We start from the raw sequence: 127,536 nt of genomic DNA on the forward strand, positions 1-127,536 counted from the left end.
CCTATGGCTAGAGCACTTGCTGGTCAGTCGGGGGAGGGCATAATTAGTGATTAGGCTACCCTTCTGGCTGTCTTTGGGCACTGGAACAGTTAGTTATCCTCTTTCAGCAGGAGGGAGGGGGGAAGGTCCCCTTTCATAATGTTGTAGTGGGCCCAGACATGTTTCTTTAGTGTTGAATAAACTATAATGTTATGTCAGCTGGATAGGCTAAAGTGGAGTGTTTAGAGCACTGGGCTTGATAATATCCAAGAGTGCCTGGTCAAATCCTGCTGCTGCTCCTTGTGATCTCGGGCAATTCACTTAACCCTCCAATGCCTCAGGTACAAAATTAGATTGAGCCTGACAGGGAGTTGTCTAGTGTATTTGAATGTAACCCACCTTCAGTTATTCCTGAAAAAGGCATACCCCAACGATCCAACTGAAATGCCTTAACCCTGCATCACAACGAAACTAAAGCTCGTACTGGACATAACTTAATTCTTCCTACTTACGATTCCCAATGTGTCTGTCACACATGAACTCTACTCAACCACATCATTTTGTTTTTGTTCATACCTATGGTAATATGTAAGCCACATTGAGCCTGCAAATAGGTGGGAAAATGTGGGATACAAATGAAATAATAAATAAAAAAGGTACAAGCAAAAAAAAATCCAAAATAAGGATGGAACCTACATGATTATTGCTTCCTATTATAGATGCTAACTCTCCAAAATGGCTGGGAGGTGATAAAGACAACAGCTGTGTATTTATGAATTGGGATTTCTGCCTTTATGATGAGGTTCAGCATTATTACTCCTCCTTAGGTTTTCAAGCTCCCACTGCACCAAAGGAGCCAACTTTTCAAAATGATTGGGGTGCTAAACCCAATAGAAATGACCCTGCTCTACCCCCACAGAGCTAGCTCATATGCACAGCGTTATTAATAGCAGTGCCAGGGGGGTGGTTAGTGCCCACAGGGAATAATTCTGAATATCTACCCCCCCCCCCCCACCCCCCAGTGCTGAGAAAGCTGGTCCTGGCAACGAGCCATTTAAACTCTCAACCCTTATTAATCAAAAACGTGATTCAATGAGAGCTGGGACTAGGAGTAGAAAAGCAATAGCAGAATGAATGAAGATGTGTTGAATCAAGAGCACAGAAATGCAGCTGCAACCCAGAAAGGCAATGGCCTAGGCCAGGGCACAGGAAAGCCACCTGGATCTGCCCCACGTGACTTGATCTCGTCCTGCAGTGCAGAACTCAGAGAGTCACGTGGCTTCCATTAAGCCTACCAGGCCTTCTTCCGGTCTCTCCCGCTGCACCAATCCCCGCGCCCTGGCCACGCGGTACCGCTTCCTCTGTGCGGTGATTGGCTTGGTCGCTCACGTGCCGCTACGTCAGTCATCTCCTTCAGCCATTAGTCGCAGCTGCCGCATCGTTAGCAGCGATTGGCTCTTTAATTCTAACACTTAAATTACTGATTGGAGCAGAGGGCAATCCTGGACTGGGATTGGCCGAAGGTGACCCGTCCTCTGCGGTGATTGGACAGCATTGTGCTGCCGGGGTTTTTGGGTAAGTGATTGGTCGGGAGAAGCTTCTCTGATTTTTCTGAGCTGGTGCCGCGGGGGCGTAGGTTGGTGGCGAGAGAGCGAGGGGGGGTGAAAGCAGTGGGGGTCATTGGGGTGTAGGGAGAAGAGACCCTGGAAGGGGGAAGAGCCAGGGTGGGAGGAGAGGATGTCGGCATAACAGGAGAGGAGGGAGAGCCTGGGGGAGAGGCTACAGGTGAGGGAGGGTAGAAGAGGGTGGGGGGAGGAGAGGAAGAGTGGGGAGAAGAGGGTGGGGAGGAGGAGTCTGCAGGGTAACAGGAGGAGAGGGGGAGTCTGGGGAAGGGGCTCCAGGTGGGCGGGGGGGGGGGGGGGGGGGGGGGGGGGAGTTAGGGGGAAGGGGCTCCAGGTGGAGAGGGAGTCAGGGGAGGAGAGGGGTGGGGGAGGAGAGGAAGACTGGGCAAAAGAGGCTTGGGGAGGAGAAGAGGGGAGTGGGAGGAGGGAGGAGTCTGGGGAAGAGGCTACAGGTGAGGGAGGGTAGAAGAGGAAGAGTGGGGAAAAGAGGCTGGGGAGGGGAGGAGGAGTCTGCAGGGTAAGAGGAGGAGAGGGGGAGTCAGGGGGAAGAGGCTCCAGGTGGAGAGGGAGTCAGGGGAGAAGAGGGGTGGGGGTGGAGAGGAAGACTGGGCAAAAGAGGCTTGGGGAGGAGAAGAGGGGAGTCGGGGGGGGGGGTGGTAAGAGGAGGAGAGCCAGGGGATAAGAAGAGAGGGGGAGTCTGGGGAAGAGGCTCCAGGTGAGGGAGGGAAGTCAGAGGAGAAGAGGCTCGGGGTGGGAGAGGAAGAGTGGGGAGGAGTGGGGGGAAGTGGGGGGGGGGGGCGAAGAGGAGGGGAGTCTAGGGAAGAGGCTCCAAGTAGGTAGGTAGATGGGGGGAGAAGAGGAAGAGTAGGGAAAAGAGGGGAGGGGGAGGAGAAGAGGCCCATGGTGGGGAGAGAGTCTGGGGATAACAAGAGGCAGCTTGTGGGGAAGAGGAGAGGGGGATAAGTGGCTCAGAGGGAGAGGAAAGTGGGAGTCAGGAGATAAAAGGCTGCAGGAGAAACCAGTATGTATGTGAGACCCTGGGGTAAGGTTCACATGAATTTCTTTCAGTTGGAGGGATGGCGTATGAATTGTCTTGTAGGGAAGGTTTAACGCGCAGCCCGATCCCTTCCTGACATGTCCTGCACAACGTATAGATATTAGAATGTAGTCCTGGAAGATTGCAAACATCTTAGCGTTTCCAGATATCCCTAATGAATACTTGTGAGAGAGATTAGTATGCACTGCCTCTTGCATATTCATTAGCAAGATCCTTCTTCAGAGCCCTGCAGTTTGTTGCTCTTGTTTTGGAGTTGATGGGGAGCTGCATGCTTTAGACTGGGGTTCTCAGGCCTGTCCCAGTCAGTTAGGCTTTCAGGATCTCCACAGTGAATATGAATACACTACCTCCTTTTATGCAGATCTAGTTCAAGCACATTTTGTTGTGAATATCCTGAAAACCTGACAGATGAAGTAACACTCGGTGCTGCCATCACAGCCCTCTGGTGAGGATGCTGCCATCAGGTCTACAATCACTGTTTCTGTTTCCTGCAGGACATGTCTGCTACAGAGAGTTACTGGACTAACTTGAGCACACAGCAAAAAGTGGCTGTGAGCCTCGGCATTCCTGCTTGTATCACCATCGCCTATATCTTATATCGTCGATACCGGGAGAGTAAAGGTAGGCAGGTGGGGAAACGACTCCTGAAACCACATGGCTGAACACATGCCTTCAAGTATGAGTGCGAGGAGCATGTGTGGTTTTACAGTCTGGGGATGGCAGAGGTGAGGTGCACACAGACTTCAGAAGCTTTGTGGTTGCAGCTGTAACGTGAGCAGGTGTGGTGTGGGCATTGCTGAGGATAGTTTTATGAACTTAAGGCACATAGCTGCATTTCTTGCCTGTACAGAATAGATGTGTTTGGAGATTTTTATAGATACCTTGTTATAAAATGACTTTCACTGAACTCAGCAGCAACATTCATGCATGTACCCCAGGAAACATGGGGGGGCTCTGGTAGCTGTCTACGTGCACTGGACACATTACGAAGAGATTCACCCAAGGCAGTGTACAGCAGGTACAGCATAATTAAAATCAGTGAATCCTAGTGATGGGATTAACCTGATAACAGCATTAGAAATATAAACATTTAACCATATAAGGCCCCAGAACTTGGTGGTAAGCAGAATGTTTTGAAACAAAATTTGATCTACCAGATAGGACTGTCAAGGAGGGGGAGAGAATTTTCCTGCTGTCATTTCCTCTCTGGTGACTCTGGAGGGTCAGAAGAGCCCAGGCCTTCTGAGGTGGCGGAAGGGGGAAATGTGTCCCCTCTGGTATTGGGAGGGGGAAACGAATTGGAATTCTGTGTGAAATTGTGATGGGAGGGCAAAGGGATTTGGTAGGGCGAGGGAGACGATAGGAATTGGAACTGTTCAACAGTTCTAAATCTTGATATTGTGTTTTGCTTTTAATAAAAAAAAGATTTACCAGATAGGACCAGAGCTTTCTGGCCTTGGGGCTCACTGGGTCCTGCTTGCTGAGACAGCAGAATTGGGTTCAGATCAGTGCCCAGTAGATAGATACAGTGCAGGAGAACAGGGATTAGCTCCAGACCTCAAAGCAAGGGGAAGAGGAAAGCGGTAGCTCCCGGCCACCAGGGTGTAAGAATGGTAGGAGCTATCATCACAATAGGGGAGGACACTGTGGCAGAGAGAACTCAGGGCACCCATTTTTCAAGCTCCCCCCGCCACCTAGTAGCAGAAATTCTAGATATGAAAACACTGTTGGAAACAGGATGCTGGGCTCAATGGACCTTTAGTCTTTCCCAGTATGGCAATACTTATGTAAAACAGTTTCAGAATTCAGGGAAAGATCTGTGACAGACTGGACTGAGTGCAGCTGCATTTGCAATTCAATATGCATTTAAGTGCATTAGAAAACATACACAGGATATGTCCCTGCATTTCTCCTGCCAGGCCTTGCTCAGATTGGTGCATGTGAACTGTTGCTGTGACTTGATCTCACCTTGATTTACTGCTTTAACCTTCTTCTGGTCTGTGTTCAGATGAGAATGTGGCATTTATTGGAGAGGATGATATCGAAGTAGAGATGAAGGTCCCTCAGGAGGCTGTGAAACTGATAATTGGACGGCAGGGTGCAATTATAAAACAGGCAAGTATAAGGGCAGTGACAAAATCTGTGCCGATCACTGTAGCATGGCTGGGGGACTCTTTGTTAGGCAGGATGAAGACCCTTCAGCATAGTCTGAGGGCCATGATTTTGTCACTGTTGGATACAGAATAGATCACGTGAGATGCCCCCCATATCTTTTGGTGATTGCCTTGCCTAAATCAGGTTCTTGCTATTTGCAGTGTGCAGTCTGCCTGGTTCCCTCCTTTGGTTGTCCGAGCTGCTCTTCTGCCTGGCCCCCACTGCAGTGCTTTCTCCCCTTAAACGCTTCTCCTTTCCCGCTGTTCACTTCACTTTGCAGGATCCATGGTAGATTTGCTCGTAACCTGAGCAAAAGTGGAGGGGCAAAAGCCCCTTGTTAAGAACTGACTGCACATGACTCTGGGTGAAGGCAACACAAAGTGTTGGACAGCGTCGTGTCTCTCCGGCCAGAAACGACTGTCCATTCTTCTTTCAGCTGAGAAAAGAGACGGGGGCTCGTATTGATGTTGATGATTCAGAAAACGCACGGGGTGACCGTGTGCTGCTAATCAGCGGGATACCGGTACAGGTCTGCAGAGCTAAGGAAACCATCCGTCGTATCCTGAGTGAGAACATGCCTGTGTCAGAGGAGCTCCTTGTCCCCCAGCGGGCCGTGGGACGCATTATTGGTAAACATACCTGAGTTTGAGGAAATCCTCATCCCTCTGGGGCTGTGGGATGCATTATAGGTTACTCCCGGGGGAATTCTGTGCAAAATTGTACATACTTTGTGATTCTTTTGCACAGAATTCCCCCATCATAAAGCTCGACTTTGACTTCTTCCCTGAGCATGAAATCCCTCTTCCCCCCCCCCCCCCCCCCCAGCTTTTTGTCTTCTCAGGTTCCACCTTCCCTAACTGTATCAGCTTGAACCCATTCCCCTCATGTGGTAGATTCAGCCTGTTCTCCAGGGTGAATACCTCTTAGTCTTTCCATCAGACCAGTCCAGAATTCATGCGTTCTGCCCCTCAGCCAGCAGATAGAAACAGAGACCTGACAGTTATGAGCTTTACTCTATAAGGGGCACTGTTGGCTCTCCAGTATGCTATCTCCAGCAGATGGTAACGGGCATTTCATGCAGCAGCAGACTGGTCTGTTGGTAGAGCTCCTGGGTTCAGCAGGAAAACTGGTCACCCAGTTAAGTGCCTGGAGTGGAGGAAAGTCCAGTATTCTGCCAGTAGTTTCCATGATGCTAGGAGTACCTGGAGGAGTCTAGGCAGATCACGCTTCTTATTCTCCCACCTTCCCCTGTTTTTTGTTTTGCTGGGGAAAAAGCTTTATATATTGGAGAGCTCTCCTTCGCCTTGCATTACATCACATAGCCCGCAAAACCCACCAACAATAAGCGATCCAGAGATTTACAGTGATTATTAATCTCCAAAACAGGCCCCACTTAAATCAGTGAAAAGAAGATCATTGATTTAGGCTCACAAAGAACGTCTGAAGCAAAAACATCTTTAGCAACGTTCTAAATTGACAATAGTTGGCTGTTTGTCTAAGGGAGAGAGGTAAAAGATTCCATTATGATGCTGCCTGATAAGACAGACAGGCTTGAAATTTATTTATTTTTTGTTACATTTGTACCCCGCGCTTTCCCACTCATGGCAGGCTCAATGCGGCTTACATGGGGCAATGGAGGGTTAAGTGACTTGCCCAGAGTCACAAGGCGCTGCCTGTGCCTGAAGTGGGAATTGAACTCAGTTCCTCAGGACCAAAGTCCACCACCCTAACCACTAGGCCACTCCTCCACTGCTTTAATTTTCTGAGTAGAAGGCAAGCCTAATGGATATTGATTTCTTGTAATCCTAAGATTTCCTCCATTCAGAAAAAGAAAAGAAATCAGATACATGAGACTCTCTCTATGGAAAGCCTTAAAACCCAACACAAATACTGTAACCTGGCCTCTATAGGCAACGAGTGTAAATTCAGCAAGAGAAGACTGATTAGACTGAAATTTACCTCACAGCAGCGTTTAGTTTTCAGAACCTTTGAGCAGCCAATGTAAATCGAATTGCAGTAATCAAGTTGTGAAAGTACTAAAGATTGAACCAGTAGCTGAAGTACAGCTGAGTCAAAATACTTACAGATGACCCTTAATTTCTTAAGCAACAAAAAGAGATTTTTTTACTATTTTATTGACCTGAGTGTTTAAAGACCCAGAATTCTGGAAACCCAGTCTTTCATTTAAACTTAGAAGTACCAGTCTCACAGGATGATTCTTTAAGATGGTTAACGGGACCCGTCCCGTTATAAATTGGTTTCACAGGCTGAGGGCAACCAGCCAGCACACTCATGAAGATCCTGTAAACACACTGTAGTCATTAGGTAATGTTAGTAATAACCCCTTTTTCTGTCCCTGTTTGCAACTTGAATCCTATTTGCTGTTGCTCCTTTTTCCAAATAATCGGTGACCTTGCAGACCTGTCAGTGAATGAGCCCAGTCTATTAGTTTTGTCTCTAGGTAGCTTTGCCTGGGTTTTGGGGGGGTCACAGTGTCCCTAGAAACTACCCTGAGGAAGATTGAGAATATGCAGGGCCGCATTCACTCCTCCAGCTTAATCCTAGGTAGGGACAGCCCCCTCTGCATCCAGCTTGAAGAGGATTAACGCTCCACTCTTGATGCACTGACCATCCTTCAGTGATAAGGCTGTTGCCCCAGGTGCTTGCCCACTTTGTCTATTGGGAGGCACATGCCAGGGAGTGGCACTTGTGCGGGCTGGGCCTGAGCAACGCTTGGTCTAGGGCATTGGTTCTCAAACCTGTCCTGGGGTCCACCATCTACTTGGCTTTTCTGGATATCCCTAATATATATTCTAAAAGAACAATAGGGTTATCAAAACAGTACAGTGATTATGTATTAATAATGTTAATCATTGAAATATACTTTATACATCACATCAAAACTCTCATGTACTGTTGATCGAAGTGAAGGATTTACGGTGGAAAAGCATGCGAAGGATTGTTTTTCATTGTCCACGGTTTAAGAACTATGATTGCTCAGTATGGGTGACTCCTTCCGTGGTTTAAAGTGGGCTACATTTTGGTTTTAAATAACGTTAAGATAGATTAATGAATATGTATGAGACATTTGCGTATATAACGGAGGTGACAGGCATGCAAATCTGTCTTCTGCATATTCATTAGGGATATCCTGAAAACCTGAATAACTGGTGCTCCCCCAGGACTGGTTTGAGAACCTGCAGCTTTTTCTCCAAACTTCCATCCCGAGGATGGACTGCTGATGTTGATGTGAGGCAGACTGATAGATAGCAGGGGCTGCAGTTAAAAAAAGGGGTGCATGTGCCTGTCATTTAGAGGCGACTCTTGTGCCAGTCAGTGACTCGTGCTTCAGCAGTGTCCTTTTTCTCTCTGGTGAAGGCAGGGGAGGAGAGACGATCAGGGTGATCTCCAAGAGCTCCGGAGCCAAAGTGTTCTGTTCACGGGAGCCAGACGACAAGCTGGCGCTGACGAGGACCATCACTGTGACTGGCACCCAGAAGGAGGTGGAAGCGGCAAAGGTGGGAAGGACACATGAAAAGGAAAACCTTTCCCTAGAGCTGGCTGCTGCTACAGCAGGGGACTGGACTGAATCCTTAATCGTGCCTCGAAGCTGCCGTGGGGCCAAGCTTGGGGTGTGCTCAATACTGGCAACACCAAGTTTGTCAGACCATGGTGTGTAGAATGCCATTTTTGGGCTTGGGTGTGGGGAGAGGCTGCAGCCTGATCTCATTCTGTTTGTTGGGATTTTGCACTCTTTGAGGAATGCAGGTGTAACCCCCCTGCTCCTGATCCTTTCTCCTAGCAACTGATCCAGGAAAAAGTGCTGGAGGAGGAAGCTTTGAAAAAGAAGGTGTTGCAGTCCGTTTCCTCCCGCTGCCAGCGCAAGCAGCCCATTGGTGTGCGGAGGGTGGATGTGGGTCCTGGAGCCAAGGACGAGCAAGCTTTATCCCACCAGAGCGGCGATTTCAGCAACAGCCTGCGAGATGTTCCAGACCAGTGTAGAAGAACACAGGAGCATATGTTGCCCTCAGAGCTACAAAAGCAGAAAGCATCAGACGTGGAAGATGACCTTCAGGCATCTGTGACCGCACCATCTGCAGAAGATGTGTATAAATTTGAAAGTAAGTGTGCTATGTTCTCTCTTTGATGCGCATTTATGGCGTTCCTTTCCCTCTTTTATTGTTGTATGTAACCCACTTTGACCTCGCCTATGTAAAGGCAGTATATCGAGTAAAGAAATAAACAACGAAACATACTGAGTGCATGTGAATAGATGGGGTGAAACGGCTTTAGCTGCAGTCTGTTAATGCACTCTGCATGGCACCCTCGGAGGGAGCTGCGACAAACGTTGGCGGCTGCCCTGTTCAGTGCTGAAGGTCAAAAGTCAAGAGGCAACATTTGAATCTGGGTCTCAGGTTTTTCAGCAGGAATCCTTCTCTTTCACACTGTGGGTGTTCTTGCCTTCTAGTACCCAGCCCAGACTTCAGTTTCAAGGCTGATGAACATCTGGACGTTTACGTGTGTGCCAGCGAGAACCCCAATCACTTCTGGATCCAGATCCTGGGATCACGCTCCCTGCAGCTGGATAAACTGGCCACGGAGATGTCTCAGTACTACGAGTCCTACAGCCAGTCTGTGAGTATGGTGGCGGGACGAGGCAGTTCTCGTCTGGAAATGGAGAAGCAGCTGCCAACACCCTTCTTTTTTTCTCTTTTCTCTAGTTGGAGCTGCTGTCCGTTGGTGTGGGAGATATTGTGGCTGCCCCATACACACATGACAGACTTTGGTACCGAGCTAAAGTTCTGGGCATCTTGGACAACGGAAATTTGGACCTTTATTATGTGGATTTTGGGGATAATGGAGAAGCTGCACTGGGAGAACTACGCGTGCTCAGGTAAAGCTCTTGGCCGTGACCTGTTGCAATTTCTTCATTTTAGTAACATATGAAATTTGAAAGGGACTGGGATCTGAGAGGCCCCCACCTCACTTTCCTTTCTGCCACTGGGGGACCAGGGTGCTTGTGAATATCTTTTCCTTATCTCTCCAGACCAGTCCTGAGGAGTGGATATATCCTCTCTTACTAGCAGATGGGTGGCATCACCCCTTTAAGGCTCCTGTGCAGCCCTGACCCAGCCAGTATTTCTCAGTCTCCAGCAGATGGTAGGTGTATCTAGACAGTAGGTTGAGGGTGTGCCAGGTTTGCTCTAGTTTTAAAAAAATTAAGAAAAAAATAAAAGCATTACTCCAAAGGGGAAATCTCATTTTTTTAAAAAAATGTCGACCATGTGGGCTCTTTAGGGTGCTGCCTTAGCCCAGGGGTGTACACTCTGAGACTTCATATTACTGCTTCACTACCCCTGTTCTCTGCGTGCAGCTGTGCCTCTGCCTCCTCCCTCACCTTAGAAGGGGTTCCTTGAATGCTCCCAGGGAAGGAATAAAACAACCACTGTAGGAAAAAATTAAAAAATCGGCTTCAGAGGCACAGAGGAGGCCCTTTTGGCAAGACCACCTGCCATTCTAGATTCCATTGCATCTGCTCTCAAGGTATGTAGAGAACCTCCTGTGCTAATTTGGCAGGATTCTGATGCTTTAGAGCACCCCCCACTACACACACACACAGAGTTTTCCCTGGAATTTATACTGCTTCTCCATCAGGCTTTGTGCTTGAAGAAAGGTTGGGTTCTGCTTGTGAAGGCTCAAAAAGAGCCGCTTGGCTGACAGATCCCCTGACCTAGAAGAATTGGGCTCCAGATTCCCCTAGAGAGGATATTTTGGACCAGGATGAGCCATGGGTGGGGGGAGGATCGGATCTTCATGAGTTAGACAGATGTTCCTTTGGTGGTGCACATCTTCAGAAGACCAGAGTTCTAGCAAATATGTGCAAGCTGGCTTGGACCTTTCCTTTTCACGAGGATCTCGTTGAAATGGTTGATACTCCATGGCACTCCCTTGACGCGGCTCTTAAAATCAACAGAATAATGGTTAGACCTTTCGCATGGAGATGCTCAAGTTGGTCATTGTGGCAGTTAGGGGGAATTCCTCACTTGGATCTTTTCTGAAGCTTATCTTCACATTCCTATCGGGATCATCCAAGAATTTTGGATTGGCCACAGCCCTAAGGACCTTTTCTGTGGTGGTGGTCCATCCTCACCTTGATGAGCGGTTGGGGGTATGATATACAGCCTTTCTGTGGTACAACCAAAGCACTTTACATTTATTATGTACAGGTCCCTAATGAGTTCACAATAAGATTTGTACCCGGCAATGGAGGGTTAAGTAACTTGTCCAGAGTCACAAAGATCTGTAGTGGAATCAAACCCAGGTTCTCAGCCCATTGTATTAACTATTAGGCTACTCCTCCACTCCAAGGAAGACAGTAAGAGTTCCACTGCCCAGGTGGTCGGCCTTCTGCAGAGTCTGGGGTGGATAGTGAATTTGCCCAAAAGCTCCCTGATTCTGGCTTAGCAGTTGAAGTATGATTTAATACGTGAAAGGGCAAAGTCTTCCTCCCAGAGGTAGGGATTTAGAAACTCCATTCCCAAATCTACTTCCTGATAAGTGTTTCCAGCCAACAGCCTGGGTGGTACTTCTGGTCTTGGGCTCAATGGTGGCCACGATAGAGGTAATTCCCTGGGTGAGAGCACATATATGCCCCCCCTTCAGCGAGTCCTATTGGCAATTTGGTCTCAGATGGATGCGGTGAGCTATTGCCTCTTTTTACGGCATGAGGTGAGATGCAGTCTGCAGTGGTAGTTGGACACCAATTTGTTGAGAGGCATGGACCTGGAATCCCCAGAGTGTATTGTGGTGACGATAGATGCTAGTCTCTTGAGTTAGGGAGCACACTTTCAGGGCCAGGTGGCACAGGCTGGTGGTCGATGACAGAGGCAGGATGGCATTCCAGTGCATCCATAAGTGACACATCTCTTTCGATCCATCAACGGTCTTTTATAGACCAACTGTGCTCATATTTTAAAGATATACCACCAGAAATATTTGCGATTTAACATTTTCATTAAAACCAGCTATGCTCATATTTTAGAGAGATATCACCAAAATATTTGCAATTTGTTGAAGTTTCTCTTTAATAAGATTCCTGAAGCAGTACGGTTTCGAGTCATCATCTAATAAAGGTTTTTAACTACATACTGAGAGTCCTTGGTCTGTTTTGAAGAGCCTGATCCTGTTCCCACTTCTTGTTTGATCAGGTCTTCTCCACAATAACTCGCAAATTCCTTCAACTTCTTGGTCATATGACACACGTAGTGCAACTAGCCAAGATGCACATGCGTCAACTTCAACGGCAGCTCAAGTTCCTTTGGAATCAATATCTTCAATCACTCAACAAAAAAATGCCAATCCAACATTTATGCTCTTCTTTCCAATGGTTGTTTCCGTTCACCAAACCTCACCATTGGTGGTCCCTTTCAGCCTCAACTACCTCATCTTACCCACAGATGCATCCAAAGTGGGAAATCCAAGGCTTCTGGAACATGTACAAACAAACTCTCCATATCAATATTTTGGAACTCAGCGCAAGCAACACATTTTTTCCCCATGGGTATGATCTCAAACAATGCTAACCAGAATGAACAACCAAGTGGCTGTGTTTTACATAAACAAGGTGGTTTGGGGTCCCTTCGTCTTTGCCAAGAGGCTGTGAAAACTTGGGCTCTGGTACTGCAACTGCAAACAGCTCTTCAGGCTACTTATCTTCCAGGACATCAAAGTCAGATAGCTGATTCTCTTGTCGCAAACTTCAGCCCCACAAATGGATGCTGGATCACAACCCTGTGCAACTGTTTTCAGCTAATGGGGAATATCTGTGATAGACCTTTTTGCCTCACCAAACGATACCCAATGCAGTCATTTTTGTTCTCTGCATACAACTCCACCCACAGTAGCATCAGATGCTTTCACTATCAGTTGGAACTTAGACCTACTCTACATTTTTCCACCCTTTCCACTAATCTCTAGACTCCTGCAGAAGACTTTTTCGGATAAGGACAAAGCTGAAGTCATGGCTTCTCAATGGCCCAGACAGGTCTGGTTTCCATGCTTACTAAGGCTCTTGGTAGATTCCCCATTTTTATTGCATCATCACCCAATGGTTTTGGTGGGTATCATCTCAGCTAGGTAGATTTCAGAGTTGCAGGATCTTTCCTGTCTAGAGCCATTCCTCATTTTTTCCTGAAAGAAGGTGGTCCTTTGCCCAGTGCCATCTTTTCTGCCCAAGGTGGTCTCTCTATTTCATATGAAATAATGAGTCCTTCTCCTAATGTTTCCTTGGGGGGGGGGTGTTGCCGGGGATCCTTGTATCATTTGGAAGTGTGCAGGGCATTGCATGACTACATTCAAAGGACAAAGGAGTTTCAGAAGTATGACACTTGTCTGGAGGATGGAAGAAGGGTGAGGTGGCCAGATGGCTTATCTGCTGAAAGGAAGGCTGATGCGGAATGAGCTGAAGGTACATTTGACCAGAGCCCAGTGGGCATTCTTTGATTCTGGCTTAGGAGATATGTAAGCAGCAACTTGGGCAACACTGCATATGAAGCACTTAGCTTGGATGTTCAGACATGACAGGATGCGGACTTTGGAGCTCAGGTGTTGGTGACCAGGTTATCTGTGACCCACCCTTGTTGAGTACTTCCCATTTGTCAAGACTGGTCTAGAGAGATGAAGAAAAAATTAGGTCTTACCTGCAAATTTTCTTTCCTGGAATCTATTGAGACCAATCACGAACCCACCCACTATCTGTGCTTATCTGTTTTGGTCGTTATGGTGTCTTGCAGCAGGGGAGTCCCTCTCTGAAGCTCTGTTTCCAGAGGGTTGCCTGATTCTGGATTCTATTATGTGAAGCAAAGAAAAAATGAGAGAAGTAATGGTTTAATTTGTATTGAGTTGTTCTTGGTTGTTTTTTCTTTCCCTGGGGTTTTGTTTGAGTTCTACCATACTACCTGGTCAATAGAAGTACTGGCTGGAGCTTTAAAGGGGTGATGTCACACATCCAGTAGTTCTCAGTCTCCACCCATCTTGGGTAAGACCTAATTTCTCCTTGTCTACATTTGTTTCTGTATTAAATGTAGCACTGGGAAATTTTGCATGCCATTTTTACAGGTGATAGTCCCTCCCCTGGTTGATATGAGGCTGCTGACTGGGACTTTTTCTTTCTTGTAGGAGTGACTTCCTGAGTCTGCCATTCCAGGCCATCGAATGCAGCCTGGCAGGAATCGGCCCAGCCGGTGAGTCTCTCAGAAGATGGGAGTTACTGATTTTGGTGACAAAGCTAAACATGAGAAGCGAGTGAGATCAGTTAGCTAGAAGTTGTCTACTTTCCCATTGATCAACAATATATGTACATTTTGCTTTGACAGAGAGAGGCTCACTCCATGAATGTAGATGAGGGTGTGGTCATAAAGGGGGGGGTCACACCACCTTTTTTTTTTTTTTTTTTTAAATCTTATTCCAGAGATGTTGGGGGAAAGTAAGAGGAAATGAAGGTGGAGTTGGTGTGGCTGCTTCAGCTCAAGCCTCGCTGTTGAGTCTCTTCTAAAGACCAGGTGCTAGATTTTCCCATAGTGGATGATGTCCAGTAGAGCAGTGCTTTTCAGCCTTATCCTAGAAGTATCCTTGCCAGTCAGACTACCATCATGAATGCAGGAGAGAGAGTTGCATTCAGTGGGTCTCCATTTAGGCAAATGTCTTTCATACATATTCATACTGGTAATCCTGAAAATGTGAGAGGCGTGATGAAGAGAGTGCAGTTCAGAGGGAATGCTTTTGTGTTCCGGAGGATCCGTCACAGAATTTAATCCTTCTCCCTTACCTGTGGCAGGTGAGCAGTGGTCAGAGGAAGCCCTGGATGAGTTTGATCGGCTGACATACTGTGCGGAGTGGAAACCTTTAGTGGCAAAGCTTTCTAGCTACTCACAGACTGGGGTGTGTACTTGGCCACAGGTCCAGCTGTACGACTTCTCTGATAGAAAGGTACACACTGCTTCTTGTACTAATGAGATGCATGGATAATGTTTAACAGAGTTGATAAGGGCCTCCTCTTCCTTACAATCCAAGGGGGATGTACATTGATTCCATTACTTTTCCAATAACCAAAAAGGCTTACTGGCCTGTAGTTTCCACCCTCTTTTCCGTCACCACGTTTGTGAAGAGGGACCACATCCGCTCTTCTCCAATCCCAAGGAACCTCCCCTATCTCCAAGGATTTATTAAACAAATCTTTAAGAGGACCCGCCAGAACCTGTCTGAGCTCCCTCAATATCCTGGGATGAATCCCATCCGGTGCCATGCTTTGTCCACCTTCAAAAGTTTCACTTTCTTCCATGAACGGTGCTGTACCCACTCCATTCTCATATGTACCTTTTGCCAGTCAATTGTGGTTCTTCTCCAGGATTTTCTTTTGTGAACAAAGAACCAGCACTGTGACAAAATGCCTAGCCACCCACCTGGGGCTAACCCTGCGGCCACCTGGAGGGTCTATCCCGAGCACAGTTCAGCTCCGCCTGCACCTGCTGCTTGTTCTCTAACACCCACCTCCCCACCGGCTGGGTCTCGCTTGCCTCTGGGCGAGTCCTCCCACTCTCAGGTTATTTCCCGATGATTTCTAGGTTACTGGGGCCACACTCTCAAGGGTCCCACAGTACCCAGAAAGCACTCACAGACCAAAAACAAGGATTCTTAGTCCAGGACAGCTGAGTCAATAAACTAATCAGGTTTATTGTCAAGAGTAGAACGGTGAACCATATAAACAGGTGGAAATTAACAGGCAATAACCTATCTACTACCTAAATAATACCTGAGGAGTTCAGGTACAAAATATAGCTGCTGACAGGTCATGAAGTCTAACTGTTCACAGGGTCTCAGGAAAAGAGAACATTCTCTTTCCACTCCTTTATCAGCTACTAAAAAAATTTACGTCACAGCTTAAGCTAACAGCTTTTGGCAGGAAGAAGAAACTGACAGTTCTGTATCAACTTTACAGTCAACACCTACTGGACAAACAAAGAAGATGCACATCATAAACAATAGCTATACAATTCGCCACAAGTACGTTTGCTTTTTCCTCATCATTCTCTACATAGCTGTTCACAGCATCTTTGTCTCACAATTCCATTTTTAGTCTTCCTCCTTTTCACAAACATACCTGAAAAAATTCTTGTCGCCCCTCCGAATAATCTTCCATTAGTTATAACTCAGCAGCCAAACTTTTAAAAACTCATTTGTTTCACAAATGTTTGGGGTACAACTGAATTTTATTTAAATAGACACTTGTTTGCAGATTGTTTAATTTGTATTGTAATTAATGTTGGGTTTGTACACTGCCTTGGATTTAGCAGTTTATCATTGCCCAAGAATAGAATCAAATCTGTGCTTAGGTTCCACAGTGTATGCTTGAATCATAGGATCCAGCAGCCCTCAGTCTGCTCTGTCATGCCCTACAGAGGGGTTGGTGCTAGCCCCTTGTATGAAATGTCTCACAGTTGCCCTTTCTTTAACATCAGAGCATCGAGGTTGGGCAGGAGCTAATTCGCCTTGGTCACGCTGTGCAGCGTCCACAGGTCAAGGAGGTGGGGATCGGAGACCGAGGTGACCACAGTGTAACAACGGACGGCACAGATCCACCGCAGCAGCTACTGGTGAGGGTGAAGCTCTGGTTGGGAATCTGAGTAACAATGCTGGCAGATCGCTGTGTTTTCCATATTATCCCTTCTCTTGCAGGAAGATGCGGATGCCTCCCGACACAGGTTGTTTTTGGAGAGCCGAAGAAGTCCAGAAGAGCTGCGCACCCTGTCCTGCCTCAGCCTCTCTGGTAAGTGTGGGGGAAGACTCGTAGAAGCCGCAGGAAAGGGTGCGTGGAGTAAGCACTCCAAAAGCAGTGTACACATTGTGGTAAACAGGTGCAGAAAGCCAGGGGGCCTATGGGGGGGGGGGGGAAACGTAACATGTGTAACTCCTGGCTTGGCCTTGGTAGATCAATCCATTGAAGTACTGCGAGCTGACCAAGAAATGCAAGGCACTTCCCTGGCACCAGTCCTTCCACTCCCGCTATATTCCATGTCGTCCTCCACTCCCTCTCGCGATGCTGAGAATCCTGGCACTCTCACCACCAGCCTGTACCGGAAGAAAGCAGGGGCCATGCAGGAACCCAAGGATTGCTGTGCTGAAGAGACTACATTGGAGGGCTGTGCTGAAGGGGCAGCCCTGCTAAATAAGGACTCTGTAAACATGAAGCCTGCCAGGGAGGTGAATGCTGGAACATCCCTGGGAGAAGTATGTGAAATATCGAGTTCTACTAGTGCAGGTGACTCTTCTACTGCCCTCTCCAGTCTGAGCTCTGGCGACTCACTGGGCCTGGACAGTACCACCTATTCTCTCCGAGGCTGTTTCTACTACCTGTCATCAGAGGAACCCTGCAGTTCTGTCTTTGACAGTCACTCAGGATCTGAGCGGGAGTTTTCAAGCATCAGCTCCTGCATGGGGAATAGTAGTAGAGGTATGGTGGGCACTGGGGAGTGGTACTGGTGTGGTGGAGGGGAAGGGATATGCATGCCCTCCTCCAGAAGAAGGCAGTGGGGAGGCGGCAAACACCTGTGGGCTGAGGGACTTTCTAGAAAGGAACTATTTTTTTTTCTCTGCTTCTCCCCTGATCCTACTGAAAACTGGACTTGGTATTGGAAAGTGTAGAAAGCATTGTTTTCTCTCTTTGCACAGAAAATGCTTCCATGTCTGCAAGCAGAGAGGACCTCCTGGATAAAGAACTGCTCTGAGTGTATGCAGTATGTATGAAAAAGGACCCCACCCACAGTCCCAACCCTCAGGATTGGGCCACTTTCTAGCTTTGTTTATAAGATACTTTTGATGATCTTTAAGGTTCAGTTTACTGGCAACTCTACCTATGTACCCAGCCGTTCCTTAACTGTGTCCACCTTTACTACCATGTGTTTTTTGCAAACTGTTTTTTTTTTTTTTGGGGGGGGGGGGGGGATTGTGGGCCTCCAACTTTGGAATCTGCTTCCATTATCTCTCCATCTGGAAGAGTCTTTAGGCCAGTTCAAGGAAGGCTTAAAAACTCCTCTGTTTATCGGTCCGGAAAGACAGATGGGTGACCTCTGGTGCTTTGTAGGTATTTTTTTTCCTCTATTTTATATGCTTTATTTTTACTGATTTTTTTTCCCCCATTACATTTCTAGTTCCTTTCCTTCTTTAAGAATATTGCAACAATCTTGAAACTTCTCGGATTGACTCACATGCAGCTGTAAAATTCCTAGTTTGACCCTCATAGAAAACTAGCCCTGCTCCCTTTCACCTGTTCTGTTAATGTCTTTATCACCTCTTGTCTCCCGCACAGGGCCAGGCAGTGCGGACACTACTGCTGCAGCAGACTCCGATGTTCCCCTCCTTGAGTGTCTTGTGCAAGAATCTGCTTCCATGTTAACAAGAGACTGTGTAGGAGAGGACAGACAGGGCCAGGGTGACTGAGTAAAAGCGGGCCGTTCCCTTCATTAGAACACAGTAGTGGGCTGAGTGCGGTCTGCTGCTCCCTCCTTCTTCCCAGTAACCTAATGGTATTTCCTCTCACCTCTTCCATTCCCCTGCCTTTCACTCTTTATACAAAGATTCAGAATGGGCACAGTGCTGACACGATCCGTCTCTTGAGGCTATGTAACCCTGGAATGTACACCGAAGGACTAGACGAGCAATGTGTATATAATTCTGCTTTTCTTAATAAAGTTGGTTGCACAATTCTGCCTTTTACTTATTTATTTTGGTTCTAAGGGACAGGACATGTCCTCACAGGTGCCACTTACCCTTGCCCTGTAACAGCCCGGGTGCTGTCTGTGTGGTTTGACTGCTTTTGCTCCAGTAGCGTAAGGGGCTGGTACTGGTCGTTAGTTTTAGTAGAGGTTTTGGTCATGGAAGCCACTTTAACATAAGCCAGGCAAAGTCCCGATTCAGTGGTTAGCAAAGGTTTAATCTGAGCACTAAGTCATCAGCTCTAAATCACTATAACCAGCAGGATGTGGCCATTTGTAGCTTCACTGGTGCTCAGGGAAGTGGCTGCTGCCCTCTCTCTGCTAGGCTGAGGTTTTCTGCTGCCTTGGAGGGTGCTGAGTCTCTCTCCAATACATATGCCATGAAGATGGTGTCGGCCCAGGGTGGCACGGAGGGGTGACCAGCTTGAACTACTTCAAACCCCATATAAGCAAATGCTCTCAGCAGCTGTCCTGTGAAATATGACATAAGCCACACAGATTAAAGTGTAATGTGCTCATGTGATAATACTTTTCCCTCTCGGCCTACTAGAGTTCAATTCTAGCTGAAGTGGGTGAAAGTGAGGGCCTACAAAGCTGATCATAAGCTGTGGCGACTTTTTGCCAGCCTTGGGTGTTTGGTAATTCTTGTGATTCACAATAAACATATAACCACTCACAATAGTATAAACCTCCAGACACTTCAATCATATCCTCACACATCTATAAAGGCTTGCAAAAATATGTCTGTTATTGAGATGGCCTTGAGATTAGTAGCAGGGAATGGTGCCTACTAGTTGGTTGCTTTGGCTACTGTTGGAAGGATACTGAGCTAGATGGACCACTGGTCTGACCCAGTATGGCTGTTCTTAATTTGTTTGTAATGCCTTTTTAAATTGTAAACTTGGGCACAAGCGCAAATATCCAGGGAGCCAACACCAAAAAGGTAATCTTCCTAGTTTCTACAAAATGTATATTTGCTGGTGAGAGAACTGAAAGATATCCCGCACCTTCCAATCTCAACATTCTCAAAGGGTCTACGAGGCTTTGCTGCCATAACAAATTCTGGGCTCATTATACCTGACCTTTAACCACCAGTCCAGGGAGCCCTGGGAGAGAGAAAGCTCAATCCCAGCCTCATAAAAGAAAGGGTCAGTTCTAGCAAACCCCCCCAGGTCCAATAAAGTTGCTCAATCAGCTTTCTATGCCCTCTCACTAGGTCATGCTTCAGAGCCCCCCTCCTTACTCTGGTTTCATATAACTATTAAATAACTTTGTGCAGGACAGCGTTACCATCTTATCAGCAGGAGCTCCCCCAAAACTGTCAAAACCCAGTACCCCTTGCCCTTGACAGTCATTTTGGTCTGGGCATTCTCTGTTTCCTTCAATTCCTCCTTGTGCTCATGAATGGAACCTTGTCCCGAATGATGCACTGTCACCCTCTCCTGACAAGTATGAGAATCAGTCATCGGAAGCATTTGCTTAACTGAAATTTGTCCAAAAATTGGTAGAACACTGTCTTTATCCCAAAACTGAGTAGCAAAAAGGATTTCAGATCCATACTTCACTGTTAGTCTCGAACTGTAGATCTCTACGATCCAAAATAGAACTAATTTGAGATCTCATTCCTTCGGATCCAAAATATTCTGTCTGACGAGGAATATCTCTTTAACTGTCTTCCAGATGGTTATGATGTACTTTACCTCTTAAGATCATCAGAAAAAGGAGGTGGATTGGCCTTCTTTTATTCACCGGAATATCAATTACTTGAATTATCTTTTCCATCTCTCTATCCAGAACTACTCATTGCTAAAACAAATACCTCTCTTGTCATCCTACTTTGCTACTGTCCTCCGTCCCTTCCTCAAGCAAAACGGGAATGCCTCTTTTGAGGCATTAGTTGAAGCCACTATTCGTTACCCTAACATCATTATACTCTGTGATTTCAATGCCTATGTCGATACGCCTGCGCTTTCACGCACACATTTCTTAACATCTCTGCTTATGGACCTAAATCTTCGTCAATGGATGAACTTTCCCACACATACAGGCGGTCACACCTTGGATTTAATTATTTCCCGGCAAGACGCCACCATCTTTCCAACTAATTTCTCAAGAGCCAAAATCCCCTGGTCAGATCACATAATTCATTTTTCTATTACTCTTCCTGCACCTAAATCAAATGCAATCTCCCATGTTAAGAAACCTAGGTGCCTGGCTTGCATGGACCCGCATCACATCTCCTCTTCTCTTTTCCACCTGAATTTGATTCTCTTAATTTCGACAATATGGCTACCACTATACATTCTTCTCTCTCGGCAGCTCTCGATGAGATTGCACCCTTGAAGGTACTGCATTTTTCCAAATCAAAACAAAAGCAGCCTTGGTATCACAGTGGCCTTTGTCTGCTGAAACGACAACTTCGTAAATGTGAAAAAAAAATGATTACATGCAAAATCAAATGAGGATCTCTTATATTTTAAATCCAGACTTAGAGATTACAATTTTCATTTGAAAAAAGCAAAATTAAATTATATTAATGAACGGCTACAAAAAGCCCCAAGCTTATCAAAAGAGTACATAAGTACTGCCATACTGGGAAAGACCAAAGGCCCATCAAGCCCAGCATTCTGTTTCCAACAGTGGCCAATCCAGGTCACAAATACCTAGCAAGATCCCAAAAAAGTACAAAACATTTTATACTGCTTATCCCAGAAATAGTGGATTTTCCCCAAGTCCATTTAATAACGGTCTATGGACTTTTAGGAAGCCGTCCAAACCTTTTTAAAACTCCGCTAAGCTAACCACCTTTACTACATTCTCTGGCAACGAATTTCAGAGTTTTTTTTTTTTTTTTTTTTTAATTTTTATTTAATCATCAAAAATAACATGAAATGTTATTTACAGAAAAAAAAAGGAAAAATAAAATAATAATATCAATTATACATAGGTAAATTTACATCTTGTAGACCACGACTTAAGGACAAGATACAAGGTAAAAATTTCTGAGTAAACTCATAGGGAAAAAAAAAGCAAACCAAAGGGCAGAGGCATATGGAACACCCGCAGCCGGAGAACTCAGCACTTTCACTCTCTATTGGTCATCCTGGGTTAATCTTTCACTACTTTCTTTGGCTGATAATAATTCTCTCAATTTCTTGGGTTCCATAAATATATAGTTAACAGAGTCCAGGGATATTATACAGCGACATGGAAATATTAACTTAAACGAGCCCCCTTTTGCAAGGGTTCTGGCTTTTAAATTCAAAAACTCCCGCCGACGGGCTTGAGTCTCCCTGGTTAAATCAGGGAATATACGCACAGTTTCCCCAAGAAATTTATCATTCAAATGATGAAAATATAATTTAAAGGTATTCATCTTATCCATTTCAAGTGCAAAGGAAACTATAAGAGTAGTTCTCTCTGTTACCAATTCTATAGAGTTTTCCAAAAACTCTGTTAAGTTCATCTCAGGTTGTTGTGGTGAAGGATTCAAAGGATTAGACTTTCTTCCAGTTATGTATTGAAGCCGAACAATAGGAGGGAATCCCTCAGGTGGAAATCCAAGTATTTCTGTGTAATATTTACGCAGCATCTCCATAGCTGGAATTAGGGGCGACTTGGGAAAATTAATAAACCGCAAATTATTCTTTCTCCCTTGATTTTCGAGAGATTCTAGTTTCCTCACTAGAACCTCTCTATCTTTAACCACTGTCCCTGCAAAATTCTGAAGAGCAGAGAGTTCAATCTTTAAAGATTCCATTTGACCTTCTTGGATTTGCATTTTCTCTGCAAACTGTTTTTGAACTTGTTTCACATTATCAAATTTTTGAGTGAAAGAGTTAGTTACCTGGGAGAGTAGGGAATTCATACCCTGGATAACATCCCATATAGAGTCTAACGTTACCACTTCAGGTCTCTTCACCTCCCGAAATACCGGTGCAACTCTCGTTGGAGTGGGGGTAGACGTGGACAAAACCCCCCCAATCGGGGAAAGACCACCAACTAGGCCTCCTGAAGGCAGTAGAATCTTCTCCACTCTGGGCGTTCTATCCGTCTTCTCCGTCGGGGTCATAATGCTTCCGGGTCGTGGAGGAATGGTATTCCCTGGCGGACTCAAAGAGATCGCCTCCGCGCTGTTTTCCGCCGATGTCATCACGGAAAGCTCCGAAGCGGGCCCCCGCATAGCCAGCGGTTGAATCCCGAACTGCTCTAAGACTGCTTGGCGAGGAGGGGGAACACTCCCAGGTACGGAGGCCAATCCCTTGGGTTTTCCCTTCCGTTTCCCCATGACCAGCACAGGGTACGGATCCAACTTCTCGTTACACAGTCTAGTGAGTCGGGAGCTCAAACACGCACGTCTGCTCTATTCGGCCATCTTGTCCCACCAACTAGCCGAATTTCAGAGTTTAATTACACGTTGAGTGAAGAAACATTTTCTCCGATTCGTTTTAAATTTACTACATTGTAGCTTCATCGCATGCCCCCTAGTCCTAGTACTTTTGGAAAGTGTAAACAGACGCTTCACATCTACCCGTTCAACTCCACTCATTATTTTATAGACCTCTATCATATCTCCCCTCAGCCGCCTTTTCTCCAAGCTGAAGAGCCCTAGCCACTTTAGCCTCATTGGGAAGTCGTCCCATCCCCTTTATCATTTTCGTTGCCCTTCTCTGCACCTTTTCTAATTCCACTGTATCTTTTTTGAGATGCGGCAACCAGAATTGAACACTATATTCGAGGTGCGGTCGCACCATGGAGCAATACAAAGGCATTATAACATCCTCATTTTTGTTTTCCTTTCCTAATAATACCCAACATCCTATTTGCTTTCTTAGCCGCAGCAGCACACTGAGCAGAAGGTTTCAACGTATCATCAACGACAACACCTAGATCCCTTTCTTGGTCCATGACTCCTAACGTGGAACCTTGCATGATGAAGATATAATTCAGGTTCCTCTTTCCCACATGCATCACTTTGCACTTGCTCACATTAAACGTCATCTGCCATTTAGACTCCCAGTCTTGTAAGGTCCTCTTGTAATTTTTTACAATCCTCCCATGATTTAACGACTTTGAATAACTTTGTGTCATCAGCAAATTTAATTACCTCACTAGTTACTCTAGGTCATTTAAAAATATGTTAAAAAGCAGCGGTCCCAGCACAGACCCCTAGGGAACCCCACTAACTACCCTTCTCTATTGAGAATACTGACCATTTAACCCTACTCTCTGTTTTCTATCTTTTAACCAGTTTTTAATCCACAGTAGAACACTACCTCCTATCCCATGACTCTCCAATTTCCTCTGGAGTGTTTCATGAGGTACTTTGTCAAACGCCTTCTGAAAATCCAGATACACTATCAACCAGCTCCCCTTTATCCACATGTTTGTTCACCCCTTCAAAGAAATGTAGTAGTTTGGTGAGGCAAGATTTTCTCTATTTTCCAAAAACTAACCAGAACAAAATAGCAAAAAAAACTTGCACAAACCTTCTCTATGCCCATCTGCTGAAGTACTAGCTCAGTATTTTGTTACCAAGATTCAGAAACTTGTAGATACTTTGCCAATTTCTCAAGCCCCACAACTAATGTCTCCACCACCTAAATCACCTATACCACTATCTCAACATGTTTACTTTCAATCCCCATTACCTTCATTAAACTCATCTTCAGGTCAGCATTTGACACCCTATCTCTAGTGTCGCTTTCAGAAATGATTGAATCTATGCATATTACTGTTCGCTTGATCCCTTACCTTCCAACTGGTTCACGTTTCCTGAACTCAATCTATTGCCCAAACTTCTGCTAGTTATCAGTATCAGTCTCTCATCTGGTAAAGTGCCTGAATTTTGGAAGATGGCAATTCTACAACCTATTTTAAAGAAACCCACTTTGGACCAGCAAAATCCCGCTCACTACCAACCAATATCAAACTTGTACTTCATCTCCAAAATATTAGAAAAAGCTATTTTCTCTCAGCTTTCCATCTATGCTGAAAAATGTTTGCTCTCCATCCAAAACAGTCGGGCTTTAGACCTAACTTTAGTACCAAGACAGTATTAACGTCAGTTCTAAATTAAATGTATTCTCATTTAGATAAGCACAAAGCTGTTCTCACTATATCTCTCAATCTTTCTGCAGCATTCGACTTGGTAAATCACGAGCTACTATTATCACTCCTTTCCTCCCTAGGTATTGGTGGAACTGTTTTTGTGTGGTTCGTCTTTTTTTGTCAAATAGATCTTTTATGGTAGTAACAAACTCATCCACTTCTCCGTCCCACACCTTGAGGTGTGGTGTTCCCCCAGGGATCAGTCTTATCCCCACTTCTCTTTAATCTGTTTCTAAGCCCTCTTGCTATACTGATTCAATCAACGGGCACCTCATTTCATTTTTATGCAGACTATATCCTTCTGCTTTTCTCTACAGACCCATACAACCCATTTCTTGGTCCACTTCAGGCCTGTTTGGTACAAATTTCAAGTTGGCTAAATGATCACAAAATTAATACTGAATAAAGACAAAACAGTAACATGTTGTATTTCCGGTGGGCTATCCATCCCTTCAACTCCTTTGAATCTTTTCAATACTTCAATCAGTTCAGTTGAAAGTTTTAGATACCTTGGTGTCACCTTGGATTCTTGCTTGACTTTCTCCCCGCAAATTTCCGCTCTCTGTAAAACAGGCTTTTTTCTGCTTTGACAACTAAGGTCTGTTTGTAATTACTTAGACAAAAAATCTTTTCATTCTCTGGTTTTGTCCCTTTTTAATTTCCCCAAGTTGATTACTGCAACGTGATTTACTTGGGTTGTTCAAAAGTTAACTTGAAGTGACTTCAATTATTACAAAACACCACTGTCAAACTCATTTATTGTGCACGTAAATACGACCATGTTTCTCCTCTGTTTCAAAAACTTCACTAGCTGCTTGTGTATAAATATTTGATTTTTAAATTACATTCACATTTAAAGCTCACAGAATTGGTTTGTCTCATTACTTATCCACATTCACTGTGGCAATGGCCTCATTACTTATCCACATTCACTGTGGCAATGGAATCTACGCAGGATGCAAAGAACAACTCATAAAGAAACTTCAGACTGCCCAAAACACAGCAGCCAGGCTTATATTTGGAAAAACACAATTCGAAAGCGCCAAACCCCTCTGAGAAAACTACACTGGCTACCAATCAAAGAACGTATTGCTTTCAAAATCTGCACCCTGGTCCATAAAATTATCTACGGCGAAGCTCCACAATACATGACAGACCTCATAGACCTACCAACAAGAAACGCAATCGGATCATCACGGACATACCTAAATCTCCACTACCCAAGCTGCAAAGGACTCAAATACAAATCAACCTATGCATCCAGTTTCTCCTACATAAGCACACAACTGTGGAACGCATTACCAAAAGCTGTAAAAACAATGTACGACCACCTAAACTTCTGGAAATCACTAAAAACCAACCTGTTAAAAAAGGCATACCCCATTCACCCAACTTAAGTGCCTAAACCCTGCAACACGATACCAAAGCTTGTAATAGACTACTCATAACTCAATGATACCAAAGCTTGCAATAAACTATTCATAACTCTTCCTCTCTATGATTCCCAATATGACTATAACACATGAACCTTATCCGACCACATTAACTCCTTGTATTTGTTTCACTACCAGAGATGGCGAACGCCTCTACGGGACAATGTAAGCCACATTGAGCCTGCAAATAGGTGGGAAAATATGGGATACAAATGTAACAAATAATAATATTCTACTGTTCATCTGTTCCGCTCCATAAATGACCATCGTTTGATTCTGCCAAAGCAACCACAACTAGAATTTACCTGTCATCACGCTTTCTATTTCCTGGCACCCTCTTACTGGAATTCTCTTCCACTTCCCATCCATACAGAAACATCTTTCAAAGTTGAAGAAAGCCCTAAAAATATGTTTTTTTTTAGCAAGCCTTTAGTCAGATATAGATAGATTACTTGGGTTGGGAGTGTGTCACTTCAGCTGGCACAGATTGCTCCTTTTATTCTTTTCTCCTCTCTCTTGAATTAGACTCACTTGTCCCTCATTATTCTACTAACACAACTAGAATACCCAGGGTCGCTGAATACGTACGAGCAGACACTTCACATAAATGTCTTGAAGTTCAAAGCGGTTTTCAATGTTCTTTGTGCATTTTCAGAACAGTCAACCAAGTAGTCATGTTCTACATAAACAAGGGGGCTTGGGATCCCTTTCTCTCTCCCGTGAAGCTCTGAGGATCTGGACAGTGCAACTCAAAACAACTCTTCAAGCCACATACCTTCCAGGACATCAAAATCAGATGACAGACTCCCTCAGTTGCAAACTTTAGCCCCATGAATGTATGCTAGACTGCAACAAATATTATTTAATTGATGGGAAACTCCTGCAATACACCTTTTTTGCCTCTCTAGACAATGCCCGATCTTAAGACACTTTTGTTTCCTGTATCTGTGTCTAATTCAAGTGGCACTGGATGTATTTGCCAGCCGTTGGGTTCTTAGACCTGCTATATGCGTTCCCACCTTTTCCTCTAATCTCCAGAATCCCACAGATGATTTGTTCAGACAAAGCTCAAGTCATTCTCATAGATCCTCATTGGCCCAGACAAGTCTGGTTCCTGCACGTGCTCAGACTTTCTGTGGATCAACTAGTTCGCTGAATCATCATCCAGTGTTTCTCACGTAGGATCAGGGTCGAATCTTTCATCCTAATAGCAGGAGTTTTACTAACAGCTTGGATTTAGTCTACTCCTCACCTCCTAAAACCTCTATAAAACAAGTCCTTTTAGTATCAAGAAAGCCAGCAACCTGTACATCATATCAAACAGTTTTTCCATCTGGGCACAATCTCAAGGGGAAGATCCTGTTATGTGTACTCCATCAAGCATCCTGGAATATCTTCTTCCCCTTTCAGAACTAGATCTATGTCGGTTTGCATCCATTTGGCAGCGATTTCAGCCTATTACTGTGTCTTCCCAGATATCACTTGCTACAAATCCTATTGTCTGCTGTTGAAGCTACCCCACCAACATAGGACCTCAACGTTTTAGCTCGGCCATAACAGTAAGAAGAGTCGGTGAACTCAAGCTCTTGTTCATTATATTCCCTATACTCAGTCCACTAACAGAGCACTTCTCCAAAATCATTCATCTGAACCAATGCATGGCTTTCCCTACATTTTTTCCACTTCCTATCCTACAGAACCTGTGTTACCTCTGGACTGTAGACGAGCACTGCTTAATGACCCACATCAACTGAAAGACTTAAGGAAGTCTTCCTATTGTCGTATTTACTCTTTAGAAGCTGGAGCTCTTAGGTTTCTAATGAATGTTGGCGACCGGGATATCAGGTTTCCCTTTGCTAGAGTTTGGCAGGCCTACTTCTTCATGGATAGGTCCCACACCAACTCAGAGTGGCATCTACAACAGACATTTGCAAGGCAGCAACCTCTGCCTATCAGTATGGACCTTCACAAAGCATTGTTGCTCTGCTCCTCCACCCATTCTAAATCCCCAGCCCATTGGTATAATTATAATTAATTGGCCCGCAGGGTGGGACTCGCCTTTGAGTGTGCCTGCATTCCCCTGCTGGGGTCTCCAAAGAAAGTGACGTTGCTTACCGGTAACAGGGATTCTGGGGAATGCAGCGAACTAGGAAAGCTTTCTGCACGCTGGGTTCTGTCTGCTGCTTTCACCTTAGAGTGTGGTGACATTCCCCTGCTGTCTACAGAGAACCCCTCTTACAGGTAAGCAACTTGCTTTACGTGCTAAAGTGCAGTACATTACAAGAGTCGATCACTATGCCACTCAGAGCTGCTGCTACCAACACTCGGAAGATGTGACAGCCCCCTGTGCTGGGCTGAGAGCAAAGAAAATCAAATCTTTTACCTCGGTCACTGCGTGTCTTCTCAAAATTCACAAACACATAATTAACAGCTGTCTGTTGTTCCACAAACTCCAGTACTGCAGTCAAGCTAGAGAACAGAAAAAGCCCTGAAGTTTACAGAAATGATTAACCTCCTTCTGTCCACAAGAAACATGGTAGCTTTTTGACCTAGGCATTGGGATCCCCAGAATGTATACAATAGAGCAGGGGTTCTTGACCCAGGCCTCAGGATTCCCATGGCAGAAGCAGTGCACGCAGCTCTCACATGCATATTCACTGTGGCTAGGCTGGAGGCTAGTTGCCTGCTCTGGAAAGAAGGAAGGGTTTCTCCTTGGTACTAACTTCCAGTCCCCCAAGGCTGCCAACAGGTCAGCCTTCCAGGATATCCCTAATTTATATGCACGAAATAGACCATCATACAATAGGTGTAGTATGTATGCAGATCTCCTTCATGCATATTCCCCTAGGGATTTCCTGGAAACCTGACATGGCAGCCTTCAGGACTTGGAGTGAGGACCAAGGCCACAGCTAAGTTGGGTTTTCAGACTAGTATTTTCAACCTGGTCCTCAGGACACACCCAGACAGGATTTCAGGATCTTCCCAATGCATATGCATGAGAGAGATCTGCATGCACTACCTCTGCTGTATGCAAATCTATCTCATGCATATTCTTTGCGGATATCTTGAAAATCTGACTGGCTGGGTGTGTCCTGAGGAAGACCCCTAGGCTGGGTTATGTCTATAACAGGGGTTCTGAACTTATTCCTTGAGACTCACCCAGCCAGTCAGGTTTTCAGGATCTCCACAATGAATATACATGAGATAAATTTGCATTTAACAAAGGCACTGCATGCAAATTTCTCTCATGCATATTCATTGTGGAGATCCTGAAAACCAGACTGGAAAGGTGTGTCCTGAGGACTGGGTTGAGAATCTGTGTAATCCTGTCCCTTGCCCCTGGGGAGGGGAAAACACTTCAGCACTAGAGGTTGGAATAAGAGAGACAATCAGACTTAGGTATAGGCGCAACCAGTAAAAATCTTTATTGTTATCTCACTAAGGCAATACAAAATAATTGTTCTCTCTGGAGCAGGTTGTCACACAGAAAAGCCAGGCGCAAAGACTGAATAACAAAACTGCTCAGCAAAACTTTCCTAGCCATCACATATATACTGTTGTGAGTTTCGTTTCTCCTAAATTATGTGATTTCTCCTAAACTAACTTGATCATATATGGATCTTGCTGTTTCCTTCCATCACACAATATAGTAATATACAAAAATGGCAATTTCCTGTATTCTACCATCCTGTCCTACTTGTGTTCACATGCACGCTTTGTGGCAATTGGCTAATTCCTTATCAGTAACGCGTGCTCCCAGCGTGCCAAAACCATGTAGCAAGCAAGTATTATGAAACACCTGGTGTCCTTCTTCTCTGAGCACATATTTCGGTTAGAACATCTTGGAGTCTGCAGAGTCCTCAGTCTCTCATCACCATCAAGGTTATATCCATGTGTATCTGCCATATATGGGCCGCATAGCCTCAGTTCCTCCTAAGTGTCACCTTGGCATGTAACATGTACTTTCCATGTACATGCAGCAGCAGGAAGAAACTAAAAATATGCTGACGACAGCAAAGCAAGGAAAACTAAGGGCCAACAGAGCCATGTTACAGGCCTAATAAAGGAAGGAATATACAAATCTCTGTCAAAAATATGAACAATGAATATGCATGAGAAAAATTTGTGGAAACTGACTCTCTAATACAGGGGTTCTCAACTCAGTCCTTGGGACATAATTAGCCAGTCAGGATTTCAGGATACCCACAATGCACATGCATGAGATAAACCTGTATTCGCTACCTTCAGTGTTTGGGAAAGAAGTAAGAACAGTTTCCCCTCAAGAACCCTTCCAAAATGCAACAAGCACCTCCCTTCCCCTTGCCCTCTTTGAGCCCACAGAAGTGTAAATGCATCAGTTGGTCTGCTGAACTCCCCCCCACCCCGGTGCCCATCCTGCCACAAGGCTCTCACCTTTCTTTGGTGCCTTGGTTCAGCACCCAGCTGGGGGTATCCAAGAAGAGTTTCTGATTGCTGAGTGTCCCGTGCCAGTGAACTAGTCTGCAGTTTCCTAATCTGAAGTGGAAGTCCAGCTGTATAGGGTGACTGGAGAGGAGGGTGTGTCCCAGAACAGTCAAATTTCCGTCCTACAATCCAGCATCCAAAGCAGAAGTAGTTATGTGGCCTAGGAAAGTCTACATGTTAACCCCCCTCTCCCTCCAGCAGCAGTGGGATAATGTCATTCTCACACATACATGCTTCGCAGTCTGGATCTCATTACCAAAACTTGCACACCCAGTGTTCTTTGGCAAGAAAGGGACATTTAAATGCTTTCCTAGAGCTGGCAGTAGTCCTGGAAGACTCTTCATTTAAGGAGGAGGCTGATCACTACAGGTTAGTTAAGTCTGACCCTTCAGCCAGGCCAGTGGTCCTCAAGCCAGTCAGGTTTTCAGGGTCTCCATGAAGAGATTTGCGTATAACAAAGGCAATGCATGCACATCTCTCTGGTTGTGCTAATCCTGGAAATCCGACTGACTTGATATAGCTCCAGGTGCGGGTGGAGAAGCAGTGGATTTTAGGACCTGAGGCAGCATGGTTATACTACAGCTAGGTCATAGATTACTCTTAATGACTTCTTTAGTGACCACAGCTTTCAATCAAAGGAGAGAACTAAGTGTGTGCTTAAATTTCAACAAAGCCTTTGGCAGGCAAATATACTGAACGTCTTCAGATGGGCCTTAAAGTGAATGATTGGGTTGGAAGCTGGGTGGGATGTGACAAAGGGATGAGGTAAATGGAGTTCATTCAGAGGATATAGTATATGATCCATCAGAAATTACAAATGAAATCAATTGCAGCCTCCAAATCATGAACTCATGGGCGGATGCATTTCAATTAAAACTCAACGCAGAAAAAAACACAATGCCTTATCCTCTCATCACAATATAACAAAAAAACAACCACTATAAACACCCTAAACTACACCCTTCCTGTTTCAGACAGACTGAAAATTCTCAGAGTTACAATTGACCGAAATCTAACACTAGAAACCCATGCTAAAAATACAACAAAGAAAATGTTCCACTCAATGTGGAAACTCAAAAGAGTAAAACCAATGGCGCTAAGCCACTTAGACTACTGCAATGCAATCTATGCCGGATGCAAAGAACAAATCACCAAGAAACTCCAAACTGCCCAAAACACAGCAGCCAGACTCATATTTGGCAAAATGAAATACGAAAGTGCCAAACCCCTAAGAGAAAAGCTACACTGGCTCCCACTTAAAGAACGTATCGCGTTCAAAATTTGCACCCTGGTTCGTAAAATCATTCACGGCGAGGCCCCGGTCTACATGTCAGAACTCATAGACTTACCAACTAGAATCCTGAATCTCCACTACCCCAGTTGCAAAGGACTAAAATATAAATCAACATATGCATCCAGCTTCTCCTACATAAGTACGCAACTATGGAATGCACTACCAAACGTCATAAAAACAATGCACGACCTAACAAACTTCTGAAAATCACTAAAAACCAGCCTGTTCAAAAAGGCATACCACAATGATCCATCCTAAATACCAGACAACAAAACGTATACTAGACCTGGATACAACCAAACTTTTTTATACTTGACTGCTTCACCTACTGTCACCAATTGTCACGCTTCTATCGGACTTCTAGGTAAGTGAGCCCTTGGGCCACTACCGAGAGCGGCAGGAGGAATCACCCAAACACAGGCAAACGGAACTAGAACACAGTGGACTGGAGCAAGGCTTCACCTACACTTAGCTGCCCTTCACCAAGAGTTGAGCTCCAGGCTGCAAGCGGTCGGCAGGACTTACCGGACAGGATAAGAAAGAGGAACTGCAGGACACAGCAGCCGGCTGACAAACAGCAGGTCACCCTAGAAACACGGTGGGGTCCCAAGTAGACAGCAGGCAGACGAATAGTCCAGAAACAAGCCGGGTCTGGGCAGGCAGCAGGCAGAAGAATAGTCCAAAAACAATCCGGGTCTGGGCAGGCAGCAGGCAGGAGAATAGTCCAAGAGACAAGCAGGGTCAAAAGCACAAAAGGGAAAAAACAGCACAGACACACTGCAACAACTCTCACCAAAGGAAACACCTCTGAGGACCTCTGTTGCAAGGCAAACTAGAGACCTACCCCAGGTGGTTAATAAAGGCAACCTACAAGGGAGGTCACTAAGTACGGGTACTGCTTGGTTCCAAAAAACTCCCAAAACACTCTGGAAGGCTGGAAGATCCAGACTGGACCAGCATATCTTCTGGCACATGAGAAACGGTAAGCCATCAGTTCCCAGCACCCGCCAGGTTTAACCTCCGGGGGCCGAGGTGTCTGTAAGCAAGGAACCTGAGCACAACCGTGACACCAATGAACTCTAACGCAATTCCACTTTATTTCACACTCCGGATATGAACTCTCTCTACTTAATTGCTTAACTCACTCTGTCACTTAAGAACTTTAAAGCAATACCACTTTGTATGTCTCACTCTGGAAATGGCGATCGCCATTACGGCATAATGTAAGCCACATTGAGCCTGCAAATAGGTGGGAAAATGTGGGATACAAATGCAATAAATAAATAAATATTACCAGTGGTGAGCCCCAGGGATCAATCCATGGTCCAGTTCTTTCCAGTGTCTTTGTAAGTGATTGTGCAGAAGGGTTATACTTAGGCCTCTCCAAAAAATTGATGTCCAGGCTCCAACTTATTATACAGAACACTTCTTCGGCCAGGCTGATTTTCAGACTATGAAAATTTGACCAAATCACACCCTACTTGAAACTACTAGACTGGCTTCCAACCCACAAGAGAATGCTATTCAAAGCTACCTGTCTATTTCTTCAAATTAAAGACTTTATATTTGGTCCACTCGACTACAACACCTCCTGAAATTTAATACTCCAAGCACAAAAAATGTTCGCTTCTTCAAATACTTCAGTGTTCTTTTTTTTTTCCATATCATTTTTATTGATTTTCTATAATACATAACAGTGTCACGAGTTACAACTTATCAAAATTTACTACAAGCAGCTGAAATTCTTAATACACTCCTGCTTCATTACCATTTACCTTCCCTGCCCCCCTCCCCCCCGATGTCATGGTGGTGCTGGATTCTGATCTTGAAATTGTTCATAGGGTTGCCATAGCTTGTCAAAGGCTCTCATTCGCCCTCTTCTTATGGCTGTTAGTTTTGCCATCTGATACATAAAGTCAATTTCTGCAGCACCTTCTGTATTTCAGGCAGCTGTGGTTTTTTCCAGTCTCTTGCTATTGCAATTTTGGCTGCTACCAGATATTGTGTGGCCAGCTTGTGTTGAGGTCCTGTCAAGGATACCGGTTTAAGATGTAGGAGGCAATTTTCCGGTACGCATGGGTAGGGACGTTGAAGCACTTTAGTTATCAACGCAATCACAGTCCTCCAATACTCTGTTATCATTGGACAGTCCCACCAAATATGCATGATCGTTCCTCTGGCTCCACATGACCGCCAGCATTCTCCTGATGTCTCTGGGTATATATGCTGTAGTCTATCTGGCGTATAATACCACCAGTAATATATTTTGAAGCCATTCTCAATTGCACTCTGAGCCATTGAGGGTTTAAATAAGTTACGGTAGCCTCTCTTCCAGCTCTCTCTTGAAAATATACATTGTAGTGTTCCCTCCCATCTATTAACATAAGTTACCTGGGGGTCTGTTCGTTGCAGCAATGCTAGGTATATGCGCGATACACTCCCCTTGCCCCCTCCCTTTCCCAGTGCTAGTTCCAGAGACGTTTCCCCCAATTCCAACTCTTCTCGGGCCCTGGCATGTATATAATTACGTACACAGCACTAAAATACTTGGTCTCTGGCCTGCAGCCCGTATTCTTCCTGTAATTCTGCAAAGCCTATTATCTTATCATTATCCCATAACTGACCCAGTGTGTGCAGTCCTGCTCATGTCCAGTAGGCTATCTCAGTAGCTCCTAACGGGAACCCCAGAGCCCTACGTATCCCTGTCTGATGGAAATATGTTCGCTCTGGGAACCAATGTTTCCTGATTTGGTACCAGGTGGACAGAATATGCCTTACTCCTATGGGTGTCCTTCGCCCTATATTCCTCAGTTCCTTATTTGGTAGCCACAAAATATCCCCCACTTTTCTCATCCCCAGCCAGGCCCTTTCCCAATGTAACCATTTTTTGTTCACTGCCGGATGCCAATCCGCTAATATTCTCAATTGGGCCACTTGGTAGTATAAGAAAAAGTTCGGGACTCCCATCCCCCCCCCCTCTCTTGCGGTTGAAACATTATGGCAAGCCTCATCCGTGATGGCCTTTTCCTCCAGATAAAAGCAAACATCTTTCTATTGAGGCGGTTAAAAAAACTCCGAGGGATTGGGATAGGAAGTGCCATAAAGAGATATAACAATTTCGGCATCATCATCATTTTAATGGCACTAATACGCCCCATCCACGAGATGCTTAGACCCTCCCATCTGTCAAGCTCAGCTAATAGTTCTGTTATTTTCATTGGAAAATTTGCCTCATATAGATCGTCCATTTTGGGTGTAATCTGTATCCCCAGATATTTGATAGATTTTGTGGCCCATACAAACGGGAATGCTGCTTTCATCTGCGCAACCTCCTGCCCAGGCACTGTGATATTAAGGAGTTCTGTCTTGCTAATGTTTACCTTGAATCCCGACCGTTCCCCATATTGCTTCATTAGCTCTACTGCCCGCCGCACCGATGGCTCAGGACTCGTCAATGTCATCAGAATATCGTCTGCACGAAAGGCGCTAACAAACCCTTTGTACTATTGCAAACAGGAAAGGCCATTCCACCCGATCAAATGCTTTTTCTGCTTCGATCGAGAGTACTATGGCTGACTCCTGTTCGTCTCTCATTTGCTGTAGCACATGTAGCAAGCATCTGGTGTTATCAAAGGCCTGCCGCCCTGATATAAAACCCACCTGATCTTCGTGTATTAGCTTGGGCAATATTATTTGCAACCTAGCCAATATTTTTGTGAAAATTTTATAGTCTATATTTAGGAGGGATATTGGTCTATATGACCCACATTGCTGTGGGTCCTTGCCTGGCTTGAGCAATAAGGTCATCGCTGCCAGTCACCAGGAATAAGGCAGCTCTTGCGCCTGATCAAAGGACTGGAAGAGCCGTACCAAGTGACATCTAACTCGACTATTTCAGCCGCATCGGTACCTGAATGCGGAGTACCACAAGGATCCCCCCTCTCGACGACTCTATTCAACTTAATGAAGATACCCTTGGCTAAATTACTATCAAATCAAAACCTTAATCCATACATTTACGCAGATGACGTAACGATCTACATCCCATTCAAACAAGACCTAAAAGAAATTTCCAATGACATCAACCAAAGTCTCAATATCATGCACTCTTGGGCGGACGCATTTCGGCTAAAACTCAATGCAGATAAAACCCAGTGCCTAATACTCACCTCACAACACAACAAGAAAGAATTCACCGCCATTAACACACCAACTCTAAACCTTCCTATTTCAGAAACCCTAAAAATTCTTGGAGTCACTATTGATCGATACCTAACACTAGAGAACCACGCGAAAAACACAACCAAGAAGATGTTCCACTCAATGTGGAAATTAAAAAGAATAAGACCTTTCTTCCCAAGGAGTGTTTTCCGCCACCTGGTACAATCAATGGTGCTCAGTCATCTAGACTATTGCAACGCACTATATGCCGGCTGCAAAGAACAAATAATCAAGAAACTCCAGACAGCCCAGAACACTGCAGCTAGACTCATATTTAGCAAACCAAAGTTTGAAAGTGCCAAGCCCCTACGAGAAAAATTACACTGGCTCCCACTTAAGGAACGCATCACGTTCAAAATATGCCTTCTAGTTCATAAAATTATCCATGGAGACGCACCAGCTTACATGTCAGACCTGATAGACCTACCACCTAGGAATGCCAAAAGATCATCCCGCACATTCCTTGATCTGCACTTCCCCAGCTGTAAAGGAATGAAATACAAAATAATGCATGCGTCAAACTTTACCTACCTGAGCACACAGTTATGGAACGCACTGCCGCGCAGCTTGAAATCGATATACGAAAGAACGAACTTCCGTATATTACTGAAGACACATCTCTTTAATAAAGCCTACCACAAAGATCAACAAATGTGAATATGCACAACGCGCACATCTATATTCAGAACTGTTTCATAATATCTGCTTGTATACTATGACTTCGTTTATTTTGTTTGTTTTATTAACATCATGCTGACCAAGATCCTGCAATACCAAATATTTATCTACTAACATTCTTCCACTACTCATGATGTATTGTAAGTCACTATGAGCCTGCAAAGAGGTGGGATAAGGTGGGATACAAATGCAACAAATAATAACAATAAGAGCGGTGCCAGAGTGGTTGCGTATAATTTGGACATTCTAGCTGGGAACCCATCTGGCCCCGGTGCCTTGGCATGAGGGAGCGCTCTGATCGCTTTCTTGATCTCCTCCAGCTCTATGGGCATCGAGAGTTTTTCTCTTTCCCCCTGTGACAACCGGGGCATCTCTATCCCTTGCAAATATTCATCTATATTATTGGGGGTTGCCTCCACTTTAGATTTGTACAAGTTGGTATAGAATTCATGAAAAGTGGCTTGAATGTCACCTGTTAGTGTGACCGTCTGGCCTTGTTGAGTTATAAGACTAAGTATCTGATTGCGAGAGGCCTGTTTTTTCAATTTGTTCGCTAATAGTCTACTCACTTTATCCCCCAGCTCATAATATTCCTGTTGCACTTGCTGCAGTTGACTAGCCACCTCTGCCATCTGTAATTCATTAAGTTGCATTCTATTTTTATGAAGCTCGGTCATTGCTTTCTTATCCCTGGGATCCGCTTTATGTTGTCGCTCCGCCTGCTCTATCTTCTTCCTTACTTCCCGTTCTTTAGCTTCTTTTATTTTTTTCAGATGGGCCTTGAGGGCGATTAGCTGCCCTCTCAGTACTACCTTTAGACCCTCCCAAAGGCTCACTGGGTGGATTTTTCCCACGTCATTAAACTCCAAGTATTCTTTTATATATTGTTCAATCTTCCCCACATTTTCCGGGTCGTTTAAGAGTGCCTCATCTAGACGCCAATATCTTTGCCCTCCCACTTCTCTCCCAATCCTGAGCCTTAGGAGGACCGGGGCATGGTCTGACCATATACGTATTTCTATTTGTATCTTCTGCATGGCTTGAGCCACTACCCCATCCCCCAACCAAAGATCTATTCTCGAGTAAGAATTGTGTGTGGCTGAGTAGAAGGTGTAGTCCTTGTCCTGTAGATGTGTTGCTCTCCATAAATCAGTCAAGCCCCACCTCTTCATAAATCTCTTCAAAATCTCTCTATCTTTCCTAGCATATCCCGCTTGTTCAGTTGAGTTGTCTAACTGAGGGTCTATTGTCAAATTGAAGTCTCCTCCCATTAATAGCTGACCTTGGACATTCTGTTGTAATTTTTGCTCAATTTCCTCCAGGAATTCGCCCTGCCCTTCATTAGGTGCGTATAGTGTGACAAACGTATACTGAGTGTTATATAGTGAAGCTACTACCTGTAGGAACCTGCCAGTTTTATCAGTTACAATTTTGATAATTTTCCAGGGCAGTGTATCCAAGAAGGCCATAAGTACCCCCCCTTTTTTTGATTTTGGCTGCTTGTTGAATGTATTACCACTGGGTATCTCCTATGTGCTATCAGTTTCTCATGACATTTCTTTAAATGTGTTTCTTGCAACATAATTATATCGCTTTTTAATCTCAGCATCTCTTTGAACATTCGCTTACGCTTTATTGGTGAATTGAGACCCTTAACATTCCAAATTACACAATTAAACATTCCCTGTATGTTCTTCCCCAATTTGCTTGCCTATTCAGCAACCACCAGACACTTAAACACTGTCCCCATCCCTTCCCCCCTTCCCTTCCCTCCCAATTCCAATGAAGACATGTCCCAATAACCTCTTGAGTCATGTCTATTGCTGAGAGGGGTGACGTCTCCCTTCGTCTCTCAGCTTGTTCTGTATGTCCTCCCCCAAGAAATGGTTTCTCTCACCATTTATCCGCTCCGCTGTTCGGCTCTATTCTTTCCTCCAGGGTTCGCTATTGCTCTTTTCACTTTCCCGTTTGTGGGTTCAATTGCTTCCCGGATATCTGTCCCTTAGGCGTCCACGGCCATGCGATACTCTTTGCCATTTGGGTTTGGTGGACTGCACTACACCTTCTTGTTCGTAATGGCGAGGGTCTTCCGCTGTTTCCATTTGCTTCAGATATTCCCGCACGTCCTCCAGCGATGCCACTCTCCTCTGTTTTCCCTCTCGGAAGAAGGTTAACGCAAATGGATACCGCCATTTGTATGGTACGCCCTCCTCTCTTAGCTGCGCTGTTAATGGCCGCAATTCTCCCCAACGCTTTAGAGTTATTGCTGATATATCTTGATACAGCTCGATCGGATAGCTCTCCCACATCAAGGGGCTCGCCACTCTTGCCCTCTTCATCACAGCTTCTTTAACTTTGAAGTCTGTGAAGCATGCCACTATGTCTTTAGGCTGGTTTGATTTTCTCACGCCCAATGCGTGATGTGCACGCTCTAAACGAACTGAGGTTTTATCATATGGTTTATCCTCTGTGGACAGTACTTGTGCTGCAATGGACTGCACTACCTATTCACAGTTGTTAAATTCAGGAGATTCTGGCACCCCACGGATTCTAATATTGGAGCGCCTGCTCCTATTCTCCAGGTCCTTGATTTTGTCCATGAGGTACCGAGCTTCTGTTTTTCTCTCATTAATTTGCTGCTCTACTGCCTTGATTGTTTCTGCTTGTTCTTCCTGGCCATTTTCAACCTCCATCACGCGATTGCCCAGCTCTGATATTTCTCCTCTTAGCTCCGAACTCAGCTGCGCAAAGTCCCTTCGCACTTCCTTGAGTTCCGTTTTTATTTCTTGAAACCACGTGCATAATTTCGCCCATACCTCCGGCTCTGCCGCCGTTCTTTCAATCAGCGAATCGCCTCGTGCTTGTTCTGGGTCTTTCTGCTCCGTTCTCGAGGTACGGGCGCCATTTTCTTCCATCATCAGCCCTCCATTTCTTTCCTTCCGCTGATATGAAAAAGCTGCTAAATCCGGCGTTTTAAGCTTCGGTTGTGACATCACTCAACTCCTCTTCATTTCACCTGCCGAAAACAGCTTCTTCCACCGTTCCCCTGGGGGTAGGAGCGCTAAATAATCGCTATTTTAAAGCTGATGGACAGGAGCTCCGTTTTCACTGCACCATTTGCTAGCGTGATGTCACTTCCTCCCTTCAGTGTTCTTTTTCCTTCAAAATCATTCCCCTATGGAACTTCCTTCCTACCTCAATCCATCTAGAATACGCCTATCTTACCTTTAGGAAAAACTGAAAACCTACAGTGGTGGAAATAAGTATTTGATCCCTTGCTGATTTTGTAAGTTTGCCCACTGACAAAGACATGAGCAGCCCATAATTGAAGGGTAGGTTATTGGTAACAGTGAGAGATAGCACATCACAAATTAAATCCGGAAAATCACATTGTGGAAAGTATATGAATTTATTTGCATTCTGCAGAGGGAAATAAGTATTTAATCCCTCTGGCAAACAAGACCTAATACTTAGTGGCAAAACCCTTGTTGGCAAGCACAGCGGTCAGACGTCTTCTGTAGTTGATGATGAGGTTTGCACACATGTCAGGAGGAATTTTGGTCCACTCCTCTTTGCAGATCATCTCTAAATCATTAAGAGTTCTGGGCTGTCGCTTGGCAACTCGCAGCTTCAGCTCCCTCCATAAGTTTTCAATGGGATTAAGGTCTGGTGACTGGCTAGGCCACTCCATGACCCTAATGTGCTTCTTCCTGAGCCACTCCTTTGTTGCCTTGGCTGTATGTTTTGGGTCATTGTCGTGCTGGAAGACCCAGCCACGACCCATTTTTAAGGCCCTGGCGGAGGGAAGGAGGTTGTCACTCAGAATTGTACGGTACATGGCCCCATCCATTCTCCCATTGATGCGGTGAAGTAGTCCTGTGCCCTTAGCAGAGAAACACCCCCAAAACATAACATTTCCACCTCCATGCTTGACAGTGGGGACGGTGTTCTTTGGGTCATAGGCAGCATTTCTCTTCCTCCAAACACGGCGAGTTGAGTTCATGCCAAAGAGCTCAATTTTGTCTCATCTGACCACAGCACCTTCTCCCAATCACTCTCGGCATCATCCAGGTGTTCACTGGCAAACTTCAGACGGGCCGTCACATGTGCCTTCCGGAGCAGGGGGACCTTGCGGGCACTGCAGGATTGCAATCCGTTATGTCGTAATGTGTTACCAATGGTTTTCGTGGTGACAGTGGTCCCAGCTGCCTTGAGATCATTGACAAGTTCCCCCCTTGTAGTTGTAGGCTGATTTCTAACCTTCCTCATGATCAAGGATACCCCACGAGGTGAGATTTTGCGTGGAGCCCAAGATCTTTGTCGATTGACAGTCATTTTGTACTTCTTCCATTTTCTTACTATGGCACCAACAGTTGTCTCCTTCTCGCCCAGCGTCTTACTGATGGTTTTGTAGCCCATTCCAGCCTTGTGCAGGTGTATGATCTTGTCCCTGACATCCTTAGACAGCTCCTTGCTCTTGGCCATTTTGTAGAGGTTAGAGTCTGACTGATTCACTGAGTCTGTGGACAGGTGTCTTTCATACAGGTGACCATTGCCGACAGCTGTCTGTCATGCAGGTAACGAGTTGATTTGGAGCATCTACCTGGTCTGTAGGGGCCAGATCTCTTACTGGTTGGTGGGGGATCAAATACTTATTTCCCTCTGCAGAATGCAAATAAATTCATATACTTTCCACAATGTGATTTTCCGGATTTAATTTGTGATGTGCTATCTCTCACTGTTACCAATAACCTACCCTTCAATTATGGGCTGCTCATGTCTTTGTCAGTGGGCAAACTTACAAAATCAGTAAGGGATCAAATACTTATTTCCACCACTGTATGTATTCGATGATATCGACTAATGAATGCAATATGTAATACGTTTACAGAAAATACAGAACCAATGAAATATCTAACTTAGTAGATTGTAAAACTGCTCTATAACTACTTGTGAAACATCCCCAACTCACTGATGTAACCCTAAGGACAACCACCTTACCTAATGTGAACCCCTTAACGGGGATACGGAAGTATACAAACTATAATTTGATATTGGTAAAGAAGGGGGGCTGGCTAGTAACGTTTGCCTCTTTGTGGATGTTACCAAACCCTGCAATAAGGCAGACACCCAGAACATGGTAAATTCGGTCCTCCATTGTATGCAAATAGATCTTGTTTTTTTTTAATTTACAAACTTTTTTTTATTGAAGCTTCAATTGAACAACTTTCTGGAATACAAAACTCCTAAAACATTTCAAACTCAATTTTACAAACAGTTCCATAGCCCAGTTTTCCCCCATTTAATCCCTCCCCCCTCCCCCCCTCTGTCCTTGATGAAACAACCCTCAGCCCTTAAGTACCATTCAGGATTATCTCCAGGGTGTGTCCATTCTTCTGCATTTAGGTTCAACCTCCCTCTACGCCTATCTGTAATCTTTTCCAAAGCCGCCACCACCCTAAGTTTCTCTATCCAATCTTTCCCCGAGGGACCGCCCTGTTGTTTCCATTTAAAGGCCACCAATGTTTTTGCTGCCGCCAACCCCATGCATTTGATCCTACATTGCCACCGTTTCCCTCTCCCATTTCCCCATCCCAATAGGCACCATTTCGGGTCACATGGGAATAGAGTGCCTAATGCTTTCGTGAGCATTCCTGTTACCTCTTCCCAGTATTTCTGTAGTATCGGGCATGCCCACCATATATGAAAGTACGTGCCTCTCTCTCATCCACATCTCCAACATGTATCTAAGGAAGTCGGGAACATAGCCTTTATTTTATCTGGCGTGTAATACCATCTGCTCAAAATCTTATAAGCATTTTCTTTTATGAGAACACAGATGGAGGCTCGTTTAACCTCCAGGCACACTCTTCTCCATTCAGCCTCTGTGAGCTCTGTGTCGAGATCCCGCTCCCAAGCTACCATAAATGGTAATTTTTCAAATTTGTAAATAGATCATATTTAGTATAAAGCTGTCTGTCTTGGCTTTCTCAAGGCCAAGTTAACAGACAGCTTTGCTTGGCCTAAAATAATAGGCCATAAACTTTAAAACCTTTGTTTGTTTCAAACAGACTCTGAATTAACACATATACATTTTCAGTGAAGGACAAGTATGAGTGATAAGTATTCGAGGGAGGGAGGTTACAAAGGGCAAATGATGAATATTTGAGAAAAGTACCAAAGAAATAGAATTATGTTAAGGTGACCTTAGTTGAAGAATACCAGATAAGTAAGAGAGAAACTATAAGGCATTAAGTGATTGGACAAAATTAGGCTTCAGTAATCTGACAAGCACAACTTGTAGCAGTCAAGTTTTGTTAAGCTTCCAACGGAAACAGAGAGAGCGAGAGAGAGATTTTATTTTCCTTATATTGAAATTTGGACTGATATAAGAATTCAATTTTCTGTAACACTGTGATAAAAGAATTTTTATTGTAACCATTTACTCTAATAAATTTTAGCATTATTATAAAAGAGAAAAACTAATCTCAAGAGTGTTTCCTTTGCCAGAAGGGCTTTCTTTCAGTCTTCTGTTTTGGTTAGCTTCCCTTTAGAGGCAAGAGGGTTGCTAATTGTTAATACAATCTCATACAATTTCACTGGGGAAATCCTGAAAACCCAACTGGGTTGCGGCCCTCGAGCACCGAGGTTACCCACCCCTGCTGTAAAAAGTGTGCATAAGATGAGGAAGGATGTAGTAAAACTCGAGGAATAACTAGAAGTTGATAGTTGGGATGTAATGCTAAATATTACAGGGTTATTATTCATTTGGGCTGCAAAAACCCCAAGAAGGGAGTGAAGTTCTTCTGTCTACAAAAGAAGAATGGGATTTAGTGATGATTGTAAGCACTAATCTTCAGGAAGCCCAAAGGATAAATAAAGCAAGGAGGAAAGCCAGGAGGATGCTTGGGTGCATAGGGAGAAGAATGGTCAGCAGGAGAAGGTAAATGAAAGGGACTCCACACCTGATGAGTGGCAAATAACATGGTCACTGATCTACATCATAAAGCAAACGGCCACAGATTTAAAGATCTCAATATGCATATACTGGACTTGGAGAAGGTGCAGAGAAGGGCGACGAAAATGGTAAGAGGGATGGGAGGACTTCCCTATGAGGAAAGGCTAAGACGGTTAGGACTCTTCAGCTTGGAGAAGAGGCGGCTGAGGGGTGATATGATAGAAGTCTACAAGATAATGAGTGGAGTGGAGTGGAGCGGACAGACGTGAAGCGTCTATTTACACTTTCTAACAATAATAGAGCCAGGGGACATAAGGTGAAGCTAGCACGTGGTAGATTTAAAACAAATAGGAGAAAGTTTTTCTTTACTCAGCGCATAGTTAGACTCTGGAACGCGTTGCCGGAGAATGTAGTGACAGCAGTTGACCTTGCTGAGTTTAAAGGGGGTTTGGACAGATTCCTGAAGGAAAAGTCCATTGAACATTATTCATTTCAATTTTTGTTTTGTTTTTGGGTTTTTCCCGGGTTCTTGAGGCCTGGATTGGCCACTGTCGGAGACAGGATGCTGGGCTTGATGGACCCTTGGTCTTTTCCCAGTATGGCGTGCTTATGTACTGGAGAGGGGAGAATATGATAGACATTTAAATTCCCCAATGAGGCTTTGGGTGACGAGGGTAATCTAATGAAATGTTTCTTTCCAGAAAGGGTGGTGGATATATATTAGATTTAGATTTATTACTTTCTTTCTTCTTCTTAATTCTACCCCTTTATTCAGAATACACACCAGTCTTGTCGCATAGGTTTGCTCCCGTAATGTCAGAAGCAGAGCATGTGCTCTGGATGAAGTATGAAGGCTGCCACACAGACCCCCACTTGCATTCCTTTACTCACTACTCAACACAGAGTTTAGGATCCTAAACCTAACCAGTTAAAATTACCTCCTCTCACCAACTCAGTCTGCCCTCCTAAAATCACAAGGGCCCAGGGCAAGATTTCAAATGAGTTGACCAGCATTAATCCTAAACTGGCCTGAATCTACTTACACTCTAGGCAAACATTTTACGCACTCAGCAGAACGCAATTCCCTTGAGCAAACCACAACCTCCCTGTGTTTAAACTTGGTCCCTCTAACCTTTCTGCTGTGTCGTTGCTATATACACTGCATCTGTAGCCCTGTCACTACGCAGTAACACTGTTCTTTAAGCAATGGCTGAATGCTGCAGTCCACTTACTGAATGAAGTTCCTTTACTGTTGACGGATCTTCCTGGCCACTCCTGGCAGGCTGTGGCCTCCACTCAGGAACACCAACAGCACGGCCGATGCTTCAAGTGCTCAGAAGCACTATCCATGCTGTAAACACAGCAAAGCAACACATCAGAAAGGGAGCGACTGTTCATTTTAAACACTGCCATTATCAAACAAATCCTCCAGAAAATCTACAAGTAACAGAGTGAAAATGTTTTCGACATGTCACAGGACCAGTGTTTATTTTTCTAAGCAACAGGCTACATTCCAGGTTACAACCTTACAGAGTAACTGCTCCTAGGCTTTGAATGGAAAGTGTGAAGCTCTGATGAGGCTGGAAAAACACAGTGAGGCATGAGACACATTGCAGAGATTTGAAATCTAACAAGACTTGAGTCTTCACCCCTAAACAAGAAGACAGCAGAGGATTAATGCAGTGGGCTTTAATCCTGGCAACCTGGGTGCAGCTCCTTGTATCCTTGAGCAAGTCACTTAACCCTGTATTGCCCCAGGTACAAAATAAAAAACCTAGACTGTGAGCCCTCTGTAGGGTCAGACAAAGTATCTGCACTATAGAAATGATAGTAGTAGTAAATAAAGCTGGAGAAAGAATCAACATTGCAAGGACATGAACTGCATTCAGACCATATGAAAAGCACCAGATAGTTGTGGCAAGCACCTTGGGAGTGTCTGAGGGTAGTTGACACTAGGACTGTCAGTGGATAGAAATGTTATCCCTGCCTTCTCTCAGCTCCTAAAAAGGCTGTAGCCAGCACCGTAGAACTGTCACCGGCCAGCTCTGGAACTCTTTGCCGGAGGAGGTGGTAACAGCAATTAGCGTATCTGGGTTTTAAAAAAAAGTTTGGACAAATTCCTGGAGGAAAAGTCCATAGTGTGTTTGTAGTATGGAGTGTTGTCACTGTTTGGGTTTCTGTCAGATACTTTTGGAAAAGAGGCTGCTGGGCTATATGGACCACTGGTCTGGCTACTCTTATGTTAAGAATAGTCGCTGCCAGAGGACGTGGTATCAGCGTATCTGGGTTTAAAGAAGGTTTGGACGAGTTCCTGGAGGAAAAGTCCATAGTGTGTTTGTAGTATGGAATGTTACCACTGTTAGGGTTCCTGTCAGGTACTTTTGGAAAAGAGGCTACTGGGCTAGATGGACCACTGGTCTGGCTACTCTTGTGTTAAGAATAGTCGCTGCCAGAGGACGTGGTATCAGCGTATCTGGGTTTGAACGAGTTCCTGGAGGAAAAGTCCATAGTGTGTTTGTAGTATGGAGTGTTGCCACTGTTTGGGTTTCTGTCAGTACTTTTGGAAAAGAGGATACTGGGCTAGATGGACCATTGCTCTGACCCAGTATGACTACTCTTATATACTCTGGAATTGGCTGCCAGAGGACGTGGTATCAGCGTATCTGGGTTTGAACGAGTTCCTGGAGGAAAAGTCCATAGAGTGGGTTTGTCATGTTGGCCCAGCCCGTCCTTACCTTGGCAGCCTGGCGCGAGGGGGGCGAAGGGCTCGGACTCTGCACCATTCAACACCTGGCAAACGGCCCGTCGGCCGGGCACTGACTGGCTAACAGGGGTGGGCGGGGCTGGCACCAGACCGCAGCGCATTGTGACGCGCTCACACGTCATCAGCCCGCGACGGCCGCATCAGGAAGCAGCAGCAGCAGCGCCATGCTGATCGCTGGCCGAATCCTGGGGGCTGTGGGGAAGCGGAGCGTCTGCCTGACTCAGAGCAGGGTGAGGAAGTCCTGGACCCGCTGCCTCCCCCCCCCCCCCCCCCCGTGATGGTCCTTTCACTGTACTAACGGCTCCTCTCTCTCTCCCCCCCCCCCCCCCCGTGATGGTCCTTTCACTGTACTAACGGCTCCTCTCTCTCTCCCCCCCCCACCCCGTGATGGTCCTTTCACTGTACTAACGGCTCCTCTCTCTCTCTCCCCCCCCCCCCCCCGTGATGGTCCTTTCACTGTACTAACGGCTCCTCTCTCTCTCCCCCCCCCCCCCCCCGTGATGGTCCTTTCACTGTACTAACGGCTCCTCTCTCTCCCCCCCCCCCCCCCGTGATGGTCCTTTCACTGTACTAACGGCTCCTCTCTCTCCCCCCCCCCCCCCGTGATGGTCCTTTCACTGTACTAACGGCTCCTCTCTCTCTCCCCCCCCCCCGTGATGGTCCTTTCACTGTACTAACGGCTCCTCTCTCTCTCCCCCCCCACCCCGTGATGGTCCTTTCACTGTACTAACGGCTCCTCTCTCTCTCCCCCCCCCCCCCCCCGTGATGGTCCTTTCACTGTACTAACGGCTCCTCTCTCCCCCCCCCCCCCCCGTGATGGTCCTTTCACTGTACTAACGGCTCCTCTCTCTCTCTCTCCAGGGCACGGTGGTGGTCGAGCGCTGGTGGCAAGTGCCACTGGCCGCTGAAGGGAAGGAGCCTTATCTTCACCCCAGGAGACACCGCATTTACCGGTTCCTGGAGGACACGAAGCACAAGCCCAAGGGCAAACTGGAGCTGATCCTCACGCAGACTGTGGAAAGTCAGTATCCTGTGCTGGGGGGAGTAACATACTAGATGACGGCAGAAAAAGACCTGCACAGTCCATCCAGTCTGCCCACTGGCTGGACCGTGCAGGTGCAAGAACCTGAGCAGCCAAGGCTCATCATTTGCTGCCTTGTTTTCAGTTCAAGACTTGGGCATAGTAGACATCTGGGGAAGAGCACAGTGCCCCATTCAGTTAATGCCTCTCTATAACGCCCTGTCTCTTAGGTGGTAGAAGCTAAGGAAAAGGGGGGGAGGGGGGGTAAGAGTTCGTGCAAGTAGCAGGGGCCCATTGCTCTGGTACCTCATTATTCAGCAGTGACTTTTCACAGCTCTGGATTACACATTTCCACTAATGCTGTGGGCCATACAGTTCTGTTTTCCTCTCCTTTTCAGAGCTGGGAGAGCGAGGTGACTCGGTGTTTGTGAGGAAGGCACAGGGACGCAATAAACTGCTGCCACAGGGACTCGCAGTGTATGCATCTCCCGAGAACAAGAAATTATTTCAGGAAGAAAAAAGAGTAAGTGATTCCCAGAGGGAAGTGGCATTTCAATCTTACTTCTTGTCTTGCTACGAGTACCACAGAGTGCAGGAATGTTAACATCTGATCACAGCTGGGGGATTCTCAGAACTTTAGCTCTTTTCTAATATAGTCTAATCTCTCTCTCTTCTGCTGCTATCATTCCCCATTGTATCTAGTTACTGTATCAGCTTGTTAAGCAGTGGTATTTCATGTTTCATCTGTATACTGAAACACTTTCCTGGCATGGGTCTGTGGGGTAGATTCTTTTCTTTACTTTGCTGCAGTGTATTATCAGAAGTGCAGATGTTAAGACAGCTTATCAATGTTGTTCTGCTGCCCAGGACTAGAAAGAGGAGAGAGATGGAGAGATGTAGTTGGCACTCTGGGACTCTCACTGGATAGAGAGTTAGACAGCAGGATTGAGTAACTCATTATCTTGTTCTCTTCTAGCGTCTGTATGGTGGAAAACCAGGGGAACAAATTCAGACCAGAACTGGGGAATTGGTAAGTGGAGGCATTCTGGGTAGGAAAACCTGTCTTCAGATCTAGTGCAAAGGGTTTCCAGAGAGGTCTTTCCCTTTTATGTTAGCGAACCATTCCGGCTGAGAGTGAGGGACCTGAGCATTATACTAATTGGGGTAGTGGGGGGTCCTGACATGGTGTTTACAAAGTTTAGGGCAAGGGTTCTCAACCCAGTCCTCAGGGCACATCTAACCAGTCAGCTTTTAAGATATCCATAATGGATATTCATGAGAGAAATTTGCATACCAAGGAGCACTGGGTTGAGGATCATTGCCTTACGGAGAAAGGAGCACAGTGATGCAAGAGCAGGACGCAAAAAAGGTAGGAAAATAGTGACAAGGAAATGAGAGAAATGAAGAGCAAATAAACAGCAGCTGCTCATATGCAAGGAGCTGTTCATGTATGGCTGATTTGGTCTCATTGCTTCCTATTTTAGACTCTGAAATTTCTGCGGAATTGCCATCTAGAAGTGGGAATAAGTAGTACTGAGGCATGGGAGCTGACCAAGGAGATCGTGTGCCGAAATTTCCTGAAAAACGTTGGTATTTGAGTGAAAAGATCTGTGTATGGAGATCGTGGCGAGAGTAGTGTAAAGATTACTGCCTATGGTGGTGAATAAATGTGATTGGAGGTACTGGGAAGTCGGAGAGGATTTGTGTGTAACTTGCCTAGTTTAAAACAGCAGAGGCTAAAAGTGAGGAATGCTGTGCACAGTGCTAGAAAAAAACCTTTTTGCACATGCACGAAGCTCGGGGATTACTGGAATTAGGGCCAAAGGCAGATGAAGGCAGCAGCAGTGGAGCAGACACTTGTTCTGAGTGGAAACACTGCTGTTGATGACGTAGAAATAAAGTGGAAGTCGGGGTGGGTGGGAGAAAGAGAATAGCAAAACATGAAATGCAGCCAAATATTTCCTCCACTTCAAAATGCTATAATGCATTTCCACCTGATATGATCTGAGACATTTTCTCTATGCAGCTTGTGACCCCTTTGTCACTGATCATTTCTCATCCTTATTTCCAGTTGGGTGTGTTTGTGCCACCTCATGCCCTGACCCTGCCGGATGAGCGGATTACACAGTGGGGGGAGTACTGGTGTGAAGTGACAGTAAGTTGTCTTTGTTCTGGGGGGAGGTATGGGTCTTGTACCTGGCTGGCTCTTCAGAGGAATGGGTAACCTTAAGCCCTCCTGCCGTGCTGAGCTGTTTCTTTGGTATAAAAGAGGCACCTTCACCTTGGCCCTTCTGAGCATGCAGAGTGGTCCTGTAACATAGCAGACAGTCTGCTTTGAATGTGTAACAATTGATTGCGGCAGCTTCTTCTCTCTTAATTTTTAGACCCAAACTTAGACAGCTCTACAGCAAGCCCTTTGGGTTCTGCTCTGGATTTTATGGAACCATTTTTCTGGAGTGTGCGGTATTTGTTTTTCAGGTGAATGGTATCGATTCTGTTAGAATCCCAATGTTTGTTGTGACATCAGCCAAGCCACAGACCAAAAGCACGAATTAGCAGCAGAAGCAACAGACAGAGACGACTCTCACACGGCAAGTTCTTGAGGATTTCTGCTGTGGAGATTTAACAGTGCAGCATTCACTCTGATCCTGTGGAATGGAAGGACATACTGGGCCATTTCTGTGTGAAAGAGCTGTGTTCAGGTTTATGTAGAATCTGTGGCTTACAGGATCCAGTCCTGGTTCTGTTCTGCACTGGGGTGGGGTTTTTGTTTTTTATTATTATTCAGTGTGTTGGATAGCCCTGACGGGCAGATAAGATGATTTACAATCATAATAAAGTCACTTGTCTGGAATCTCGTGCTTTGTCCAGGTTTTCTGATTAATACATCTAGGAAAGGGTGGATCTGGGTTGCACTTGTGTGAAAACATGATCTGATCACTGGCATGTTAGCAGAACCCTGGAAGCACAGGCTGGACTGCGCCGATAGGTTAACAGAACTCCTTTTTCAGATGTAAGTCAATGTGTAGATTGCTCTGCTGTTATCTGAGTCTCTTCCAGTAATGCCTGAAAGGTTCTCCAGTAGTCAGACAGAGGCCTTCGGGTGTGTGGGGGGGGGGGGGGGGGGTGAAGGATCTTTCTGGTTACAGAAATGCCACTTCAACCATTATCTGCTGATTATAACACCAGAAACAGGAGGCACATTATATGTGTGTGAAGATTTAGATAATCATCCCAGTTCTCTAACTTTGACTGCTCAGAGGTAATAAAACCTCCTGCACTTTATGATGGCAGTCTTTCATCGTGAAAAAGTGTCAGATTCATTGTTTGGGGATAGCACTAAATAATGTCAGCCTCCCAACAATGTAATTCCCAGAGATTGTTCTGGCCTCTTAACTTCTGTAACTCACTTAGAACTGTGAGGTTAAAGCGGGATCTAAGGGCTAGATGCACTAATCAATCGTTAGAGCCCTTCCCTTACCGATTCCCTTAGCGAATCGGTAAGGAACGGGCATGCATCAAGGAAAAGGAATGCAAATGAGCTGCTCGTTGTAGCTCACTTGCATTCTCTATTCCATCGTTAAACAGTCGGCCAGTCGAGCATGCGCAGAGCAGCCAAGCGTTATGCTGGCTGCTCTGCGCATACCAAGGACGTCCTTTACTATAAAAAAGAAACTCCCTCTAAAAAGATGTTCTTTTTACAGGGTACAAGCTAATGTACAGTTCAGAGGCAAGAGAATAAAAACTAACCTGACGATACGGAGGAGCCTTCCAGCCCAGAAAATCGGGACGTGAGAAGACACAAATCAAAACTTTTTGGACGTTCCTCCCTCCAGGTCTCTCTCAGCCAAGCACAGCATGTTTAGCTGATACTGGTAACAGCTAAACGTGCTGGGATTGGCTGAGAGAGACCTGGAGCTGATCAGTTATGCTATTACTTACTTGTTCTGGAGTGCTGTATTTTGTTACGCTGTTTTGATAAATGTTCAATAAAGACTTCACACAACTTAAAAAAATTGGAAAAAATCAAGTGCTTGTCCTTTTTAATTTTTTTAACAAAACTATTAGTGGCATTTGAACCCGCCACCTCTGGATTACAAGACCGGTGCTCACTCGGTCACAACTCTACTTACTTGGATGTCCCTCCCTTACTTCCAGGTCTCTCAGCTGAGTGGAGCACGGCCAAAAAGGACGTTTGTATTATGGGGGGGGGGCGCCCAAAATGGACTTATTAAAAAAAAATCAAACAGGCTCTGATGCTGCAGGCTCTTTTTTTGGACATCATTCAACCCCAGAATAATAAAAACATCCTTTTTGGCCGTGCTTCACTCCGCTGAGAGACCAGGAAGTCTCTGAGCCAATCACAGCGTGTTTAGCTCGGCTGCATGCATTGTGATTGGCTCAGGGACTTCCAGGTCTCAGCTGAGTGAAGCACTGGCAAAAAAAACAAAACATTTTTATTATTGCAAAGGGGGAAGGCAGTGTTTTCCAGTTTAAAGGCAATCGGAAAAGGTTAGTGCATCTCATCACAATAGGGGTTTCTACACAATTTGCTCATCTGCATTCTGTTTTCGTTAGCTGCTACCCTCTCAGGAAAAAAAGTAGTGCATGCCAGGGTTTACTACTTGCTCGTTGATGGCTCATTAAGTTTAGTGCATCTGGCCCTAAGTTTGAAATGTAATACATAGTAACATAGTAGATGACGGCAAAAAAAAGACCTGCACGGTCCATCCAGTCTGCCCAACAAGATAAACTCATGTGTATACCTTACCTTGATTTGTACCTGTCTTTTTCAGGGCACAGACCGTATGAGTCTGGCCAGCACTATCCCCGCCTTCCACCTCCGTACGTCTCTGGCATTGAACATTAGGACATTCCTTTGCCGTTGATCACTTGGGCCTAAAACCACAAAATCTACACTCAATATCTCCTAAATAACTTCTACATTTATTTGCATTAAGTCATACAGTAGTATGTTTTTATTAAAATTCAATTTAATGCCATTTAAAACCAGTTTTACCTGGGGGAACTAGTTCAAGTCAGTTTGCACAGTTAAAACAGAATATGGAGATGCTTAAATAAATCTTAATACAAAATATTCAAACACTGAACATGTTATAATGTACAAAATCATATCTACTAAAAGTCCAACAAAAATAAAAAGAAAATAAAGCCAAACAAAGCTAAACTCAAGTATTTTCACTATTGAAAATACTATTAAAACAGCAGTGGAACAATAATCAAGAGAGGGTAATTCTATAAATGTGTGTACTAGGGACCTATTGTATAAAGAAAAGTAGACATCCACTTCTCCCAAATGGTTTGCCTGACAAAGCAAAGCTTCCAAAGGAGACAACGGACAGAGACCTCAACAGTAGCATCCCTGAAAAACAAATGCACTGCAAACAACACAAGCAAACACCAGACTCCAAGTCAGCTTTACAGTAGTTTGATCATTTTTCAGGAAAGGGGAATGCAGACTCAAACAGCAGAATATTATCAGCAAGCCCAGCCCGTCGCTTCCTGCTTTGCTGCTCCTTGTCTATTATCTTCTCTGGGAGCTCAGGGTCTGTAAAGTGATCGGAAACAATATCTGAAACGGTCTCTCAGTAAAGACCGTTTGAGCATGTTTTGGGCTTGTCCCATACTGGATTCTGAAAACAATACGAAAGCGCGAAACCCCTACGAGAAAAACTACACTGGCTCCCACTAAAAGAACGCATCAACGTTCAAACTTTGCACTTTAGCCCATAAAATCATCCATGTAACGCCCCAGCCTACACGTCAGATCTAATAGAACTACCACCCAGGAATGCAAAAAAATCTTCCCGCACACCCCTCATTCTTCATCCTCCCAAGGGTAAGGGTTTGAAATACAAATCAACGCATGCATCTACCTTTTCCTATACGAACACGCAGCTCTGGAATGCGCTGCCACGTAACTTGAAAACGGTCTATGAACTGACCAAGTTCCACAAACTATTAAAAACCTATCTCTTCGACAAGATCAACATGTGTAACTAATCTTTTGAACTTCTAGTACTGTCTTATAATGTCTCTTTAACACCATCATGTAATTCACCACCATGTAATACAAACCCTCTGTAAACCTAATGTATATTCACTTCTATTTCCAGTACCCATAAGCCACATTGAGCCTGCAACGAGGTGGGATACAAATGCAACAAATAAATAAATAGTAGACCCATTTGCTTTGTGGAGAGAGGTAGATTCCGTTATAAATCTCTATTTCAATGTGTTCTACCACTTCCTGGTGGTTACTAAAGTTCTTTAGACTGACCACTGAACCCACAGCTAAGAGTCTAATGGGTCATTGTGAGGAGACTTCTCTCCAGATGAGGGCCAGGCTAAGGTAGCCCCCATGGAGGTTGGCTGAGCTTCTACAAAGGAATCAGAGGAGGGCAGGGGCAGAGTGAGGTGGAGGCTGAACATCTCACCTGCAGCAAACTCACAAATCTTCTGTGGTCTCTTCAGCAGGACTTCTCTAGCAACCAGAAAAACAAAGGTGGCAGTAAGGAAGTGAGAAACAGACTTCCTCTGGTACAGAGGTTGGGGAGGTGGGGGGGGAATGAATGCAGGGGGCTACCTGATGAAGCCGGTCAGCAGAAGCTCCACCTCGGCGTGAGACCTGAGATATTTTTCATTCTCTACACGACTCTTTATCTGGAAGGAGGGAGAAAGGTGCTGGCAGCAGTGGTAATAAATGTGCAGACCCCCTCCAGCCCTACACATGTAGCTCTATGCACCAATTCCTATCCCCTCCCCCTGCACCAGATACTTCCACCAAGTATCTTCAGTTTCTCTCCTTCAATCTCCACTTCTCTACCACAGTATGTGCAATTCTCCCTCTTCGCCTCCTCCCTCCCAACTCACTCTCACTTTTGCACATCTGCTCCTTTTCATCAGCCCCCCCCCCCCCCCAAGCTACAGGTACTCTCCATCTCTCCCTACAGACATTCTTTCATCCAAGAGCCTGCAGGATCCCTTGACCCTCTTCCATCAGCTCCTTCAAGCACTTTCCCCCCCTCAAGTACCTACAGCTCCCTAAGCCCTTCCCTCTCCCCCCCTTCCCCCTTTCTTCCCCCCCTCTCCCCTGCTACTTCAATTCCCTTCCCCTCTCACAACTGCTGCTTCACAGCCCCTCCCCTTTTCTCCATTCACACCTACTGCTCACTAGCCCCTCCCCTCACACCTGCTGCTCACCTCAGCCCCCTCCCCTCTCACCTGCAGCTCCCTCAGTTTCTCCCCCTGATCCCGGTTCAGCGCCTCCCGGTCTGGTTCTTCCATGCTGGAGCCACCGCTGCCTCTTGCCAGGGTAGCCGAGACCCTGCCCCTCGCTGTAGAAGGTGCACTGGGAAGGAGGAGGTGACTCGTGCGCGTGACGGCTACATGTGTGCGACAGGAGTGGAGAGTCGCCGCTCACGCTGGGACACGTGTGATGAGAGAGGCGGGGCTTGGCTTCGGGGCTGCTGCTGCTGCTTTTGCTGATCCTCCTTTGCTTCTGCGGCTTCGGCGGCGCTGCTCACCCCGGCCAGGACCGGGTTTCTGCCTCGTGTCGTCTTTTCCTGGCCTAGATCCAGATCTGAAATGTCCCGGTACAAAGCGGACAATCCATGCTTGCTTCTCCCCCCCAGCCTGGATGGAAGGACTGGAGGCTTAGGCTACTCCTCCGAGATGTGACATGAGGCCCGGGGCCACACTTTAATACTGGACACATCACAAAGCCCCCCCCCCTGCTTTTGTCCTTTAACCTCCCGGGTCATCCTCCATTGCCCCCTCCCCCATCAGCCTCCTCGCTGCCTTTCTGTCTCTGATAATCCTAGATGGGAAGTGGCATAGGAGACCTACTACTACTTATCATTTCTATAGCGCTACTAGACGTACGCAGCGCTGTACACTTGAACATGAAGAGACAGTCCCTGCTCGACAGAGCTTACAATCTAATTAGGACAGAAAAACAGGACAAACAAGAGATAAGTGAATATTAAGGTGAGGATGATAAAATAAGGGTTCTGAACAAGTGAATAAGGGTTAGGAAGTAACCTGTTCCGGGGCAGAAAGAGCAGGGAAGCAGCGAGCCGACACCCCCCCCCCCCAGCGCGTGCACCCAGGGCGGACCGCCCCACCCCCTTCATACGCCACTGCCACTGAGAGACTCCTCTGTTTCTATAACCAGAATTTAATCACTTCCCTTCATCCCCAAAACCCAGGGAAGGGATTTGGTATTTAACTCACACGCTTATTTTTCAGTTGTGGCTCAAGGTGAGGGGTGTAGTAGGTATTTCTCTGTCTCCAGAGGGCTCACAATGTAAGTTTAAACCTGAGGCAGTGGAGGGTTAAGTGACTTGCCCAAGATCACAAGAAGCCACAGTGTGATTTGAACCCAGCTTCCCCGGTGCTCAGCCCTCTGCTCTAATCATTAGAGTCCTCCAAATTTAATAGCCTCCCCTTCTCCACTGAACCCCATAAATAAAGAGATTGTGCTGAAGAGACAGAAGCACCTCCCCCCCCCAACCCCGGCTCATTTAGTATAGGTATTCACAGTCACCACACCAGCTTTCAAAGGAAGCCGTTTACAATATTTTGGAGAATAAATTATGTGGCCCCAGTACACAAGAGACATGAAAACCTCAAGAGGGTCACTTGCAGGGAATAGAAGTACCTCTTAACCAAATTGAAGATCTGATGTTCAAAGAGAAGGCAGCATCAAAATGATGCTCCTAAGATTTTCATTGAGACAACGAATGAGGTTGAAGATCCCATGAGGACAGGGGGAAAATCTCACAGGGCATTTTTTGTTTTCCATAGATGGAAAAGTTTTCATAGAGCAAATAATAAAACAAGTATAAGATTAATTATAAAGGAAAATAAATCCCAAAAAGCAGACTGACAAAAACTAGAAATTACATCAGCTCGGATGAACAAAGGTTTGGTCTTTGTTTTCATATCCAAATACAAAGTGGTGATGAGAGTAACTGAACTTAAATGTGATATATGAATATTTCCCCCCTTTAGGTCCCAGGAATCCAGCTGAGCAAGTTAAAAAAATCATATAAATCCCAGTCCTTAGGACACCTAGCCAGTCAGGTATTAGATATAGTTGCATTCACTGCCTCCATTCTTTCTCAGATCTATCTCATGCATATTCATTGTGGATATGCTGAAAATCTGACTGGCTTGGTGTGTCCCTGTTGTAGACTAAGGCTGCCACAGGAGAGGGTGAGCCAATCCTGGGTTTACCGCTTTGCATGCAGGGATTTGTAGTTTTGATTTAAGTACATAAGTGTTGCCATACTGGGACAGCTTGAAAGTCCATCAAACCCAGTATCCTGTTTCCCCAGTGCGTGAAGCAAGATTACAAGTCCCAGCATGTACTGGGGTAAACCCAGGACTGGATCAGCCCTGTCCTTTGACTCTGGATCCAGTTGGCAGTCTTAATCTAACGAGATCTGTAATTATACACTTCTATGGGAATTTCAATTAAAAAAACCCCAAATTAAGGGTCAATACCCTTGACAGGGAAAGATCTAGCTGCTGATGGCTGGGGGGGGGGGGGGTAAACCTCATTGTCCTCAATCCATTAACTAATTTCTATCAGACAATCATTTAGAAGGGAAAGGTAAGGGGGGTGTTGGGGGGGAGAGACAGCAGTATAGAATGTTAGTTGTATATCATCTGGAAAGTAATATCCGTTAACACCCCCCCCCCCCCCACACACACACACACTCCTTAGCTCAAACACAGCAGAAATAGCTGAGAGTTGACTCCCCCTATAGAGACATTATCATACCTCCTAAGATGTATAAAGGTCACTCATAGAGACCATATATTTAGAGCAAAATACAAAACAATGGGAAATACATAAAGAAACATGGAACACCTTGAGCCATAACTAGGCAAGTCTGTGACTCAAGATATTTCACATGTGTCTTGCTTTTGGGGTATAAACTAAGGTGTCCTGTACCTACTCTGTCCCCTACCCTACCAAGCAGAAGGGTCTCCTTTACACTGCATGTCAGACACATTATACAGTGACATTCCTCAGTAACCCGGTGAATACTAAATGTTAAAAGAGGGAATCTTTTTTCCGAGCACTAATATGAATTTCTACTTTATTAACATTTGCATTAAAGGCACATAAAAAATGCAAGAAAACATCCCCAAATTTAACAAACTTTATAATTAATTAGAAGCAATTATAATGAACCAAAAATGTAAATTCTTACATTTCACAGAAAGTGGATCCAACAGTGAAAAGACTTGTAGCTTCCTTGAGCTCAGTCTCCGAGCTACAGTTCATTTTAGAACGAAAGTGACCTGTGTGAATCTTCCCTTCAGAGGACCGGTATCAAACCCTTCTCAATACTTCCAGCCTCATTGCCCCCTCCCCTCCTCAGTACTATAGCATCACTGCCCCTGAGTTCATCCTCCCCAGTATTACAGTTTCCTGCTCCCCCTCCCCAAAGCTCTTGGGACACCCAAGTATCATCTGATAATCTCAACTACTGCAGCCTCTCACCGGCCACTAAGCTGAGCAGGTTCCCCCCTTCTCATTACCATTTGGGTGGACAAAAAATTATCTATTGCTACAATTTAATTACACAAAGCCCCAAATACAAAAATTAAAAAATTGTTTAAAACACGTACTACATAAAGACAATCAACACAATATTCAAAAGAGGACCCCCCTGAGACACCCATCAGTCTAATCAATCAAAAGTCTACATGAATAAATCATATGTTCAGTCTTTTTCCAAATACCAAATAATTGGACTTTAAAGCAATACCAACCAGAGAGCTGCTCCAAAGGCTGGAAGGAAAACAGTTAAATTCCCCCCACCCCACTTTTAAGGCTCCCGAATGTCCAGTTGAAATATCTCTTTTGGGGCACCCCATAGTGGGGATTTTATTGGGAAAGGGAAATGGTACCTTTCTGAGGTTTTTGCAACTACATTCAAAGTGGTTTACATATATTCAGGTACTTATTTTGTACCAGGGGCAATGGAGGGTTAAGTGACTTGCCCAGAGTCACAAGGAGCTGCAGTGGGAATTGAACTCAGTTCCCCAGGATCAAAGTCCACTGCACTAACCACTAGGCTACTCCTAGTGAAACTATGAGTACTGTCTTTTGCCCTAAAACACAAAGCTACCCAGCTCCAGGGGGGGACATTTCTAACAACCCCATCCTGATACATTATGGGATCTGCAGTGCCAGTTTCAATGGGCAGGACCAGGCACTACAAATCCCACACTGCCTTGGGATGTATAGTCAGCATGAGCAGCAGTGGCCAAATGTCTCCCTCCTGGATTTCAGTAACTTGGCAGCTCTGCAGCAGGACAGTGGACCTGGCTTTACTGGTGGGTGTACAGGCAAGTGTCTGGTTGCCACATGGTTAATTCTAAGTGCTCCTCTCTGGGATTGTAAGGAGAGTTTGTCACCATGTGATCTAGAGGAGAATCTTATTTCTCTCCAGCAGGTGTGACAGGGCCTGGACTTGTTCCTAGGGTTTGCTGCTGTTTGGTAAGGAATTTGTAGAAGGTAGTTATTCTTGCTTGGGGTGTGCTAGTGATCTTCTAGTCTGGCCAAAGTCCTTTCCAGTGCACTTCTAAACACCCTGGTATCTAAGTTGCCAAACAGCTGTTCTCCAGAAGGACGTTATGGGGACTTAATTGGAGCTGCTCTTTACAAGTAACTGGTTAGACTTAATTATATCTGATTTTGCTAAGTAAAATGTTCTCTAAATAACATTTTATAAATCTTTCACTGCTTTAAAAGAGGTCAGTTCAAAGCCAGGATTGTCTAAATGGCCTCCCTGCTGGAATGGATATCTTGGCAGCTCTGTTATGGGCACCGCTTCAGCTTAGGGTCATGGGCAGAATACAGAGATGCCAAGTTAGCCAGTTTTTAGACAGACCAGGTTTTGAACTTGCATCCCAGAACATTATGGGATCTGTAGTGCCTGATCCTACACCAGATTGGGGTGATCAAAAGGCCAAGACTGTTTTTCAAAATCTCCAGCCTGGAACTGGGTAACTCAGCAGACATAATCCAAGCAAATTAAAGCAAAATAAGGTGTTTATTTATAGACTGGTTTAGGGCTGAAAGTCAGTGAAAACAATCCTCTTTAACACTTGTAGATAATATGCTGAAATCTTCTGCTCAGTATGCGGCAGCGGTAGCCAAAAAAGCAAACAAGATGCTGGGAATTATAAGAAAAGGGATGGTAAATACGACCGAAAATACTACAATTTGGGTTTCTGCTAGGTACTTGTGACCTGGCTTGGCCACTGTTGGAAACAGGATACTGGGCTGGTCTGACCCAGTATGGCTATTATGTTGTTATATTTTTAGGGTGCTCTCAGATTTGTATGAGAATAACAGGAAAAAAAATTGTATTATCAGAGCAGCATGGGGTCAGCATTTAATGTCTCATCCCAACAGCACACCTCTTTCAAGTTAGAACAGGATTAGGGGGAGGGGGAGAGGAATTTATCTGGTAAGTGTGTGTGTTGAGGCCCTGTTTATCTGTGTTGGTGGTCCCTGGCCCTAGGTATGGGGAAGGAGTCAGAGTTCCAGATAATCTGTTTATAGAATCCAGAATCACAATCTAGTACTCCTGGGCCCTCAGGATCGGGGCTCTGATTATCTGCCTTTGGCCCCTGGCTCTTAGTGTGTGTGTGTGTGTGTGGGGGGGGGGGATTAAGGTTCTGGATTTCTGTGTTTTTTGGTTGTTGTTTTTTTTTTTGTTCCGTATCTGCAGATCTGCTTCTGAGCCCCTGATTGTTTGTATTAGGGGTAACTATTCTGGGTATAGTGGGGGGGGGGGGGGATTAAGGTTCTGGATTTCTGTATTTTGGGGGTGGGGAGAGGTTGTTGGGTTTTTTTTTGTTCCGTAACCGCAGATCTGCTTCTGAGCCCTTGATTGTCTGTGTTAGGGGTAACTATTCTGGGTATAGGAGGGGGGGGGGGTTAAGGTTCTGGATTTCTGTGTTTTTCGGTTGTTGTTTTTTTTTTTGGATCAGTAACCGCAGATCTGCTTTTGGGGCCCTGCTTGTCCGTGTTAGGGGTGACCATTCTGGGTATAGTGTGTGTGTGTGTGTGGGGGGGGGGGGGTTAAGGTTCTTGATTGCTGTGTTTTTTGGTTGTTTTTTTTGGATCCGTAACGCAGATCTGCTTTTGGGGCCCTGCTTGTCCGTGTTAGGGGTGACCATTCTGGGTATAGTGTGTGTGTGTGGGGGGGGGGGGGTTAAGGTTCTTGATTGCTGTGTTTTTTGGTTGTTTTTTTTGGATCCGTAACGCAGATCTGCTTTTGGGGCCCTGCTTGTCTGTGTTAGGGGTGACCATTCTGGGTATAGTGTGTGTGTGTGTGTGTGTGGGGGGGGGGGTTAAGGTTCTGGATTTCTGTGTTTTTTGGTTGTTTTTTTTGGATCCGTAACGCAGATCTGCTTTTGGGGCCCTGCTTGTCCGTGTTAGGGGTGACCATTCTGGGTATAGTGTGTGTGTGTGGGGGGGGGGGGGGGGGGGGGGTTATGGTTCTGGATTTCTGTGTTTTTTGGTTGTTTTTTTTGGATACGTAACGCAGATCTGCTTCTGAGTCCGATTGTCTGTGTTAGGGGTAACTATTCTGGGTATGGGGGGGGGGGGGGGGGGGTTAAGGTTCTGGATTTCTGTGTTTTTCAGTTGTTGGTTTTTTTGGATCCGTAACCGCAGATCTGCTTTTGGGGCCCTGATTGTCCGTGTTAGGGGTAACTATTTTGGGTATAGTGTGTGTGTGTGTGTGTGTGGGGGGGGGGGGGTTAAGGTTCTGGATTTCTGTGTTTTTTGGTTGTTGTTTTTTTTTTGTTCCGTATCTGCAGATCTGCTTCTGAGCCCCTGATTGTTTGTATTAGGGGTAACTATTCTGGGTATAGTGGTGGTGGGGGGGGGGGGGGGGATTAAGGTTCTGGATTTCTGTGGTTTATGGTTGTTGTTTTTTTTTTGGGGGGGGGTTGTTGTTTTTTTGTTCCGTATCTGCAGATCAGCTTCTGAGCCCCTGGTTGTTTGTGTTAGGGGTAACTATTCTGGGTATAGTGGGGGGGGATTAAGGTTCTGGATTTCTGTGGTTTATGGTTGTTTTTTTGGGGGGGGGGGTTGTTGTTTTTTTGTTCCGTATCTGCAGATCAGCTTCTGAGCCCCTGGTTGTTTGTGTTAGGGGTAACTATTCTGGGTATAGTGTGGGGGGATTAAGGTTCTGGATTTTTGTGTCTTAGGGGTGGAAAGAGGTTGTTGGGGGTTTTTTTTTGGTCCGTATGTGCAGATCTGCTTCTGAGCCCGATTGTCTGTGTTAGGGGTAACTATTCTGGGTATGGGGGGGGGGGGGTTTTAAGGTTCTGGATTTCTGTGTTTTTCGGTTGTTGGTTTTTTTGGATCCGTAACCGCAGATCTGCTTTTGGGGCCCTGATTGTCCGTGTTAGGGGTAACTATTTTGGGTACAGTGTGTGTGTGTGTGGGGGGGGGGGGGGGGTTAAGGTTCTGGATTTCTGTGTTTTTTGGTTGTTTTTTTTTGGATCTGCTTTTGGGGCCCTGATTGTCCGTGTTAGGGGTGACCATTCTGGGTATAGTGTGTGTGTGTGTGTGTGGGGGGGGGGGGGGTTAAGGTTCTGGATTTCTGTGTTTTTGGGTTGTTTTTTTTGGATCTGCTTTTGGGGCCCTGATTGTCCGTGTTAGGGGTGACCATTCTGGGTATAGTGTGTGTGTGTGTGTGGGGGGGGGGGGTTAAGGTTCTGGATTTCTGTGTTTTTTGGTTGTTTTTTTTGGATCCGTAACGCAGATCTGCTTTTGGGGCCCTGATTGTCCGTGTTAGGGGTAACTATTCTGGGTATAGTGTGTGTGTGTGTGTGGGGGGGGGGGGGGGGGGGGGGTTAAGGTTCTGGATTTCTGTGTTTTTTGGTTGTTGTTGTTTTTTTGGCTCCATAACCGCAGATCTGCTTTTGGGGCCCTGATTGTCCGTGTTAGGGGTAACTATTTTGGGTATAGGAGGGGGGGAGGGAGGGGTTTAAGGTTCTGGATTTCTGTGTTTTTCGGTAGTTGTTGTTTTTTTGGCTCCATAACCGCAGATCTGCTTTGGGGGCCCTGATTGTCCGTGTTAGGGGTAACTATTCTGGGTATAGTGTGTGTGTGTGTGGGGGGGGGGGGGGGGTTAAGGTTCTGGATTTCTGTGTTTTTTGGTTGTTTTTTTTTTTATCTGCTTTTGGGGCCCTGATTGTCCGTGTTAGGGGTAACTATTCTGGGTATAGTGTGTGTGTGTGTCTGGGGGGGGGGGGGGGTTAAGGTTCTGGATTTCTGTGTTTTTTGGTTGTTGTTGTTTTTTTTGGCTCCATAACCGCAGATCTGCTTTTGGGGCCCTGATTGTCCGTGTTAGGGGTAACTATTTTGGGTATAGGAGGGGGGGGAGGGGTTTAAGGTTCTGGATTTCTGTGTTTTTCGGTTGTTGTTGTTTTTTTGGCTCCATAACCGCAGATCTGCTTTGGGGGCCCTGATTGTCCGTGTTAGGGGTAACTATTCTGGGTATAGTGTGGGGGGATTAAGGTTCTGGATTTCTGTGTTTTAGGGGTGGAAAGAGGTTGTTGGGGGTTTTTTTTTGGTCCGTATCTGCAGATCTGCTTCTGAGCCCGATTGTCTGTGTTAGGGGTAACTATTCTGGGTATGGGGGGGGGGGGGGGTTTAAGGTTCTGGATTTCTGTGTTTTTCGGTTGTTGTTGTTTTTCGATCCGTAACCGCAGATCTGCTTTTGGGGCCCTGATTGTCCGTGTTAGGGGTGACCATTCTGGGTATAGTGTGTGTGTGTGTGTGTGTGGGGGGGGGGTTAAGGTTCTGGATTTCTGTGTTTTTTGGTTGTTGTTGTTTTTTTGGCTCCATAACCGCAGATCTGCTTTTGGGGCCCTGATTGTCCGTGTTAGGGGTAACTATTTTGGGTATAGGAGGGGGGGGAGGGGTTTAAGGTTCTGGATTTCTGTGTTTTTTGGTTGTTGTTGTTTTTTTGGCTCCATAACCGCAGATCTGCTTTGGGGGCCCTGATTGTCCATGTTAGGGGTAACTATTCTGGGTATAGTGTGTGTGTGTGTGTGGGGGGGGGGGGGGGGGGGGTTAAGGTTCTGGATTTCTGTGTTTTTCGGTTGTTTTTTTTTGGATCCGTAACGCAGATCTGCTTTTGGGGCCCTGATTGTCCGTGTTAGGGGTAACTATTCTGGGTATAGTGTGTGTGTGTGTGTGGGGGGGGGGGGGTTAAGGTTCTGGATTTCTGTGTTTTAGGGGTGGAAAGAGGTTGTTGGGGGTTTTTTTTTGGTCCGTATCTGCAGATCTGCTTCTGAGCCCGATTGTCTGTGTTAGGGGTAACTATTCTGGGTATGGGGGGGGGGGGGGTTTAAGGTTCTGGATTTCTGTGTTTTTCGGTTGTTGTTGTTTTTCGATCCGTAACCGCAGATCTGCTTTTGGGGCCCTGATTGTCCGTGTTAGGGGTGACCATTCTGGGTATAGTGTGTGTGTGTGTGTGGGGGGGGGGGGGGTTAAGGTTCTGGATTTCTGTGTTTTTTGGTTGTTGTTGTTTTTTTGGCTCCATAACCGCAGATCTGCTTTTGGGGCCCTGATTGTCCGTGTTAGGGGTAACTATTTTGGGTATAGGAGGGGGGGGAGGGGTTTAAGGTTCTGGATTTCTGTGTTTTTCGGTTGTTGTTGTTTTTTTGGCTCCATAACCGCAGATCTGCTTTGGGGGCCCTGATTGTCCGTGTTAGGGGTAACTATTCTGGGTATAGTGTGTGTGTGTGTGGGGGGGGGTTAAGGTTCTGGATTTCTGTGTTTTTTGGTTGTTTTTTTTTGGATCCGTAACGCAGATCTGCTTTTGGGGCCCTGATTGTCCGTGTTAGGGGTCCTGTTTTGGGTATAGGAGAGGAGGTCGGGGTTCCGAGTGTTTGCTTTTTTTTTTTTCTACATCCGGACCCGCGGGTCTGGTGCTTCTGGAGCCCGATTGTCCGCACCTGGCCCCGTTGCTCCGTTTCAGCACCGCCCGCTTTGCTTCAGCACCAGGGACAGTTCCGAGAAGCGAACAATGGGGCGTCCAGGGAGCGTCTGCAAACTCCTCCCCTCGGAGCAGAAACAGAGCTGCCTGGCAGTCTGCGCCTTTCGGGGGCTTTCTGCCGGGAGGGGTTTTGAACCCCCCCCCTCCACTCCCTTCTCTTTAGGGGGCGTGAGAATCTGGGGGGCGTGTCCCAGCTGAGCCCTTTCCTCCTGGGGACAGAGCCCGGAGTTTGTCCCCGACCCCTAGTGCTGACATCACGGGGCGGGCGCTCGGTAGCTTTGTGCAGCCGAAGAAAAGCTCGAGGCAGAGGGTGCAGATCCCGAAAAGGCGCAAGGCTTCCCTGCTCAAGGACTGCAATCCGGATTAAGCGGCTGGAGCCAGGGTCTTTGTTAGCCCGCACTCTTCTTGTGGGGGCTGCGAAATCCCTGTTGGGTTTGGCAGACGGGTGAGCCTGTGCCTGCTCTATCCGCCCCCTCCCCCAATGAAGGAGCCAGATGCCATTAAACTTTTCATTGGGCAAATCCCCCGCAATCTGGAAGAAAAGGATCTGAAACCCATCTTCGAGCAGTTTGGCAAGATCTACGAGCTGACTGTCATCAAGGATAAATACACGGGCATGCACAAAGGTAGGGAAGAGGGGGGGGTAAGGAAGGGGGTGGAGACAGAGGAGGAAGTGGCGCCCCCCCCCTCCCCAAATGAAAGCAGGGGCTCAGAGAGAAAGCTGGAGGAATGAACAATGCAAGGTGCAGCAGTGATGGGGGAAGGGGAGGAGGGGGGGAGGGGAGCAGTAATGGGCAACCAGGGATTTCTCCCAGGTGGGCAGGTGAGGAGAGCAGTAAATGCCACTGGGACCTGGGCAGAGATTAAGCAGCCAGGGCTGAGGGGTGACTTCTGGACTCTCTAGACCCAGCCAACGGTGGAGAGATGAAATAAACCCTTTCTATCCTTCTGTAAGGAGAGGTGCAAAGGTTTCTTTGTAGGGGCCTTGACGTTGACGTTTAAGTACATGTTGTGGGGGTGGGGGCGGGGAGCCAGGCTTAGAAAAATGATTGTGAATGTAGGATTTGATTCCAGTGCATCTGTTCTCTCCTAACTGCACTGAATTCTACAATAAAATGCCTGGAAATGATAAAGCAAAGATATGAAAACTAACATACCCCCCCCCCCCAACAAAAAAACAGACTGGGAAAGGAGGGGAAGAGCATCAGATGCTTTCATGTCACCCTTAAAAACTGAGGTGAAAGTGGCGCCTTGATCATTCCTTCATAGAAAGTCTTCAAACAGTGAAATCGGGGTCTTTACGACCGTTTTAATATTCAACTATTCTGGCTTCATTCAAGTAGCTGTTGGCAAGTGTGAGGTGCAGAAGAGCTGACTTTGGCCTGGGAGACTCCTGCTGTACTGCTTCCATTAACCTCAGAGTCTGTCTCACCTCAGCCCTTTTTCAGAGTGGGCCTTGGGGGTCTTTCCTAGATATCTTTTGTGTAGCATGGCACAGTGACTGTCTTCATTCATGCCCCTGGATAAGCAGATGGAAGATGAGGATTCAGAGTGTTGCATTTGGTGTGTTTTTTTCTAACTGACGACATTTTTATTACAATAGTGTGGATAATTGTGTTCCATTTCTCCTTGGGAGATACACCATTGTTGTAAGGAATTTTTTCCTACTTTGCCTTTTTTGAACAGTGTGATTTTGGACGCCTGAGGCAGGTGTTTTCACGCCGAAACACGGCCCATGTCAGGTCTGTCTCGAAATAAAGGACTCCGTTTATTTCAATCTTGAAGGCCAGGCTGTGTTTTTTTTTTTTCTTTCATTGCATCTCTACACTGGGCACTGATTTTATTTTGGGCAAATGTCTGCTCAGTTTTGAAGCCTTCCACAGAGCTACATGAATAGATTAGACGGACGAGGAGAGAGGCAGAGGGTTTCTGGTGATGCGTGCTAGCCCTTACTGTCTGATTTGATTTATATGGACAGACAACCCCCCACCCCCCCACCCCCCCCCCCCCGAAAAGAGAATTCAGCTGAGAGTTTCCCCTTCAAATATTTTCACCAGCTTCTAATTAGAGCTGTTTCTCTCAGCAAATCCAGAAAACATTTTAGTGTCACTTCTCTGTCCTTTGCTCTTTAGGTGTCTCCAGTATTTTGAGTTAGCCCTTTGAGAAGTTCTCTCTTGTATTCACTTCTATGTGAGGCTGAAATCTTGAGTCACTTTGCCTAGGACAGGAAGCCAACTCTACCTTCCATTTAATTTCCAGAGAAGTACCTGAATGTCCTGTTAATTGCGTAATTACACTGGAATACAGAACGGAATGCAATAGAAAATGAAAGAGTTAGTAAATTACATCTCTGGTGCCAGACCAAAACCAGTTTCATCTTTCCTACAGCAGCAGAAACTCCTTGGAAGTGGTAGAAGGGAGAGGATTGAGTTGACTTTAACTGTCTTCAAGGGTTGGTGTCCTTGGATGTAAGACTTTTCTCAGGACTGATTAAATGGACCTCTATATATCACAGCAAAGTGACATTACTTGAGATCCACCGTGCTGAGGCCCTTTCCATTTGTCTAGCACATAGTGAAGGAAAGACATTTGTGAATTCAACAAACTAGAGTTGTTGTTTTTTTTTTTTAGGAATCGGGGCTTTATGCTGCTCTTTGTTAAGCTAAGAGCTTGCATCTTCCACTCACAAGTTCAGCTCATTCTAAAGAAGAATCCTCCTGTACTCTCCCCTCCCCCTCCTGTTTGTGCATATAACAGACAGGTGGTCACACAATGCAAACACTTGACACACGGAGGCTTTAATAACACCATTACAGCATGGTAACCATTTTAGGCAGAGAGGTGTCAGCAGACAAGATGGTTTACACTGCAGTTACTAAGCAAATATCAAACAAGACGCAGACATCTGGGTAGATTAATAAAGGTTACTCTTTCTCGGAGAGCTCACTTCAGGCTCGTAAAAGGACCTGTCACAGCCAGAGATGCAAACATGAAAATTACAGATTCAAAACTGAGCCTTTTCTAGGAAGGTCTTACATTTATTTATTTATATATTTATTGAAGAGATTCACCCAAGGTAGATACAGTTTAACATAAAACTTAACAGCATAAGAAGAGTAAAATGAGCAAATATAAACAAAAATACAAAAAATGAGGTAAACTTGAAAACGGCAAATTGAAACCTAATAATAGGACAAACAGGATCAGAATACACACACTTAACAGCACTGAAATTCAAATAACAGAGAGAGAATGCAGCATAATATTAATGAAACATCAATAAGCACACATTAGAACATTAAAATAACATAGATATGACGCTAATGCTTTTCTACAATACAGCTAACCTTATAGCCGAGGGGCCAAGTGCAGATATATAGATGGGGACAAAAAGCGTGGTACAGAGTCATTTGGGAGAAATAAATGGGTGGCTAAACTCAAGGCAAGTTCTTTTGTACAGTTAATCAAGATATAAGGAACTGGTCCAAGTTACAGTGTGTGTAGCAAGATAGTCCAGGTGCAGAATGAGTGTAGAGTCAGTCGCCCTATGTATTAAAAGGCTTGAGGGAAGAGCCAGGCTTTCGCCTGCTTCCTGGAGTAGAGATAGTCTCGAGTTATACGTAGCCCCTCTGGGACTAAATTCCAGAGCTTGGGGGGGCTACTCCCGAGAACGCTCACTGGTGGGTATCACTATCGTACAAATTTTTTTGATGAGGGGATAGATAGTGATGATCCTTGAGAGGACCTTAGAGGTCTCGAAGGTGTGTAAAGGGTTAACTCTGTCTGAGGGCCTTGAAAATCAAACAGAGTTTTAAATTTAGCCCTGTAAGGTACTGGTAGCTGGTGTAGTTTTTTCAGGAAGGGTGTGATGTGGTCACATGACTTGCAGCCTTCTTTCAGTCGTGTTGCAGCTGATACAAACTCTTTTTGGTTTGGCCAGTGTACAGGGCATTACAGTAATCTAGTCATGATATTATCATGTCATGGACCACCGTGGTCAGATTCATCTTTTCAATATATGGAGAGAGATTTTGTGGTTGTCACAGGTGATAAAGTCAATTTTTAAAGGTTGGTTGAATTTGCAGGATCAGAGTGAGTGATAAGTCTAACAGTATCCCAAGATTCCTGACCTGTGACTTTTAGGGGAGTTCAAGCTTCCAAAAAGGTATTTTGAAGTCAGGTATTTGCCCATTTGTGTTAGGTACCCAAAGAATCTCTGTTTTACTTGGGTTCAGGCAGAGTTTGTTGTTGTTTGCCCATTCCTGAGTTGTGGTTAGGCAGGCAGTCAGTTTACTAAGAGTTGTGGGTATCAGTAGTTGCACATAATCTGTATAGATGTAGAAGTTGGTGTCCATTGACCAAAGCAGCTCAGCCAGAGGCTTGAGGTAGATATTAAATAAAATGGGAGACAATATGGATCCCTGTGGTACCCCACAGTCCAGTGCCCAAGGGCATTGTCTGACAAATAGGATTTGAACCATGTAAGTACTGTGTCCTGCCAGTCTTGTAAGCATGATATTATGATCCACAATGTCAAAGGCTGCTGAGAAATCCAGTAACATTAGTATCGAGGCAGATCCTCTGTCACAGTTTCTGTGCAGATCATCAAGAAGGGACACAAGAACTGTCTCTGTTCCATACCCAGGTATGAAGGCAGATTGACTTGGGTCTGGCCAATTACTTTCAATTAGCCAGTCATTGAGATAACTGCAGACTGTCCGTTCTATAAGTTTTGCCAGGAAAGGAATGTTAGACACTGGTCGGCAGTTTTCGAGCTTGTCCTGGTCCGGTGAGCTGTTTTTCAGTAGGGGGCGCTCCACATCTCTTTTTAGTGTTGTTGGCAGCTGCCCTTCCATAACAGAGGACTTAACAATTTTAGTGGCCCCTCCAATGAGGCCTGTGCTTGCTCGTTGTACAATCTTTGCTAGCCAGTGATCAAGAGGGAAGGTTGTAGGCCATAGACCTTTCAGGATATTTTCAAGAGGCTTCTCTGTGACCTGGTTGAATGAGTCCCAGATGACTGTGCATGGCGGGGAAGAGGGAATGTTCTCTTCCTTAGCTGGTAGGAGCTTTGATGGGACTGGCTGTAGGTCCTGATGGAGACCTTTAATTTTGTTGGCAAAATCTTTGCTGGTTAGTTGTGACTGGGAAGGCTGGTTCTGTTGTGTACATGGAAAAGAGGCAGAAAGTGGAGCACATAAGTGGCAGACTTCCAACAGAGAAGGCATGGGCAGGCTTGATGTTCATTTACTCTTTCCTCGGTTACTTGAAGGACCTTTATAATGTTGTATTTATGCTTTTACAATAATACATCAAATCAATACAACATAACAAAATATCCAAAAAAGGAAATGGAACTATGTTCTCCTTCCAAAACAGATTAGGAGGCGATTCGAGATAAGGAAAAAAGGAGCTAATTACTAATAGAAACAAAAAACATCAAAGAAAGACTGTCTTGATTCCATTCCATGACCTAACGGCTCAAGTACCTGCAAGATTCACAGCTGAAACTACTCTCAGCCCAAGTGGGTTTCTTTTACCATCAAGGAAAAGATGAAATTATGCAGGTTCAAAGAAAACATATCTATTCGCTTCCCTGTAAATGTATTGTGACTGTTGAAATCTCGCAAAAACTTGCATTCCAAGACAACGAGCCACCAAGCCCGCACGTAAAAACGTTTTTCTTTGATCTTGTGTTAATATCCACAATTTCAGTCCAAGGAATAAGGCAGTCTGGTTATGATAATTCTCTCTTTATCCTGCTCAAAACCAAAAGCTACCAATAATGTAGCTTTATTAGTTTCTTTGTCCACTGATTGTTCTACAATGGCCTGATATATTGAGACTGTCATTTGAAATATTAGGTCTCTTGCCCAGATCTCTTTGGCAAGAAATAGCATTTAGCAACAGGAGAAATTGCAAAAAATACTTCTTTAAAGTGGCTCTTGGTAGCTTCAAAAGCTATTTTCAGGAAGTTTACAAATGTTAAATTCAAAGATCTCAATTTATTCACAATCGTGTCCATCCTACGATGAGTGTTCAGTTTATCTAGTACAAATGTATTAAATATTTTATTTATTGGGATTTATTAACCACCTTTATGAAGAGAGTCACCCAAGGCGGTGTACAGCAGGTACAGTTTAAACATAAAACTTACAATTCTGTTAACAGCATAACAATAATAAAATAACCAAGAATAAACATAACTACAATAAATGAGTAAATTGAAACCTAGTAATAGAACTACCGTGAAACAGTATGAGGAGTGGAGTGGCCTAGTGGTTAGGGTGGTGGACTTTGGTCCTGAGGAACTGAGTTTGATTCCTGGCACAGGCAGCTCCTTGTGACTCTGGGCAAGTCACTTAACCCTCCATTGCCTGCCGCATTGAGCCTGCTATGAGTGGGAAAGTGCAGGGTACAAATGTAAATAAAATATCAAAAATAGTGCATCTTGGTGGTCCTCCAACTGTTCCATCTTTCCAATCCTTTCCGTTTCTCGTGCTCAGCCATTTTACCTTCCAGCTTATTAGTCAGTTGAGCAAGTTCTTCTGAAGTCTTAGTTACTGAAGATTCCAGTCAGACCAGGGCTGACCAAATGGCGTCGAGTGTAACAAATGGAGGTTTAATCAAACTTGCAGGGGCCGGCCTCCTCACTTTGGGTTCCTCCAAATCATGGCCTAGATAATCGCCAGAGACTGCTCCCCACTCAAACCCTTAGCTCCAGATCATGCTCTCCCCGAGCAAGTCGGTAAGACTGAGGTAATGGACACCCCCCCCAGCATCCACTACGAACAATCCAGAACTAGAGTACACTTTGGTATTCTGATCCGGGTCCTGCGGCTGCCCAATTCTGGAACTCGGCAGGGAGGGAGGATGTTGTGCGTCTAGACTCGATGAGACCTCCAGCAGTTGTCCAACCAAGGCCTCTTCTGCCGATTTCTTTTAAATTTACTACTTTGTAGGTTCATTGTGTGCCCCCTGCTCCTAGTAGTTTTGGAGAGACTGGCATTCACACGCACCAACCATAGACCTGGTATAAGTGCGAGTTTTATGTGCAGAACTGAGAGTCCCAACCCTATCTACACCCCCCTTGCAAATAAATGCTATGTAAATTAACAATGCTTCACTTGCTGCTGGCACTTTCTTGGGTACATACTGCTATTCTATGCTCTCCTCCCTCCCTTGTACTCCCCAGGCCGTTGGTTCATTTCTACCTCTCTCTCTCTGTTCCCATTCCCCCAATTGCCACCACTGATGCATTTCTCTCTCCCTCTCCCACTGCTGCATTCTCCACCACCACCACCACCACGGTGCATTTTGTTTCTCTCTCTCCCTCCTCTCCACCACTGGGGCATTTCTCTTTGTCTCTTGCTCTCTCCCAATCTCATTGGTGCATTTCTCTCTCTGAAATCCCCCCCCCCCCCCCCCCCCCCCCCCACTGCGGTGCATTTCTCTCTTTCTTCTCTCCCTCCTCTGCACCACTGGGGCATTTCTCTTACTCTTTTGCTTTTTCCTCTCCATCTCCCACTGGTGCATTTTTCTCTCCTCTTCCCCATATAAGAGCTACCTTCTTTTAACTCTTGGTGGTTGGCTGGGTTTTTGCCGATCGCCACCAGCGTTATCCATGGAAATATAGTGCTAGACCATGTCTGGGCTCCAGACATTTATTTTCCGGGTATATGGAACAGCAAAAACATTTAGCGCGTAACGGGCTATGGGGCACCGCAGAAAGATAGGACTGACTTTTTTGCAGTTACCGTAGCCGGCCAAGTGATGACTTTGCCCCCGAAACGCCCCCAACAGAGCTAGTTTCAAGTTTAGCACTAACTGGTCGCTTTCAGCAGAGCCATTTCTGGCCAGTTAAATCGCTTTGAATATTGACCCGTAAATGTCCAAGCGGCAAAGTACTAAAAATACATCTAACCTGAAATGTGTAAAGTCTACATTAAATTTAAACAGCAGGTCCCTCAGTGATTAAACAAACCAAAAACCTGTCATAGTATTGTCCTTGGTCACCACACGCAGTGCCTCTGCTTCCTGCTCCATCGGGCCTTGCCCCTCCCCTCCCTTTCCAGGCAACAGCCTAGAGAGAGAGGAGAGGAGGGGTGAGACTAGAGGGAGAACAGAGCAGAGAAGAATCTAGCCCCCTCCCAGGGACTGATGCTGAGGAGGGAAATTGCCATCAAATACCCAGAAAAGGAATCCCTTCTAGGCTCAGCACAGTTGTGTGTTTATGTTCAAGATGCTGGGCTCTATGGACCAATGGTGTGACTCAGCCTGGCATATTGTGTTTCTGCTTTGCAGGATGTGCCTTCCTGACATACTGTGCCCGCGAGTCTGCCCTCAAGGCTCAGAGTGCACTACATGAGCAGAAGACTCTCCCCGGGGTAAGTCCCTCCTCCTCTTGCTTTTGCCTGCAGGTAGATCTGTGTTGATGAATATTTCTGATAAGCAGATGGCCCTTTGCTGAGGAGTCCACAGCCATAAAACTGCCTTTATGAGCTCGCCTGATGTTTGAGAGAAGCCTTTGATTTGCGGTTTATTAGCTTAAAGGTAACAGAACAGGTGTCTGTGTGGATTTGGGACCTGTGCAGGATGGGATGTTGGCTCAGAGCAGAACCCTGTTCCTGATGTGAATGATTAACTGTGCCTATGAGGATGAGAGCTGCCCAGTGGGAGATTGGGATATGGAAAATGACACCCTGGCAGTGACTTTCACCAGGGTAGGATGGCATCTTCCCCATTCCACTAACCTGATGGGATCTAGGGGGGGGCACAAGGGGAGCAGCTGCTGCCCCAAAAGGATTTTGAATGAAATAGTGCCTATGCGCTTTGGTCTTTCACTCTTTACAAAAGCTCTGCTCCCCCTGATGTGAAATCCATATTATCCCTCCCCTCCCCCCACTCTTTCAGTGTTCTGTTCCCCTGCCCCTTCTTTCACCTCTTATCCCTTTCCCATTCTCTCTCTCACCCTCTCATCACTGTCTATGATCTTTCCACCCGCCTCATCATGGTTCCCGTTCTCCCTCTTGCCCTCCATCTTTCCTCCCAGCTTTAGAGGAGAGGTTGAATCTTCTATAAACCAGACTTGACATTATGAAGGTAACCAAAATAGACACCATGGGATCAGTATTCAAAGAGGTTTAACCGGAAAGGAGAGGCCCCACTGACACTTACAGGAGGTGTCATTGAATATTGGGTCTAGGGCGGTTGGTGGTCTAGGGAGGTGGGCAAAGTTGCTACTTAGCAAGTTAGTGGCCCAGTAAAGGTTATCCTAACCGGGCAGAGGTCTCAATATAGGCTGCTGCCCAGTTCACCTCTGGGTTTCGGCACTAACTTGGACATTCAGTGCTGGACACCAGACATCTGCTAGCACTGAATGACCAGGGCTAATTCAGCCTATTTATTTATAACATTTCTACCCCGTGCTTTCCCACATACAGCAGGTTCAATGCGGCTTACATAGTAAAGAAAAGCATTACAAAGTACATGTAAGAATAGTAGCCCCCCCCCCCCCCCCCGGACTATAAAGGCTGATAGTGAATCCTCTGAATCTGAGAGGTAGAATCATGTGTTTGTAAGATATTACCCCTCCCCCACCCTCCTTAGGGACCTGCATAGGTATCACTGCCACTGGCCAGATGTGACCTCCTTGAGCATCCAGTGGGGGGAGGCCAAGAATCTTCCCCCCCCCCCCCCCCGTCAAGTTAATCGTACACCCTTATTCACCATCTCTGTAGTACTTACCTTGCATGTGCTACTCTCGATTTTGTGTCATTGGTATTCCTGTTGTGTCTCTTTTTAAAGATGGTTACTTAATCCTATTAAATAATATTTTTATGATATAACTGCTTAGATAACCTGGGTTGATGAGCAGTACATATATAAACTTGCTTTGTGTCATCTTAAAAAGGCAAACTTTTCCTTCTAACCCTTCAGCGATATCTCTCACAAATGTATTAGACAGAATCGGCCCGGTACCAACCCCATGAGGCACTCCACTGCTCGCCTTCCTTTCCTCCAAGTGGATTCCATTTACCACCACCCTCTGTTGCCTGTCAGTCAACCAGTTCCCAATCCAGTTCACCACTTTGGGTCCCAAGTTCAGCCCTCTCAGCTTATTCATGAGTCTTCGGTGAGGAACCGTATCAAAGGCTTTGCTGAAATCCAAGTCCATTATATCTAGGCTCATCTTGTCTGCTTCTGTCACTCAGTCTTTATGTAGTGCATAGGGCCCTATGGACCCCATATAAGGTCAGGGGTGGCCTGACCATTAGGCCACATGAGGCGGGGACCTCACTCTTCAGGAGCAGCATCTCTTCCTTCGCGGCATTTTACCTCGTCACGGTGACGTTCCAAACCTGGCAATGGCAGCGATTCCCATATGCTGCCCTGCCACCAGTACCCACCTCTTCCCTTTACTGCAGCCACCTCTCTGATGTAATTTCCTGTTTCGTCAAAGGCTCAGGCTGCCGCAGTAAAGGGAAGAGGCTGGTGCCGGCAGCGGCAGGGCAGTGTACGGGAATCGCTGCCGGCTTTGAAACATGACGAGGTAAACACTGCCCGGTGGGGGGGGGGGGGGGGGCATGTTAGCTCCGCCTCAGGCGGCATCTTGCCTTGTGCTGGCCCTGAATAAGGTTTCTAGGTAGTCAGATAATGGATTTTGTTTGTGTTGGTCATGTGCTTCGGATGTGGGTACCTTACGTCATATGTTGTTTGCATGCACAGATTTAAAGCAATTCTGGGGTTTGGTTTGGAAAAGTGTTCTGGGTGTTTTCAATATTACTTATAAAATTGTTATATTCAGATCGCAAAGATGAGCCCAGACTGTTTGATGTGCTCACGGATCTAGCGATTCGTTTAGCACATTTTGTCTGAATGGAAAGAGTTTTGCGTCTCTGAATACTTGATGGTCTGGGGTTTCGTCTTGTGCAAAAAGTATGAAGGAGTTGCCGCTGTAACGAAGCGCTGTGTACAGCAGTTTCAAAACGTTCAGCTCCGTTGACGTGTAATCGGTTTTTTTTTTTTACTGTGGAATCTCATTTTGTTGGTTTTGTCCTGTATTGTGGGCGTGCTGGGTGTTTTCTGTATTGGTTAAACGACAATAAAGAGTTTGAACTGTAAAAACATGTTTTCTCCCCCCCCCCCCCCCCCCCCCCCCCCCATTTTACCAGATTGACGCCATGGATGTGCAGACTGGATAGGCCATATGGTCTTTCTCTGCCTACATTTTCTCCGTCTGTGGTACTCCTGTTCAAATATCAGTATAAATATATTTTTCTCTTTTAATGACATTCAGAGCCTCCCACCCCGTCACCAGGAAGCTGTCCAGGGATCAGAATCCCCACTGTGGTCCCCAGTCCCCCTGCTATGCTAAACAGGAACTTTCAATGTGACATCTGCTGCCTTCCTGGCATAAAAATAGCCCTTCCTCTTTGGGATGTGTGGCAGAGGGTGGCATGTTGCTAAGCAAGGCTGTGTGTGCCGAGGGCTGCTGCAGCTCTCTGGGGCAGGTGCTGCAGGAGAGAGCTAAGAAAGGAAATGGGGGAAGGGGAGGCCAGAGCGTGCCCAGCCCCAGGAGACTTCTCTCGTCATTACAAAACAACTTACGCATCTAGTTTTTCCTACATAAGCACACAACTGTGGAACGCATTACCAAAAGCCTTGAAAATGACGTACGACCACCTAAACTTCCGGAAATCACTAAAAACTAACCTGTTTATAAAGGCATACCCTACCGAACCAATTTAAATGCCTATTCTCTGCAACACAACAAAACTAAAGCACGTAATGGACATAACACAACTCTTCCGTTCTCCGATTCCCTAATCTGGCTGTGCCAAATGAACTTCATCTTACCACAACATCACCCTGTATTTGTTCACACCGAAGCCTGCAAAGGCCTCTCCGGTACTATGTAAGCCACACTGAGACTACAAATAGGTGGGAAAATGTGGGATACAAATGTAATAAATAAAATTGTGTTTGGGATCAATTTCTCTTCAGCTACTTGGAGCTTTCTTTTAGTTCTCTTGGACATTTCTGGACTAGTTTCCTGTCTGTCGGAGTGGTGCACAGGGCAGAGATGCAGTACACAGTTAAAACCACATCTAAAAGCTCCCAGACCACAAAGACATTGTACAGTCGGAAAAAGTAGCTCTGTCCCTGCTAGGGAAAGGGATGGCTCCAGGTGACTATTAATTGTAATTGATCACACTACCTTAACAGCTCTCTTCTGATTCTTAAGGCAGCTGATATCATCACAGTGCCACACGATCCTACCTTCTCTACTTTTAAGAGGTTTGAAAGACTCCTCTTCCGCTATCCTCATCACTTGGTCACCTCATCGTTGGAGTTAGGGATGGTTCCAGCAGCCTACATCTGCCCTAGATCAGTAGTTCTCAACCTCTCTTCTGTTATGACACACATGACGGACAATATTCACGTATGTGACACACTGAACACTAAAATTCACAGCTGAACAAAAAATCTAAATATTTCAGTGTTGACACTAAGTTTAGCGTGACTTCACCTACCATTCAATCCTATATTGAAAAAAACTGGATGCAACACATCAGTTCCAAGTTTCTCACTTGTCATGCAAAAAAAATATATATTCAGATTCTGGTGTCACAAAATCTCTCCATTGACAAACACTGTGAAGCAAAATATATTCTACTCAGAAACTATGCAGCAAACGTGTAATTAAACTCTAGAATTCGTTGGCAGAGAATGTGGTAAAAGCAGTCAGCTTAGCGTGGTTTTAAAAAACTTTGGATAACTTTCTAAAAGAAAAGTCCATAAGCCATTATTAAGATGGACTTGGGGAAAATCCACTGTTTATTTCTAGGATAAGCAGTATAAAATGTACTATTTTGGGATCTTGCCAGGTGCTTGTGGCCTGGATTGGCCACTTTTGGAAACAGAATGCTGGGCTTGATGGACCTTCGGTCTCTCCCAGTATGGCAATACGTATGTACTGTGTAGCTTTATTTCGTGTCACCTAGTCCTAGTATTTTTGGAAAGAGTACACAAGTGATTCATGTCTACCCATTCCACACCACTCATTATTTTATCGACCTCTATTGTATCTCCCCTCAGCCGCTCCAAGCTGAAGAGCCCTAGCCGCTTTAGCCTTTCCTCATAGGGAAGTCGTCCCATCCCCTTTATCATTTTCGTCGCCCTTCTCTGCACCTTTTCTAATTCCACTATATCTTTTTTGAGATGCGGTGACCAGAATTGAACACAATATTTTCCACAGTTCTGTGGAAAGAATTCACGTCGTCTTCCTATTCTCACACCTGCAGAGAGCCACAAAGCCACTTTATTCAGTATTCAAAACACAGCCCCATCTTCATCCAGTTTCAGTTAGACGCCTGTGTGCTGAACATCGCATAAGAGATAGCCGGCTGGACATTCAATGCAGTGCCACTGGCTGAATATTTCCCCCTGTTGGAAAATGGGAAATGTAGATATTTGTAGAACTGTTCAAATTGTGCTCAGAACAGGCTCCCTTCAAATCTGTGTGTCCCAAAGCTTCCACACCTGCAGAAAACTGCGTGTAAACTGCTCAGAAATGACCACATCAACGTGGGCAGGTGGGAGTCACCCGAGTAACTGTACCAAATCATCTGGTTAGCAGTGGGACCATGTATTCTGTGCTTTTCTTCTTAACCACGTCTGCCAGAGACATTATCCAGTGGATTGAGGTGGTGTAGAAGAGTTCATTGAGAACATTTAATGCCCCCCATCTCAACTTCCCTTACCCCTCCCCTCCCCACAACATAAAAAATAGATCCCTCCCTCGTCTCCCTGCTAAAATGAGATCCCTGGTATTCCAGTGTACTTTCCCTTCCCCACTACCTCCAAAAGTGGAAAGGCAGGACGGGTGTCCACGTGCATTCCAAATGGCAGGCATCTGACCCTTAGCAGTGATTTGGAATATGCTGATAGGGGGTTGGGTGCATTATGGACCATTATGGACAAGTGCATGAGCCAGTCACCGCTCACGCACAGACAGAAATGAGGACAGTGGGCTGCAGTGTTCGCTATTTTCCAACAGCTCACGCTTTTTAATATGGCAGTAATTGACATAGTAACATAGTAGATGATGACAGAGAAAGACCTGTACGATCCATCCAGTCTGCCCAACAATTTAAACGCATTACACATGGTATGTGATACTTCCTGTGTGTACCTGACCTTTATTTGTCCTTGCCATTTTCAGGGCACAAACCGTAGAAGTCTGCCCAGCGCTGCATGCTCTTTGTTTACTGTATCACTCTGGTATATTTTCAGGGTACAAGCCATGCACAGCTGTACTGCTTGGCTTTCTACATTGGCCCCTAAGTTTGTACCTCAGGTCCAAGATCATTTGAACTGGACTCTGCAGATTCTCAGCCTGCCTCTCTTAAGCATTAAGCTACCTCTCCACTCCATAAATAAAAGAGACATCCTGGAACCAAAATGTAGGGTGAGAGTGCGCGAAGGTGGAGGGGGGGGGGGGGGGTAGAATGGGTTCCACCTGAACCAAAAGGAACCAGATGGTGGATGTTCAAAATTCCAGACCAGCAAAGGGCTTAAGTGGAGATTTCAAATACGAGATGGAGGAGATCACTTTGCCTCTAGCAAAAGCGGTTGGATGTGTTAGCATCAGAATCAGTGCTAGGCCACTTCAGATGAATGTGAGAGAGGGCACAGAGGGCTGGGTTCTGAGTTCTTCCTGCCACGTTTGCTGATCTTGAGCTGAAAGCAGGTCATATCTTGCCAGGTTACCCTATTAGCCAGTAAGAATTCTGTTAGGATTGTGTACCACAAATTGCTCCATTGATAATATGACACAAAGTTATTCAGTGTCGTCAAGTTGCAGGAGTGTGAAAGATTACAGGAGGACCTTGCAAGAGTGGGGGATTGGGCGTCCATGTGATAGATGAAGTTCAATGTTGACAAGTGCAAAGTGATGCATGTGGGTAAGAGGAACCCGAATTACAGCTATGTCATGCAAGGTTCCGCGTTAGGAGTCACAGTCCTAGAAGGGGATCTGGGAGTCATCGTTGATAAGACGTTGAAAACTTCTGCTCAGTGTGCTGCGGCGGCTAAGAAAGCGCACAGAATGTTGAGTATTATTAGGAAAGGGATGGAAAACAAACACGAGGATGTTATAATGCCGTTGTATCGCTCCATGGTGCGACCGCACCTAGAATATTATGTCCAATTCTGGTTGCCACATCTCAAAAAAGATATAAAGGAATTGGAGAAGGTGCAGAGAAGGGCGACGAAAATGATAAAATGGATGGAACAACTTCCCTATGAGGAAAGACTAAGACGGTTAGGGCTCTTCAGCTTGGAGAAAAGGCGGCTGAGGGGTGATATGATAGAAGTGTACAAGATAATGAGCGGAATAGAGTGGACAGATGTGAAGCGTTTGTTTACACTTTCAAACAACAACAAAACCAGGGGACCCAAGATGAAGCTAGAATATGGTAGATTTAAAACAAATAGGAAAACGTTTTTCTTTACTCAGCGTGTAGTTGGACTCTGGAACTCGTTGCTGGAGAATTTGGTGGCAGCGGCTGGCCTTACGGAGTTTAAGGGGGGGGTTGGACAGATTCCTGAAGGAAAAGTCCATTGAACATTATTAATTTTTTTTTTTAGGGGGGGGGGGTTGCCAGGTTCTTGAAGCCTGGAATGGCCGCTGTCGGAGACAGGATGCTGGGCTTGATGGACCCTTGGTCTTTTCCCATTATGGAGGTGCTTATGTGCTTAATATGCCTGCTTATGGCTCCAGTTATCTTGGAAAGAGTTGGCTCGTTTCATTCTCTACCTCAAAGACAGATATCGGGATGGGCTCCGTGCCTGGAGGGGGTAGCATCATGTATTATTGAAGAAGGTACCAAGGCGGCAGAGAATCCGTCTGGACTGAACTGTCTGTTTTTAATAACAGTCTGCTGTTAGGACTTCCTGCGCAAGATGCGTGAAGTGCAGGGAGTTTAGAAAAGATGTGAGGAGCGGTGTTGATAATCAACCATTATTCTGCTGTAGAGCAGGGAACTGTACCCCCCCCCCCCCCCACACACACACACACACACACACACACCGATGTCATGTACAGGCAACATTTCTGGGTACAAAGAGCTAAAGCTTTGTGGAGCCTACAAGAGTAGAAACAGTCTCAGAAAGGTACATAAGCCAGAAGATTAAACATTTATGTACAAAAATAAAGAGGAATTGCACAAAAATAAGGAAGTTAAACTGAAAAAGGTGCAGGCAAGAGGGTGAGAAATGCTCTGCAGGCCCTGTGGACTTTGCTTAACAACATGGAGTAGAGGCTCAGAGTAAATATAGACCACAAAGCAAATTAAAAGCAGCCAGGGGTCTAATACTGGAGAAATCAAAGGCAAAGCATTGGAAAGCTGAATTCCTTCTCTCACAGAGGCAAGGAGAGGGAGTTTCCAGGGAATAAACTTGAAAATGGGCAACGCGTCAGAGTTGAGAGATTTCTATTTCTCTTATGTACCCGTTTGTGCCAGTAAATTGGATGGATGGCGGTTTTATGGGTGTTTTTTAGGGTGCAGGAAGAGCTCTCCCCAATGCTGATCGGTGACATCTGGATTTATTTATTTAGATTTTGCTCACACCTTTTTCAGTAGTAGCTCAAAGTGAGTTGCATTCAGGTACTCTGGATATTTCTCTGTCCCAGGAAGGCTCACAATGCTCTGATTCCTCTCTACAATATATTGGTGTGTCATTCATGTAGGCGCACATAGACCAAGTGTGAGTAACTGGGAGCCCATGATGCTCCACCCACATGTACGCCTCCTTGCAGTTGCATAGGGGTGGGCAACCACGGTCCTTGAGGGCCACAACCCCGTCGGGTTTTCGGAATTTCCCCACTGAATATACATGTACTGCTTAGAAACATAGAAACATGACGGCAGATAAAAGCCATATGACCCATCCAGTCTGCCCATCCTCCATAACCCCTAATTCTTCCTGTTCCTAAGCGATCCCACATGCTTATCCCATGCCTTTTTAAATTCTGGAACAGTCCTTTACTCCACCACCTCCACCGGGAGGCCATTCCACGCCTCCACCACCCTTTCTGTGAAATAATACTTCCTTAGGTTACTCCTAAGCCTATTCCCTCTTAATTTTGTCGTATGCCCCCTCATTCCAGAGCTCTCCTTCATTTGAAAAAGGCTCTCTTCCTGTACATAAATGCCTTTGAGATATTTAAACATTTCTATCATGTCTCCTCTCTCCCTCTGCTCTTCTAGCATATACATGTTGACGTTCATAGGCCTGTCACTATAATTTTCGCATTCAAGACCGCTTACTAATTTCGTAGCCGCCCTGTGGACTGACTCCATCCTGTTTATATCTTTCCGTAGGTGCGGTCTCCAGAACTGTACGCAGTACTCCAAATGAGGCCTCACCAGAGACTTATACAACGGCACTATCACCTCCTTTTTCCTGCTGGTCATGCCTCTCTTTATGTACCCAAGCATCCTTCTGGCTTTGGCCGTCGCTTTTTCTACCTGTTTGAAAGCTTTAAGGTCATCAGACACAATCACCCCCCAAGTCCTGCTCTTCCTTCATACACTGAAGCACTTCACCCCCTATACTGAAAGATAGGAAACAGAGAGTAGGGTTAAAAGGTCAATATTCGCAATGCAGAAGGGTAGTTAGTGGGGTCCCTCAGGGACCTCTGCTTTTTAACATATTCATAAATGATCTAGAGATGGGGGTAACTAGAGAGGTAATCAAATTTGCCGATGACACAGTTATTCAAAGTCGTCAAATCGCGGGAAGATTGTGAAAAACTACAAGAGGACCCTACGAGACTGGGAGACTGGGCGTCTAAATGGCAGATGACGTTTTATGTGAACAAGTGCAAAGTGATGCATGTGGGAAAGAGGAACCCAAACTATAACTACGTCATGCAAGGTTCAGCGGTAGGAGTCACGGACCGAGAAAGGGATCTAGGTGTCATCGTTGATGATACATTGAAACCTTCTGCTCAATGTGCTGCTGCGGCTAGGAAAGCAAATAGAATGTTGAGTATTATTAGAAAAGGGATTGAAAACAAAAATGAGGATATTATTCTGCTGCTGTATCACTCCATGGTGCGACCGCACCTCGACTATTGTGTTCCATTCTGGTCGCCGCACCTCAAAAAAGATAGAGTGGAATTAGAAAAGGTGTAGAGAAGGGCGACAAAGATGATACAGGGGATGGGACGACTTCCCTATTAGGAAAGGCTAAAGAGGCTGGGGCTCTTCAGCTTAGCGAAAAGGCGGCTGAGGGGAGATAGTAACATAGTAACATAGTAGATGACGGCAGAAAAAGACCCGCACGGTCCATCCAGTCTGCCCAACAAGACAACTCACATGTGCTACTTTTTGTTTATACCCTACTTTGATTTGTACCTGTGCTCGTCAGGGCACAGACATAAGATAATGAGTGGAATGGAATGGGTCGATGTGGAGCGTCTGTTTACGCTTTCCAAAGCTGAAGTGTAGTAAATTTAAAACAAATCGGAGGAAATTTTTCTTCACTCAACGCGTAAAAGACTCTGGAATTCGTTGCCAGAAAAAGTGGTTAAGGCGGTTGACTTAGCGGACTTTAAAAAAGGGTTGGACAGCTTCCTGGAGGAAAAGGCCATAGAATGTTATTGAATGGATGTGGGAAAAATCCGCTGTTTCTGGGATGGGCAGGACAAATTATTTGTTCTTTTGGTCGCTGTCGGAGACAGGGTGCTGGGCTCGATGGACCCTTGGTCTGTCCCGGCATGGCAATGCTTATGTACTGTACCATTCCCTCAGATTTTTGCGACCCAAGTGCATGACCCTGCATTTTTTGGGATTAAACCTTAGTTGCCAAATATCGGTCCATTCCTCCAGCTTCGCTAGGTCCTTCCTCATGTCATTCACACCCTCCAGGGTGTCCACCCTGTTGCAGAGCTTAGTATCATCTGCAAAGAGACAAACCTTACCAGACAGCCCTTCCGCAATATCGCTCACAAAGACGTTAAAAACGTAACATAGTAACATAGTAGATGACGGCAGAAAAAGACCTGCACGGTCCATCCAGTCTGCCCAACAAGACAAACTCGTATGTGCTACTTTTTGTGTACATCTTACCTTGATTTGTACCTGTCCTTTTCAGGGCACAGACCGTACAAGTCTGCCTAGCACTATCCCCGCCTCCCAACCACCAGCCCCGCCTCCCACCACCAGCTCTGGCACAGACCGTTTAAGTCTGCCCAGCACTATCCCCGCCTTCCACCACCAGCTCTGGCACAGACCGTATAAGTCTGCCCAGCATTATCCCCGCCTCCCACCACCGGCTCTGGCACAGACCGTATAAGTCTGCCCAGCACTAGCCCTGCCTCCCACCGCCGGCTAAGCTTCTGGGGATCCCTTCCTTCTGAGGAGGATTCCTTTATGTTTATCCCACGCATGTTTGAATTCCGTTACCGTTTTCCTCTCCACCACCTCCCGCAGGAGGGCATTCCAAGCATCCACCACTCTCTCCGTGAAAAAATACTTCCTGACAGCAGCCTAGAGCCAGCCCTAGGACCGATCCCTGCGGTACTCCACTGACAACATCCTTTTCTTCAGAACAAGCTCCATTTACCACTACCATCTGTCTCCTACCATTCAACCAATTTTTTACCCAATCAGTTACTCTAGGTCCCATACCGAGAGCACTCAATTTATTTATCAGTCACTTGTGTGGAACCATGTCAAAGGCTTTGCTGAAATCCAAGTATACCACATCAAGCGCCCCTCCCACATCCAACTATTTGGTCACCCAGTCGAAGAAGACAGTCAGATTCGTCTGACACGACCTGCCACTAGTGAAGCCATGCTGCCTCAGCAATGGCTTCCATTGTATGCAAAGAGATCTCGTGCATATTCAGTGGGGAAATCCTGACGGGGATGCAGCCCTCGAGGGCCGTGGTTGCCCACTCCTGTTCTAGCTGTTACACATGTCCTTATGGAGCACTTTTTAGGACGCCCATGTGCACACCTGCTACATTTCTGCAGGCTTCCACAGAGCACCTAGTTAGAGAACTGCCTTATTTTCTGCTTTTGAAATGTACTATTTAGGTGTATCTATAAATAACCCTTCATGTACTATATAGAAACTTGGTCTCGCGTGTGTATGTGTGTGTGCAGCACACTGTTTATATTATCTCCTCACACACTGTAGGCACTTGTTAATTAACTTCTGAGGTTTGCCCTCATTTTTGGGGCACTGCAATCCCTCCTCCCCCCCCCCCCCCCCCCCAGCTGCATCTCAAGAGGAAGGAAGGTGGGGGAAGGGGAAGGGGAAAGGGAACGGGATGAGAGTTGTCCTCTTCTGGAGGTGGCCCTGGCTGGGCTGTCCCTGAGACTCAGCCCTACACACTCTCCATAGACACAGATGGCCTGGATTAATTAAACCCTTGAGGTTCTGTTGTGAATCAGTCTTTAATCCCCCCAGAGAGAGCCTGGCTTCCATTCTGGGCAAGGAACTGCACTCTATTGTGGAAATTTAATGATGCACGCTTCATTTTCCCTTTCGCTTTTGACGTGATATTTAGAGAGAGAACCCCGGCTTTGTCTATATCAAATCCTTTCCAGATTAAACTGATTTGGGGTGTGGGAATGGAAGTCTTCCTAGGCCAGTATGGGTATCTGATATAACTCCAGCTCTGGATGGGTCTTATCAGGGAGCTGTCAGATGCTCTGCTCTTTGTTTTCCGAGCATAGTGAGATGAGAGGCTCATGGAAGACCCCCCCCCAGCACATGGTGGAGGAAGCAGGGAGATGGGGAGTCTGTTGGCACTGTCTGTCTGCCCTACCCTGCTCCAGAGAAGAGACGTCATGCACTGAGAGGGGTGAAATATACATACAGCCATGCTCACTGTCACTCATCTTCCTTCAGTGATGAGGTGGCATTGACTCAGTCCAGCAGGGCTCAGGGAGGCTTAATGGAAATGCAAGTTTCTAGGGTGGAGACAGGAAAAGAGTTTGCATCCCTCCTTCTGCAGAATATGGCGCATATGAGGCTCCACCCTCAGTTGTATCTAGAGGACATCTATTCTCCTTCCCTCCCCACCCCCTACTATGGTATACAGGGTGCCATCTCCCTGGTACATGGAGCACGTGTGCTGCTTCCCCCTGTGGTACACAGTATGACAGCCCCTCCCCCCACAGTACACAACAATGTGACGGTCGCTTCCCCCTCCCCCCCATGGTGCACAGTGTGACAGCTGTTTCCCTCCCTTCCCCCCATGGTACATAATGTGACAGCCACTTCCCCCCTCCCCTGTGGTACACAGTGTGACACCCACGTCCCCCTCTCCCCCCCCCCCCCACCCCCATGGTACACAGTGTGACAGCTCCATCTCCACCGCACACAGAGCATGCACAGCCCATGGTGTTTATAGTGAGGCTGATACACTGTGGATCTGCTTTCATTACACTGTGCACGTGGGTGCCGGGGGGGGGGACACTTGTGTTGCTCATGGAGGGACATGATGATGTCACTGAAGTTGCTAAGCAACAGAAGGGATGTCAGGATGAGTCGGCGGTCACCATGGAGCTTATTTTGTGGTTACCATGGCTACGGAGTGTCTGGGCTCTTGCTGGTGAGCTGCCCAGTCAGTCTGGAATAATTCCCCCCCCCCCCGGACCTGAGTCATGCCCCCTCCGCGCTGCTGTCTACTGGCCTGGTACCTCTTACTATGTGAGAGGGTCGGTACAGGGCAGTGCTAAAAAGGAGAGGCCTTCTTATGGCATAAGAGGCACAGATCATAAGTGTGAGGTGCCCATGAATCTTACATTTCAAGCCCTTTAATAGGTTCAGGTTACCCCCCTTGGCCTGAGGTGGACTGGTCAGCTGTCCTGCCAGACAAGGGGTGATTTTTTTTTTTTTTGCATCCTACATGGCTGCAGGTCCTTTGTGGAAAAATTCACCCCAAGCAGTACAGGGACAGCATTATCTGTGAACCTTGAACTGTCAAAATCCTCAGCTTGGCTGAGCCGTATAAGATTGCTCCATTTTTCACCTCGGCTAAATCTAGACATCTCATGAGACCGAGCAGCTAGACAGAGCCTCAGTTACAGGTGAAGCTCTGTTCTGAAAGCTTCATCTTCCGATCCCTGGCTTTGTCCCATTGGAAATGTGCTTTTCTCCAGATTTAAGGTCGTACCCTGCCTGTCCACCGACTCTGTGTATTCCATAGTTCAGAAATCTCTACAGGTGTACAGCACGTCCAAAATCACAGCTCCTCACCCCCAGTCACAGGTCGAGACCTGATTTCAGATGTCTCCATAGGCATAAAATGTTATGGCACATTATTACAGGGATTCCTATTATGCCACTATCTTCACAGTTCAGGGCGGATTCCATTAACAAAAGACCAGACCAATGTGTCCAGGATCGCAACAGAAAACAATCAATAATGACGATCACAGCCAAACTATTGTGCTCTGAAAAAAATTACAGCAGAAGGCAAAAGAAATAACAATTAGTTTAAATCAGAGTCCGAGAGGCCAAATCTGTTGGGGGGGAGGGGGGAACGCTTTCAGATTTTTCCTGGAACACAAGTAACGTCTGCAGGGCCTTAACAAACAAGGTAATGATGAGCATTGGGAGGGAATAGCAAATAACCTCGTTAACATCCATTTGAGTACATTTCAATACAATTTGCCACGATCTTAGGTGCGTTTCCTGCACTAGACTCTTCTGAACATTCTGCGCAGATGAACACGCGTGTTAGCCCGGTGCTAATCACCTCAAATGCTGGCATTAGGTTTTGAGCATTAGCCGCATTGAGCCTGCCATGAGTGGGAAAGCGCGGGGTACAAATGTAACAAAAAAAAATAGCCCCTTAGATTGTAAGACTTATGGAGACTGGGAAAAAATCTAGTGGATCTGAATGTAACTCGGTGTGAGCTAAATCGAAATCTCCCCTCGTGCTGCATTTTCTGGAGAACAAATGAGAAATAGAGCCCAAGCAATGAAACCTTTTTGTTGCACTAACAGACTAGCTTTTGGGACTGGCCACGCCCTTCCTCAGGCTACTGGGTTAAAATAGCAAACTGTGGACTTTTCCTCCAGGAATTAGTCCAAACCTTTTTTTTAAACCGAGGTACGCTAATCACTGTTACCACATCCTCCGGCAAAGAGTTCCAGAGTTTAACTATTCGTTGAGTGAAAAAATATTTCCTCCTATTTGTTTTAAAAGTATCTCCACGTAACTTCCTCGAGTGTCCCCCTAGTCTTTGTACTTTTGGAATGAGTAAAAAAATCGATTCACTTTTACTGGTTCTACACCACTCAAAATTTTGTAGACTTCAATCATATCTCTCCTCAGCTTTTCCAAGATGAAGAGCCCTAACCCCTTTCTTCATACGAGAGGAGTTCCATCCCCTTTATCATTTTGGTCGCTCTTCTTTGAACCTTTTCTAATTCTGCTAGATCTTTTTTGAGATACGGCAACCAGAACTGAACGCAATACTCAAGGTGCAGATGAACCATGGCATTATAATATTTTCAGTCTTATTCACCATCCCTTTCCTAATAATTCCTAGCATCCTGTTTGCTTTTTTGGCTGCCGCCACACACTGAGCAGAACATTTCAGCGTTGTTTACAATATTAGAGATGCTTGTATCACCGTCTTTCAAATTTCTCCTCATAATGCTTGTTCTGAGTTGTCTGTCCTTTCAAGATTAATAAGGAAAACATACTTTTACCCTAGGAAGCATCCAGAAAGGTGCCTTTGAGACTCTGCACAGGCTGTGTGATCCTCCCGTCTGCACCTCCCTGATAGGGTTATGATTTTTTTATTATTATTATTATGTATGTTACGTTGTTAGCTGCTTAGGTTTAAGCAGGGTATAAGTTTTAAAAAGAATTAAATAAATGCAAAGAAACCTTGCTGAGGGGATTTCTTCATAAGAAGGAGAGAATTACAAAGAACAGAAGAGAGAACTAGAATTCCAAGGTTCTGATCCGTATTGTCTGTAGTCAGGTCACATATCTAACTCGGTGGCAGGATACAGCATAAGTTTGCTGCTATAGGTGATGTTTTTCCTCTCTCTCTAGAATGATACAGCGTTTTTCCTGTTCATTCTTTGCTTTTCTCTCTCAGTTTTGGGAAATGTGCATCTCTGATCTCTCTGCATTTTGCATATTACAGCAGGAAATGAATTTCTGTTTCTATTTCTCCAGAATGATGCATAGTTTTTCCTGCTCATTCTTTGATTTTCTCTTTTAGTTTTGGGAAATGTTTCTCTCCAATCTCTTTGTATTTTGCAAAGCATAGAAGGAAATGCATTTCTGTTTCTATTTTTCCAGTACTTCATTACAGGCAGAGTCTGGCTTCTTGGGTTTCCAGTTTAGACATGTACAACACAATCTCTTTCTAACTTTGTGGTCACTTAGCTAGATATATTTAAGCTGGTAAGATGTGGCTGGAATAGGCTTAAAGCAGGGTTAGTCAGCCAGCACTAAAAATCAGTGAATCTATTTATGAAGATGGTTAATAAATGCCAATAAATAAATAAAGTCACCCCCTCCACCTTAGATTGCCTGTTCAGTGGCCTGTATATAAAGGGCATAAATGTCCAGTTAACTCTCAAAGGTGATGCAAAGCTTTCAAAATCCAGTCTTGGGAGGGGAGGGGGGTAAACATTACAGTGTTAAAAATCAAATTAAGTCAGCCACATCTTGGTAAAAGGTGTTCTGTCTGTCTGTAGCCATGCACATTGGGACTAAGAGAGGGGGGGGCACTTTCAAATGTGTCAAGTCAGGAAAATGTATGTGTGGGGGGGGGGGGAGGGATTTAAATGCCAGATACAGCATTTAAATGGATAATCGGCCGTACTGAATAGGGGTGGAAATCACTAACCATCACCAGCTCTACAGATAGCTGATGATTCGGTTGGTGTTGACGGCCAAATTTTCCCCTAACTTAAACCGTAGTGTCAGCGACCTGTAACTATACAGATTGTGCTGCAAAATTCCCAGAGAGGTGACTTACTGTATCTGTATTACTAGAGAGTTAAGGCCTTTTGAGTATTTGGTTTAATGACATACCTGTACCTCTAAGCTGGCTTCTAGGCTCCAATATTTTGCATAAGCCACAAAAATACAATAATAACTTGCTAAACCTTGCAGCGAGGCTTATGCTAACCACAACTTCATTTTCATGTTTAGAAGAGCTCCGTCAAGCAGGAGCTGTGCAGCAACTCTTGATTCCTATCATCACCGGACTTCTTTGAAAGTTATATTTTATTTTACTTTTTATTATGTATCATGCTAATATTTTCACTTAGCTTGAATGAATCAGTTCCAAGAGGAATTTGCTGTCTGTTCCCCTTGGAACTGATTCATTCAAGCTAAGTGAAAACATTAGCATGATATTAAGTTTAACAAAAACATTTTTCCAGTGATAATAATTTGGGACTTAAAGTAAAGTGAAAATGTAATAAAAAGTAAAATAAAATATAACTTTCAAAGAAGTTACTCCACAGCTCCGCTTGACTGAGGTCTTCTAAACATAAAGATTAAGTTATGGTTAGCATAAGTCTTGCTGCAAGGTTTATCAAGTTATACCTGTACCTATGGCAGGTGTAGGAGCCCTGGCCCAGCACAGCACACTGAGGACCAACTACTACTACTTGACATTTCTAAAGCGCTACTAGGGTTACGCAGCGCTGTACAGTTTAACATAGGACAGTCCCTGCTCAAGGAGCTTACAATCTAAAGGACAAATATACAGTCAGTCAAATTGGGGCAGTCTAGATTTTCTGAATAGGTGCCGAAGGTAACATTGAAGAGGTGGGCTTTGAGCAAGGATTTGAAGATGGGTAGGGAGGGGGCTTGGCGTAAGGGCTCAGGAAGTTGATTCCAAGCATAGGGTGAGGCGAGGCAGAAAGGGCGGAGCCTGGAGTTGGCGGTGGTGGAGAAGGGTACTGAGAGGAGGGATTTGTCCTGTGAGTGGAGGTTACGGGCGGGAACGTAAGGGGAGATGAGGGTAGAGAGGTAGGGAGGGACTGAGTGCATTTGTAGGACCAACTGCAGAGTCTGCATTTCCTCTTGGAAATGCTAAGAAAAGAACAGGTTCTCCCATTACATCAATATTTCATCCTCTTTTTTTTTTTTCTTTCCTCTTTCTGAATGAGGGGCATTTCTTTTTCCTTGCTCTGTTTAATTTCTCAGAAAGCTGTGCCTGCCACCTTTCACGTCCCTTTGTTTCCATGGTCCCTAGCTGTGTGTTGGGTGACTTGAATTGTTATTTGGGGTTGAGATGCCATACGTTCTGCCTATAAACACACTAGTGGGGGGGGGGGGGGGGTACAGGAGCTCAGACTGACCTCCAGAGCTGTAAGGCTGGGGCTACAAATTGCTTCCTGTTTGGGGGTTTGGTAGCAGGTCAGCAGGAAGGAAAACCTGCAAATCTGCCAGCTATGGAATGGGACCATTACCAACAGGATGCAGCTCACTGGTGTCTCTATGGCTTAGCGAATGATACTGAGAAAGAGCAGCTGGGCTAGATCTCCTCTCGGAGAGCTGCTGTTTAAAGAGAAAGCAGCTGTTATCCAAAAAGCTCTAAGGGAGTGTGTGTGCATCTAGGCTAGAGAAGGTAGCTGGAATAGCAAGGGGTATGGTGGGGCAGGAGTGAGGGGCATTGGCAGAGCTGTGGAGGGGTCTCAGTGTGAGGTGGTGCACTGCAGGAGTAAGGGTCAATGGCAGAGCTGTGTGTGGGGGGAGGGTCTCGGTACTGGAAATAGCAGGAGGTGCTGCAGGGTGGGAGTGAGGGACATTGGCAGAGCTGTGTGTGTCTTACTACTGGACTAGCCGAAGGTGCTGCAGGGTGGGAGTGATATTGCCAAAACAAACGATGGTCTGAAAGTTGCAGTGAGAGCTTTGTCCTGCTCCCCTGCCCTGTGCATCCTGAGCAGCATGCATGCTACCAATTGCTGTTAAAGGCTGTTTCACGTCTTGCACGCAGTGGTGATTCTGCGGGTTGCCATGGTAGCCTGCAATAACCTGGCAACGGAGGGGAAGGCTAGGGCAGGTTACCATGGCAACACTGCACCCTCCAGCTGTGGCCTTTGAGACCAGCTTCTCAGGTGGGAGGGAGCCTGGCGGTCCAATGGCTTCGAGCAGATGTGTTTCTTGGGAAGGGAAGAAAGTCCAGGTGTGCAAAGAGAAGAGTCCCAGCACAGTAGATTAGCAATAATCAATCTGTCAGTCAATTAGCAGAAAATTAATTTCACTGATTGCCTGGGGAGGTTTCAGTTGCTCTAAGTTACAGGCTAATGGCATAGCCCTAATACACGGAGCACCAATGCACGGATATTACTCTGCTCCACACTCCCCAAATCTGAAATGAATATCAGGCAGATCTCAAAGGTGAGTTTTACATCACAGAAAGAATGGGGGTGCAAGGAGGAGCTTATTAGCACAGAGGATCCTCAGCTGCTGGGGTAAGGGATCCTTGGATGTGGGGGGAGTGAGGGGTAAAGCCTTGGATAAGCACAGAAAATTCTTAGCTGTGGGTGTAGGGGAGAGGGAATAAACTCAGACTGTTCTCAGGTGTGGGGTGTAGGGTTTACCCCTCACTGCCCCATGGCATTAAATTCTTTGCTCTTATGCTTCTGCATTCCTACAAGAGCTGAGATTTCCCCTCTGAAATCTCTCACAGGAGCTGTCCAGCCCATGGTGCTGAAAAACAGTCATTACCCTTTAGTAAAGCTGCAGAGTTTCTTGGAGAGTGTTGCATCGCATGCCCCCACCCCACCTCACAGGACCACTCATTAATGGAATTATTATTATTGACTGTGATGATGATTATTATTATTATGATTATAATTATTCATGGTGAGGCCCCAGTATATATGTCAGACCTCATAGACTTACCATCCAGGAACCCAAAAAGATCAGCACGCACATTCTTGAATCTCCTTGCAAAGGACTAAAATATAAATCAACATATGCACCCAGCTTCTCCTACATTAGCACGCAACTATGGAATGCACTACCAAATGTCATAAAAACAATGCATGACCTAACAATCTTCCAAAAACTACTAAAAACGAATCTGTTCAAAAACACATACCACAATGATCCATCCTAAATACCAGACAACGAAACTCTTCCTGTACCAGCCAAAACGGAACTCTCTATACCTGACTGCTTTAGTCACTCTGTCACCAATGAACGTTAATGCACAGCCACCATATTTCTCACGCCGGAAATGAACTGATTATCTAAGTTACTCTATAATTTACTCTATCATTTATGAACTTTAATGTAATACCACTTTGTATTTCTCATTCCGGAAATGGCGATCGCCATTACGGCATAATGTAAGCCACACTGAGCCTGCAAAAAGGTGGGAAAATGTGGGATACAAATGCAACAAATAAGTAAATGATGTAATTTGGGTTATGTAGAGTGTGTTGGTGCAGACCTCACTGCTGGGAACACGAAACGTTAGAAAGCTTGTCCGATGTTCACACACCAAACCATTCTGTCACTCCACTGGTCAGTGACGCTCTGGCTCAGGGTCGGTGCTCAGACTGGAATAGTGATAAATAACCAGAAGGTTTATCTTGTGAGTTCTCTCCTGCCTTCTGACAACATTCAAATTTCTTGGCCTGACAAGTAATACAACCTTCTAAAGGGAGTCCAGACAATTCTCGGTTCTGATGGCTTGTGGCTGTAGGAAGGACCATTTTGAAAACCATGTTTTCAGTAAATCAGTTCATTAGTCCTGGAAATGGGGCAATTTTCACAATGCCACCCTCTATAGAGATAAAAATACTGTTTCATGCATCCTGTTACCCTCTGTAGAAGGAGGTGCTAGAGACTGGATTGAAGGGAATTGGGAACTAAGGTGTGTTTAGCCTGGAAAAACTCTGTGCTCAAGTTAACAGGGTGTGAACAGGTGCTGGTACTTTATGTGGGGTAGATTTTTGAAGTGAAATTATGCACATATTTGATTTTGAAAATCTGTGACAAATAAGGCACGAAAAGTTATAAGATTATCTCCTTCCCCCTCCCCCCCATGGGTGGTTCTGAGTAGTCCAGTTCTAAGGTGCCAGGAATACATACATTTCAATTTGCTTTGACTCTGGAGTTAACTTTTTTTGTGTGAATGTATTGTTTATTTTCACCATAGAAAATACAGAAATAATCAATAGTCTATATGATAACTCCAACATATCAGCATTTTCAAAGAGCAGCCAGTGGTGAAAAAAGATTACCGTGTACCATTATCTCCCTTTCTCCTATTCAAATAAATATTCTTAACAAGAAATGTGGTGTGGATGGATCCCCCTCCCCTTCCCCCACATACACAGATGATAAAATTCAACCATCCCCCTCCCCTTCCCCCACATACACAGGTGATAAAATTCAACCATCCCCCTCCCCTTCCCATAGTACCAGACCACAGATCAACAATCAAATTTTCACATCAAAAACTGAAGAAGGCTCTCCCCTGGATTGTGTAAAGGTCGCCCACACTTGGCAAAGATGCAATGGGTAAAGTAATTGTTAATGGCTCTTTAACTAATAAATTATTGGTGTTAATTGGTATTAATTTGTATAGTGCGCAACCCAAATGGGGGTGGAGTCATAGGAGGAGCATGGGTGGGGTCAGAGGCGTTCCCAATATTTAGGCGCAAGGTACAGAATACTGGGGTTGCACAAGGTTTCAGGAGGCCTCGTGCACTATTTTATAAACAGCGCTGAACCCAGAGGGCTCTTTTCGAATAGCACTTGGCCCAGATTTTTCAGCACCATTTACTGAGCCCTCGTTGGTGGAACAGTTTCTGCACTCTGGGAGTAGCATTTTGTCATTTTTCATGAAAGATTAGAGCTGATTTTTCTATTGCATTAATGTGGAAAGGTCTGAGGACCTCAAATTACACAAGATACAACCTTGGAGCTAATTTTTAAAGGAGAGAGCTCTATAGCTGCTTCCTTTTGTACATACACAAATTGCTGCTAATCTTTGGTTTCCCCGCATGTTCCTACAGTTTTCTGCAGGAGGTGGATTGGTGGTAAAGCACCACAGTCACATTTTAAAAGAGAAATATTTGTGTGCATTTTACTCCCTGGGAATGTCTCTTAATCTGCAAAAACCCATTCATACGTTTAGCTGCTTTGATGGGGGATTTTAATTCCAGTGCAATGTGCCAAATAAATCTGCCTTTGAAACATTTCCTCACGTTTCTGGTCTGATGATAAGAAACCAACTAAGATCAGAATCTAAGCTTCTCATCTAAAGGCAGAGAATGGGAGACCCCCCCCTGCAGTTTCACCCCTTTTCAGCGGTCTTCATTTTGGCAACTGTGCACCTATGATAATTTTTTGTAATTTGCACAGAATAAAACAAATGTGTTTCTGTTTTTTTGACTGTTAACCTGTGTGTAGCCTTGAGCTTCTTTGGGGTTTTCAGTTCAGTTGTCTGCATGTTTCTTTCTAATTTCTGGTCACTTAGTCTGTATTGTCTGTCTGTGTGTCTCGCTGAGATGAGGCGTAGTTGCTGAGTAGGGATCTGTAGGTAGAGGGCTGGTTCTGTTTTCTCCATACTGGTGTAATATTTGCAGTGCTGCCTTTTCATAGGTAATGTTGTTGCTTTGTTAATGCTGGTAGTTGTGTTGTTTTGGTAGGACATGGGGTTTTTTTTTACCCTAGATGCTGTGTGTGTGCTTTGTAAAGGGGGGGGGGGGGGTTGTGTTGCTGTTACTGAAGTGACACAAGAAATTTGAATGGTGAGTAGTAAGACATATCTGAGCACCTTGCACTTATTTTTAGGTGAATTTCTGAGGACACAGAGTGTCTGTCGAAGTGGAGGTGCAGGATTTCTGTTTGTGTTAATGATGAATCACAGATGTTACTCATTTTTTTCTCTCTCTCTACCCCCTCCCCTTCCCAACACTAATAGTAGTGTGTAAAATCCCTGCAGATGCCCAGAATTAATCTTTTTTTTTTTTTTTGTTACATTTGTACCCCGCACTTTCCCACTCATGGCAGGCTCAATTCAGCTTACATATTATATACAGGTACTTATCTTTTGATCCTGGAATTGGTTTAACCATTGCAATGCTGGCTTCATAATACATAGTAACATAGTAACATAGTAGATGACGGCAGAAAAAGACCTGCACGGTCCATCTAGTCTGCCCACGATAAACTCATGTGTATACCTTACCTTGATTTGTACCTGTCTTTTTCAGGGCACAGACCATATAAGTCTGTGCAGCAGTATTTCCCGCCTCCCAACCACCAGTCCCGCCTCCCATCACCGGCTCCGGCACAGACCCCGTATAAGTCTGCCCTCCCCCATCCTAGCCTCTCAACCGCCAACCCCTCTTCCCCCCGCCACCCAATTTCAGCTAAGCTTCTGTGGATCCATTCCTTCTGCACAGGATTCCTTTATGCCTGTCCCACGCATGCTTGAATTCCGTTACCGTTTTCATCTCCACCACCTCCCGCGGGAGGGCATTCCAAGCGTTCACCACCCTCTCCGTGAAGAAATACTTCCTGACATCTTTCCTGAGTCTGCCCCCCTTCAATCTCATTTCATGTCCTCTCGTACTACCGCCTTCCCCTCTCCGGAAAAGATTCGTTTGCGGATTAATACCTTTCAAATATTTGAACGTCTGTATCATATCACCCCTGTTCCTCCTTTCCTCCAGAGTATACATGTTCAGGTCAGCAAGTCTCTCTTCATACGTCTTGGAACGCAACTCCCATACCATCCTTGTAGCTTTTCTTTGTACCGCTTCCATTTTTTTAACATCCTTCGCAAGGTATGGCCTCCAAAACTGAACACAATACTCCAGGTGGGGCCTCACCAACGTCTTATACAGGGGCATTAAAACCTCCTTTTTTCTGCTGGTCACACCTCTCTCTATACAGCCTAGCAACCTTCTCGCTACGGCCACCGCCTTGTTGCACTGTTTCATAGGCTTTAGGTCCTCAGATACTATCACCCCAAGATCCCTCTCCCCGTCCGTGACTATCAGGCTCTCCCCACCTAACACATATGCCTCCCTTGGATTTCTACTCCCTAAGTGCATCACTTTGCATTTCTTCGCATTGAATTTTAATTGCCAAACGTTAGACCATTGTTCCAGCTTCTTCAGATCTTTTTTCATGTTTTCCACTCCCTCCGGGGTGTCCACTCTGTTGCAAATCTTGGTGTCATCCGCAAAAAGGCAAACTTTACCTTGTAACCCTTCGGCAATGTCACTCACAAATATATTGAACAGAATGGGCCCCAGCACCGATCCCTGAGGCACTCCACTACTCACCTTTCCCTCCTCCGAGCGAACTCCATTCACTACCACCCTCTGGCGTCTGCCCGTCAACCAGTTCCTAATCCAGTTCACCACTTCGGGTCCTATCTTCAGCCCTTCTAGTTTATTCAAGAGCCTCCTGTGGGGAACCGTGTCAAAAGCCTTGCTGAAATCTAAGTAGATGACGTCCATAGCACGTCCTTGATTTAATTCTCCCGTCACCCAGTCAAAGAATTCAATGAGATTCGTTTGGCATGACTTCCCTTTGGTGAAACCATGTTGTCTCGGATCTTGCAACTTATTGGCTTCCAGGAAATTCACTATCCTTTCCTTCAGCATGGCTTCCATTACTTTTCCAATAACCGAAGTGAGGCTTACTGGCCTGTAGTTTCCAGCTTCTTCCCTATCCCCACTTTTGTGAAGAGGGACCACCTCCGCCATTCTCCAATCCTTCGGAACCTCTCCCGTCTCCAAGGATTTATTAAACAAATCAAATTAAATAATCTTTGTGTCCATGGCAGGAAAGGGAAAAAAAGATGCAGGGAGGATTGGAAGTCTTAATAAACTTTCTTCTGCTATAACATTACTCAGAACAGAACACGAGTCTATAACCCTTCCCCTTCCCCCCCCCCCCCCCCCCCCAATGGGCTGGGAGCTTCAGTCTTTGAATCAATGGCATTTAACACACAGTAAACCCCAGGTCTGGCCTAGATAAATGCTGTTATTGGCTTAAAGATATTTTCTCAAGGGTTGATTTTAATGGTATATTTCTAAAAAAAAAAAAAAAAAAAAAAAAAAAAAAAAGTCATTACTCTCATTATGAGCCATTAAATCTAATTCAGAGCAGTGGTCTGTGCTTCAACAAATCAAATTGTCAGGAATCAAGCAACAGAAGATTAAAGGAGGTTAGGGATTTAGGTTTTTTTTGTGGTGGACTATAAGTTTTTTTTTAATAAATAGAGTTGTACACGACTGAAAGTAACGTGGTGTACTGCTATGCATTTACAGCCTGCTTCACTGACACGGACTACTCAATAATTACTGTGGATTCTTTTGGATTCGTATTAGGTAAATGAAACCTTTATTAGAGGTGCTAAAATCTACAATGATTAAAATATATACAACGATTAGCTATATAAATAAAAAGAAACGATGTCTATCTATAAACAATCATTACGTCACTGGTCTCTACATCTAAGCAATGCTAAGAGTTCTTAGACCAGGAAAAGAAGCAATAATACACTATACATACAACATCACTGGTCAGGAATTTCAGGCCCTTATCTCATCAGCCGGGAGGCCTGTTACAGCGAAAGCCCGAAGTCTCCTTATGACCAGGAACAAGTCTTTTCTGTGCGGTGTCCACCCACAGATGAAACTCAAAGCTCTGCTGCAACAAGCCCCCCTTTTTATTAAGCTAAAGCTTATTTCAGAGCCAAGGAAAATTACAGAATGCTTGAGAATAGGTAAACAAGCCATACTGTGAGAATGTGGTCACATGTTTCCAAGTCCAGGTGGCCAGTCTGAACTTCGAAAACAAGCACCATCCTCCTCTTCACATACCAAATTAATTAGAGCTGTGTCTTATCTTCTGCATTCCAACTTATTTTCACACAAAGTTAAACAATCATTTTTAAACAGAATTACTTCTAATCAACAATGCAGACCCCAAGTGCACTTGTTAGTCAAGGCAGATAGAGTTGAAAAGCAATCTCTAAAATCCTTTTTATTACACATAGACAGGCAACAGTCAACTTAATAATAGTGATATGATCTTGGCCAAGATGTTTCTAGAAACAAACAACTGTGGTGTTACAGCCCAGGCTTGCATTTCTCAGCCCCATCCATGGAGGCATTACAAATTGTACATCATGGAAATAAGGGAGAAGAAGGAGTGACCCTTCCAGATGATAACAGCTGGTGTAAGAATATTTATTTATTTATTTGTTACATTTGTATCCCACATTTCCACACCTATTTGCAGGCTCAATGTGGCTTACATTGTACCGTAGAGGCATTCACCATCTCAAGTAGAGAAACAAATACAAAGAGTTGTTGTGGACGAATAATGTTCATGTGTTATAGACACATTGGGGAATCGTAGAGAGGGAGAGTTATGCAGAGTCTATTACAAACTTTGGTTTTATTGTGTTGCAAGGTTTAGGCACTTAAGTTGGGTCGATGGGGTATGCCTTTTTGAACAGGTTGGTTTTTAGTGATTTCTGGAGCAGCAAAGAAAGCTGGATGGAGTCACAGGTTCAACCCTGTTACACCTTTAACTCGGTGGATCCTTGGAATTGCCTTTCCTTTGGAGATGAAGACCATGTCTGAATATAAGAAAGCAAGGGACAGGCATGTGGGATCTCTTAGGGAGAGGGGGAGATAGTAGTTGCCGTGGATGGCCAATCTGCCATCATGTTTCTCTCTGTTTACCTTTCTGGACCATCATTTACTGTGTTGGGGTCTGGCCACTGTTGGAGGCACGATTTAGGGCTTGCTGAACCTTGGTCTGACTCAGCATTGTATTCTGACATTTCTCTTTGAATCATCCTGATCCATTCTCCCATCATCTTTCCACCAGATCCTCCATTCAGTATCTCAGCATCTGTCTCTGTCTGAAAAGCTGTCAGCTTTGTATATTCTATTATATAGTAGTGTGGGAGCAGGGGGAACAGTTTTTAGATATGGAAGCAGAGGGCGGTGGGTGATTCTCTTCCCGTATCTCTTTAAGATTTGTAGTATCTGAATGTTTTTGTTCTGTTCTGTTTCTTTAGATGAATCGTCCCATCCAAGTGAAGCCAGCAGACAGTGAAAGCCGCGGAGGTATCGACATCCACAGCCCAGTGGTCAGGGGAGAGGGTAGTAGGGTGTGGGGTAAGAGCAGGGGATGAGAGCTGTGGGGGGATAGTACCCCACCTTTCTGGGGTGGGGTCAGGGGAGGAGGTAATGGGAGCATCCCGTCTCTCTGGGGTACGGACTATGTAACCTGCATGCGAGTATTAGTGTAGTGGGGTCTCTTAGAAAGAGACAGTCCTCAGATAAGCCTTGAGGATCTGCTGTTTTAATGTATGTCCACTCTCACTGCCCCCTGCTTTTAATAGCTCTCTTTCTGCCCCCTCCCTCCTCTCTTGCTCCTCAGGAGACAGGAAGCTCTTTGTGGGAATGTTGGGTAAACAGCAGACGGATGAGGATGTCAGGAAAATGTTTGAAGCCTTTGGGAATATCGATGAATGTACAGTGCTGCGGGGCCCTGATGGGGCCAGCAAAGGTAAATGGACTCCCAGTTTGCAGTGTTTAACACTGGAGAGAACAGTTGACTTGGAAATCATTGCTGCAGAGTTTCTGAGGTGATGGCCCATCACTGTCAGGTCTCAGCAATTTGTATATTTTGTTTCACAGGTTGTGCATTTGTGAAGTTCCAGACCCATGCTGAAGCACAAGCTGCCATTAACAGTCTGCATGGCAGCCGGACTCTGCCGGTAAGGACAAACAGCAGCAGATGGAGGTGCATTTGCCCAGAAAAGGGAGAGCTGGACACTGGTAACCCTAGGGGAAAATGTCACTGGGCTGAGGAGAACCAGGGTTCAATTCCCACTGCAGCTTGTTATGACTTTGGAAACTGCTTCGATTGTAGCCACAGAAAGGCAGTAGATCAAATCCCATCCCCTTTCCCTGTATGCAGCTTTGTCTTCAGTCCAGAAGTGCAAAGCAACCAGCAAGAGGCTGCATTGAAAGGTCCCCTCTCTTCCTCGATTGCTCTGCTGCCCCTCATGGCCAGTCAGTGTATTGTTATTGATAAGAAGCAGGGAGTCTAATTAACTCCCTGCCCTCCCCCATCTATCTGACCACAGAAAGATGACAGGATGCAGATCACTGCAAATGGAGTATAATCAAATGATCTGAAATGAGACTACAAATGATGCTGTACAGCATAAAGGACTGGAAATTCGACGCAAAATGGGCTTTGGATGCCACTATCCATTTCTGAACATTACCGACCCGGCTAGTAGCAGAGCAGCAAATTCTCAGGAAAGCTAGGACTTGATCTGATTAGCAGGGATGTCCAGTGCTGGCTGCATGTGCTCATCGGCTTTGTAGCAGAGTGGGAAGGATTAGAGAAAAGTAACAAGTAAAGACTTGCAGACTTCAGCTGGTGGATGTGAGCGATTGCTGTGGTCCCACAGCACAGAGCAGTAATTATATTTATCTTATCTGGCACAGTGGCATAGCCACGGGTGGGCCTAGGACCACCCAAAATTCTTGTGCATTTGTTATTGGCTGGTAGGCTCCTCTGGTGACAAGGACAGCTCCCTTTTCTACTGTCTAAATGCTGCCATCGTGCTAGCCTCCCCCTGCCGCATGCGTGAAAAGCAAACATGCGCAAAGGGGTGGGGCAGCGCATGGCCAGTGTTGCCAGTTGAAGCAAGAAGGAAAGGGATCTGTTCTTGCCGCCGGAGGACCTCTGAAAATGGCGGGGCTTGGGGACCCCCCCCCCCCCAAAGCACAGGTATTTACTGTAAAGTTTTGACTTGGCACGGGGGGAGGGGAGTGTTGTGGAGACTCCAGTACATGTGCCCACCCAGTTTGCCCATCCAAAATTGCCTCTGAAGGGCACTGAATATTTCTGTTTTATTTAACCACCGTAGCTGCCATTTTAAAACACTGGTCTATTGAGCTGAAAGAAATCAAAGACTATCGCAACAACTCAAGCACCAGGGAGGGGTCGAGACTCCAAAGGGCCAAAGAAAGGGGGTTCAGGGTACAAAGAAAATGAGGGAGACCAGTAACGGGGTCAAGACAGCACAGTGGAGGGGGAAGTGCAAGTGGCAGTAAAAAGCAGAGGAAGTAAAGCAGGTAACAGGCAACAAAGAATGCCCCAGAGACAGCTCATAGCGCTCTGTAATCTAGGGGGCAGGACAGGGATTGAGAGGGGATGAGCTCTGCTGTGAATCTGTCCTTTCTCTCCTCAGGGAGCCTCCTCCAGCCTGGTGGTGAAGTTTGCCGACACAGAGAAGGAGCGGGGATTACGCCGGATGCAGCAGGTTGCCAGTCAGCTGGGCATGTTCAGCCCCATAGCACTGCAATTCGGGGCATACAGTGTCTACACCCAAGCAGTAAGAAACTAGAGCATTTCTCTGCCCACAATGTCCCTGTCACAAACAGCAGCAAGGTCCAGCTAAAATCAGAATACGCCAGAGCTGAAAATGCCTTTCATTCTTCTACAATTTGAATACAAGAGGTTGCTGTCTGTCTGGATGTTCCCAGATGGGTCAGATTTGTGGCACTGTCGGGTGTCAGACAGACAGCAACGAGCTTCCTGATGTCAGTCTCTCAGGTTTAAATCTGCTGCTGTACCTAATTGTACCACAGAGCAAAAAAAGCCCCTTCTGGGACCTCATGGGTGGAACAAAAATATATCCAGGATAGCAAGATGCGCTTGGAAATTCTTTCAAATCGGGCTGCTGGTGCCCAGTACAATTGCGATGGTTTCTTTATCTTTCTGTCACATTTTCTTGGTCTCTAAGGTTCTTCTTTCTCTTCACACGCTTTAGCATTGATGCCTCTTACTTTATCACAATGACCGTTGAGTTTTACACCGGAATTTGGGGGCTCCTGCATTCTCAGGTTAAGCGGCTTGTCCCATTCCCGACTTCCCCTGTATAAATGCGGCTCTTCTCTTGTCCCTCGCAGCTAATGCAGCAGCAGCAGCAGCAAGCTGCCCTCGTGGCCGCACACAGCGCCTACCTGAACCCCATGGCTACCATGGCAGCTGTCCAAATGCATCAGATGGCTACCATTAACCCCAGTGGCATCATAGCTACACCCATCACCCCATCATCAGGTGAGTAGGGGGTGACTAAAGAGGACAGCTGACAAGGAGTGCAGCCCCTGCAACAGTAGCAGAAGGGGAAACCGAGTCTCCCTTCACCAGGGAGTGACAGGGACGAGACCCCTTCCTCCCCCACCCATGTCATCCTGTCAGGATGTGTCTCTCGCTTGCCCATTTTTAAATGTTTCCATGGTCAGCAGGATGCGTCAGCCACATATGGTGATGTCATCCAACAGCCCTCCAATAGCTGCGAGATGCTTTAACTTAAGGTCTTCTGATTGCTGCTGTAGGGACCAACACTCCTCCCACATTGGCTGCCACAGTGTCTGCACTTCCTGCTGCACTGGGAGTAAATGGATACAGCACAGTTCCAGCACCAGCCAGCGGACAGCCTACCTCCGACACTGTCTTCACCAACGGTGTTCATCCATACCCAGGTACAGAGGGGGGGGGGGGGAGGGAGATCCCTGCTATGTGACCTGACATATAAATGTTTTTACTGCTGTAATTGTCTATTGCTTATGTTTGATTTATTCCTTGAGTGAATTCCTTCAAAATAGCAGTAAATAAATCCTAATAAATAAAACATGGAACAGGACAACACAAGCCTGGACCAGCCCCTCCACCTTTAGACATACATTGATAAATGGCTGGTTTCTGCTCCCGTCTAACTCTCATTTAACTCCTACTTTCCGTCTGTTTTGGGATGTCTTAGCTCAGAGTCCAGCTGCGCCTGTGGATCCTCTCCAGCAAGCTTACGCTGGCATGCAGCACTACACAGGTACAGAGGGAGGGACTCTGTAACTTTTTTTTGTAGAGCTTCAAAAATCCAGGGCAGTTCCCCTACAATATAAGGGGGCAGGACACAGGGGAACTCCTCTAGTGTTACAGTATGGAAGGGAGGGAGGGGAAGAGAGGAACTGAGCCCAGGAGGTGAGAGGGACACAGGGAAACACCTGTAGAGCTATAGAATAGGGGGGGGGAGGGGAGCAGATTACGGACAAAGGGAAACTCCTCTAGTTTTACGGTATAGGGAGGAGAAGAGAAGCAGAGCCCAGGAAGTTACAGGGACACAGGAGAACTCTAATGTTATAGGAATGAGAGGGAAATTTTGCTGTATGGCTGGGAAAGACCTCAGTTGGTAGTAATTAGAGTGAGGAACTGTAGGTTGATCTGTGTGTTTTCTGTCTTCACAGCTGCGTACCCTGCTGCCTATGGGCTTGTCAGTCAGGCATTCCCTCCCCAGCCAGCCCTGGTACCCCAGCATGGGCCACCCCATCAGCAGCAGCAGAGAGAAGGTAGGTGCTGCAAACCCTACTAGCAGTTCAGAGGCCTGAGAGCAAAGCATAAGGCGGGAACCACTGTCAATTTGGGGCATCAAGTGAGCTCAGCAATGGTCGGAGAGCAGGGTACGGGGTGGGGAATAAGTCCTTCTAAGTTTGATTGGTTTCCTTTCTCAGGTCCTGAAGGATGTAACATCTTTATTTACCACCTGCCTCAGGAATTCAGTGACTCTGAGATTCTGCAGATGTTTCTACCCTTTGGAAATGTTATCTCTGCCAAAGTGTTTGTGGACCGAGCTACCAATCAAAGCAAGTGTTTTGGTAAGGCCCTGGGAAGAGGGATCACCCATGGAAGAAATGGCAAGCTCCTTACGTCTACTCCCACATATAGTACCCAGAAACCACACATATGTCCAGACCACGTCCAAAGGACTCAGGAATGGACCTTGGACGTGCCCCATCATGCCAGAGACCTGAGCAGTTACATGTCTGAAACCTGCGAAGTGAAAATCTCCCCCTTTCAGGGGGTGGAGGGGGGAGGGGCTTATTTGTGCAGTAATTTCACACCTATTCGATCCACAGAAAGAGCAGGTACATGGTTCATGGCCAGTTTTGTACTAGAGAGCCAATTTTCAACAGGAATTCATATGGGCAGTTTCAAGGTAAGCACGTAGAGAAGTTCCCAAGGGTTCGCATATGGGAGTTGCTTAAAACTGCCCTCATGTACCCCTTCAGCTGTATTCTGAGCTTCTGTCATAGCTGTAGGAGCCTCCCTCCCCCATGCCATCAGCATTGGCCCTCAAAACTTGTTTCCTGCCTTTACTAAACGAATCTATCCCTGTGTTCTCTAACTCCTCAGGGTTTGTAAGTTTTGACAATCCTGCCAGCGCCCAGGCTGCCATCCAGGCCATGAATGGCTTCCAGATTGGCATGAAGCGTCTAAAGGTGCAGCTGAAGAGGCCAAAGGATGCCAACCGGCCTTACTGAGAGAAGAGGTGGGTAATGTGTAGGGGAGCTCCTGCAGTGCAGGACACTACGGTTAACGTCCATTACTGGCAGCAATCAGTCCGTGTGTAGCCTGGGAAGTGATGGAGTTTATAGGGTGTAAATATCGGGGTCTGTTCCATTTTCTGATTCCTGGTTTATTTCCCCTTTTTAAATAACGTGGTGAAGAACAGCAGGAGAGTGACACACTATCTGGTTTTGTCTTATGTATGTGCTGGTTGAGCTTTAGAGAAAGGGTCTCCAACCCAGGCTCCCCACCCTTGGAAAGCCTCAAACCCTCTATGGCAAGGTTTTCATGATATCCACAATTAATACATTTGCCGATGAACAAATGTTTACAGAAATTAGGAAAGCTGGCAAATTGGACAACAGTATAATAATGGATGATTTCATTTACCCAATATTGACTGGATAAACGTTACATCACGGAGCACTAGGGAGGTAAAATTCCTAGATGTAATAAATGACTGCTTCTTGGAGAAACTGGTCCAGGAACCAACAAGAGGGGGAGCCATTTTAGATCTAGTCCTTAGTGGAATGCAGGGCTTAGTACGAGAGGTAACGGTGTTGAGTCCACTGGGAAACCGTGATCAGAACACGATCAGTTTTGAGGCAATATCTGGAGTGAAGTCACAAAGGAAATCTACTGTAACAGCATTTAATTTTTGAAAGGTTGACTATGATAAAATGAGGAAAATGGTTAAAAAGAAGCTAAAAGGATTGGCTGCAAAGGGTAGGCCTTTAAATCAGACATAGACGTTGTTTAAAAATACCATCTTGGAAGCCCAGACCAGATGCATTCCATGTATTTACAAAGGTGAGAAGAAAAGCATATGGAAGCCAGCATGGTTAAAAGGCGAAATGAAAAAGACTATTAGAGCCAAAACAATATCCTTCAAAGAATGGAAAAAGGACCTGAATGAGAAAATAAGAAGCAACATAAGCAATGTCAAGCTAGATGCAAAGCACTGGTAACGAAGGCTATAAGAGAATATGAAGACAAACTCAAAGTAACAACTTTTTCAGGTACGGACAAGGTCATAGCGGAGAAACTGAATGAATTCTTTGCTTCTATCTTTACTGAAGGAAAAATCCATTGAACATTATTAATTTTTTCTTTTTTTTTTTTTTTTTTGGGGGGGGGGGGGGGATTGCCAGGTTCTTGAAGCCTGGATTGGCCGCTGTCAGAGACAGGATGCTGGGCTTGATGGACCCTTGGTCTTTTCCCAGTGTGGCATTACTTATGTACTTATGATTTAATGGGACAGTCAGCATGGATTCAGCCAAGGGAAGTTTTGCCTCACCAATTCCCTTCATTTCTTTGAAGGTGTGAATAAAAATGTTGATGTCGTGTATCTAGATTTTCAGAAACCTTTTGACAAAGTTCCTAATAAGAGACTCCTGAGAAAATTAAAGAATTCATGGTATTGGAGGCAGTGTTCGGCTGTGGAATAGGACTTGGTTACTGGACAGAAAACAGATAGGGTTAAATGGCCATTTCTCTCAATGGAGAAGGGTGAACAGTGGAGTGCCACAGGGATCTGTACTGGAACCGGTGCTTTTTAACATATTTATAAATGATATGGAAATTGGAACGACAAGTGAAGTGATTAAATTTCCATGTGACACAAAACTATTCAAGGTTATAAAAACACGTGGACTATGAAAAATTGCAGGAAAACCTTAGGAAATTGGAAGACTGGGCATCCAAATGAACAAATGAAATTTAATGTGAACAAATGCAAGGTGATGCACATTGGGAAGAATAATCCGAATCATAGTTACTCGATGCTAAGGTCTGCCTTGGGAGTCAGCGAATTAGAGAAGGTTCAAAGAAGAGCGACCAAAATGATAAAGGGGATGGAACTCCTCTCATATGAGGAAAGGCTGAAGAAGTTAGGGCACTTCCGTTTGGAAAAGAGATGGTTGAGGGGAGATATGCTTGTTTCTGTTTGATTTACTGCCTTGAAGGACTATATGAGGTTATTGTTAGGGCCAGCCCTGACGCAGTGTGTCAAATCATGGACCATGTTGGCGTAGATCCATTGAGCATTTAAATGAATCGGCATAAGCAAAGCTAAGTGCTTTTTATTTAAAAAATTGGATACAAAAGAAATGATTAAGTAATTGAATAAAAGTTTTACAGATCGATGAAGAGTTCAGTGAGTCACTAGGAGACTGTCTTGTATGCAGGAAGTCACTGCTGAGGTCTAAAGATTGAAACCCGTTAAGATTGTCTGCATGATTATCCCCACCATTGAGATACTGGACTGAATAAAGTGATTGGCCACTGTTGGAAGCAGGACCCTGGGCTAGATGGACCATTGGTCTGACCCAGTATGGCTATTCTTATGCTCATTTATTAGATCTGATATATACAAGTGGATATTGTGAAAACCAGCCCAGGTTTGGGGATTGCAGGTGTTAAAGAGTGGTGGAGAAAAGAAACCTTCCACCCCTTTTAGCAGAACCTTTCCCTCACTTGCCTAAGCTCAGCCCAGTTCCTTTTTAGCAGGTGACACCTTGGCTTGGTTTGTGTGTGTGTCTATGTTGTAAACTTCTCTATTTTACTTATCGTGTGGTGGGCTGTTCTCCAGAGCTACCAAGTTACAAGAAGACTTTTTGGCCAGTCCTGCTTTTTGACCGTCTATCCCAAAGCAGTGTGGGATTTGTAGTCCCCACTGAAATCAGTGCTGCAGTTCTCAGAATGCATCATGATAGGGTTATCAGAAATGCAGGACTGGCAGCTCTGTGGTTCTTCAATCTGTCTTTATCTCCTGTATTCATTGCATCTGGGCATTAAAGAGACAGAAAGATTTTCCAGAGAAAAGAAAAATGAGCTCCCTTCCTGTCAGCCCCTGAATTGGGAATTGAGCTCCTCACAAATTTCTCCCAAGTAACTTAATTCCAATTTTGAGATGACCATAGTTCCAAATTCCTCCCATTTCCTTTCAGAGTCAGCCAGATTCCCTTTCACCCTGAATGTCTGTGCTGGCTTTAAATAATCTCAGTTTTAGACCTGTGTTACTGACTGGCTCTGTCATGAGCAAGAAACTTTTCTTGGACAATCACGGGAGAGGGTGAGACCAGGACGCTAGCTGGTATCCAGTGATGTAGGGTGAGCAGACAGAGCCGTGCCTGGCTTTTCTCTTAGAGCATGCTGGGACTTGGAGTTGTGGCTTGTATGGATGCATGAAGGGTAAAATCAGGCCTGGCTCAAGCGGTCCGCTGGCCCAGCAGGTGTGAAGGTAGGAGGAATCTATTCTGTCTCTTGGAATGTGTCAGAACCAGTGTGTGATCTCACTCTTTCCTCTGTGTGTGTGTGTGCATATATCAATATATATCCCTTCATATTAAACTACAAATCCAAAACACCTTTTCTTTTTTTTTGCTGCTTAAACCCCACCTACTCCTGCCAGGGTCCAATCATATCTTGAGATGACTTTGTCGTTACGATGTTTACCTAGCAACCGTGCGCTGTCATGGGAGACATAGCTCCGCCCTTTGTAAGTTGCATCCAATGGAATGAAAGTGTTGTGTTTATTTCTAAAGGGGAAAATCCCCTGAAAAGCATCCTGTGCCCAGTGCTGCTGTTTTGCATGGGCCGCGTGGTGTGCCGTGGACTTGACATGGTGGTGGTGGTGGGGAGGGGTCTATTTTCTTAATTTGATGAGTAGTTCCATAACTACATTCCCCTTCTTCATGCCCTGGTGCACCTCGCGCTTTTCCCGTGAATGTTTGCTTGTCTTTTGCCTGTGTTGTGTTTTGCTGTGTAATAACTGGTCTGGGAGTATTACCTCCACTGACTTAGCTTGAGCTGGGAATTTGCCCTGGGGGGTCCTGCATTTGGATTTCCTGCAGGATTTCTCACATCCATTCCAGTCTTCACCCTCCTCTTTTCCCTGCTGATTTCTGCCTCCCCGATTCCAGTTGCTGAAATTGCACCCCAGCTCAGTCTGCAAACCTGCACTGCGTCCGTCCGTCTGTCCCTTGGATGAGAACGTCTGTGTTGTGCCCATTGCATGAGGACAGCTTGGGACATGTTCACGGACTGGAGGTTATTATTGCGGGCAGAATGAAATCTAGGAGTCCTTTTTGATGATTTCCGAAAGTGCTATTTTCACACAGACATTTCAGAGAACGTGATCTGGGTTTGGCTACGTCTGTTTCCCATTTTATATTTAAGAACATTTTCCCATCAGTTTTTGTATGTGCTAGAAAAGAGCTTGTTAAGCGGTTAATATTCTCTCTGTCCTAATATTTGTATGATACTACTACTACTTAACATTTCTAGAGCGCTACTAGGGTTACGCAGCGCTGTACAGTTTAACAAAGAGAGACAGTCCCTGCTCAAAGAGCTTACAATCTAATACACAAGTGAACGGTCGGTCCGATAGGGGCAGTCAAATTGGGGCAGTCTGGATTCACTGAACGGTAAGGGTTAGGTGCCGAACGCAGCATTGAAGAGGTGGGCTTTAAGCAAAGACTTGAAGACAGGCAGGGAGGGGGCTTGGCGTAAGGGCTCAGGAAGGTTGATATACTACTTTGTTACGTATGGAGCTGAAATATCCATGCTGCAGGGCAGGAAGGAAGTGTTTCTGTTCTCATCTCCCGCTGTAGCCTATTGGCTAGAATAACAGACCAATGACCTACAGGAGGAAGTGAGGGAGCTGCTTTGCAGCCTATTAGCTGGCTGTCTCTGACTGACGGGCTCCAGGGGGAAGTGAGGGAGCTGCTTAACCAAAGATATGGGCACTTCCTGCCTGCAGCTGCCAATAGGGAGGGGAAGAGCAGCAGATAGACCAAAGAGGTTTAATGATGAGACGGCATGACGTCAAAAACAGAAGCCAGTTCCCCCAGCAGCCGCCATCTTGTTATGTCCAAAACAGACTATCAGCTGCTGCATCCACGTTGTCGTTGGGCATTATATCTCAGATATATTTTGAAATATGCCGGCTTGTGCAGCATAGGGATACACACAAAAGAATTACATATGGGAATCTTTCAAATAAAAAAAAAATATATATATATATATCAGAGAGCATGTGAAAGGCTTCCAGGGGGTTCTGTGTGCAAGAGAATGAGCTGAATCACAGAGAGAGAGGAAGACGGAAACTTGTTGGTCAATATTCAGCCCGCACCACAAGCGATTTAGCGGGCAAAAGACTTTCCTGCCCATTTAAATCGCTTTGCATTGGGTAGTTGGAATCTAATCACAGCAGACAGACAGGAATCAATGTTCAGGCACAAGGGGGCTGCTAGGAGTGTGGTCACCAATATCAGTGCACAACCACGAGGCGGCACACTAGCCCACCCACCCCAGACCAGCACAACCAGGAAATAAGATTTGTCACAGCTGCGGGCGGGGGTACCTAAGCCAGAAAGGAAAAAAGACTGAGCTTTACGGAAAGAGGGGTGCCCTGTTCAGAGCTGGTACACCCCTTGGACATAGGACTGCACAAGCTTGAGCTGGTATGGGGTGAGGGAGCCGCTTTGCTTCATGGCAGGCCCCACCCCTCCCCCCCAATGCAGCCTTGCTTGATCGCATGGCAAGCCTACATGTGGATTAATAAAAGTAACAATTAGCACAGGCAGTAAGATTGTGTTTGAATGCACGTTGACGTATCAATAAATCTGTGGCTTAATGTTTTACCATTAAAAGAACAGTGTGCCTGATCCGTCACCTGTTGAGGTGGATGAGAAGGGCAGGAAGCAAAAGCAGGGATAGGAGAAGGTCACGGTTGCCCATGTTATTCTGCTGTAAGGGGAAGAGAGGCTGAGTGTGGAGCTGTAGGGAGAGGAATAGGATGGGATTATTGCCTGGGCTGTAAAAGGGCTGGCTGATCGGGACAGGCAGTGGAGCTGTAGGATGAATAGAGGTAGGGTTCCCCCGGACAGGTCCTCTTGGAGACAATGTGTGGCATCTGGGTTTGTGGGCAGGCCTTGGGGTGCTCTCCCCTCAAGGCACCTTATCGCACCCTGGTGGTGTAGTGGTCTCTTTGGGGCAGGAAACAGCCCCACTGACCCACTCGCTGCCGGTACCGCTTCAAAATGGCTGCTGAGACTTCCACAGAAGTCTTGCCAGGTCACCGCTTGAAGTCTCAGCAGCCATTTAGAACTGGGGAGGGAAAGGAAAAAGGAACATGCTCAAGAATGTTTGCTTTTTTGGAAATGTCCATTTTTTCATTTTATATTTAGCAGAGTCCTGAAGAAAATGCATTTCTGTTCCTTTACCAGTATTTTTACTGCTTACAGAGTCTGATTTTCTTGGGGGGGGTTCAAGGTAACTGTGCAGCGTGGGAGCATGGCAGCCGTGTGATGGGATGTGACGTGACAGGGTGGAGGCATTGGGGGGCAGGGTGGGGCTGCGATTTTGTCCTCTTTTTTTTGTCACAGCAACTATGGTAACCCTAAATCTAGGGGGCTAAGAAGGGGTAAAGGGGATTGAACAGGGTTACTGGTTGGGAGCGAGAATGTTGCTGTAAATGTCTGAAAGCTTATCAGGTTTGTGAATAAAGAAGGTTCAGCTGGACCGCCTCATCCCTTTACACTATCTCTGTTTCCTCTTCCATCTGTCCTGTGACTCAGAAGAGGGTGATATAATCCATCTCTCCAGTACCTGCTGTGTCTGAAGCTCCAGCACAGTCAGTGCTGCAGTGATTTCAGAAGGATGAGTCCTGGAGCAAAGGAGAAACTCTCGAGGTTGTGACTCCTTTTGCTGTGCCATGAAAAGCTGCCACCAGCCCCTTCCTCTGAATTCATTGAACAGAAATCGGACATGAAGTGTTTTTTAGATGTTTGTATTGTACACTCTTAGCTTTGCAAGAGTGGTGCAAGCTTTAATATGAAGATCAACAGATGGATAAATGACATCAGACACTGGAGAAGATTCAGGGGTTTGTGGTAGAGCTGCACCTTAGTCAATATCACCTACCATGATTAGAGTTATAGTCTACTGAATATGTACAGAAAACTTTTTATTATTGGTTAGAAAATGTCATTCAATTCAAGAGAACAATTTATTGGCTTTTGCATTTTAGTAATTGTAATGTCTTGAAAGACTAGAGTAACATACCAGATTTGAAGCCATGACTTCCTGCATTTACTACTACTTATTTCTAAAGCACTACTAGATGTACGCAGCGCTGTACACTTGAACATGAAGAGACAGTCCCTGCTCGACAGAGCTTACAATCTAATTAGGACAAACAAGAGATAAGGGAATATTAAAGTGAAGATGATAAAATAAGGGTTCTGAACAAGTGAATAAAGAATTAAAAGCAGCATCAAAAAGGTGGGCTTTTAGCTTAGATTTGAAGACGGCCAGAGATGGAGCTTGACGTACCAGCTCAGGAAGTCTATTCCAGGCATATGGTGCAGCAAGATAAAAGGAACGGAGTCTGGAGTTGGGTCTTACCTCTGAGCCACCAGCAGTTCCTGTGGGTTAGCCTGTATCCTGCAAAGCTCTGAGCCCAGATGAGGGGGAAATAGAAGTTCTGAGAAGCTACCAGGGTGAAAGCTTTGCTGGCCTAGAGGTTGGGTGCTGGCTTAGTAGAAGCGAGGCTGTGGGTTCAGGGATGGTTACTTTTTTGGAAAGTACTTAGAGTATGGAAGAAAATGTATTTCTGTTACTTTACCAGTATTTTTACTGCTTATAGAGCCTGGCTTTCTTGAATTTTTTTTTTTTTTTTTTGGGGGGGGGGGGGGGGGGGGGGGGGGGGGTTAAGGTGACTGGGCAGTGCAGGGGTATGGTGAGGGTATGATAGGACATGGTGTGGAGAAAGTGGGGATATGGCAGGGACAGGGCTGCATTTTATGTCCTCTTTTTTGTCGCAGCAACTCCCCAAAACTCCTCGAAGCCTAGTCTACCTGGCCGTCTCTGGCCCTTCCTGTCACCAGTTTCTGGCCCTTACCATCATCTGGACGTTGGATCGGGGCTCGGGGTCCGCTGTGGCAGAGACTGAGGCTCCATCTTCTGTTTCCCTCGGGTCTGGTCCTGGCGCCGCAGGGGCCGCCTAGTCGCATGGCTGCCCAGCGTCTTGATTCTTGCTTCGCCCTGCACAATCGGTGCGTACAGCGTACGATTGACGGGCATGAGGCGCAGTTGAGTGGCGAGGTGCGGAGCTGAGAGACCTGTGCGCGGTGGGGCCATGTGGCCACGTGGCAGCTGGGTTTCTTCCTTTGCTCCGCTGTGTGGTGGCTGGAGCGGCGTCGGCCTGAGGTGAGAAGTGAGATTGAGAGGCGGCTGACAGAGGGCAGCTAACGGCTGAGCGGCAGCAGGAACAGCTGATCATCAGCGTTGGCATCGGTCTGCTGGGGATGAACTGAGGAAAGTCGGAGGTGATTCCTGAGCCCTCGTCTCAGACCTGTGTCTGGCCCTCTGGTCCCATGATCCTCGCCGTGATCCTTACCAACACTTCAGTCTTACTGTTCTGGCCTGTTCTGCCTTCTGCTCCAGTCCTGCCTTTCTTCAGCCTCATCTACTCACCTTCAACATCATCATCAGCCTCATCGGTCCCGGTCCTGTCTTCAGCCTCAACTGCTGCAGTCCTGCTCGTCTTCAGCCTCATCTGTCCCAACACTCGTCTGCTCATCTTCAGCATCGTCTTCAGCCTCATCCAGTCCTGCTCATCTTCAGCCTCATCTGTTCCAGTCCTGCTCGTCTTCAGCCTCATCTGTTCTGGTCCTGCTTGTCTTCAGCCAAGTCTGCTCATCTTCAGCATCATCTTCAGCTCATCTGTTCCGGTCCTGCACGTCTTCAGCCACTGGTCTTTCTGTTCCAGTCCTGCTCATCTTCAACCTATTCTGTTCCAGTCCTGCTCATCTTCAGCCTCATCTGCTCACCTTCAACATCATCATCAGCCTCATCGGTCCCGATCCTGCCTGTCTTCAGCCTCAACTGCTGCAGTCCTGCTCGTCTTCAGCCTCATCTTCAACTTCATCTGTCCCAACACTCGTCTGCTCATCTTCAGCATCGTCTTCAGCCTCATCTGTTCCAGTCCTGCTCGTCTTCAGCCTCATCTGTTCTGGTCCTGCTTGTCTTCAGCCAAGTCTGCTCATCTTCAGCATCATCTTCAGCTCATCTGTTCCGGTCCTGCACGTCTTCAGCCACTGGTCTTTCTGTTCCAGTCCTGCTCATCTTCAACCTATTCTGTTCCAGTCCTGCTCATCTTCAGCCTCATCTGCTCACCTTCAACATCATCATCAGCCTCATCGGTCCCGATCCTGCCTGTCTTCAGCCTCAACTGCTGCAGTCCTGCTCGTCTTCAGCCTCATCTTCAACTTCATCTGTCCCAACACTCGTCTGCTCATCTTCAGCATCGTCTTCAGCCTCATCTGTTCCAGTCCTGCTAGTCTTCAGCCTCATCTGTTCTGGTCCTGCTTGTCTTCAAACGCAGAAACAAAAGAGGTCCAAAAATTTCCACAAAAGTCCAACACAGAAAAGAAACAGGTGGAAAAACAACTTCAAGGGATCAATCCAAGACAAGAGGTGAGATGCTCCAGAAGAACTTTATTAAGGACCCAACACGGTCCGTGTTTCGGTTTTTAAAAAAACCTTCATCAGGGGTCAATCAGTAGTTGCACAGAGGATATACTGACAGACAATGGAGCTCTTAAAATGTGGTCTCTTGAATAAATAAGAGAGTGTTGCCTCGTACCAACAGATTCAGTATGAAATAGTATCGATACTATTTCATACTGAATCTGTTGGTACGAGGCAACACTCTCTTATTTATTCAAGAGACCACATTTTAAGAGCTCCATTGTCTGTCAGTATATCCTCTGTGCAACTACTGATTGACCCCTGATGAAGGTTTTTTTAAAAACCGAAACACGGACCGTGTTGGGTCCTTAATAAAGTTCTTCTGGAGCATCTCACCTCTTGTCTTGGATTGATCCCTTGAAGTTGTTTTTCCACCTGTTTCTTTCCTGCTTGTCTTCAGCCTCATCTGTTCTGGTCCTGCTTGTCTTCAGCCATGTCTGCTCATCTTCAGCATCATCTTCAGCTCATCTGTTCCGGTCCTGCTCGTCTTCAGCCACTGGTCCTTCTGTTCCAGTCCTGCTCATCTTCAACCTATTCTGTTCCAGTCCTGCTCATCTTCAGCCTCATCTGCTCCTACCTTCAGCCCTGTTCCAGTCCTGCTTATCTTCAGTTTTCATCTGCTCCGGCCTTCAGCTTCATCTGCTCCAGCCTCCGGCCTTCAGCTTCATCTGCTCCAGTCTTCGGCCTGTTCCAGTCCTGGTTATCCTCACCTTCATCTGCTCCAGTTCCTGTTCAGCTTTGACTTGATGCTCAACTGCTGTTTCCACTCATCACCTTTAATTTCAATTACAGTATAAATTGCTGTTCCCACCTAGCACCTGAAAGTACCTCAATCATTATATATGGCCCCTATACACATCCTCTTCCTAGCCCTGTCCCTTCCTAATCTTTTTCCTTACCCCCTTCCTCTCTCCATTACAGGAACTCACTGCCCTTCCATTGACTTCATCACCTCACCTTCTCTCCTACCCCCTTCCTCCTTCTCAGCTTCTAATCTTCATCTCCTCCTTCCCTCCATTTTGCCTTCCCCATTCTACCTGAGTACCTCTCGCCTTCGTGGTCACACCTCTCCTACTCTCCTCCGCTCTCTTTTACTCCTTCTCTTACTCTCTGCTGGTGACATCAATCATAATCCTGGCCCTCCTCTTCTGCCCTCTCCCTTCTTATACAGACCACATCGCGATGTCTCTAATCTCATCTCTATTCCACTCCTTCCTCCTTACCCTTCTCTTACGCCCTATGGAATGCCCGCTCTATCTGAAATAAACTTCCCCACATTCATGACCTTTTCATTTCTCGTTCCCTCCATCTACTTGCCTTAACTGAAACTTGGCTCTCCCCTGATGACTCTACTTTCGTTGCGGCCCTTTGCCATGGTGGCTATCTTTTCTCTCACACCCCTCGCCTTACCGGCCGTGGTGGTGGTGTTGGATTTCTGCTCTCTCCCTCCTGCAAATTCCAACCTCTTCTCACACCCCAGTCTCACTGTTTTTCGTCCTTTGAAGTCGACTCTATCCGCCTCATCACTCCCCTGCCTCTCCATCTTGCAGTCATTTATCACCCCCCCTGATAAGTCTCTTCTATCCTTTCTCACTGACTTCGACACCTGGCTCTCCTTCTTTCATAATCTTTCATCCCCCTCCATTATCCTTGGGGACTTTAACATCCACGCTGATGATCCATCTGACTCCTATGCCTCCCAATTCCTTGCCCTAACGACCTCATTCAATCTTCATCTGTGCTCTTCGGCACCCACTCACCAAAGTGGTCACTGTCTTGACCTTATCCTCTCCTCTAACTGCTTTCCCTCCAGTTTCTATTCCCCCTATCCGACCATCATCTACTAACTTTCACTCTTAAGCACCCTCCTCTCCAGTCCCACCCAATCTCATCCCCCACTTTTAGGAATCTTCAAGCTATTGACCCCTTTAATCTATCCTCTTGTGTCTTTAACTTTTTCTCTACCACCACTCTATCTAAGTCTGTGAATGAAGCTGTTTCTTCCTATACTATTCTCTCCTCTGCTCTTGACACTTGTGCCCCTCCCATGCCCCGTCCTACTAGGCGTACCAAACCCCAGCCTTGGCTAAGCTCTAGAATCCGCTATTCTCGTTCCTGCGCCCGCTCAGCAGAACGTTCTTGGCTTAAATCCCGCACCCTTGCCGACTTCACTCATTTCAAATTCATGCTGAACTGTTTCCAATCTGCCCTTTCACTTGTCAAACAAGGTTACTTCACCCATTTCACTAATTCCCATGGATCTAACCCTTGACTTCTCTTCGCCACACTAAACTCTCTTCTCAAGGTACCTCCATCCCCTATTCCCCCTTCTCTTTCTCCTCAGACCCTAGCTGATTACTTCCATGATAAAATCCGTAAGATTAACCTTGAATTTTCATCCAAACCCTCCCCACCTCTCTCTCCCTTAGTCCTCACCCCCTACTCTCCTTCATCTCCTTCTTTCTCCTCCTTCTCAGAAGTTTCCACTGAAGAAACTGCCCTTCTTCTTTCCTCCTCTAAATGTACTACCTGTTCCTCTGATCCCATCCCTACTTACCACTATCCCTCCTATCATCATCCCTGTCATCTGTCACATCCTAAATCTTTCACTCTCCACTGCAACTATTCCTACGGCCTTCAAACATTCTATTGTCACGCCACTCCTTAAAAAAACCCTCACTTGACCCTACATGACCCTCCAATTATCACCCCCATCTCCCTTTCCTCTCCAAATTACTTGAGCGTGTCGTTCACCGCCGTTGTCTTGACTTTTTCTCTTCTCAACCTATTCTTGACCCATTTCAATCTGGTTTTCACCCTCTTCACTCTACTGAAACTGCACTTACCAAAGTCTCTAATGACCTGCTAATGGCTAAATCCAGAGGTCTCTATTGTATCCTTATCCTTCTTGACTTATCCGCTGCTTTCGACACTGTTGACCACACCTTACTCCTCGATACGCTGTCCTTGCTTGGATTCCAGGCCCTGTTCTTTCCTGGTTCTCTTCCTACCTCTCACTCCGTACTTTCAGTATTCTCTATGGTGGATCCTCTTCAACTTCCCTCCCGCTTTCAGTTGGTGTGCCTCAGGGTTCTGTCCTTGGCCCACTCCTTTTCTCCATCTATACCTCTTCTCTCGGTGCCCTAATCGCTTCCCATGGCTTTCACTACCATCTTTACGCTGATGACTCTCAAATCTACATCTCCACCCCCTGAAATCTCAACCTTAATCCAGGACAAAATCTCTGCCTGCTTGTCTGGCATTGCTGCCTGGATGTCTCAACGCCATCTCAAATTAAACATGGCTAAAACCGAACTTCTCATTTTTCTCCCTAAACCCACCTCCCCTATTCCCCCTTTCTCTATCTGTTAATGGCTCTCATATCCTCCCTGTCTCCTCGGCTCGCAACCTTGGAGTCATCTTCGATTCCTCTCTCTCCTTCTCTGATCATATTCAACAAATCGCCAAAACCTGTCGCTTCTTTATCTTCAACATTAGCAAAATTTGCCCCTTCCTTTCTGAACACGCCACCAAAACCCTTGTTACTTCTCGCTTGGACTATTGTAATTTACTTCTCACTGGTCTTCCACTCAACCATCTCTCTCCTCTCCAATCTGTCCAGAATTCTGCAGCACGACTTATTTTCCGCCAGAATTGTTATGCCCACACTAGCCCACTCCTCAAATCACTTCACTGGCTCCCTGTCCGCTTCTGTAAACAGTTCAAACTCCTCTTACTGACCTTTAAATGCATCCACTCTAAGACCCCTCATTACCTCCCCTCTCGTTTCTCCCCGTGAACTTCGCTCTCTGAACAAATCTCTCTTGTCGTCCCCCTTCTCCTTCACCGCTAACTCCAGACTTCGTTCCTTTTGTCTCGCAGCACCTTATGCCTGGAACCGTCTTCCCGAACCCATACGTCTAGCTCCATCTCTTCCTGTTTTTAAATCTATGCTGAAAGCCCACCTTTTCACTACTGCCTTTGGCTCCTAACCACTACTCATTTGCCCTCCTCCTCTTTACCCATTAATTCCCTTGCCCGTTCTGTGTCTTATCTGTTCTACGTAGATTGTAAGCTCTTTGAGCAGGGACTCTAAGTCAAGTGTTCAGTGCTGCGTGCATCTGGTAGCGCTATACAAATGCTATTAGTAGTATTAGTAGCAACTATGGTAACCCCAAATCTAGAGGGCTAAGAAGGGGTAAAGGGAGTTGAAAATGTCTGAAAGCCATATCAGGTTTGTGACTAAAGAAGACAAGTTAGAATCACTCCTGCTGCTCAGCTCCAGGCTTGGAGCTCCCAGGATGGTCCCCGGTTCCCACCTGCACACAATATGAGCCTGGGATACCAGCTGGACAGTTTACACTCCCCTTGATTTTGGTTATTAAACTCCTTTTCCATAAGTATGCCTGGTCTGTTTGTTAGATGTTTGCCCTGCATGCGGCACTGCAGTTCCTGCCACAGAGCCTAAATCCCTTGTTTGAACAGGGGATGTTTCCAGTAGAGAAAGGAAGTACCATTCTCACATTCCTTTCCCAAAAGGCACAGCTGGACCACTGAATATTACAACTAATTCTAGACTAGTAGCCTTCATCCCTTTGTTAGTAAAGGTGATGGAGGAGTTAGTGGCATTGCAACTGACAAATGATTTGGAGCATCACAACATCTTCCCCAAGTCCCAGTTGGCCTTTAGCAGAAGGTACAGTACAGTTAGGCAAGAAATTAGTGTACAAGGATCATTTCAAAGTTAAATGCTGAAACTTATTAATCTGCCTGCCAGCAGTTCTGATCCAGCTTCTAGGGATTTCCTTGTTTTACATTATCCAAAGTCAAGGAAAATTATTAAAAAAAAAAAAAAAACATTTTCAGCAATGTTCTCCTAGCAAGTTGCAAGGAGGTAGAATGAACTTCCCCATCTGAAAAGATGTCAAACTCATTCTATTCAATTTCATAAGTTATCTTAAAACAATAAACCTGATTCTAAAATAGTTAACTTTAAAAAATTAGCTCTGTTATTGTTTCAGTAATGTAATTCCTGGGTAATGCTCAGTCTCTTAATTTTTGTAAGCCACCCGGAACTCTTTGAGGCAAACGCAGGATATAAATGTGTTAACGTGGAGGCCACAGGACAGACGTTTCCAGAGCTCTTACTCCTTCCACAAGGCTAGCTGAGAATCCCCCTCATTGTACCTGCTTTTCCTTCAGTTCAGAAACAAAGCTTTGTAAAAAGACCTGTACCAATTCATACATGCCGGTTACAGTTCAGGCTGGCATCCACCTTTGCTGCCTACCTCCAGGGTCACCTCCTTGCCCGAGAATAGATTGGAATTTTGCCAGTGCTGACTGAATCCAATGTACGGAGGAGGGAAAGGGGTCTGGGGAATGGACAGGAAACCTCTGGTTTTCTTGGGTGTAGGCCAGAGTCGAAGAGACTTTTCTTCCAGAGGGGGAGACTAGTTACCTTACGAGATAGTAGGAAACAAAACAGGGTGATCTGAAGCCAGTCTGTGCATCTACACTTCTCTCTGTCCCAAACATCATCTCTTCTCTTCAATCCCTTCTCTCCATTCTTTTCCCTTTTCTGTCTGTGCCCAAGCACAACCTAAATGCTCCTGGGGTTGGACGGCTTGCCCTGGTTTACATTTCTGTTCTAAGATGTGGCTCTGGCTGGAGGGCTGCTGGGTGTGCATGAAATACCTCTGAAACGGTGCAGAAAATACCCAGAAGTGACAAGATGGTGGCGCCCGGTCCGTCTTCAGCATTTCATTTCTTTTTCTCATGCATTTTGTTTCAGGGCCAAAACCTGCTGTTGGCGGAACCAGTGGAAACCCCGCTCTCTCACCCCCTCCCACATGCTTTTCCCAACCCCTCTCCGAGGAAGCATTTTCCATGCACATCCGATCTGGCAGGAAGCCCTGGAGACCCAGGCCAGAAGGAGACCTCCATCATCTGTGAGCAAGCTGGTAATTTGTATTAGTGTTTAATGCTGAAATGTTACATCTGCTCTGCAAGCTCCAAAGGAGAATCTCCTCTTCCTCCATTCAGAAAACAGAGCAGCCAACGGAGCCCTAGACTGCCATCAACTTTCTATCCCAGCTACTTCTTTAAACTGGTCTTTTGGTGCTGGTGCAATCGACTTGTGGGTTTCTGGCACTATAGCAGAGAGATGACTGCTCCTGACTCAGCATCCCCCCAGCCCACCGTACCCTATGTCCATCCTCTAGTGATTGTTGGAGGATATGGGATGTCCACCACCTTCTTCCAGGGCTGTAACCAGGTTTGTTTTTCAGGGAACCAATATACATCCAATTAATTTGATTCTTGTACATGTGAATAGCCTGAAAAGCAGACTGCTTTACAGCCCTCTAGCCCTGGCAAGGAATATCCTTTCTGTCTTGGGTTACAGCAGAGTAGAAACCCTGGAACAGATCCAGGACAGTTTCCTGTTTCTAGCACCCGACACCCACAAGGTGCACCAGTGCTGGGAGTGGCAGGCCCTGGGTCCTGACAGCTTCCTTCTAAGGTTTTCCGATGCTTGGGCCCCATTCTCTACCGGCAGCAGGTACCATCCACAGTGCTGGTTACTGCCCACTATAGGGGCAGACGATGTGCACCGAGCGAGGCTTTCACATCAGAAGAACTGTACGCCATGTAGGGAAGGACTACGAATCTAAATGCACTGGACTCCACTACTTCTTCACAGGCAGTGAATACTACAGTAAGACTGTGACAAGTTCAGCCAAGGCTCAATTTGCTCCCTAGTTTTAGCCAAACTTAGAAGCATAAGTTTTGAGGTGAAAATTTATCAGCTTATAAATGTAGGCCTTCCATTCAGTTGCCTAGATTTATCTGCTAATTTTCAGTGGCACTTAACTGGTTATCAGCACGGGAAATGACCAGTTAGCATCTAAGTGAAAACTGTCTATTTGGGGACTTAAGGGGTCAGGATGATGGACCGCATAAACCAGCTATTCAATGTCAAAAGCCCTGCCTTGAATATCTAGGAGTAACACTGCAGGCGGCTGAATGTTGAGCCCCTTAGTGCTGCAACTCAGTTCTAAGCTCCTAAAGCAACTCCCTTTTCATGCTGCTTAATTTAGAAGTTTAGTGAAATTTGATGCATCCGTATAGGCAACACAGCCTTAGTCAGTTTTCAAAGAGGCCAATTAGGTGCACAGGATTTATGCTTCTAGCAGGCCCTCAGGGTTTTTGTTTTTTTTTCCCCAGGTTTCATACTTTGCCACTGTAGGTGCCTCTCAGTCCCCCTCCTAAAACCCTGCACGTGTCTCTTTGAGAGCATCCGCCAACAGTAAGGCGGGCGCTAACAAAGGCAAAAGTGCAGAGGCAGGCTGAGGAACTGCTTTCATTCATCACATTCACAAGAAGTGAACACAGAACGTACATTCTGATCCATTCTCCCTCTGCAAGAATGTAAATTGAGCAAGCAAAATAAAGCGGATGTGGAGCGGCACCTGCAGGCTAGCTGAAGATGTTATGTTTACATTATAGAAGCACTTAATCAGTGTACGGAAGATGTTCGATCATGGGACCTTACTCAGATTTCTTTAACTGCAATGGGCTGGAAACTTCTAGTACATGTACAGAGGACTTCCTCTGCCCCTATTGGATGGGTCTCATCGTGTAGGTGCCACCTCTCTCAAAACCAGAGAGCAGGGCCGGGTCAGCACCGTGCACAAGGCAGCAGCCTCCCCTCTCTCTCTGCTTCTCCTTTTAAAGAGAGAGACTAGAAGTTTGGCGTGAACCCCAACCGTCCTCAGTGGGTAGCCATAGTCTACGCTCATTTGCGCAGCCGAGGACTAGGAAGTTTCTGATTTTACAAGGGTGATGCTGTGGGAAGCTTTGACTGCAGCCCTATCCTGGGAGTGAGGAGAAGAAATGCCGACGCAAGCCTGAAACTGCCGCTTTTCTGGGCTCAACCTTCCTTTCAGCGGTGAACTTCAACCGAATGCTTCGGGCGCTCCAGAGATGGGAAGCCTTCTCCCACCCCCTTTCTTTTTCAAAACCCTTCATTTTGATATCTGACAAGAACTAGCCTAAGGTTATTGTACAAAGACAGATGTGACATTTCACGTGCGACTTAATCGTCCAACTAACCTCCTCACATGCTCTAAAGCCTAGACTTTCTGCAAATTCAAGCTGCAGCTGTTTACAGTCTCTCCATTACCCTGTAACTGTAAATAATTTTGTTCAGATTAGCTATGATAAAGCAAATCTATTGTCATTTTATCTTTATGAAATTTTAGAAGACTACGGGGGGGTTTTTACTTGGCTTTTTATTTACAAATGGTGGGGGGAGGGAAACGTTGGGGGACGAAGCGTAATGTATTTGCTATTTATTGCATTTCCCTTTGAATACTTTCAAACAGTTTCTCTCTAAATAAAATGCAAATGAAAACTGGACCGCTGGGGTTTGCTTTCTTAGCATTTAGCAGGGACGGCCGTGTTTTGCAGTGGATCTGAGCTGACCGAAAAGTCTCTCTCTAAAATTCAGAGTAACCAAGATAACCTTATTCAGAGAAAACTGCGGAAGAAGATTAGTGCAATTTAAAGCATCACCAACCAAGGTAGAACAGAAAACACCCTAGACAAATTGATACGAGGATGCTGTAGAGTTACGAGAGAAGCAGACTGTGCAACCCAGCATAACGGTGGCAACGGAAAACGCAAAGATCAAAACATGGGACGTCCTATGTGACTAGAGTACTCCAAATGCCAGCATGAAACAGACCTGCCAAGAGGCCCCAGGCCTTTTGGGTCAAACATTTAAGATCTCTTCACCAACATCTGATAAACTGCAGATCAGTTGCTCAGACAGCAAGAATTAACACCACAATGCCCAATAACGGGAGGAACCAAACTCCCCAAAACCTACTGCACCACATAATTGGCTTACCTATACTCTACCAGCTGTTCACTGCAATAGATGCAGATAGAATATACATGACCACTAATAATATTATGGCAGTAGAACAGAAAGGAGCCAAAGCCCACTTGATGCTGAATAAAATGATGAGGCTTTGATTTGTCTTACAGCTAGTCACCATTCCAGTATGTTTTGGCTAAAAGAAAACTCAATAGCATCCCGCAGTCTTGGATAATAATGCGCCTTGAAATGTGCAGACTGAGTACAGCAAGAAAACGCCATCTAAATTGTGCAGGACAGCTTGTCATTCTTAATATCAAGATCCAGCAGGCAATATTTCAGGACCATTCCATTTGTCTCAACTTACAGACCTTACTTGGCCATAAATGTAAAAGAATCTGCATCCACCAGTGTCCAACAGAAGACTCTGCTAAATCGGCCTTTGCTGGCCGCACCTGCTTGAACAACAGAATGTGTCCACACCCATGACACGAATGTGAGTTCGCGGTAAGCCTTTGTTCCTGCAGTGAACGCGGTTTAGTAAAAGGGACCAAACTATGGCTCGAGGAGAAAGAACATATACAGGGTCCCAGACAAAAAGTGCTTTTTAGACCTAGGAGACAGGCACGCTTTATGTTTCTCCAGTAAAATGATTACACCAACCCCAATATGCAACACTCCACGCACCAAGAATAATTCCTTTCAATTAAAGGGCCCTCCCCACTCTGCAACGCTTGTCCAAAAGACAGCCAGAACTGATGTACATAACAACTGATCCAGCTAGTAAACAATCGACTTCCAAAACCCATAAGGAAATTAAAAAGAAAGAAAATAATGAGATAGGAGGCAACACCCTATTGTAGAGTTTTAAAAATTGGGTAATAGAAAGTAAATAATGGAGCGCACTGGGGCTCTGGCAATGGGAACGAGTGATGTGACACAAAACTATTCAAAGTTGCTAAATCTCCAGTGGATTTGTGAGGAATCACAGGGGGACCCTTAGGAGGCTGAGCATCCAGACGGTGGATGAAATTTAATGCGGACAAATACAAAGTGAAGAATAAAAAGTTATAGCTACACAATGAGGTTGAGATCTAGGTGCCACTGTGGACAACACATTGAAATCTTCTGCTCAGTGTGCGGCAGCAGCCAAAAAGAAAAAGCAAATAATATTAGGCATTATTAGGAAATTAAGAGAGACTATCCTAGTGCCTCTGTGTGCAATTCTAATCACTGCATCTCAAAAAAAGAGAGATACAAGGAAGGAACCCAAAATGATTAAGAGGACGGAACAACTTTCCTATAAGGAAAGGCTAAAGAGGCTAGGGTTCAGCTTGGAGAAGAGATGGCTGAGGGGACAGTGGAATGGAGTGGAACAGGTAAACACAAATCAAAAAGACAACAAAGACCAGGAGATACTCCATGAAGTCCTCAAACAACATACAGTGGAATTAGAAAAGGTACAGGGTAGCATGATGAAAATGATAACGGGGATGGGACAACTTCCCTATGAGGAAAGGCTAAAATAGCTAGGGCTCTTCAGCTTGGAGAAGAGACGGCTGAGGGGAGATATGATAGAATTATATAAAATAATGAGTGGCATGACGGGTACACGGGAATCACGTGTTTATTCTTTCCAAAAATACTCAGACTTGGGGGCACGCAATGAAGCTACAACGTATTAAATTTATAACATCGGAGAAAATATTTTTTCACTCAACGTGTAATTAAACCCTGGAATTTATTGCCAGAGAATGTGGTAAAAGCAGTTAGCTTAGCGGGGTTAAAAAAAAAGGTTTGGACAGTTTCCTAGAAGAAAAGCCCGTAAGCCATTATTAAAATGGGGGAAAATCCACTGTTTAGTTCTAGGGTAAGCAACATAAAATGTTTTGGGATCTTGCCACATATCTGTAACCTGGAATGGCCACTGTTAGAAACAGGATGCTGTGTTTGATGGACCTTCAGTCTGTTCCAGTATGGCAACGCTCATGTTATGTTTACGTAAATACTTTTTCACTTAATTCATTGTTAAGCTCTGGAACTTGTTGCCGGAGCAAGTATTAAAAGAAGTTAATGTAGCAAAGTTTAAAAAAAGGGTTGGACACGTTCCTGGCAGAAAGCCCAAAAACTGAAGGTAGACCTGTTAAAAGCCAGTGCTTATCCCTGGGGTCTGCAGCATGGAATTTTCCTACTTTTGGGGACCCTGCCAGGACATGTCACTAGATAGACCTTTGGTCTGACCCAGTCTGGCAGTTCTCGTCTCACAATCCAACCAGGGGCAACCAGCAAAAAGAAAGATAAGAAAACTTACGTTCCCATCAGTCTGTTAAATGATTTGTGCTTCAACTCATCCGACCCCATAACAGGGAAACTTTTCTCACCTATTATTTCTTTTGCTAATGCAGAACGTGCAGTTAAAACCCAGAAACACAGACACAAAAGGTAGTATCAATAAATCTATTTATTTAAAAGAATATGTTACAATTAATTACACTAAGTGACATTACTGAACAATATCTGAGTAGTTAGCTCTAAAGAACAAGAAACTGAACACTGTTAGCAAAAAGGGCTTTTTTTTTTTTTTCTTTTCCTGTTTTTATCCAACATCACAAAAAGAAAAGTACAGGTGTCTTGCAGTGAAATACAATTAGAGTCCTCTGAAATAAATAAAAAGAACAGAACGCAAAGTGTGTATGGCACAGAAGGGACCTGGGAGCTGGAGAAATTCAAGCCCAGGCACTCCTCACGCCCCCTTTCTTCCTTGCGTTATTATTGCTGTTAAGCTCTGCCATCGTCCTCTCCCAGGCAAGCTCAATTGTTGCGGACATGCTTGGACAAGGGCTGGGGAGCTTTTTCTGCTCTTCCTGGGATGCAGATGGACGGTTTGCACAGGCCAGCGCCTCGCTAGGTTTAGGGATGGCTGAGAGAAGCAGTGTCAGTCCTAACAGTCTACGAGGAGAGGCAGGTATTACAGACGTATGGAAATGTTAGTACAAAGTGTCAAAATCAGACCTGCTTCGGTTCAGTGAGAGATAACCTGTCCTAGCTCCACAAAGCTTGTAGACGACTTCCCTTTCCCTAGGTGCAATGCAGATACCAAGTCCTACGTGAGGCCTGTTCATGTACGTCTCATAGGTACCCCTACAATTCAGTGCTTCGTCAGCATTTCTCATCTGCGTGGCATGCACACCTGTTCAGGCTACGTTCACAAGTTCTTGAGAGTGAGTCTGAGCTGACTGGGAGCTTCCCCGCACAGCACCCTGGCACCACTATGGGCATTTCTTCCTGAACATGTTCACAGAACAAACGAGAAACCTGCCAGTGCAATGTCTGCTCCACTGCTGCTTGCCATTCACACACAAACCTGAAACACTGCCCCCTACAGGTCAGCCAAGCACATACCATCTTAACACAACATGTGCAAGAACCCATCGGTCAGACTCCTGGATCTGTCACCAGGAATTTTATACTGCTCAATGTTAGTAAAATCTCATTCCATTTTTACATACTTTTCTATATGAAATACTGCAGTCTGTACCAAAGATCTCAGCTCATTCTGATGACATTTTACACACACATCTCAGATTTCTGGGATGTAAAGTCAACAGAGAGCCAGGGAACGGCGTTACTGAATACTGTAATAGACGTGATGGATTACAGCACCTGAGGCAGGAGGCCAAGGGTCTCCCAGATCTGTTACAAAACCAACAACTCCCAGCCCCAGAGCCCCCTTTCCCAGTGAGCCATCAGCGCAGAGCTCCTGGGGAGCTGCAGCAGCTGTCAAACTGGCTAAATTTAAAAAGCATAAACACTTCCTCAGCGTGCAAGACCATGCAACAGCTGTTTACCTGAAGGCACCCAGTGTGTCTGTATCGTCAGAAAACCCCAAACATCCACTGTGGGCAAAGCCCCAGAGTCCTGCAGCTCAGCTCATGCCCCGTTGTCATTCTTCTCTACGATTAATGCTAAACACACATCCCACCTTCAACTCGTCTCCGAAAGCAGCAGCAGCACGACAGCACAAGCAGTCACAGTCAGAGAAGAATGCAGAAGGTCATTCTGCAAAGCAGCTGG

General features: G+C 45.6%; 4 protein-coding genes and 1 long non-coding RNA gene across 5 annotated transcripts; 3 read left to right on the top strand and 2 right to left on the bottom strand.

Moving 5' to 3' along the window:
• The first annotated feature begins 1,470 nt into the window (after positions 1-1,470).
• On the top strand, positions 1,471-18,526 carry TDRKH (tudor and KH domain containing). Its single transcript, XM_030187562.1, has 15 exons — positions 1,471-1,554; positions 3,153-3,279; positions 4,667-4,773; positions 5,249-5,441; positions 8,191-8,330; positions 8,615-8,933; positions 9,281-9,447; positions 9,534-9,706; positions 13,990-14,054; positions 14,648-14,799; positions 16,329-16,463; positions 16,546-16,636; positions 16,799-17,320; positions 17,539-17,603; positions 18,176-18,526. The coding sequence occupies exons 2-14, from the start codon at positions 3,156-3,158 to the stop codon at positions 17,592-17,594; spliced, it is 2,244 nt and encodes a 747-aa protein (XP_030043422.1). The 5' UTR covers positions 1,471-1,554; positions 3,153-3,155; the 3' UTR covers positions 17,595-17,603; positions 18,176-18,526.
• Positions 18,527-18,740: 214 nt separating this feature from the next.
• Positions 18,741-46,605, bottom strand: OAZ3 (ornithine decarboxylase antizyme 3). Its single transcript, XM_030186873.1, has 6 exons — positions 46,476-46,605; positions 45,271-45,391; positions 44,973-45,063; positions 30,539-30,711; positions 28,509-28,594; positions 18,741-19,052 (listed from the first exon to the last, which is right to left on the bottom strand). Exons 1-6 carry the CDS (start codon positions 46,603-46,605, stop codon positions 18,874-18,876), a joined length of 780 nt encoding a protein of 259 aa, XP_030042733.1. The 3' UTR covers positions 18,741-18,873.
• Positions 46,606-46,632: 27 nt separating this feature from the next.
• Positions 46,633-50,383, top strand: MRPL9 (mitochondrial ribosomal protein L9). The gene is made up of 7 exons (XM_030188198.1): positions 46,633-46,734; positions 47,366-47,525; positions 47,924-48,048; positions 48,502-48,555; positions 49,010-49,111; positions 49,597-49,680; positions 50,004-50,383. The coding sequence occupies exons 1-7, from the start codon at positions 46,669-46,671 to the stop codon at positions 50,079-50,081; spliced, it is 669 nt and encodes a 222-aa protein (XP_030044058.1). The 5' UTR covers positions 46,633-46,668; the 3' UTR covers positions 50,082-50,383.
• A 3,634-nt stretch (positions 50,384-54,017) lies between these two features.
• Positions 54,018-54,592, bottom strand: LOC115456958. Its single transcript, XR_003939961.1, has 3 exons — positions 54,581-54,592; positions 54,133-54,209; positions 54,018-54,030 (listed from the first exon to the last, which is right to left on the bottom strand). It is a non-coding gene; the product is annotated as an uncharacterized LOC115456958 (long non-coding RNA).
• A 10,489-nt stretch (positions 54,593-65,081) lies between these two features.
• On the top strand, positions 65,082-120,668 carry CELF3 (CUGBP Elav-like family member 3). Its single transcript, XM_030187045.1, has 13 exons — positions 65,082-65,226; positions 72,905-72,987; positions 99,694-99,742; positions 100,059-100,187; positions 100,319-100,398; positions 101,890-102,033; positions 102,611-102,761; positions 103,040-103,186; positions 103,465-103,530; positions 103,946-104,047; positions 104,210-104,353; positions 104,892-105,027; positions 120,373-120,668. The coding sequence occupies exons 1-12, from the start codon at positions 65,082-65,084 to the stop codon at positions 105,017-105,019; spliced, it is 1,368 nt and encodes a 455-aa protein (XP_030042905.1). The 3' UTR covers positions 105,020-105,027; positions 120,373-120,668.
• Positions 120,669-127,536: the final 6,868 nt, after the last annotated feature.

Source organism: Microcaecilia unicolor, chromosome 14 (assembly GCF_901765095.1).
Source record: "Microcaecilia unicolor chromosome 14, aMicUni1.1, whole genome shotgun sequence".
In the NCBI taxonomy this organism is placed as follows: Eukaryota; Metazoa; Chordata; class Amphibia; order Gymnophiona; family Siphonopidae; genus Microcaecilia; species Microcaecilia unicolor.

Excerpts from the sequence above, each read along its gene's own strand:
- TDRKH (XM_030187562.1), top strand. The coding sequence starts at position 3,156 with ATGTCTGCTACAGAGAGTTACTGGACTAACTTGAGCACACAGCAAAAA. Across the intron at positions 14,800-16,328 it reads ACGACTTCTCTGATAGAAAG|AGCATCGAGGTTGGGCAGGA; the intron begins GTACACACTGCT and ends CTTTAACATCAG. Across the intron at positions 16,637-16,798 it reads GTCCTGCCTCAGCCTCTCTG|ATCAATCCATTGAAGTACTG; the intron begins GTAAGTGTGGGG and ends TGGCCTTGGTAG.
- MRPL9 (XM_030188198.1), top strand. The coding sequence starts at position 46,669 with ATGCTGATCGCTGGCCGAATCCTGGGGGCTGTGGGGAAGCGGAGCGTC. Across the intron at positions 48,049-48,501 it reads TATTTCAGGAAGAAAAAAGA|CGTCTGTATGGTGGAAAACC; the intron begins GTAAGTGATTCC and ends GTTCTCTTCTAG. Across the intron at positions 49,681-50,003 it reads AGTACTGGTGTGAAGTGACA|GTGAATGGTATCGATTCTGT; the intron begins GTAAGTTGTCTT and ends TTTGTTTTTCAG.
- CELF3 (XM_030187045.1), top strand. The coding sequence starts at position 65,082 with ATGAAGGAGCCAGATGCCATTAAACTTTTCATTGGGCAAATCCCCCGC. Across the intron at positions 72,988-99,693 it reads AGCAGAAGACTCTCCCCGGG|ATGAATCGTCCCATCCAAGT; the intron begins GTAAGTCCCTCC and ends CTGTTTCTTTAG. Across the intron at positions 100,188-100,318 it reads CCCTGATGGGGCCAGCAAAG|GTTGTGCATTTGTGAAGTTC; the intron begins GTAAATGGACTC and ends TTTGTTTCACAG.
- OAZ3 (XM_030186873.1), bottom strand. The coding sequence starts at position 46,605 with ATGCGCTGCGGTCTGGTGCCAGCCCCGCCCACCCCTGTTAGCCAGTCA. Across the intron at positions 45,392-46,475 it reads CCTCGCGCCAGGCTGCCAAG|GGGTGAAGACTCAAGTCTTG; the intron begins GTAAGGACGGGC and ends CTTCTTGTTTAG. Across the intron at positions 45,064-45,270 it reads AGCCTAGGAGCAGTTACTCT|CATCGGCCGTGCTGTTGGTG; the intron begins GTAAGGTTGTAA and ends GAGCACTTGAAG.